General features: G+C 36.6%; 1 protein-coding gene and 1 long non-coding RNA gene across 2 annotated transcripts; one reads left to right on the forward strand and one right to left on the reverse strand.

Annotated features, from left to right (window-relative positions):
- The first annotated feature begins 7,260 nt into the window (after positions 1-7,260).
- Positions 7,261-87,083, forward strand: LOC149933400 (uncharacterized). The gene is made up of 4 exons (XM_090155565.1): positions 7,261-7,612; positions 73,986-74,354; positions 82,973-83,356; positions 85,116-87,083. The coding sequence occupies exons 1-4, from the start codon at positions 7,552-7,554 to the stop codon at positions 85,298-85,300; spliced, it is 999 nt and encodes a 332-aa protein (XP_090011691.1). The 5' UTR covers positions 7,261-7,551; the 3' UTR covers positions 85,301-87,083.
- Positions 87,084-99,108: 12,025 nt separating this feature from the next.
- Positions 99,109-99,551, reverse strand: LOC149933401 (uncharacterized). The gene is made up of 3 exons (XR_016472808.1): positions 99,472-99,551; positions 99,303-99,412; positions 99,109-99,236 (listed from the first exon to the last, which is right to left on the reverse strand). It is a non-coding gene; the product is annotated as an uncharacterized LOC149933401 (long non-coding RNA).
- Between the last annotated feature and the right edge of the window lie 44,628 nt (positions 99,552-144,179).

Raw genomic sequence — 144,179 nt, forward strand, 5'->3', positions numbered from 1 at the left:
TTGGTTAGTTTTTATATCTTTAATTTTATTTTTCAGAACAATTTCTCTTTGTCTAGCTTCTTCTAACTTTAATTTAGATGGCCTTAAAGCCAAGTATTTAACAAATTTTGTAACCAAGTAGATGGAGCTTTAAACAATTTTTCTGTCATGTAGTCAAGGAAATGTTCAAATATACGTGTATTTGGTCATTTTGATGGTCAAATAGCCCAGTATGGAACTGCGAGATGATAGTCAGACATTGAGACGCGGGTGGCGCCCGTGCCCCAGCGTCCGCGCCCTCGCCCTGATGGTGCCCCGAGCCTCCGTCGACGTCTGAAATGTGAAATGGGGCACCGACGGGGCTAGCGCGGACGCTGGGGCACGGGCGCCACCCGCGTCTCAATGTCTGACTATCATCTCGCAGTTCCATACTGGGCTATTTGACCATCAAAATGACCAAATACACGTATATTTGAACATTTCCTTGACTACATGACAGAAAAATTGTTTAAAGCTCCATCTACTTGGTTACAAAATTTGTTAAATACTTGGCTTTAAGGCCATCTAAATTAAAGTTAGAAGAAGCTAGACAAAGAGAAATTGTTCTGAAAAATAAAATTAAAGATATAAAAACTAACCAATAGTATTTCGAATACCAAATAATTCGACGTATTTGTTTTTGAAATAACTAAATAGTTTGCATATTTGTCAAAAAAAAACTAAAAAAGTAATTGAAATTACTATTAATTTTACTTGCAATAGTAAAATACTAAACCAAATGTATAATTTATATTTTATTTTATTTAATAAATTTAAACTATAATACTAAACTTTTTCAAAAAAAACTTTTACAAACAAAATTTAAAATACACATTTTTAAAATTTAACTACACCAGCTCCAAGTCAGCTAGCGACTTTTTTTTTAAGTAACTACTAACTACAATTAAAATCAAAGGATCTGCTATATTTTTCATGCTTTGAAAACAATTCATTAAAATCTCGAGTTTTTAAATATATGTAAAACACGAAGGAGCAGATCTTTTATCACAAATTTTCATAAATTATATTTAATTTAGTTTATAATAATATAGGGAACTCAAAAATTAAAAAACGAAAAATCAAAAAAATTACTTACTTCAACCTTTCTCCCAGTTATTAGTTTCGTTTTAAACTTGGTTTACGTTTTAGTTTTACTTTGCTATTCTAGAAAATTCCAAAATTCCTTTAGAGTTTATCAGTAAAACCACTTACTTTAAGTATTTTTTTTAATTAGTTCGGTCTAATAGTAGATTACGCACCTATAATCCATGATGTTTTCATTTAAATTCAAATTATAACGAATTGAAAGTTTGAAGAAAATATTAATTTAGTTTGTAAATGAAATCCTTTTATAGTACTCTGAAGGGCTCTTAATACGTTTTGAACTTCCAAAATAAATTAATGTACTAAGTTACGTTTAAAAGAACCTTTTGTAACAATTCCAATATATATGTATATATATAAAAAACCGTGATAAATAGTAAAACCCACTTATTTTTCAATAAATACATTTCAGATACACAAATTAATTAAATAAAAGTATTTAAATAAGAATTGCTTCACTAAATTATGCATTTGTACTTTAAATAATACCTGATTTTGAAATTATATTAGAATAATTATATTGTTAAACTTCTTTCATTTTTAAAAATGTAGTAGAAAATGAAAGATATTTTCATTAAAACATTTCTTAATTTCTTTATTACCTAAAAATATTTACAATATTTACAAATTTTTATATTGTTTAACTTCTTTCATTTTTAAAAATGTAATTGCTTGACTTAAATAAAGCGTGAAAATTATTAGTTTCAAATGATATTTACAAATCTTATCAACTCTAAAGTCTGTTTGTTTTATTTAAAAAATAGGCTTGTTCACTTTCGATTATTTAAACATTTAACAATTTTTATTTAACTATTGGTTATTTAAATAAATACCACTTTTATTCAAATAAATGCTTGGTTGGGTAAAAAACACAATTAAATAAGTTAAAATGATATTCTTTTTACCAACGTTTTTTAAATTGTAGTAATTACTACCTATATTTGCATTTCAGAAATCTATTTTAACATATTGAACGCCAAGAAAAGAGGCTTTTGTAGTATTTACTACCTATATTTGCATTTCAGAAATCTATTTTAACATATTGAACGCCAAGAAAAGAGGCTTTTGTAGTATTTACTACCTATATTTACATATTGGAATGTAATTTAACGTATTGAAGGTAGAGTATAGAGATTTTGCAGTATTTACTACCTACATTTGCATTTCAGAAATCTATTTTAACATATTGAACGCCAAGAAAAGAGGCTTTTGTAGTATTTTCCTCCTATATTTACATATTGGAATGTAATTTAACGTATTGAAGGTAAAGTATAGAGATTTTGTAGTATTTTACTACCTATATTGGCATTTCGGAAGTATATTTTAACGTGTTGAATGTAGAGTATAGAGAGTGTTGTAGTATTTTTCTTCCTACGTGACTACACCGGAAACGTCTCTGTGTTATTCGCTTTAGTAATCAAGCCGACTCTGAACATATGTTTTACTCTTTATTCTACGAGGTTTAAACATACACCATTTCAGTACATTCTTAACTTATTCCATACGCTATTTAAAACACATGCGATAAAGATAACGAGGAAACAAGTTAACTCTGAACATATATGTTATGCTCTATACGTGAAGGATGTTGTAAGCTTAAATTCATAATGGTTAATGTGTAGTATTTTTCTTCCTTTTTACATTTTATAGTATTTCTTTATCTATATTTGTGTATCGGAAATGTATTTTAACGTATCGAACGTAGAGTAAATTTTTTTTTATATTTTCTTTATATATTTGCGTATCAGAGTTGTGTGTTGTCGTATTAAAAGAAGAAAAAGGAACTTTTCATAGTGTTATTCTACCTATTTACATATCGGAAATGTATTTATATTTTACCGTATTTAAAATATAGGTAATTGTTTTTATTGGCTTGACTTAAATAAAGCGTGAAAGTTATTAGTTTCAAAATGATATTTACAAATCTTATCCACACAAATTTAATTTAATTTTAATTTTAGTGTTTTATAGTATCTTTCTGACTATATTTGTGTATAAGAATTATATTTTACCGTATTTAAATAGTAATAAAAGCGAATTGAAAGTTTGAAGAAAATATGAATTAAGTTCGTAAATAAAATCCTTTTATAGTACTTTGAAGGACTCTTAATACGTTTTCAACTTGAATAAAATTAAAAACAATAATCTAAGATACCATTTAAAGTTAAATTCCTTTAGAGTTTATCAGTAAAACCACTTTAAGTATTTTTTCAATCCTTATACCTATATTTACATATTGGAATTGTTACAAAAGGTTCTTTTAAACGTAACTTAGTACACTAATTAAGTATTTTTAATTTACCGTAATTAAAATATAGGTAAGTGGTTTTTATCTTATTTTATACCTACGGAAGCGATAAATAAATTAAAGCAATAAATTTTTGGAGTTTGGAGATGGGTGGGAAAAAAAAAATAAGGCTCTTCGTTTTTCCAACTGCTTTTCTGATGTACCCAAAAATGGACCAAAATAGAAAAAAAGTACCCTTAAAACGACCAAAGTCACCATTTTCGGCCCTATGTATCCCATTTCGGACCAAAAGTACCCCAAACTGGACCTATTAGCTTTATTGTAATGTTAAACTCCCATAGAGATTCCCCTAAAAGAAAAAAACTTGCGGTCCAATTTTGGGTACATGAATTATTTCGGAGAGGGAATCCATGTTTTAAATTCAAATTAACCGCGCGCCCGGGCAATCGGCGCCTCCCAGGTAATCCACACCTCCCAGGTAATCCACGCACGCGCGCGCTATCTTCCTGCCTAGGTTATCAAGTATCATACAACTTACATAATTTCTACTTATTTCGTACGATAAAACGCGATCGAGATATTCGTTTTAAGAAATACTCGTGAGATTGGTTCAAGTGTCAAGCATACTACAATGATATTAAAATGAAGTTTAAAAATATTTCCATTCTACTTTAACAACGAATATTCCATGACGTCAAAACACTTCAATTCAAATTAACCGCGTCCCCCGGGGTAATCTGCGCACGCGTCGCCTAGGTTATCAATTTTTACATCATTTCAACTTATTCCGTACGATAAAACTTGATAAGATATACGTTCAAGTATCTTTCGAGATAAGCGTAGATAAATGAACAAGTTGGCCTGGACACAATATGTTGATATACGGGAAAACAAATCGTCGCGAGAAATACCCTAAATACATTGACTTTTCGATGATTTTACCCCCATTTCATCCCTTAAATCCCGGATTTCGATCCCGAACCCAAACCCGAACCCGGGATCGATGCCACACCCTCACTTTCCTTCTACTTATATAAATATGTTTGTGTAAATATAACGTACTTAAAAAGGTAAAATATGAGAAAATAAATGATTAGAAAAACCGAGAAACGTTTAATAACAACGAATAAAGCAATTTTGTATTACACTGTCTCTTAAAATAATCAATATTAATAATAATTATAATTTAAAAATTTGTTAATTTTGATCTATTATTTTCCAAATTTGGAAAATAATTTAAAAAAAAAGCAATTTATCTATATAAATAAATTTCCATCAATTCCTATCAATTTTGATCGTTTTGGATCGAAACTATTGATTTTGATAATTTTTACAGTGTTATTAACATTTTGAAATTTTGAAAAAAAAAAATATTTCAAACAATTTTGAGATAGTTGGTCGAATTTAGTTTATTTTTATATAATTTTGACAAAACTTTAAAATTGGGCTAATTTAAATCTATTATTTTCCAATTTTGGTCAATTCGATCAAATTGACCAAAATAAATACTTTGTTTTTAAAAAAATCGCAATTTATCGATACATTAATCCAATTTTACACAACTTATAAATTTCCATCAGTTCCTATGAATTTTGATCGAAACTACTGTTTTTGATCAATATTTTTTTTCAATTTTGAAAAAAAATTATTTTTATCAATTTTGAAATATTTTTTTCAATGTTTGTATTTTTTTACTTTTTTCTCACATTTTTTCCAATTTTAGCCATATCGGTTCATTTTCACCCATTTGGTTCAAATTGATCAAAATGTGATCAATTTTAATTTTTTTCGTCAATTTTTTTAATTTTTTTATGATTTTGGTATTTTAAATTTTTTTAAATTTTTTAAAATTTTTCACAGGGGGGACCCCTGGAATCGGTCAAAATCCCATGTTATTTTCAATGGGAAAATTTCCATTTTATGTTGTCAAAAACATTTTTCGTTGCCATGGCAAAACCGTTGCCCTTTGAATAAAATCCCTTTAGGATTTTTCAAGTTACATGAAGGTCTATCAATCCCCCGAGTTTGAACAAAATCGGTGTGTCTCCTTGTTAGTTGAATAAGTAACATAATATCATGCTATTTGTTTTAGTCGGTTTCGCCAATGACCATTTAAATCATTACTTAGCTAAGGACTGAGAGCCTACCGCGCTGTTACTATAGTCTTTTGAAATCGTGGCCGACAGTCAATTTGAAGGATCGGCCAAGGCTTATTGAAAGCTGAAACGCTTTCAATAGTAAAAATAACTTATACTTTGGCAAAACAATGAAAAATTGAATCAGAACATAAAATTTAGTAATATTAATAATAATAATAATAATAATAATAATAATTAATATTGAAGTTACTTTCGAGAAACGTTTCGGAAACTTCCAATTACTCAATCACAAACTGTCACTAACCGAAAACATTCAGTGTTATACTTACGTCTATTATGTCACTTAAGTTAATTTCAAATTAAAATTAACCACTCTTTTTAAAAACAAAAGGGGCAGATCACTTTGTTACAGGGTGTCCTAATAATCATGATTAATAATGTAATCATGATTAATTTTTCATCTTTGTACAGCCAAAGCTACAGATTTAATTTTAATCTAATCTAATCATGATTTAATCATACGAGGGTATCCTAATAATCATTTGAGTGAGCTGCCCGCCGCATTTTACCCAAGTATTATCACTGTAAGAATGTCCAGGCTTGAAATTTCGATTTTCGTAGTGTGGGTAACAAGCGAATTAGCCAATTTTGGCTTAGTGTTGACCTTTGAAGTAGGTCAATGAAGAAATTCCGGGGATGACCTTCGCTGACCGTCTTTGTCTCTAGTGTTATTGATTTTTGTCGGGGGGGGGGGGGCGAGGGCGGGTCAGTGACTCTTTGAACTACGAGGACATATAATATATATTTTTATAGTCACATCTACAAGCCACTCCTAACGGGACAAATTTCAAATTGTATAAATATTTACAGCGTAGCCCCCATTTCACTCGGCACGCGGAAAGGACGCTACAAATGAACCACTTCCGGTTTTCTTTGGAACCGGAAACTCGAGAATTTAGTGTATATGCCTTTCGGATTGAGCGAGAACTCGATATATATTGACTCTTTTATACAAGTTGGTCTTGATCTCTCAGTACTTGTACCGACTCTGCTAGGACTAAGAGATAAAGACCAACGATTTTAGGAGGTCCTTGAGGGAGATAGAGGAGAGGAAAAGCGGTTGACCAGGAAAGAGAGGCGAGCAACCCAATTTTCACGAAATTTTGAGCTCCTAAATAAATCAATATTGAGAAGGTAACTTCAGCGCGATGCCGTTAATCCTTTTGATTTCCTACATTCGTATAAGCACGCTTCCCAGTAGAGAAAATAGCTAAAATTTATTGAAACTCGGAGTTTTCTTTCCCATTTCCTTTACCGAGAGAGAATGCATTTGGTTTTTTACTTGCCATCAGCGCAGGCGGGTGGGCAGGCAGGCAAGCCAGCCAGCCAGGGGAGAGAGGGGGATCGACGGGAAGATTGCGAGAAGAGAGAAAGGAGAGAGAGGTAAGCTTTTTCCTCTCACAACATAGATCTCTCGACGAAAGGCTGGAAGGGGGCGACAACCGGGACATGCGCGCCGCGGTTTTCCTCTCAGTGTCACTCTCTCCGGCAGCGCCCTCTGGCGGCGCTCTCTGGCGGCGGGCGGACCAAACGGACACGGGCAGAAATCCCCCTCGTAACGTAGCTTGCCAATAAGGCAGTTAGTGTTGGAGATCATAGCGGCAAAGACCTTCTCCCAGCAGGATTCGCGATCGGAACTTGTTACGAGAGAAATCCTGAAAAACGAAAAACGGAGAGAGAGACCAATCTCATCCTAGAGCGTTTCTTTTAGCCTCAGCGACGCTCAATTTTCCCACCATCTGTTCCCGTACTCCGCAGAGGTTCGCGTTCGGGGGTGATGTTTTCCACCTTTCAAATTCGGGATTTTAGTTGCTAAAAACGTACAGCGCGCGTCCATTCAGTCACTCGGTGGCGCTCGTCCAGCAAAGACACTCGCCTTTATATCTCTTTACCTTTCGCGCCATTTGGTCAGTCGCGGCGCCCAGGTAAGGACGGAATTCATCGAGTGAAGGGACGCGCGCAACGCACCTAGTTGACGGAACTTCTCGACACTATTTGCCAGAGTATAATGCTTGGAAATTGATGTCAATCAGACAGGAGCTGGTTTTTGGTTTGCTCTGCTTAACTATCTACTGTTTATCAGGTAAGAGCTTTTCCATACACTCCTAAGTCGCCCGTATTCTAAAAAGACCGGGAAATAAATTATATTCGGAAAGAAATACTTGTATTTTTAGCTTATTTATTGTAATTAGAGTTTAGTTTATTCTACGATACAATCTGGAGGTGTGGAAACAAAACGAAATATTTTAGAGATGCAAATCTAGAAATAAAAGGTTTATTTACGATTGTCAAAAGCTTGTTACAGAATTATGTTCTGTAAAGAAAGGTGTATTCGGGATATTTTGCTGAAATATCACACTGTTTAGATAAATCTAGCGTGTCAGCACAAAAAAAGAAAGTAATAGTTAATGAAAACCTTATTTTATTAATTTAAACTACTGGATTTTCATTTGAGGCGAGGGGTAAGACAGTCTCAGATAATCTGTACACCGAGTTCGTGCATTTAGCACTGTTAAATGTACATATTTTCAAGAGTTCGCGAGTTCCATTTAGCACTGTCAAAGGTACACCGAGTTCGCAGAGTGTCTTACCCTTCGATTTGAGGTTACTGGAGGGTTTCTTAGATGGGTTTGGTTACGATCTTATATGTGAGTTTTTAGTTTGGGTTTTAGATGGAATATTATAGATCAGTTACCACTCAATAAAAATAATTATTGGTAAGAACATTGCAAAACATTTATTTTATGGATTTTAACTACCGAATTTTGAGTAATTTTTCTCCAGTAGAATTTCTAGATTATTTTTTGTTAAAGTCTTCTATTTGAGTTTTAGTGGGGTTTTTTTAGCTAAGATTTTACTAGTCAGTTAATTGTTTCCGTCAATAAAAATAATTATTTATTTTTTAGTTTTAAATTTAATATATGACGTTAAAATTATGTATTTCACGTAACCATTACAGTTCACTTGGTATTTTAAATCTTTATTTTTTATTTGAAAATTTGATAATAGTCTTTGAAAATTAGCTACCTGTATATATCGTCCTTGATAAATGCAAAATACGAAATAACAAAGTGCATCTGCCATTTGTATCCGGACTCTCACGTAACAATTATAGTTCACTTTTGTATGTTAAATATTTTATTTTGTAAATTTAGTAGTTCTCTTTGTAAATTAGCTAGTAAGAACAAAGTGCATCTGCTATTGTATTATCGGCGACGCGCTTGTTTTTAAGTACAAGACGAAACTGCAACGAAAATAAAAAAACTCTTAAATATAAAAAAGTGACAGTGACGGTTTAAAAAATAACGTTTTTCGTATAAGGGGCCCGTTGAAGGCCTATTTCCGAATTCTCTTCCCCTGATGAACCCTTCGACCGGAATATAGTTTAGAACGCGCAAAATGGTCTGGTCATCGACGGGGGCAGGGAAATATAGGATCAAACACTCGGAAAAACTTCCGCTGATGGATGGGAGCACATTACCATAAATTTCTAAAAACCGAACTGCTAAAGTTGCTTAAGAAAAATCTTCATATTTATGTGTTCGACACTTTAATGATCTACAAAAAACTCGACTTTTTTTAGCTAGCATAAAACCCATCTCCTCTTTGGAATTTGGTAAGGTACATTATAAAATAGACCTGTCGTAGGTAGAACCTTATCGTCCGCCGCTGGCTGACCGTCGAGAAAGCATTAATCAGTGTAGTTCATATTAGGCCACTTTTAAAGTGGGCGTGGCTTACAACGTGGGCGGAAACGAAGGGCCGAGGCTTACGGACGACGTGCACTCTCTGTACTGCAGGGATACACGAAATCATCTTTCAATTTGGCCACGCCAGCGCGTACACCACAGGGTCATCAAGGGGAGCGCGTAGACATTGATCAAATGAACCATTCGAAAGGGGTCACGACCTCGAGACCAAAATAACGAATCTCTTTTAAAGAACCAATGTCCACCTTCGCCTTTATATATAATTGGAACCAAGGACGTATTTTGGTAACTTAGAACGCGTGGAGTCGACCCGTTAACTGAAGCGAGAAAGTACTTATTTGGGTAATTTATCTTTTTTCTTGACACGATAATTAACAATTTTCAAAACTATTTTGAGATTTATACTCAATTAAATTTTGAATTCCAACTCTAATTGAAATTGTACGAGCTATATTTTGAGCTAAATTGAATTCTTCTAAATATACACGCTTTTTCTCGAAAGATAAAAAGGTTCGAATGGAGGATACTAGATGGCGCTATATGGGAAAATCACGAGTTTTACTGTGAGAGAGGAATAAAGGTTTGGAGATCATGGCAACGAGTCTTGGAAGTACACTCGTAGGTCTTCAGTAACCTAAAAAAGTTCTTGAGGGAACCCAACGTTTATACACTTAACACTGAGGGTACTCGGGAAATCCCTTTTTGATAGATAATAGTAGAATATCAAATATCTTTTGGAGTTTCGGGTATCCACTCCCAGGAGGGGCCCCAGTCGATGGCCGCCATTTAATGGTTCAATCAACCGACGAGCTGATGTCAAATTAGGAAATTGAATACCTGCTATTAGAGAGACACGCGTAAAAGAAACAAACCTAATAAAGGCGGTTTTGTCGGTAGTAACAAACAGAAATATCTTTTTAAGATTATGGTTTATTTATTGAGTTTTAAAATTTGGGTTGACATTGAATAATAATTATTTTACGAACTATACGTTTAATTATTTGATATTAAATTAACTATTTGGTATTAGGGAAGTTAACTACCTCAGATTTCTCTCCTAAAGATGTTCGACCAAATTATTGAAATATTCGATTTGGTGTTTGATACGTTAACTACCTCATGTTTCTTTCTTAAAAATATTCGACAAAATTATTGAAATATTCCATTTGGTATTTGGTATGCGTAGTGAAAATATCGAATATTCGACTCGAGCACCCAAAAATTGATACTTTTCAACGTATTTCGGTAAAATTAAAAATGACTAAAATATAATTCTTTAGCCGATATAATTATACTTGTACTAAGATTTAGAAAACGAATTATCCACATTAACTTAGCATTAGTCCTATACTCATTTACAACCTTGTAAAAAGTTAAATTCTTGTACAATTTAGGCCAAGATATTTAATTAAGGAATTGACGAATTTAATTAAATTTTCTGTTCACCACGTCTATAGCTACTCGTGTTTTCTCAAGTCCGGATATAATGCTATTTCTTTTTATTATCTTTATACAAATTATTTAACTATATTAATTATAATTTATCATTTTTTAAGATGACAACTAAATATGCATCGTTAAATAGCTTCAGCTTTTGTAATGCCTCTGTAAAATCTTCGCCATAAAGCCAACCCTAGAAATGACCCAATTTTGTTTCAAACTAATAGGTCCATTAAAAATGAAGAAACTAAAAAAAACCAGCCGTTTGGATGATGTACGTGGATTCTTAAGAAACGAATCACGTGCGTGCATTACCAAAAATACGAAACACATTTGTTTTTCTTTCAACGCTAAGATGAAAATCTATTCCGATACTCGATGTACCAGAGTTTTGCAATATTAAAAATGTTTGCCAAATATAAAAAAAATTCCCGTAAAAAAATAAGAATCGATTCGGGGTGACCCCTGGAGGACCGACGCTTCTCTTCGAAATCGAGTCCGTAGCGCCGACGCCTGTCCGTTATGCCATTGTTATTCCCTTACAATCGAAGTTATGACCTAAGCAAAATCTCCGAATAACCACCGAAATTACATCCAGAGAAATCTCCGCGTCAGGGATCTCTTTCTCGGAGGCTGGCGCATTTCGTATGTATCAGGCAAAGGACGAAAACCAATAAGAAAAAGCGGGGTACCTCGGCGCGAACACATCGACCTGGTCGGCCGCCTTTCTGGGTTTCCGCAGACACATTACGCCAGATGAGCGGAGATAATATTTTGATTTATTTTCCAATTGTTACGCGGGAATGTGGGCTGGCGGAAAAAATTCCGGATTGAAGTCATAAGCGAAAACCTGGCACAGCAATCATAGCGAGGATAAGCGACGCAAAATCCCCGCAAATATCGGTTACGATATTAAAGGTGTGTTTCCATTGCTGCCACGTTTATCCCGACGAAATTTAGTTTTGCGGAGGAACGGAATGCGACCAATTTAGTTTATTTTTTCTACTCTTACTTTAAAAGGGAAACTTACATTGCAAGTAGCACGTTTTATGTAATAATAATAATAATAATAATAATAATCAGCTACGGTTATACCGAAGTTTCTATTTACACTCAAATAGATACACAAATATACCGCGTAAAATGACAGTAAGTCTATAATCTTCTTTAGTGTTTAAAATTGTATTGACAATTTAAAAGTTAATTAGTTATAACGTTCTTAAATGGAATATAACCTCAGGTATTTGGTGTGGAATACCAACGTTTGCGGCTCCGGCCGCTCTGGCCTTTGGCTTTAGAAATGTTAGGCGCCACTGTACAGGGAAATTTGAAAAATTTAAGAGGTCTTCCCTTAAGATTGCTTTGCAGGTTATATTCCGTTTAATGAGACCCTCTTGCGCAATAGAAGATCAAAACTTTATATCTTTTTAACTAATCAACCACAAATTAGCAAATTTATAGTAAACACTAGATCTATACGTGGCAATTTAGTTGAAAAATATTGAAACAAAAACATTCTACTTGAACTAGAAAGTCTATTTTATAATACTATTTACTATTATAGTAAAACGTATTTAGTCTAGCTTTCAGACCCGCTATCATAAAAGCTAAGCTAAAAAGAAATTCGCCATTTTCCCAATTGTATAGCGCCATCTAGTATCGTAGGAACCTTTTCTTTTATGTTTCGTATTAGTTACTGAAAATACTAGCAGATTCGAATAGCTCTAAAAATTGGTTTATTAGTAGATTTGTACGATCTTGGTCTATGATTTAACCTTTACACACAAAAGATATATTTACAGATCAATATATAGTGGTTAGATTAATTGCGGTGTTTTTAGTTAATTAGTTTATGATATGTTACGGGGCAAAACTAAGTTGGTTTGAATCCCGATTAGGGAGCTATAACTAAATAATTATTGAATTTTTAAATTGTTAAAACTATTTCAAGCGTAAAAATTAGTTTGGCGAACAAAAAAAATAAAAATAAAAACGTTATTAGAAATGGAAATAAGAATATCTAAAAGCTCACGTAGATTCACCGTCAGGATATACACTAATGTAATAGCAAAAGTCTATAGTACATAATCGTTACATAAGTATAACACTATATTTCGCATTAAAGATTTTTACTGGGCGGGTTTCATCCCGTAGTAAGTTTCTTACGTCCGCTAGGTGGCGATCTTTGATGACGTGCCTATATGAATAGAAACCAGTAAAATATTTCCAATGAGGCATACTTAAAAAAATAATTTTATACTTATGGTTGTAGTCGACGTACTTCCATATTTTATTTTGTGTAGGAAAATAAACTGTACTAGTCGCTTGTAAGTGAAACGGAGAATGGACCTTTTCAGGTTATACGGAGCCACGTACCGGCCAACGCGAGAAGCTCATAAATTCTGGATTTCCGTCTGCTTAGAAGACGAAAATCCATAAGTTTTTTATGATCTCGCTACATAGCTCTATATAAAATTAAAAAGCTTATTATTAGAAGATAATGAAAATAACTTTTGTAGCCTCATTCAAGAAATACACTAAAACGGACATATTTTTAATATATGTTAAACAAAATAGGCATTGGAAATAGAAAAAATTGTCTCACGACTAAAATTTGCGAAAATTTTCAAATTCGTCACCAAAATAGCGCCTCCGCGGTTCGAAGCGAAAGTTCAATTTTTTTTCGTTGGCGTCTCAGCGACCATAACATTTCAGCCAATCATAATAGCCGCTTCGTTGCAGAAATAGCTTTTCTAAATCTGGTATTTTTCTTCTCAATCCTATTTCTTACTAGATTTAATAATACATCGTATTGTTCTGGACGCATTCGAAAGAACCTACAAAGGAAATAAAATTTTAATTTCTTAATCTGTCAAACATTGTTTATTTCAAATTACTCACTTCAAACAACTTTCACGGCCACAATTCCTCATTTCTTGAATCAGGTTATTGAAATAGCCCTGTTCGTGTCTTTTTAGAAACATATCTCTAATCTAAAAACGTCTTTGATTTTTGGAGAAAAATTTATGAAATATTGTATAAACCAATAAGTCTTATAAGATATTAAGTAAAATTTAACTTATTTTATTGAAATTCTCAACACTACTCTCCATTTGGTTCAGTTTGAAGCGATATTAGACTTAGCGTTTTTAAATATTCGCGCCAAATGAAAACCTACCCCCTAGAGCTCTGCGTAACAGCTAAATTTATTAATATTTTGTTTAACTGTTTATTTATGGATATTATCCATGGATAAACGATTTAACATGCAAAAAATAATTTATATTTTCGGATAATTGTAGGTTATGGATAAAAATAAAATAAGTGGTTAATTTTTATTCAAACGCCGAGCTCTACTACCCCCTAACGATTAAAAAAATAGCGCTTTTTTTCGCTACGCGAAAATTTAATTCGTTGAAATATTTCGTGAAGTGGGAACTAGGCTTAAGAAAAGAAATTGAATTTCGCCAAGTATGGCGGAAAATATTTTTCGCAAAACGATTTTGCGATATTTGAGCGTTTTTCGCTCAATGGAAACTCGGTTTAACGGCGGGAAAAATATAATAGAGAACGGAATATATAGAAAAGAATCAGTATTTTCGGCTTACATCGGAAGCTAAATTATCATTACGACGGTATAATTCGAAAATCAAATCGTTTGAGGGAGATATTGTTATTTGAAGTCTACGGAATTGGCAATATCTATCATTACACGAAATGAAAATGGCAAACAATAAAGAGTAAACATGGTCGTGCCCCATTTCCACAAATTGGAATGAAAGGAAATCTCGGCTATAGATACGCTTTAAGCGGATTTATCTGGGATATTATTACTCGAAGACTATCTGACACAGGCAAGGATCCATTATCGATCTCGTTGTACTAAAGATCTAATGGCAAGATACGATTTTACGCGGGTCTAATGTCAACAATGGGAAATAAAAAAGGTTTTTCTATTGGCTGAACATCGAACATCGGCTGATTTAATTTATACGCCAGAAAAGCTAAATTACCTTCATTTCCAAAACTACACGCTGATATAAGTTCGACCGAAAACGTCTAAAAATATATACAGGGTGTTCAAAAGGTTAAGCAAAAATTTTAAGGAGCTGTAGTGGGTGTGTTGAGAAGTATGCCTGTTTTTTCCCCATTTTCCTACGCTGAGTTAAAAGAGTGCCAGAGAGCTTCAAAGTGTGACCTACTAGCCGCTGGAAGTAGGCTGCAACAAGCGCAAAACCAAGCAACTTTAAATACTGTTTAAGTTTACTTTTTTACGCTGGTTACCTCGATTTGTCTACAAAGTCCTTTTTAACCTATCACACGAGCCCAAACCTTAATGTTCGCATTTCCTTGCTGCTTGGTTTTCCAGCGGCTAGTAGGCCGCACTTTGAAGCTATCTGGCACTCTTTTAACTCATAGTAGGAAAATTGGAAAAAAAACAGGCATACTTCTCAACTCACCCCTACAACTCCTTCAAATTTAGCATAACCGTTTGAAACACCCTGTAGAATAAGAAAATTTCAATATCTATTTACAAATTTTGCCATTGATCTGAGATTACATCACCTTCGATTGTTTCACTATTTTAGTAACATTTAGTTCGTGGTCTTGGTTGTGGCGCGGGTTTGGTAAACTACAAAAGTAAATAAAGTTCAATATCAGTATACTTTGAAAATATTAATAAATATTTTTTATTAGTTGCAAAGTCGCACAGCATAGTGAACAATCTGCAAAAAATGTTCTGAAATTAAAAATAAAAAAGATGAAATTTAAAAAGTTATATCGGAGTGATTTGTCTCGGCTTAAGATAGAGAAGTTAGTTTTGGGCAATTTCATTTCGCATCTGCCTAAGTGCTATTACACTAATAGGCTTAGAAGCGACGTTCCATTCTGTACAATAATATATACTTATTTATTCCTTTGAGATGTTGAAGGGATCACTACGGCACGCCAAAAATTCGGTAACACGAGTACCGACTCACACAGGATAGGATTTCCGCCATTTTTGAAAATGGCCGCTTTTTTTTTTAAAAAAGCCCGTAATTCTAGAGCTACCTAGAGTTGAAAGTCGGAAAAGTTTCCGGAAAATTACCAAGATAAGCCTTATATTGTTATACTTCGCTTAATTTTCGCCTCATAAACCTCTAGAATGGTCAAGAATAAAAACCGTTAAAAAATAATTTAGATTGAAATATTTAATTTTTCCGATTTGCAGAAAATTTTACGCAATTCGGATTTCTGGAAAATTTCCGGAGATTTTCCCGCATTTATTTATTTTGTAAAATTAACAACTCTAGCGTAACCGAATTTAACAAATGATATGTAGTTCTAGTTATTGTACGTGTCAACGGTGTCATACCAATCATGAGTGATGGCTAAATTAAATTAATACGAACAATGTTAGATATTAGTCTTTTTCCTGCCGATTAGTTTACAATTAAAGCATTTAAATTAGTTAAATTTAAAATGTTCTTTACAAAAGCTACAAAGTTGATCATAAGTTCGTGTAATAGGTTCTTAAAATCGAATGAGTACGTAAAACAATTGATTTACCAAGTCTTAAAACTATCGTTCTCAGATCGGACGCAATAAGTTCGCCGTACTAAGGCTGGTTTTCATTAGGACAAAAACGCCACGACGGTGAACGTCGACGCAAAAATCTTCCGTTAGGCCTAATGCAATATTTTGCGTCGACTCTCACCATTGTGGCGTTTTTGACATAGTGAAAACGAGCCTTAAGTTCCGTCGAACAGCGTAAAATAATTCCATATAGTGTTATTGATTCCTGTTTACACGGTAGTCAGCAGTGTATTTTTCTTTACGAACCTTGGGTAGTCAGACATTATCTACGGAGTAGCCTATCAGCAGTGGCGTAACTAAAAATATTGGGCTGCAATGGTGGACGGCTTAGCTTGCGGGACCCTATAACTTATTATTTCTGCAAACATTGTTCACTCAATCCCAAAGCCGACTGTACATTAAAATTTGAAAACGCTCTTGCTGACATTCTGCTGCAACGTTTAACCGCTATATTATATCAGTTAGTAGTTTATATCGCTAATCATCCTTTTGATGACTGAAATATGACGCTAAACTGCAAGCTGTACCACATTTTCTAAAGTAAAATTGATGTCTGGAGGGTCGGATTACAATAAATGTATATTGAATTAGATATTTCTAACTGCATATAAATATATAGGGCGTAATCTCTTCCTGCTAGGCGTGGATGCAGACCGAAATTCTAAATAAGAAAATGTGATACAGCTTGAAGAAAACGTCAATATTTTTCAAAAAGGGTCGCATCCCACGAAAGGCTCTTAGAAGATCCATAACAATTACGACGACTTAATCTTCTTTACAAGATTAATAATAACATACCACCATTGGCCTAAGTCACCTATCGACACTTAATGCAGGTGGCCAAGTTACAATGCGTAGGTGGGTGGGGGTAAGCCCTTCAAGGCATGCGAGAAAACCACTTCCTATACACTCCGAGGGGACATACAAAGAAATCCAGCACGCTTTTCAAGAAATCCAACAAGAAACCCAATTCCAGCCTGGGTTTCTTCAAAATCAGGAATTTTTTTTAAATCTTGAAATCCGGTAAGAAATCCAGAAATCCGACGTGAAATCTTGAAATCCGGAATGAAGTCCATAAATCCGACGTGAAATCTCGAAATCCGGAAAGAAGTCCATAAATCCGACGTGAAATCTCGAAATCCGGAATGAAGTCCATAAATCCGACGTGAAATCTCGAAATCCGGAATGAAGTCCATAAATCCGACGTAAAATCTCGAAATCCGGAATGAAGTCCATAAATCCGACGTGAAATCTCGAAATCCGGAAAGAAGTCCATAAATCCGACGTGAAATCTCGAAATCCGGAATGAAGTCCATAAATCCGACGTGAAATCTCGAAATCCGGAATGAAGTCCATAAATCCGACGTGAAATCTCGAAATCCGGCAAGAAGTCCATAAATCCGACGTGAAATCTCGAAATCCAGCCGGAAATCCAGAAATCCGACGAGAAATCGAAAAATTGCAAAATCGTGAAATCCTACGAGAAATCCCGAAATCCGACGAGAAATCGAAAAATTGCAAAATCGTGAAATCCTACGAGAAATCCCGAATTCCGACGTGAAATCTTGAAATTCAGCGAGAAATCACAAAATCCCGAGATCCGGCGAGAAAACGAGAAATCCCGAAATCCCAGATAACAGATAAGGAATCCGAAATCCAACAAGAAATCTTGAAATCCAGCGTGAAATCTCTGATTTAAAAATCCCGTACACATTTTTGGTGAATGTCCGACCCCTCTTTACATTACCGCTAATCTTCGGCAGTGTATATTGGAAGGGAAAAACGAAGAACTCGGGGAAAATGCTTAGTGTTCGTACGGGGTCAAAATAAAGTCGGGGTCGGGGTCGGGGTCGGGGTGGGTCTAACCCCGCGAAAAACAAGTCGGGGTCGGGGATGGAAAATTCTTTGTATTTATTAAGAATAGCAAAATTATCAAAATACCCCCATTTTACTGGTTAAGATTAGATAGTGTATCTTGTGTAAGCCAGCCTCTGAGCCTAGGGACTATTAGTAATCGTCTTAGTCGATAGCTACGCCGCAAAATTTTCGTTTTGAAAACGAAAACATTGGAGAGAGTTGGCCTTTTTCGATCTATCGAAATCTGGCAGCCTTGCCTGCCTTCCGGCCTGTATCTCCATACCGAAAATGGTCGACGATTACGCCGCCGAAAATATTTTACTAAACTGATCGGCGGCGTTTTTGACCGTTATTTTGAATTATCGACTAGGACTATAGTAAAAATAGATAAGATAGGTAGATTTTAAAATAGAGGTCTATAGCTTAGGCATTGTAATTGTTTAAATAAGTTGTTTTATATTTACACAAGTTATTTACAAACGTTGTAACTCCACACTCCTTAGCTGAGACTGAGAGAGTTCGAAACAACGTCAATTATGAAACTAAAACTTATAATCAAGCGTCAAGCGAGAGCTACGTCAGCGGCATAGCCGAAGGTCATTCGGATCATTCTATTGTCGCCCACGAAAAAAGGGGAGAGAAGGAACCTATCTATTTTATATTTTTAGGATTTTAGCGGGGTGCGTACGCGTCGGCGCGAAAATTTAAAATTACACTACGAAAACATAACCCCGAAAAATGGAAAACCCCGACTTGATTTGCGACAGTCGGGGTCGGGGTCGGGGTCGGGGACAAAAGTCGGGGATCCCCGACTTTCGGGGTCGGGGTCGGGGTCCCCGTACGAACACTAAAAATGCTCAATCAACAAGTCAGGAAGCAACTTAGGCTAAAATGCTAACCACTTCGGCACCATACTTACGAAAACCCTAATCCTTAAAGAATAACCAAAATGGCACTCCAATCCTTACAGAGTTGTAATTGAAGTTATATAACGCTCAACAATATTTCAATCCTATCCTCGTTAGATAACTAACGAGAAAAGGTAATGGCGTGTCCTGTCTTGTCCGCGGAGACAGTGCACGCGCCATACCGTGTTTTTCATAAAACGATTTGGAACGATGTTTTTGTTTACACGACGAGAAACTTCCTTATGTACATATTAAAGAACGCTAATGTTACTCCAAATAACGGGATCTTATTGATTACCGATACCGTAATGAGAAATTGGACAGACTTAAAAAAAAATCACCTCACTTGGAAGGGGGGGTTGGTTTGACAACAATTTTAATGACTCAAGCTATTTTGTTCCGAGTTGGATTTTTGCAGAGAGCGACCCTCCTCTTCAGCAACAAAGAAAAACCTTTTACCCAATAGCGAAAGTCCCGCTCATTACGGCCTCAGAATATTCAATACCGAACGAGAGTGGGTGATTACCCTTTCGTCCAGGATGCCCCCCCCCCCCACGCCTTTTAACGGGGAGGGAGGGGGGCCGTAGTTACTCGACCAATGGCCTTAAAAATTGCCCTCCGGCTGGAAGTGGGAAACGACTCAACTAAGCCGCGGTCTACATCATACCCGCGCCCAATTTTGGCTGACAATGCGAAAAAAAGGGGAAATTCTGAATAAAGTAGAAAAACTTCGGAAATTTTACCTTGATGCTTTATACGACCAATATTAGACTTTGACGATCGACGCTACTATCGGTTTTAAGCCTTTCGGTATCGTTGGAGGAGGTTCACTCGCGGAGGTTTCTTGAAATCTCACTAACGTCGTTTTTTTCATTTTGTTTACAACGAGAATTAGGGATGGCAGCGCTATCTTAAATGTTCGCGGTTGAAAATTAAAATTTTAAAGTAATTAAAATTGATGAATTTATGGGTAAAATTGACACAGTACGCGTTTCTGTAAGAAGTGCAACCCCACTGGACGTACAACCGCTTGGTCTAGGGTTTGTCTTTATACTGCCAAAGCTGAGAGTTCTGGCAAAACAGTCAAAGATGATTTTATATTTAATAATGGAAAGCCAAAAGTGACATAATTACCAAAAGTGTGTCAATCGGACCTATTTCTGAATGAATGTTACGAGCGAAATACAAGTTGGGAGGGGAGAAGGGGAAGTATGCCTTGTGGAGGGAAGGAATTTAAAACCAACAAATAACGCCTCGTAGTGAGGAACGGAGGAACTAAGTAGCACGGGTCAAAGTTAGTGTATTTTTCTGATTTTTCGTCGTTCTGCGGAGATGCTATCGCCATCTACCTACTACATAATACCATAGACTAAAAAAAGATCCAGAAAGGCGACAATAAAAAGTGGTCGATCTCGAGTCGAGCATTCATTAAACCTTTAGCATACGAAAGTACAGGGATTGTCACACTTTTGGTAATTACGTCACTTTTGGGAAAGCCCGGATTTGCAATCGTAAAAGTAGGCTTTGTCCCTAACAACCTTTCCCATTACTTCAGAGAATTCTATCGTTGTTTTGAGCCAACGATGCTGGGGAAGGTAGGGTTGACTCATCCTCGATCGCGTCGTCCACCTTCGGAATTCTCCGAAAGTTGGACTGTGTAGAGGAACGTTCGGAATGAAATTGGACATTATTAGCCGCAGGGGCGTAGGAACCGGGAGGGGCAGGGGGGGAAATGCCCCTCCCTAGAATATTGTTGGGAGGGGCAACTTATGTTATTGCCCCCTCCAATCTTTGGTCAGCTGAAATCTTCAAAAGACTCAAATTATCATTTTAAAAGCATATAAAGCTTATAGAACCTCAACTGTGTTTAAATTTCAGTCTTTTCCCGCCAATTTACATAGAAGTAAACAGTACACATGCATTCGGAGAAGCTACACTAAAAATTAAAAACCATTCTCCAGACCCCTTTTCGTTTATCTTTGCCCCCTCCAACTTCTAGAACGTTCCTACGCCCCTGATTAGCCGACAGTCTAAACACCGACGGTCCCCAACACCGACAGAAATTTAAGCCGAGAATACTGTTGGCGACATATTGCCACGAAGACAAAACATTAAGAACAACAGCGCTATCTCTAAAGCAGGAACAATTGTATTTATCAAACAGTAAACAAACACAAGCGACATTACCCCAAAATAAAAAAGAAGTGACAATAACTTTCGATTAAATTTTAATGTCACTAAAAACAACAAAATTAGCAGAAACGCCCCGCTATTCTATTAGGACCATGCCTTGTAAACTTTGGTAAATATATTTACTAGCTGGGGTAGCCGGTATTTCCCGGTAAATTATGCCTATTTGTATAACTAAGGAAAAGTGCCAGTAGCGTAACTATGACACATGCGAAATTAAAATAGAACGCTGTAATAACTGTCCCCACGCATGGCACCATACCCAATATAACCAACTGGTTAATGACAATTATACGTTGACTACATAACAATTTGCCTTTTATTATACGGCATAGTGTCTATAGAAGAAGGCTTTTAAAACATATTTTTTGGGTCTTGGGCAGCGCGCGCTTTTACGTTGTTTTTCTGTCTCACCGACTTCTCACCAGGTGTCGTGGCGGACGCACGCTTTTCGATTTCCCGGAATTTCTTTATTTTATTAAAAATTAACCACTCAATATTTTTTGATGCGGTTTTCGCCATAAATTTTAGTTTTTAATGGGCTATAGGGTGTTGGTGTCTAAGGCTCTAGCCGACACCATATCGTGTGACTCTCAAAAACAAAAACAAAATGGGCTATAGGGCTATCTAACTGGTTAAAGTTTGACCGTTCCCCTTTAAGCTTTTTTCGTGTGTATGCCTAAATAACTAAGAAACTCAGTCTTTTGGCTAAGGTCGAAGTGTAGTATTTAGCTGGGGTACCCGGTATTTCCCGGGGAAATATGCCAATTTTTACACCTAATTATTAAATCAATTCAATTAATTAGAGTTGTTTTGCTGACCGTAACCGTCGAACACCACAGAGGCAGATACGATAACTCTAGTGTTAAGGCAATGTCACCCGACATACCGTCATCGCTTAAGGGAGAAGGTATTCGCCACCCTGAAAAATAATTCAATCCGACCTTCTCGAGCAAGCCATTAGATTCCCTAGAGCCAACTCTGGCTAACGGGGGGAATTTAGGACAGGTTGGACAAGCGCCCCTGTTACTGATGGCGTGGTGAGTTTAGCAGCCACGGGAGTGCCGGCTTCTTCTAGCACGGTAACGCTGGGGGCATTGGGTGCTATGGGATTAGGCCTAGCTGCTCTGGGTCCTTATTGGCATTATGGGACTCAGAGGCAGTCTGGTAATTGGTCGAGCGCGGCAGTCACCCCTCAACCAATGCAGCAAACTTTTCAGCAGAATCCCGTAGAAAGTTCTAGGCTGATTTGGCAGTATTTGGTTTGTTATGGTTGTCGGAACCCCGAACATATCAAACGCCAATGTCCCGAGCAGGGAAACGGGCGAGTGAGCCCTTCCAATTAAATAGATGTACATCTGTGAAACGGAGTGAGCCTCGGCAAAATTCTGACGTTTGGAAAGCCGGTAACGAGGGAAGAATTCCTAAAACTCAGAATTGCACTCCCTTGGTCAATCGGTGCGCTGACGGAACTTTTGGCGGGACAAATTCCCCATTGTTACGGTTTCAAGATTTCTTGTATTTCAAGGTCTGACCCCCCTGTTATCTTGGGTAGAGATTTAATTGGGGTGGATCTGAGAATGAGCGAGGGAGGGTGTTCAATCGGCCCCCTACCGCAGCACGTCGTCCCCTTCGATTCCGAAGAGGATAAATTATTGTCAGGTAGACAATGAGAGTCCCGGCGCCGTGGAAACCCCCGCAGCGTTGGTGACGTTGGATGGGGAGAGGAAACTTTTCTTAAAAACCATCTTGGATTTCCGAGAAGTGTTTACGAAATAGCCCGGTGAAACTTCTATCATTGAACACGCAATAGAAACTGGCTATTCCAAGCCAATTTTCATTCATGGTCCCCTCATCCCGCTAGCAAGAGAAAGCGAGATGAGATTGACAAGGCGTTTGATGAGTTGTTGAAATTTGATTTGATAGAACCCAGTGTCTCACCTTGGGCTGCGCCTATTGTACTAGCGAGCAAGCTGGATGGTAACAAACGGCTTTGCATTAGTGTTAAGGGTATAAAGGGGTAACTGAGTCTGACTGTTACCCCATGGCTTCGATCCCAAATATTTTGGCGTATCTGGGTAAGTATTTTACCACGTTTGACCTTTCAAACGGCTTTTATCAAGTGTGACAGACTGAAGACCGCCTTCGTCTGTCATCGGGGCCTTTTGGAATGAAAAACGCACCAAGAACGTTCATGCGTCAGGTGGATACCGTTTTTTCTCCTTACAAATAGAAATTGGGATTTCACGACGATTTCGTTGTGTATTCCGAATCGTTTGAGGATTATTTGATTCACATTCGAAAGGTTCTAGAGCGAATAGCGGAAGCGGGATTAACATTTAACCCGGACAAGGTGCAACTCGGCGCTGACGAGGTGTTGCTTCTGAGCTATAAGGTTGGACCGGGGTACTGCAAGCCAAATACGGATAAATTTGGGTATATAGGGGAATAGATGTTTCCATAAAATAAAACAATAAATAAATAAAAGTAAAAAATGTTTTACTCCGCGTCACGTGCTTAAGCTTTGTAGTACTTTATTGGCACGCGCGTTTCGCACGTGGACTTGAAATTCTAAAACCTTTAACGACTCCAGGGCGTGCTCTCTATCTTCAATAGCTATAGCTAGTGGCGTAGAAAAAAACATTTACACGTGACCTCCCCTATTTTATAGAACACCTATTCCCCCAGCCCAAGAATGTAACGGAGTTGCAGCGATTCCTCGGAATGATCGGGTATTATCGGCAGTTCATCCCGAATATGGCGGGAACTGCCAGGGCGTTGTATAAGTTGCTGAAAAACGAAGCAAAATGGCATTGGGAGGATACCCATACCAATGCTATGCGGGAACTAAGAAGACAGGTTAAAAACACGGCGGAGTTGGCGCTCCCGGATTTAAATGGGAATTTTATCTTAAAATGCGATGCGAGTTTAAAGGGCTTAGGCGCTGCGTTAGAGAAGAAAGGCGAGAAGGGGATGTCCCCTATAGCCTTTGTAAGCCGGGGACTCGATGGTACTGATACTTTAAGGAGTCGGTGGGTACATTTGCCCGTTGGGCCTTGGAGCTACAGCCGTATAATTTCGAAGTGCGATACCACCCCGAAAAATTTAACATTGTAGCGGATGCTTTATCCAGGGCCCCTCTCGATTCAGCGATAAGCGGTGGTGACGTTGGTGGTTTTAAAGGAAAACTCTGGGTCTGCCTTTGACCTGAAAGCCATCATAAGTTCGCAAGTTACTGACCTAGCGTTAGTGAGGATTTTCGCTGAGATAGAGCGGGTTAGAAGCTCCGTAAGTCCGAATACGGCGTTGGAAGATCCCGATCTCGCCGGTTGAGGAATGTAGCAACTGCTCCCTCCGGAAGTGGTGCAGGCCGAAAACAGTCTGGTCGGAAACGGCAGGTGCAGATGGCCCAAGGACGTCTGGGCCAAACCACCCCAGTAACGAAAGCAGGAAGTGGGAAGACGGCCCAGGGCTCACATCGCTAAGTGAGCTTCCGGAATAAGAGACAAACCGCCCACCCCGCGGCATCGTCACCATCAGCCTGTGGTCAGCCTGAGGCACCGATGAGACGAGGCATACGCCATATCAACGGGTGTCCCGTTCAGTCACTACTTGGGTGGCACAAACCAGTTTCGGCGTACCATTGTAGTTCAGCTTCTCCAGGTGGCCCAAGTAGCAGGTACTTGGGGTAGTAGGACGCCCCACTCCCCGTGTCTTCCAGGGGTGTACCGTGGGGACAGTTGTTCCGAGGGAGTCTTCCCTATGATGCGAGAGGTTTCCGATTCCAACTCCGTCGCTTCCGGTCGCTGAGCTTGGCGACCCCCAGGAGTTTCAAGATCTGTTGTCTGTTATTCGGGGATAACGACGTCTCTCCCCTCGATAGTGGCGACGAGCACTTTCTCAACACTTTGGGCCGCCTTGACCTCGCACCCGACGCTAATTTTTGGGTGGTGTGTAAAGCCTGCATTTCCATTCGCCAATGCAGGCTTTGTCCCTAACAGCCTTTCCCTTTACTTCAGACAGTTCTCTCGTTGTTTTGGGCCAACGTTGCTGGGGAAGTAATAATAATAATAATAATAATAATAATAATAATAATAATAATAATAATAATAATAATAATAATAATAATAATAATAATAATAATAATAATAATAATAATAATAATAATAATAATAATATTAATAATAATAATGATCAGCTAGGCTATTACCCATGGTAGCACCTAAGGCCTAAGTCATCAAGCGACTCATCCTCGCTCGCGTCGTCCACCTTCGGAATTCACCGAAAGTGGCGACCTCTGACCCACAGGGTTAAGAGTAGAGTAAAGTCACCGCTGACGGTTACTATTGCACCACCGTGAGTCCGCAAAGATCTCTTGGCGGGGTTTCTTCTCCAGACAATTAGGTTGGAGACCGGTAGCGTCATCCGAGGGGCCCACTATAAAAGGGGTGTCGGTTCACTGAACGCTATAAATTTTAGCGGGTCGAATCTTTTCTATTAAAGTCATGCCTTGTAAACTTTTTATTTTACAGAAATTATCTCGTACATGGTTTAAAAATTAGCCGACAATTTGCAGGCTTCGCAATATTAAATAGAGGATGCCTTATATGGATGTACTTAAGCCCTATTCATACCAGCCAATGTTTTAACATTACAAGCTGAGTTTTTCCAACGGTGGAGATTGAGCTTTTTAGCCAGATAGTTTTGCTATTGGCCTATTCGTCCAAATCCCATTCGATCGAATATTTCTGGAAACAATTTCAAAACATAGCCCAATGACGGATTCGGTTCGAGTAATCAATATTGATGAATCAGTCTGTCTATAAGTGTTTTATTATGTTCCACGAGTGCGTCAGTTAGTCTAAATATTTACCGATAACTGTGAGAAGTGAAGTAGAATTGACTTTATATCTAAAATGATAAGCTTCTCAAAAGTAATGAATGGGCGCCTGCCTGAGGCCTTGCCACGTCTTCTTGCTCTTTGTTGTCGAGACAATGAGCACGTCTTAGACCTAATGATTTAGTTCTAAGTTCACCAACCATGTGTAGTCCTCGTGGAAATGACTTTCAGAAAGAAGGCAGTTACTTGAAACGTATAATTATAAACGAATCACAAATTACTTTTATGATCAACACCATTTGCTATCACAATTTCACTTCCTAATTTAATTTAATTACCAATTAATGTTAATAGTGGTCCATTAAAATGCCAAATTACGCAAAACATAATTATAAACTTACGACAAATTACTTTTTATAAGCAATGCCAATTGTTATCACAATTTAATTTCCTAGTTTAATTTAATTACAAATTAATGGTAATGGTGGTCCATTAAAATTCCCAATTACGCGAAACAAAATGATAAACTTATGGTAGAAATAAGCAAATTTAATCGACCAAACGTGTCTCACACTTTGCTCGTTGATAATGGTGCCGTAAAAAAGTGAGCGAAAGCTTGAAAATCCCCCGTAAGAAGCTGCTACAACGAGCTGCATCGGCATTGATTTTTGGGATAACGCAATTTTACAAGCTTATGTAAAGTATGGCTGTCGCGTATAGGGGCTTAATTTATTCAATCGGGCCCTGAGGTACGGCTTCCTTCGGCCGCGCGAAATTGATGGATTCCACTACTTGACAGTTTGACTTTGAAACCTGCCCGCTTCGCTCTAACTAGCTTCGGTTCGGATGGATGCTTAGAAAAGAACTTAAACGTCGTAGCACGTCGTTTCTGATCGTGCCTGTTTAATACTGCATTCGGATTTCTCGCATAGTTTCAATATAAAGACACGTAACGCCAGATGAATGTAATATAGAGTACAGAGATAATTATCCACTTACCTATTCTTCTTATGATATTTACTAAATCGCTTTAAACATGGGTATTCTTCTGTTTTTTTTTCATTCACTTTGGAAGAATCAATAATGCAGGAGTAGTTTTTTTTTTTTGAGATACACACACATCGGTGTCGACCCGAGGCCTTAGACACCAGCACACACACAATAACTGATTAATCAGGGCGAGATATGTGTAACGGCCACGCCAACGGGGGGATACGTGGGGACACCCTTGGCGGAAGTATTCCGACCACCCGTTAGGGGATTGGTGGTCGTCCTCACACGGCCATCCACAAACTCTGCCTCCCGGACGCCTGGGATTACAGGAGTGAGCCACTACTCCCGGCATTCGAATAATTTTTATCCATGAATATAATAAGCTCGGCGATATTTAAATAATATTTATTTAAATAACCGATAGTTGAATAAAAATTGTAAAATGTTTAAATAATTGAAAGTGAAAAAGCCTATTATTTAAATAAAACAAACAATTATTTAAATAAATGCCACTTTTATTCAAATAAATTCTTGCTTGCGTAAAAAACATAATTAAATAAGTTAAAATTATATTCTTTTTACCAACGTTTTTTAAATCAATCGGAAAATTTGTGGATAATGAATAAACAATTCCGAGTACTATGCAGGAGGAAATGACTGTCCAAAACTAAAACATCGGGAAAAATATCGATTATTAGTAAATATCAGTGTAAAATAAACAGTGCAATTTCACAAATTACTGTCTCATACAGCGGCGTATCCACGATTTTATTTCGGGTGGTTTAAACTGTACACCCCCCTTTTTAGAATTTAGACCCACAAGTCACTTACGTTTTGCACCCCTTTCTTGAGACTTAAATCAATATACGTTTATAGTAACTACCCTCGATTCATTTCTGAGGGTTTCAAACAACAATACCCCCCTTGTCCCATTTTTTAGAATTTCAAATATAATTTTAATAATCAGCTAAGCACCATCTTAAGCCCAAGTCACCTAGCTGCGAAGCGAGAATGCTAACCACTCCACCATCCCACTTCGGTGTATGTTTCGGGTTCACTGAAAACTACTTCCGTATTGTACACGATTCAATTAAACGACCTAGATGGCTACTTTACTTCTGATAAGACGTTTTCATTTCGCTATGAAACATTCAAACTTGGTATATTCCGTATAGGCCTAACATGCAATTATAAATTTATAGGTTTTAGTCGGCCTTTAGGGATTAAATATTAAAGTTTTAACAGCGTCGAATCCAGGCGCGGAGAAAGAGAAAGAATTAGAGGAATTCGCAGCGAAACGAAAATTTTAATTAATGCGAGAGCGACTCGTAATAAAAGAGACTAACATTTTGTTGTTGCCCGAATAACACGGAACTTCTGAAACAATGAAATTCTGGAATAACGCTACGCAACGAATTGTCTAGACTAGAGAAATTAATTATCGTGATTGGATAGAGAAAATGGAAATTGGGGGTCCGCCGTGAGTACCCATTCCTTTTTCTCGCTCGTTGCGGTCCAATTAAAAATTGCCAATTAGATATACAGTTATAAGTTTTATCGTATTGACACGAAGCAACCCAAAATTGGGTCTCAACTCAAACATACTGACGTAATTAGCTAAACCCTAAATAACGTAATAACATAAGTGTATAATATATCTCAGACTTGAGAAGTAAAACTACTGACTTCCTATTACATCGGAAAAATTCGTTTTGGAGGGAAACTCACAGCCTAGGTCCTTGGAAGGTACTTGATACAATATAATTATCAGGAGAAGTCTTATAAACTTCTGATAATATGTATTAGCGGTTACTATGAATCTATTTAACCCACGAATACTCAACCGTATCATTAGGGGCGGAGCCTGTTTTCGCGCCACACGAGTTATTTACTTTTTTAAACTAATAAGAATGAATTCTGAAATGATGTAATTTTAGTTTACGAGAGCAGAATAGCCAAGAAATGATTTCTCATGAACGGTTATCTTGTTTAAAAATAAGGTTTAAAGTTATAAATATTTTTAGAATAACAATTCAAAATTCTGGAATGTAAACTTTTGTACGCGATTCTATCGAGTGCCTGTGGGGTTTTTAACAATTTAAACACACAAACTATCTCTGAAAAGCTAAGCCTCGGTGAAACTTTGGGAGAAAACCTGAGTTCATGTTTTCCATATGATTATAATAATAAATGATCTGTTATAATTTTATTATAATAATAACAATTCTAATTTAATAGTTGTTTAAAGCATGACTGATACTTCATGGTATTTTTGATTTTATTAAAAACAGTTAAAATTTTACATGTTTCCGAAGCTTTCGGGCTCGAGACCCCTCGTCAAGCGGTATTTTGAAAACTGAATAATTTTACAGATTGAATTATAAATTGTGGAATTTTCGATACAGAGATTAACATTTCTCATACAATAAGTTTTTTTTTATGATTTAATTTTTAGGTCTCCCCAATTTTTAATACAAATTTTACCCTTGTCTAAATTTAATTCTCCCATATTTTTAATTGCTACTGCCTCTTTAAAATCTCTTTGGGGAGACCTAAAAATTAAATCATAAAAAAACTTATTGTATGAGAAATGTTAATCTCTGTTTCGAAAATTCCACAATTTATAATTCAATCTGTAAAATTATTCAGTTTTCAAAATACCGCTTGACGAGGGGTCTCGAGCCCGAAAGCTTCGGAAACATGTAAAATTTTAACTGTTTTTAATAAAATCAAAAATACCATGAAGTATCAGTCATGCTTTAAACAACTATTAAATTAATATTTTAAACCATGGTAAATAAAATATTTAACTTATACGATAATAACAATTCTAATCTATATCTGAATCTATTTAATTACATTTTAGGAACTAACGCTACGACTGCTTATAATATAAATAACAGCTGAGTTCAACTTAGTCCACGTCACTATAAATTGGTTCTGCCCCAAGCGTCGCCGGAGTTGACCTAGGGCATTTCAGTTGAATATTCATTTGTTAAATAGATTACTTATGATTAAAAACTAAATTAATTCCGGCCATACTTATTTCATTACGTTACTTATGGTTAAACGCGTACAGTATAAAGTTGAGAGTCGTTTATAGAGTTATGCAATGCCAAAATGGGTTTCGGTATTAAGAAATTCAGGCGTTCCATCTTGGCGAAACGACCGCGAAATAATGAGACCGTAAAATTGCCATTTCATTTCATGAGATCAGTTTTAGTGAAATTAAACGTTTCGGAGAAATATGCCGCAATTCGTCTAGTCATAACCGCCTCTTCGCCCGAACAAACCTTTATACGAACGGTTCATTCCTGGAAACGAAATTTCTGGTGAAACTTTATGGAGTTAAACATAAAAATATATTAGAAAAGAGGTTACGCTAGATTAAACGAGTAATATATTATCACTAACAAGGAGAGTACCCGATGTGTTTATTGCCGATTATGTTCAAAGTCGGGCGTAATGTAAACCTATATGAGATATGTAATTCCCCAAAAGGAGACGTTGCACTACCAAATCGATTTGCCATGGCAACCGAAAATGTTTTTGACCACTTAAAACAAAAAAATCTCCATTTAAAAAAGCATGGGGATGTTTTTTTTCTACGAAAATTTTTAAAAAATGTGAAAATCACGAAATGGGTAATTTCGAGTAATTTGGACCATATTTAGGTAAATTTCATCAAGTTTGGGTAAATTGGAACATTTTTGGGTAAAATAAGGAAAAAAAATTATTTTTGTTTTAAGTGGTCAAAAACATTTTTGGTTGCTATGGCAAAACGAATGGGTAGTGTAACATCTCATTTTGGGAAATTTCATATCTTATCTCTACATTACGCCCGACTTTGAACAAAATGGACAATAAACACCTCGGGTACTCTCCTTGTAAGTTTCATGATAAGCCTTTTTGGCTATATACAAAGAATGATAATGACTATGTCGAGATGATTTTGAACGTTGCCCCCAATCCCCCTAAATCAAAATCAAATAAACTCGGCACATCATTGGTTACCTAAAATTGACGTCATCCGTGGCGATTGACGTTTTTCCTTCAGTCTCTACGTAAAAGTTTTCGCGACTCTAGCACGCGCTACTAGACTCGTAAAAGTTACAACAAAAATTTCAGAAACCGCGGTTGAACTTACGTGCAGCGCCAAAAGAATGAAGTGGCAAAAATTTGAGAAAGGGCGGCGTGTAAGGCATTTTAAAAACACGATAAACTACAATCTACGAATATAACTCGGTTAAAAAGCCAAGGAGAATGTCGTAGCAGACGACAGTTCCGACTGAAAAACGATAAATCCGGGGAAAATAATATTTCGTTCACGAGATGGCGCCGCAGGTAGGTTTTGAGATTCTCGAGTCGGGGGGGATAAAACACGAAATTTGTTTGCTAATAATAAATAAAATACTGGAAATATTAACGTGAAATTTTTTGTATAACCATTTTCGGACGTCCTCTATCCATTTAAATGGTTTTTAACCTATTTTAGGGTGGTCACAATTCCCCTTTAACAGTTAAAATCAGTCGCCAAATAGCGGTGGCATTCAGTAGCTACGTATAGCGAGCGATCTATCCAAAAGGCGCAATTTAGAGGCACACATATCGTCTAGCCCGGGGCGAAAAGTTAATTCTGTGTCGGTTCCTTTAATACCGCGCATCCGCCTCCGCGGTTTATACACTGTTTTCGACGCGCCAGCTTATAGTCGCGCGACTCTATATTGTCGAAATCGATTGGAGTTGTTGGCCGCGATAGACGAAGCTATACAAACACGAGGATGACCTACAGAGATTTCCCTTTTCCTTTTCAGCCATTGTACGAGACAAATTGAAAGAAAGCTAACGCTGGGACTTCTCCGAGCGCGTTCGCGCAGCGACGAAAAGATTGCCTGGCTTAAAAAGCTTTTCTTCGGTCTGGCTGACGACGAAAACGAATGTGTCCTTTATTTCGCGATAGTAGAACGAAATAGGCCAAATACAACGATTTTTGGTAGTCGTAGAAAGTATATATATATATAAAGGACTTGGAAAAAATGGTCTTACAAGGCTATAGCCTTAGCGGGTCTCCATCCTAGCGGAATTAATTCTTAGAATTGGATTTGAGGAAGGAGCATGCGGCTTCGGAGCTCGCCAACGGCACCTGCAAACACCGGCTGAAAAGAGGCAGCCTACCCGTCCCTTCCATTTCGATCGAACCGAAGGTACACACGAAAAATAGCTCGCTATAAGTTTTCCTGGAAAAAAAATTGATGGGTCTAGCTATCTAGCGTCGACTGGATGATGATAAAAAAAATCTGAAGAGGGCAAACAAGATACTGCTTGCCTCGCAAAATTGATCGCAGTGCCGCTCACACCCACCCTCTCAGCCACCATCAAAAAGCTCGCCATATTAATAAATTAAAGATCGGCCCATCCTTGCCTACCCAAATGTAGTCCGAGTCTTTACGGAATAAAGTTTATAACGTCTTGGTGGTCGAAGTTCTAACCTTTCCCGTTTATAAGGCACCGCTTTGCTTAACTTTGCCGAATTCGAGCTTCAAACGGGAGAAGAATTCAAAATATTTTCGATACGGACCTTTTTCAATTTTAAGAATAGCGTTTGGTAATCGGAGCGTAAGCCATCATCGGCCGAATAAGCCATCAACTCTAAATGTATATAAACATACTTCTAAGCAGCCAACGAGCAAAATCTAAAAAGTTGGACTAGTTACTTCTCCTCCCGCCGTCCCCCCCCCCCCCCTATATTTCTCTCTATCTCGTATTGGGTTATTTTATCCTTCAATATTCGATAGGAAATACTAAGAACGTATTTAGGTTACCAAGAACGTACTAGTTGACTCGTTTGAGACTGAGAATCCCTACTCAAATTGAAAAACTAACTTGTTTTAAAATGTTTTTATTATTGAGTATTTTTTTTATTATGTTATTAAAAATTAAACTGTTAAATTAAGCTCAAATAATTTAAGTTTATCGTAATCGTACTTTCCCCGTAACTAATTATACGCGTTTTCTAGAAAAATAAGATAAAACTTTCTTATGACCTATACTAGATGGAGCTATATTATTGGTAAAATACGGGGTTTCAGTTTCAAAGAGGGTCTTACGGCGTAGACTCGTACTACCTCGTTAACCTAAATACGTTCTTGATCGAAGTTATAGCATTGAAAAGTCAGCGTTATAGATCGCGCGGTGGACTTATATAGCTAAACTAAGCGACAATTTATTACAGCGGTGGTGACACTCCACGCAGTCGTATATAAGTTTAGCCAAGACACAAATCGATTTTACCATTTATTAAATTTAGGGGTGATTTTATTTTCTTATTGTCACGCAAAAAGTCGAAATAAACTCCCCTCGGAACTGCATTATTTATTATCAGGGTATCACGTCTTTCTCTATTACGCCACGGATAGACTCGAAGTAAATTTATTCGATGACAACATTTAATACTTTACCTCTAGCTTGATCTCCGCCATTATACCCTCCTTAAAACGGAAACCCTTCACGTATAGCGCCATCTTATTCCGTTTTTCAGCTTTAATTTTTCGAGAAAATGTGTAACGAAAATCTAATTTCACTTCTAATAGACGAAACTATAAAGTCGATGGGGAATGAGAAATGGGACTCACGTGATTAATTGACGTCATTAACTCGATTGTTAGTGTTGTAAGTCGGAAAATTTTCCGGAAAATGACCGAAGCCTTTTTTAAGGAAAATAAAAAAAAAGTTTCATTCCATGATTAGTCTAATATATTGTTTCCAAATTTAAATAAATCTACATTTTCGCCTAATTTTTTCGAATCTGAAAGTAAAACTAAACCTGTTCACCAGTTTAAACTGATTAACAATGTAACACTATTAATGTTTTGTAGTAATGGACATTTTATATCGATAAAACGTTAAAAACATTAAAAACCCTTAAAAAGTTATTTATGATATTTATTTTTATTTTTCCGATTTCCGGAAAAGTTTCCGCAATTCGGAAAATTTTCCAGAAATTTTTTTCGCATTTTATATTTTCGGAAAATTAAAAACACTAGTTATTATGTCGGTTTTATCACGTGCACATATTTCTTTCTGGGAGCACGAGCGTCTTTACGAAGTAGAGCTATCTCACGTGGTTTTTCTTTTCCATTTCAACAGGTTGGGCAAGACCAAAAGAACTTTATAGTTTCGCCTATTTAGTTCGTGCTGAACAATTTGAGTGACGCGACATCTGCTATCAGAAATGATAAATGATTAGTATCATAAGTAACATAAAAATAATAAGTATGCCAATTAGGAAAAAATAATAATCAAATTGATTTTCAAAGTTATTGGGCAATCACGGTTTAGTTCTCAGCACAGAGCCCTCTAATGTCTAAATGTTCCCGAGGCGAAATACATTAGTACCAAGGACGATAAGGATAGTTCAACCTCTTGTAAAATCTTGCCATAGCAGACGAGCTTTTGTAATTGTATAACCACTATTTCTAGATTGGTTGCAAAAACGGTATTTAGCAGTTAACAGAATCCATAGAGGTTGTTAATGAATAGTTCAGCAATGAATCTAAGGATGGCGCCACGTTAGCGGCTGTCACGCGTTAGTAACTATAACAGGCTGAGAAGGGCTTATTGGTTCAGAGCACTCCGAGCGAAATATCATTATCAGGGTTATCCAACGCCGGTTAGATTACGGAAGCATTTGAATGGCGCCCATTATTCACACTGGCTTTTCCATACCTTCTTTGATCATTATTGCACAAGTACGCCATCTAGGTTATTTACATTTAATAAAGATATCCTTAATTTTAAAATAAATATTTATTTATTTATCAAAGTTAATAAATTCCCCATTAAATTATTTTCATACTTAATCGATCCCACCATTGTTTTATCGCGAGATTCTCTTTATCTACGATAGAGGGAGCTGTTAACAAATCTACATAAAATCCCCCTCCTTCATCCAAGCTGGGGGAAGAAATTCTGGTATAGCGTCGTAATCCAATCTCCTAAAATTGAATAACCCCGCTATTATCTGAGTTTGATTTTCTCAAATGTTTAATAATAACCTAATATCTTATCGAAATTTGACTTCGAATGTTGCTTAAAAAAAGCTTCCCTAAAGAAGGTCATCAAATTTATCATTTTGCAGCTGTACTTCATTTTTCAAACTAATAATAATCAAAATAATCAGCAAGGCACAACCATCAGGGTTGGCAAAAAACCGGCTTTTTTAAAATTGAAAAATCCAGTATGGCTGTAACCGGTGGTTTAAACCGGTTAAAACCATTAATAAAAAATGATCAAATTGCTTATATCAAGCCCTCATTGCTCAAATTTCCCGATTTAAAAATTACGTTTTTGCGCGTGACAGTACCTTTACATTGTGAGGTATAGCAGACTTATTTACCCGCTTTTATACCCTAACATGGCAGCGTATTTTCACGCGCAATATTAATTTTTAAGGACTTGAAAGAGACTTAATTGAGAGTTGCTTAGAGGTTAGAATATTAGCTTATAATAAGGGTTATTTAAGACTTCATTTTAGTCTCATATGGGGAGATTCATTTCTGGGGACTTGAAAGAGACCTAATTGAGAGTTGCTTAGAGGTTACAATTTGAAGTTAAAATAAAAGTAATCGTAAATTTCATGTTGAACTTTCGACTGGATATTCTTATCTAGCTATATTTGTATTGTTCTATAAAATGAGTTTCGCTCTCGTGTGTCGCAGTGAGGCGCCAATTATATAAATTTATGTAGTTGTGACCAAACGATACACCAAATGTTTCATATGTTCCACTGTACTATACTTCTGACCTATACTATTAGAATTATATTATAGTATATTCCAAGCAACTGAACTCATCTTCATGAGTTCTACTATAATGGTCACTTAAGTTTAATATTAAACAGGTTATTAAAAGCTTATTGTTCAACTGCCATGATGGATTGCAACTTGAATCTTGAAGCTTGGTTACAAAATGGTCATAAGAGATTGGCTGGCTAATTTTGGTTAAGTTCAACTCACTTGAAACCCTCTCATACTTAGAATTTAAATTTTTGTAATAAAATAACAGTTTAAAAATAGTAAATAATATAAATATACATAAATTTTTAAACTAGGATATTTCCTTTCAAGTAAAATTAATTCTAAGTATGAGTGTGTTAATAAACTGAGCTGAGTGAAAAGTAGCCTAGCATCTAGAGCCAGCCATGAAGTCTGGAGATTTTAAAACTTGCAATCCAGCATGGCAGCTGAGCATAGTAGTCATTTTTGATTCAGTGTTTAATAATTATCTTAACGTTGGATTTCAACGGACGCCCGACCGTGAAAGTGTTCTGCTGTATAGCGACCGCCATGCAATAATTGGTGAAGAATTTAACTGTAAATTGCAGTGGACTGCTCACATATAGGGCACCCTGGTTGTATATTAGTTTTACTCATATCGGCAGATTTACCAGTATATCCAGAGTTCCTACACAGTTCTGATGCACCTTAACAGGACGAGACCGGTCTACTGTAGGAATCTCTGGCAGGAATTATACTTCTATTATGTCTGACAAATTCCCAAAAACCGTATGTACCTGCTTCAAACCTCAAAAGCCTAAAAATCGCGGTAAATAAGTCTTAAGTAGAGTCTCCTACAAATAGTAAAATACAGGTCTTAATTGAGGCTCCTACAAATAAAAAATCATGGGCTTAAAAGGAATCTCCAACAAATCACAGAAAGCGAATTTTAATTCAGTGTATTTCAAATCGCAAAAATCAAGTCTAAATTGGGTCTCCTAAAAATACGGGTTTAAACTGATTCTCCTAGAAATCACGGAAATAGTGTTTCAATCAAGTCTCAAACAAATCGCAAAAAAAACAAGTTTAAATTAAGTCTCCTACAAACTAAATTGGGTCCGTACAAATAAGAAATATGGGTTTAAATCAAATCTCCCAGAAATCACGGAAAAATGGATTTAAATCAAGTCTCAAACAAATCGCAAAAAAAACAAATCTAAATAAGTTCTTATGAAAATACGTTGAAACGAGTCTCAAAGCGGAATCTTAAATAGAGCTATAAACGAGTCTTCTTTAAAGCTAGCTTAAAGAAACCTAAATAAAACTTGATTGTATCTACATTTAAGTATATTTTTAGTCGGAGTTTTGGACTGTGGTAGATTTATTATGGGCTTTGAATAAGTATTTTTTAAGGTTTTATTTTCGAAACATAATTTTGGTAAGGGATACTATTACAGTTAATATCAACAATGATAATTTAATTGTTTTATTACGCAACAATGAATACAATTAGAAGTTTCTTTTAAATCCAGGAATACTTCTGCCGATGGTAGTGGCATTGGGACGGTACCCCAAAGGTTGTAGGTTCATTTCCTGTCCGAGGTGTCGAGGTGATATGATTTTTCTCAGTCACTCTGGTATGGCACCACACGCAGAAGTATTCCTTGATTTAAAAGAAACTTCTAATAAAATCAACAAGGTTTTATGGACAGAGGAAACCGAAGAACTCGGGGAAAACCCCTTTAACCAGTGTATGGGGAGAGAACTTGCAAACTCAACGCGGGAGTTGTACCTATTTTTTACGCAGTGACATAATTTGAGGTCGAACTGCTTTTGCTAGGAGCTTAAAGTACTAACCATTTCGCCACCCCATTTAAATTAGACCTGGAATTTTTAAAGGAGTCACATTTACTTCAAATTTATACTAGTACTCGAAGAGTAATATTTAATACAAGAAGATAAACAAAATGATATAACACGGGTAACAGTGATTTCAAGTATAATCTACTCTAAACAATCCTATAATTCAGTATTTTTTTAGATGAAACTTAGCAGCATAAACATATGCAATTAGCACGATAAAATAAATAAAAAATATAAAATTTGAATTTGAATCTTGAATATTACCGGTCCACTAGTTTATTTTGCGTTTGACTCGTAAGGTCATCTGTTAACTAAAATAGGAATACGAAAATTTGTCATTTCTACGGTGGCTTCATGTCCCTTACAAAACAAAATTACAGAAACAACAATCCTTTAGGGAAGCTCCTCGTAAGGTAGCTGTTCAAACCTGAGGAAGTAATAGAGAGATTAAGACAGCGTCCGAAAACGTGTAGGAAGAACTTGTAGGAGGGTTACCTTTGTGCGTACAGCCTGTACCTCCTACAAGTTCCCCCTACTCGTTTTCAGGCGATTTCTTATCCTGTCTATAGTCTCTTTGATGTTACTTGTAATATATAAATAATAATTATTTTGCCACTACGGTGTTTTATGGTGAAACTCTGTTTTTCGAGATTTTTAACACATGCAAGCTTTTATAGTCCCGTCCCCCCAAGGGATATAATATAAACTTCAGCTAGAAGTATTAGAAGCGACATAATCAACATTTGCTTGCTCAAAAACGAAAAGATAAACACTAAATTAAGTCTATAGAACTATAGTCTGTTTAATTTTGAACAGACTATACATTGAACAAGCTCTGAACGACTTTTTTTAACAGTGTATATATACAAAAATCTCAGACGAACTACAGGAATCCGAACATCTAATGGGTTTACTTTTAAATCCCCAATGTTATGAACCCAGGAATTAAGGTACAACCTACGTGAATACGTCAAATTTTAATAGCCCAAAACTCCTTTCACAAGCAAAAGAAAAATGACGCAAAGTTGCGTTATAATTGATTTACAAACTTAAATTAATATAACCAAAACGTAAAGATAATTAAATCTTCAACGCGTTTCAGGGATTACCTCCGCAACAAAGAAGTAAGCTATGATAGCATAGCCTAGCCTAGCCTAGCATAGCCTAAACTTGCCGAAAATAACCTAACCTAACCTAACCTAATATATCCTAACGTAGCATAGCATAGCCTAACACTAGCCTAAAATAACCTATTCTAACCTAACCTAACCTAGCCAGGAATAACCTAGCCTAGCCTAGCCTAGCCTACCATAACCTAATATATCCTAACGTAGCATAGCATAGCCTAACCTAGCCTGGAATAACCTAACCTAGCCTAACCTACCTTAAACCTAAGGTTAGCTAGATTTTTAGCCTAACCTTAATACAACGTAACTTTCCATAAACCTTACCTAAACTAAACTTTACCAAAATTTACTAAAGCACTGCTATAGCAATCAATTTATAGACCCCGCGGAAAAGAAACCAGATGATAAATTCGTCAAATCCTAGATGTTTTCAGACTTTCACCCGTCAAAAAGCTTATATTTCTAACCACTTTTAGTTAGTGAATCCCGTTCTCATCCAATCTTTGGGTTTGTGAGCCAAAGGTCACACGGGTCCGTGGGTTCCATACGGAAATGGCCAAGATAAAGATTCCAAGTTAGAGGTACGGATTGCAATTGGGGTTTTAAAAACGATAAACCAGAGCTTCTGCCCATTGAAAATTTCCAACCGCGGGTGCAGGCCTTTGGGAATACTATCTTCGTAGGTAGCGAACCGAAAAGCAACCTTTCGAAGTCGCCAACTTGACCTCGAGACCTTAATTCCTCAGGGACAAAGTCGACTCTCCGTTAAAGGTTTACGTAGCAAAATGATCCAGAACTGGGCACGTGATGGCGACCCCTTAATGATCCCGAGCTCTATTTGGACGTTCTATTAGTCCTAATAACGAATGTCGCCATAAACGAGGGCGTCTCGCGGCAGCGGTAAAATCGGGGACGCGAAATTGGGGATGATGTTTCACGAGCTTGTCAGGCGCTCGCGTTAATTTCTTTTTGATCAGGCGGATTAGCCGCGCCGTCCGGCAACGAGTCGGTGCGCCGAAGAGACTGTCCACGCGGTTGTATCGTTGCGCGCGCCAGCCGGTATATCACTAATGACGACAGGGACGCCAAATGAAAGCCGAGAAGAAGAAAGAAAAAAAACGCGTTATGAGCAAATATCGCGCTCGTCTCGGGGCCAGCGACGCCGGGGCTAAGAACAAAGGCAATTTCGCGGGCTGAGCCGCGCGCTCACTCTCGCCGGAAGAGAGCGGAAAGAATGGGAAGGGAGATAAATGGAGCAATAATACGCTCCCTTAGTGATGTCTAAATCACAGTTCCTCCGGGGCTTAATCAACAGATTCAACACGCGACCTCGAGCCGAAATGCGATAGATTATTTCCAAGTCCGCGCTGCTGTTGACGTCCTCAGCACGGTCCGCCTCCGCCGCCTGCGCCTGACAACGTTTCTCGTTTCAAACGAAAATCCATTTGGACTCTTACTTGGCGCGTTATTACGGGGACTCTAGGCCGGCGATGCTTATTATTAGGTCCACGGTCGACACCGGATTTCGAAAGACCAACGGAGCTCCTCCCTCCACTCACACTTTCGCTCCGAGTGCTAATAGAAATTAAGTAATTAGCCAGAACGAAAATGAGTCGTTGTAGCGCGGCTTTCGGCGTGTTCGTTTTAAACTAATCCATAAAGTCTCGGCGACGTTATGGGACGCGATAACATCCGGGCCGGAACACGCGATTCGTTTCGTTTCCTTTTTAAAGGTTTGATACTTTCGGGGGACTTTAGATTCTTCCTTAAGGGCGATGACACGGAGTTGTTGATTTCATTTAAAAATCCTCTTTTATAGAAAATCTTCCGACGAATTTTTAAAACGTGGAAACAAATTAAGCCCAGTTCAAGAAACGAAAATCCATTTTAACTTTTTAATAATTAATATTTTTTTAGTCGAGCAAGCGCTACTTTTAGAATTAAAATTTAAACGCGAGAAACACGCGGATATTTATAAAAGTATGTTTATTTAAAATACAGAAAACCATTTTTGTTTCTGCAATTTAAATTTAATTGAACATTTCCCCATGGATCTACCAAAGAATTTTAAAGTTTACTAATTTTAGCAATACATCAGTAAATACACCTCTCTTTGTTGTATAGTATTTAATGATTAAATGTAAATAAAATAATTATGTAATCTTGAATTTTAAAATTTTTTTGAATCATGGCTTTATAATATTTTAAAAGTTTTTCTTTAGATGAAAGTGACAAGATACTTCATAACTAAAAGTTGTTTATTTATTAAAATTTAATTAAAATTTAACTCCAGCGATTATAATAGACAAGCTTGAAAAGGGACCACGGTCCGAAAGCTCGCTGGAGTTAAATTTTAATTAAATTTTAATAAATAAACTACTTTTAGTCATGAAGTATCTTGTCACTTTCATCTAAATAAAAACTTTTAAAATAATTATATGTTGGTAAGCACTCTTTCCGCGTTGAGTTTGCAAGTTCTCTCATCACTGGTTAAAGGGGTTTTCTCCCGAGTTCTTCGGTTTACTCTTTCCATAAAAAAACTTGTTGAGGTTAGCGGTGATGGTAAGGGCTGGACATAAGGATATTTTTTTAAAATAAAATGGGATTGATGAATGATGAATTGATGATACGCCATATTCGCCATTATTTATGAATATTTAGGTAAATTTTTCACTAGTCAAATTGACTAGTGAGCCTTCTGATTTCGATTTATTTTAGTATTTATTATTATTATTATTATTATTATCTTAGCCAAATGACAAAGAAGCTTATATACAACAAAGTTGTAGATATTTCTTTTAGATTATAGTTTAACTATTATCGACAGATTTTCGAGGAAAGACAGAGTTCCTTTACAAAACGGATGAACCCAAAAAGGATGAAACCGGTCTAATGCTGGGATGTCTGATCGAAATATGAACTTTGCTAATGAAGTTTATTGTTAAATTTCAAAAATTAAAAAGTATTTTTACGAAGTCATTTATTTTGTTGATGCGACAAGATGCTAAATGTTGATTTTAGACTAACGATGAAGAAATTTAATAGACAGGTGAAGCCATCGCTAAAAAACGTGTAGGGGAAACTTGTAGAATTGTACAATCTACACACCTACAAGTTCTCTCTACACGTTTTTGAGGGGTTGCTTAACCTGTCTATTAAATTTCTTCGTCGTTTGGCTAAATTCAACGTGTAGTATCTTTTCGCATCAACAAAATAAATGACTTCGTGATAAAATTTATAAAATGATATAAACTGCATTAGCAAATTACAAGTAACTTACGGCACTTGTACATAAAACAATGCAGATTAAAAATTGCAAAAACCACTTCTTGTACAATAAAAAGTTTATTTATATCTTTAAAATTTTTTAAATCTTTAAAATTCGGATGACTAGTTTCGCCACCATTCGGGGGCTTCGTCAGGTCAGACGCCGTTGCTCGCGATACAGAGCTTTATATAGCCCTCACACAGCTTCATTTTTTATAACAATTATTTTTTATTTATATAACTAGATTAAGTAAGCGCCCAGGGCAATTATATAAACCAAACTTGGAGTAAGGGACACGAAATTAACTTCAAAAAATAAATATGGTATATAAAACCGACCATTATTTAAAACTAAACATTAGAGAATCTCTTGAAATTCGAAAAATACGTAGAGACGGCAACACACTCAATCGCGATGATGGTCCAGGTAATTTCATTGCCCAAAACTGGCTCAATATTATTCCCTAACTCCAAGTTTGGTTTATATAATTGCCCTGGGCGCTTACTTAATCTAGTTATATAAATAAAAAATAATTGTTATAAAAAATGTAGCTGTGTGAGGGCTATATAAAGCTCTGTATCGCGAGCAACGGCGTCTGACCTGACGAAGCCCCCGAATGGTGGCGAAACTAGTCGTCCGAATTTTAAAGATTTAAAAAATTTTAAAGATTTAAATAAACTTTTTATTGTACAAGAAGTGGTTTTTGCAATTTTGAATCTTCATTGCATTAGCAAAGTCCAAATTTGCAGGGCTTGCCACCACCCTCCTACGCATTGTAACCCGGCCACCTGAATTAAAGGCTTCAAAAGTCGCTTGATGACTTAGGCCTAAGGTGGTGCCTTGGGTATTAGCCTAGCTCATTATTATTATTATTATTATTATTATTATCAGAGATTCCGGCATTAGACCGGTTTCATCCTTTTGGGGTTCATCAGTAAACTATAAGGAACTCTTGCCCGGAGTAGTGGCTCACTCCTGTAATCCCAGGCGTCCGGGAGGCAGAGTTTGTGGATGGCCGTGTGAGGACGACCACCAATCCCCCGACGGGTGGTCGGAATACTTCCGCCACTGGTGTCCCCACCCCTGTCCCCACGTATCCCCCCGTTGGCGTGGCCGTTACACATATCTCGCCCTGATTAATCAGATATTGTGTGCTGGTGTCTAAGGCCTTGGGTCGACACCGATGTGTGGATGTCAAAAAAAAAAATAATAAGGAACTCTTGAATTTCCTCGAAAATTTGTCGATATCAGTAAAACTAATATAAAATTAATACACCGCAACTTTGTATATAAGCTTCTTTGTCGTTTGGCTAAGATATGAAAGTGTAGGTACTTCATCAACTGCGAAACATCTCAGCACATGCACCTTTAAAACTCGATCGATCAATGGGATAAGAACTGGCTCCACCCAATAGCGGTGTCCTAGATACTACTTAATCCTTGTTAAATCTTTAAAGGATTTAAAAGTAACGAGCAACGACATTCTTCAAATGAATAGAAAATCAGATGCTACATTTCAAGACGAGCTTTTAAACGACTAAACACTAGGTTTATTTACGTAGAATTTAAAACGATTTCTAATTTAAAACGGCGATAAAAAAGCGATAAATTTCTTGGAATAAGTGTCGCGCAAAAGTCGAGAACAAATGTCCTCCGAACTTATCTCGCAGATAAATCATGGCTGAAATTTCTCCGTTCTGTTTTAAATAAGAATTCTTTGCCGGGAATAAATAAAGGGGTTTTGAACGCCCAATACGTCTAGATTTGACTCTCGAGGCTTCGAAAAAGGACTCGTAACTTTAAATCTTGACGTAAGTCGCGCGATCTTAACCTCTTTTAACGGTACGCTCGCGCTCGGAAGAGTGACGGTACTAATAAATAATTCAGCGCCATCTCAAGTGCATTAATCAAAAATGCATATAAATACGATTCGCGTTAAAAGTCAAATGGCCAGCTCCGTCTGGTGGACTTTAAAAGGCGCTGATCTATTTGGGCGGAGTTGGCACGCGAGCCCGTCACTCGCCCTTCCCGGATTGACATGTCAATACGATGAACGCCGCTTTCCGTTATTACAGTTTGGGCCAATCATACCAGCGGCTTAAGTAACGTTACTAATGGGGGCTCGGAAAGTCATCATTGAAGTGAGCCGCGTGCCTTTCAACTTTCAATTAATAGTATTTAAGTAAAATAATTAGTAAGCAGGGAATTAATTTCAAGAGTTTACAGCAGGGGGCAGAACAAAGAGTAAACCACTCACATAGAGTGGAAGGCTATCAGCGAAACTTGTGAACAATTTTTATACGCAACGTCTTGTTTCCGAGGCGTGAAATAAACAAGTTGGCCTAAAGGTCATGTACAATATCTGGATAAAAAAGTAAGTTTATAATCTAAACAAGTCGGCCAAGGCCGTAATCATAGAGTAAACCACTCACATAGAGTGGAAGGCTATCAGCGAAACTTGTTAACACTTTTCGTACGTAACGTCTTGTTTTCGAGGCGTGAAATAAACAAGTTGGCCTAAAGGTCATATACAATATCTGGATAAAAAAGTAAGTTTATAATCTAAAAAATGTAAAAACAACACCATCGCTCTTCGGACTATATTGATTCACGCCTCGAAAACAAGTTGGCCCGTTAGGATAAAGGTTTCATGCGCTTCCATAGAGCCTTCCACTCTATGCGAGTGGGTTACTCTATGGCCGTAATATTAATTCCACATGGATGAATTAATTAATTATTCTCTAAGCCTTGGCGCGTGTCAAAAGGTTAAGCATTACGTCAAACGTAAGCTTCTTTATCTGTATTGTAAGTGTGAGCTCCGTATCTCAAATCCACTAGGAACTACGAAGAAAATTCGCATACGCTCACTAACCCTTGGCGCGGGTTAAAAGAGTTAAACATAGGTCAGACTTCAGCTTCTTAAATGTATAAAAAGTTTGAGCCCCGTATCTCAAATCCAGTCAAGACTGCGTAAAAATGCTAAGCCTTCGTTAATTTAAAATTAAGTCTGGTAAAATATCTGCAATACCTATCCTAATACCTACATCAAGTTTCAAATCGCACGCGAATAGCGTTAAAATTAGGCCAAAACAAGCTAAGCCTTGGTTAAATTAAAATTAAGTCTGGTAAAATATCAGCAATGACCATCCTAATAACTAAATCAAGTTTCAAAGATATTCCTCAAAACGCACGCGAATAGCGATAAAATTAAGCCAAAGTATGATAAACCTTGGTTAAATTAAAATTAATTCTGGTAAAATATCCAGAATACCAACCCTGATAACTATATCAAGTTTCAAAGTTTTACCTCAAACCGCACGTGAATAGCGTTAAAATTAGGCCAAAGCATTCTAAGCCTTGGTTAAATTAAAATTAATTCTGGTAAAATATCCGCAATACCCATCCTAATAACTTCATCAAGTTTCAAATTTATACCTAAAATCGAACGCGAATAGCGTTGGCAATACACGGCTTCGATAAGTGAGTGTCACACTTATTTGTTACTTCTGGTCATACACGGCTTCGATAAGTAGTGTCACACTTATTTGTTACTTCTGGCCATCCACGGCTAGGATAAGCAAGTTTTCACTTATATGTTACTTCTGGCCATACGCGGCTTCGATACGAAAATTACGCACTCTAAGTGTCACACTTATTTATTTCTTCTGGCCATACGCGGCTTCGATAAGTAAATCACGCACTCTGCGTAAGCCAAAAACGAACGTCAGCGGGAATATGGTTTATGCGGCGCCCAAGGGCCCCTAATTTTCCTAGGGCACCGAAACCTGGCAAACCGTTAGAGCTAAAGTAAATACGTAATTTAAAAAATAAATTAAATTTTTAAGTCACTCAGTTGGGTAATAATCAGCGTGCGTAAATCAACGCTCACAATCGGAAAAGGGGGGCTTTTGCGCCCCCTGTTTCCACGACAGAGCTGAAACGTGCGCACATTGTAGAGGTATAGCGGTTATATAGTTTAAAACTTAAACGAAATTTAAAAGTCAATCGTAACCAAAATTGCAAGACTGCGTATTTTTTTTAAAAGTGTCTAAGGGGGGGGGGGTCGGATAGAAGAGGCTGGCAAATCGCCGCTAACTAAATTTAACCCGTGAAACTTGGTTGTGCAGATAGAGGCAACCATATTAAGTATTCTTAGAAAAAACGGCGGGGTTATGTCACCCCGTTCAAAAGATATGGAAGGTGTTTAAAAGGTGGACGACGACGACGACGACGACGACTACACTTCACAACATTCTAACGAAAACAATAGTCCCACTCTATATATACATATAGATGTGGAACTAAAAATGTAACAAGATGTCACGGACATTTGAGTACACACAATGCCACTGATGTATTAACTTAATAAACCCAAGAGGAATGTTATCGGAAAAGAATTATTCGAGTTACCTGGTTTTGGAAATAAGGTGGCGAAACGCGAACACGTTCATTTAAATTTATTTTTATAAAAACCAAGTTTTTCGAGTTACCTGGTTTTGGAAATAAGGTGGCGAAACGCGAACACGTTCATTTAAATTAATTTTTATAAAAACCAAGTTTTTCGAGTTACCTGGTTTTGGAAATAAGGTAGCGAAACGCGAACGAGTTAGATGGCACCTGTATCAATTGGCACGAAATTCAAATATGACAATCGACCAAAAACACTAAAGGGGGCAAATGCCCCACTTCTCGGGCTCCGACCCCAAAAATTACGAAAATCCCGTCGAGGCTATAATAGTGCCTACCGATTGAGATATCAATCGCCTTTGTACCACTAACGTACCGCGAGCAATCGTGTGTACGGCAGCTGGTCAAAAAAATATTTAGTGGCACACTTATGCTTAACTTCTGGGCATAACAAATATTTAGGGTCACACTTATTTTTTACGCGCCTGTTCATACGTTATTGTTATTGCAGGCAGGCTTTCAATGGAATGCGAATATAGCTTCAGCGCGTAAAGAATTCAGGTATGACGCGAAATGGCTAATTAACTCACTTAAAATTAACTTTTTCCAACGCGGCTGCAACCTAAGCTGGAATAGGCCTAGAAGTAACAAAACTGGTGATTTTTTATCAAATCTTACTTACCTACTTCCTGTCGTACGACGTGCGTAAAAAGGGCGTTAAACGTGCGTAAAACGTTGGGGGTCACACTTATTGTTACTTCTAGGAACACGTTGAAAGCTCGGCGCGAACGGCCTTGAAAAATGCGAGAGGGAAACTGGCGTTTAGAACTCTATAGACACGCGGATTTAAGATGTCGGAAGTTGCGTGGGTCCGCATACGCTGTCCAAAAAACCTCACTTAGAATTAAAATTAAGCAACGTAATTGCAAATCTAGGTTTAAGGAAAACCACAGCTATCGTACTTAAATTAAAGAACGTTATGTAGACTTTTAGGCGAAAATATAAAACCACGAAAATTGGGGTCCCGTAAATTAACCAGGAAACTATACTTAAATTTAATATTTACTGATATAACTGAAGTTGTATATCCGCTGAATCCTAACCTTACCAAAAATATTTTTTTAACGTTATCGGACTTAATTTTAAATAAAATATCAACCACACAAAGCGAAACCACAAAAAATAGTAAATTGGGCATTTGCCCAACTTCTCGGGCTCCGATCCCAAAATTACGAAAATCCCGTCGAGGCTATAATAGTGCCTATCGATTGAGATATCAATCGCCTTTGTACCACTAACGTACCGCGAGCAAACGTGTGTACGGCAGCGGCGGCGGCGGCGGCGGCGGCGGCTACACAGTAGGTGATCGTAATACACACAAATCCCTAAGGATTGTGTGTAAAAACCACACCATCGCTCTTCGGACTATATTGATTCACGCCTCGAAAACAAGTTGGCCCGTTAGGATAAATGTTTCATGAGCTTCCATAGAGCCTTCCACTCTATGTGAGTGGGTTACTCTATGTCCGGGGGTCTGGGAAAACAGGTTTTTTTAAAGGGCAAAAACGCGTCAAATTTAATATTTTTTGGATTTTAAAACCAAATAGTTAATACATAATTCAGGGTAATAGACAGAATAAAACATTTTTCCAAGATATTATATCTTGGGAAAAGGTTATGTTCTGTCTATTTGTGAACTTTCTTAACTCATAAAAATTCAAGAAGGGGGTCTGGCATGCCCAAACCTTGCCCCACTCCAATGACGTCCCTGCTAGTAAGTGTAGCTAATATTTATTAAGTCTAATGTACTGAGACAGGTCTACCAAATACCCAATCGGTAACGTTGTTTTTAAAATAAACAGATTTTTAGAAATTATAATATACTTATGTCATAAGTAAATAAATACCTAGCACTGGTAGTTTATATCAGACTGCCTTTAACCCTCACAAGGGACGAGCTCCAGGGGTGGGACATTCAGAAAAACAAAACACAAAACAAATAAATAATCCATAAAACAATTAACTGGAATTCTTTGTTTTTTAAAAATCCAGGATTTTTTAACAAATTTACAAAAACCCTGAAAAACTTTATAAAACTACAAATGAAAAGCCAAAATCCATAATGCATAGAAATATCCTAAATCCACGAAAAAAGCTACGCAATGATTTTGTATTTTTCTAAAAATCTGATATTTGGAACTAATCCAATAAAAAATGACAGAGAAAAATCTACACACCCACCAAATTCTTCAAGTCGAGGAGAAAATCCAAACAATCCACTGGATTGGCAAATCAGTTACACAGGGTGTTTCAAAAGGTTATGCAAAAATTTGAAGGAGTTGTAGGGGGTGAGTTGAGAAGTATGCCTATTTTTCTTTTGTCATTTTCCAACGATGTGTTAAAAGAGCGCCAGAGAGCTTCAAAAGTGAGGCCCTGGAAGTAGGCTGCAACAAGAGCAAAACCAAGCAGCAGGGAAACGCGAACATTAAGGTTTGGGTTCGTGTGATAGGTAAAAAAGGACTTTGTAAGCACATCGAGGTAACCAGCGTAAAAAAGTAAACTTGGTTTAGCGCTTGTTGCAGCCTACTCCCAGGGGCTAGTAGGCCACACTTTGAAGCTCTCTGGCGCTCTTTTAACTCATCGTAGGAAGCACATCGAGGTAACCAGCGTAAAAAAGTAAACTTAAACAGTATTTAAAGTCCCTGCAGCTTGGTTTAGCGCTTGTTGCAGCCTACTCCCAGGGGCTAGTAGGCCACACTTTGAAGCTCTCTGGCGCTCTTTTAACTCATCGTAGGAAAATGGGGGAAAAGCAGGAATACTGCTCAACTCACCCCCTACAACTCCTTGAGACTTTTGCATACTCTTTTGAAACACCCTGTATATCTTTTTCCTGAATGTCCTACTCTTCGGATCTCACAGTCTACCATAATCTTAAAATGCAGGGTTAAGTAAAAGCTGGTTCTTACTAGTGGCAAAACGCCATGACGATGAACCAAACAGTGATTTCTTAGCGTCGGCTCTCACCGTCGTGCCGTGTTTGCTCTACTGAAAACCAGCATTTTCTTAACACGAAGTCGACGGTAGGCAGTAAGATCTATGTCATTTTTGACATAAGTAAAAGAGTAACCCAACTTATGACACGTTTTATTCTTACAAGCTTAAGGAGAAGAGGAGGGTTAGAGCCGTACAATTGCCTCCACGGTAGAGCGTAGTCTCATTTCTCGGTCTTCAATATTAAATACGACCCGGGTTACTGCCAAAATTAGCGATTTAAGACATAATTTTATTTCGTTCTGGCGTTTAAATATTCAAAGCACTGCCTTCAAAGACCGCGCGAATGAAGTAATGGAATATATATAAATTAAAGCACTATACAGACCCGTCATATGAACATTTCAACTTAATGGTCACATTTTTGTTTCGGGAAAAGCGGTGGTTAGGTCGGAGGGCAAGTCTCGGGTAAGGAGGCTACTACGGAAGAGTGCTTTGCAAAGTTTCTACTGTTTAATACAGGCGGACAATCGTATAAACGTCGCCACGGATGTAAATTTCATTTACTAGGAAAAACGTAAAAGTAAACTTCGCTTCGAATTCGGTTAATTGAGATACGAAAGGACTCGGGGAGTGCTTAATTGGTCGCGTGTCATTTAACAATATAGAGCTGGCCGGAATAAGACGAAAAGAAAAGTACGAGTCGAGTCGAGGGGGGTGAAATAGAGGGATCTGTCATTTTAGTGCCTCTCCGTGTTTAAACAAAACTGTCCGAAATAGGCCCAGCGGCGGCGGCGGCGGCGAACTCACGTGATTGTTGGCCATTACCAAGATTGTCGTTTCCTTTTCGAAGCAGGCTCGTAAGAACGATAGCACTCCGAAACTACGAGACTTAAAAGGTTTTATTCCTTTAATAATTGGACCCAAGAAATTTCCGCGCAAAAATCGAAAGATTAAGGGGATATTTTTTCTAAACCTTCCGTTTTCTTTACTCTTCTATTTCTTACGACGTGTACTCGCATTTTCAAAGATAATTAAAGCACTTTTTCTTACCGGAATGTCCAAGATTGGACCTACAACGTAACGGCATCCCGCGAAATAAACGAAACTATAACAAGGATTTACCGCGCGACTATTGCCTATAATGTATCAAATAGATCGATCCCACTTTTAATGGTTGACGTGGAGAGATATATCTCAAAAGCAGAATCGAAAAAATACTATACTTTGATCTTTTAACAAATTACGAAGATAATTAATACATTTTAAAAATATTATTTAACGGAAACTTCTTCATTTTAGAAGCCTAAATATTTCATTCTTGTTTTTCTACAGAATTGTAAAAAATATACAACAAAACTAGGTATTTAATTGATGTATAGATTAATTTGATCCTTGTTCGAGAAATGTTGCGTTAGTCAGGACCAAATACACAAAACAAATCAGTAATAAAAGACACTTAAGTTTCCATAGCTCAAAAACAGTGATTGAAAAGTACGTCTTTTTATAAACACTTACAAAGATCTTCTACAGATTTTCTATAACATTTTAGAGCAGTCTTTAGAAAATCTTAGTTTTTCTATACCCTTGTGTGCTCTATACATATTTTAATAGAAAATACAAAATTTTAATACAGAAAAGTTTGTTTTTATCAAAAGATACTAACGGAACCAGTGTTAAAATAGGGGCTTTGGCTAGGGACAAAATATATTATATTTAAGAGATAAATGAAAGTTTTATATGGAAAATATTATTATACGTGATAAAAGTGTTTTTATCCCAACATACTAAAGAACCGGGGTAAAAATAGGGAAAACCTAAATTATATTTAAGAGATAAATGAGCGATTTTTTAGGGGGAAAACATTATTTTACGCGATAAAAGTTTTTTTGTTTTTTTTTGAGAAATTGAGATTTGATGAGTTTATTGGGATTCATTAGGAGCCATTGAGATATGCTGAGGTTAGGTGAGATTTTAGGTTTTATTTTTAGAAATTGAGATTTTAGGGATAAATTTGGGTTTTTTTGAGAATAAATTAGGTTTGTTACTTTCCACCGCGTACAACGTTCTCCCCGTACTGAACATTTCTGAGTCAAAATTATTTTGTGGAAATGAAAAATTCTAATGTTATGTTCCGTTTGTGGAAATCGTGGTACAGTACGATACACGACATTTAAACTAGTACCACTTCAGTAGGTAAGATTTCACGGCATCGTCAGAGGGCAATTTATCGTGGTTATTTTAATATCAAACGGGTTTCGCTATTAAAATTATTTAATAATAATAAAGGAACATTTGAAGCATATATAAATTGTTTTGGGTGAAATGGGATTTGGATAAATGGCAATTGAGAAAACAATTTTGGGTCAAATAGGGGTAATCCTTAAAAACGACCATAATAATTCGATGAAACAAAGCGTTAAAATTTAATCAGAAACCAATACCAATTTTACGTGTTTGCTTATAACATGAAGGAATAGTAAGGAGGGGGAATTATTGGTCTGAATTGGCTAGGCAGTGAAATTCTTCTTCCCGGTGGGGGCCGTTAAAATAAAGTCGGATCTCGTGGCAGACTTTTAACACGTGACACGGAAAACTGAACTACTCACGTCTGTGTAGCCATCTATCGGACGGTGTTTATTCTGATTCTGATTACAAGAAAAACGCGGGAGGAAATTATGACAAGGCTTATGTATAAATATTAAATACAAAGTTAACAAAGTATAAATAATTTATTTCTAGAAATATGTAAATTGTTTTAGCGCCTCAACAAGTGGTTTTTTAATAACAAAAATCTGAAATGAAATGGTACCTTTATCTTTCTTTTTCTGTTGGGCCTTAGTTATTTTCTTAACTTTTATTTTACAATAAGTGTGATCCATTACCATTAAAGATTCAAACTTACCACGTGATTTCCAACGGTTTAAATGTATATTCTTATTAATAGAGGACGCGATCTACCGATTGAGTGTCAAAAAGTCTACAACGACCATCCCCCTTTCCTTCAATGGCCCCCTCCCGGCAGCGGCGAGTCCATAGAGTAAACCACTCACATAGAGTGGAAGGCTATCAGCGAAACTTGTTAACACTTTTCGTACGTAACGTCTTGTTTTCGAGGCGTGAAATAAACAAGTTGGCCTAAAGGTCATATACAATATCTGGATAAAAAAGTAAGTTTATAATCTAAAAAATGTAAAAACAACACCATCGCTCTTCGGACTATATTGATTCACGCCTCGAAAACAAGTTGGCCCGTTAGGATAAAGGTTTCATGCGCTTCCATAGAGCCTTCCACTCTATGCGAGTGGGTTACTCTATGGGCGAGTCACTACTGTGTTGGACTTAACACCGCCTCGGAATTCCCCTCCCTACTATTCCTTCATGCTTATAAGCAGCTTTTCATATGTACTAACTAATATATGGAGCATATATGTTAGTATGTGAAGACGCAAAACCATTTTTTAAAGTGTGTTACGTTGTTATATCGAAGCCCCGCCCCATTTCAGGTTCCATCTTAATTTTAGGTCATGCGCTTCCATAGAGCCTTCCACTCTATGCGAGTGGGTTACTCTATGGGCGAGTCACTACTGTGTTGGACTTAACACCGCCTCGGAATTCCCCTCCCTACTATTCCTTCATGCTTATAAGCAGCTTTTCATATGTACTAACTAATATATGGAGCATATATGTTAGTATGTGAAGACGCAAAACCATTTTTTAAAGTGTGTTACGTTGTTATATCGAAGCCCCGCCCCATTTCAGGTTCCATCTTAATTTTAGGTCTAGAGCGCCATCTCTTGAATGGAATAAGAAACATTATTCATAAGAATTATTATATTAATTAATTATGATCAATATATTGTTTTTAAATACGTCATATTTCATAACATTAATATAGACCGTATTAATTAAATTTCACTCATTATTTTGTTGTTTGTAATTTTACTCACTAATAATTTATAATATGAAAGTAGTCGTTTAACATTCTCGTTACAGTATTTCCAAAAAGTATATAAGTTAGAAATTTATAATCCATAATTGACTTGGCCATAGATTAATCGATATAGGGTGCTTTCTTGGTGTAATTCGGACCCAATTATATTTTTGGAAATACAAATCAATGGAATGAAAACACTCACCCAGACGCCAGTCACGCGGCAATAGACAATTTCAATAATTTCGAAACGCTTTAGACGTGCGCCTAAACGTAGCAACGGTTCCTAATTTTCATTAAAAAAATGAATTTTGAATCGCTGGCCTGAATAACTCTAATCTACCCAAATGAGGAAAGTTTTTACGCTACGCAAGCCCAGTTGCACGTTGCAAATGACACGTGACACCGAGCGTGCGTCGCGTGCCGTTATAAAGATAAAAGTGAGAAGGCCAACCCTAATTTTGTGTGGCGCCATCTTCAGCATAGTCGGAGTACAAATGTTCCTTATTATTAATTAAATTATTTAAATTAATTTGGTACGTTCTTAATTTCGCCAGCAAGCTTGGAAAATGATGTCCATCTAACGAAAAAGGTTGGCGTAATAGGGCGTGCGCATGCGCGAAAAGCAAACCAAACCACGTTATTATAGCCACGTTCACACGTACCCTCGGAAACGTTTTGCCTCGTTTCGATCTCGCTGCGGTTCTTAGCGTTTGGAAATCATTTTGTTCACACGGTTGATTTCCAGTGAGTTTTGAAGAAAATTGGGCACGCGTACTATAGAAATATAATTAGAAGTTCGTCTGCTCACGCATTTGAGTGACGTTTCAAAACATTTTGATTAAAAATGAATGCACCCAGAAGAAATTTGTTGGATTTTTAAACAAATAGACAAAATGTTGCGAGACATTTTCTTCTAAAAAAGGCATAAATATTTTAATAGGCAAAAAAAATCACGATTGACGATTTTTGTAAAAAAACAAAAACAAAAACCGACTCGATGACGTCACGAATCACTGCCAAAATGGTCAACGAAGCGGTTCAGCCGAAGCAAACGGAAACGCTGGGGCGCCCAACGGTCACTGTTCACACGACGGGATACCAACGATGCGGGAGCACTTGAAACCATAGAGATATTTCAACGCGGATTTTTGAAACGTCACACTTGGTGGGGTGGTCAAAAATCTACGCTACTGCCAGCCTTCGAATTCCAGTTTATTTTTCTCAGTTGTTAGTTCGCCATTTTGTGAGGAATTTTTGTATCTTAGATCATAGGAAATGGGTAAAACTCATCGTCGTTGTTATGTGGCTAGTTGTCAAGGGGGAAAACAAATATCAGGAAAAGAAGAATATGTAGGGTTTTTTAAAATACCAGCCATTATAAAAAACCAGGGTGTACAAACGGAAGAATTGTCTGCTAATAGACAAAGCGTGTGGTTGAGAAAGCTAAGGCTTAACTCTTTTAAAGATTTGGACCAAGTGAAAATATGTTCAAGACATTTTTACTCAGGTATGTTAACTACTATATTCTTCAAAAATTATAATTTTTGATCCTAGAAATATATATATATATATATATATATATATATTGATTGTAGGTAAACCCTCAAAGCTATATGATAAAACCCATCCAGATTGGGTACCAAACTTGAATTTGGGTTATAAATTCAATCAATCATACAACGATGTTGCGGATAGGAATGCAAAACTTCAGAGGCATAATAGAAGAATTATTCGTTTTCAATGCGTAACACCAGTTTCTTCCAAACAAAAGCTACCATTATTTAATCCAAATGCCGTATCAACACCCTTAGCGCGTGTGCTTCAAATGGAGGACTCACTTAGTAAGGACGCCTTTGCTTATAAACTCCCTAGTCTCGTAGATTCAATTATTCGATTTTTCTTAGATCATAGCACCATTTCAAAATCTACATCTACATTCTCAGAAGAAGCTACAGATTTTCAAATTTCCCAAGAAGTTGGTATTTCTTGTATCTCTGATGAAGTTGGAGATTCGTTAATTTGGGAAGGTGCTACCTCTACACTTGACTCTGTGTTAATTTCCGATGAAGGCATAGGTTCATTAGACTCCCCAAAAAACTACAGCAGTTCAGTTCCCAAAGGTGAAAATTTGAAAATCTGCGTTGCCACGCAAACATTTTCTAGTTCTATAGATAAAAGCACCCAAATAGGCCCAAAATATGTGGAAATTAGTACACAAACTGAATTAGACCAAAAGGCTTTAACCGAAATTATTAATAAAATAAATAAAGAAATGATACACAGCTCTACTCAAGCGGGGCCATTATTAGCGGAAGGTTCTTCTCAGACTATAATCAGGGTTTGCGAAAGGTTTGAGCTAGAATGTGCAGAAATTAAAAATAGAGAATCTTCCGAAGAAGTTTCGAAACTTCTGGTCAAATTAGAAGAAGCCAATAGTTTGCTTTACTCTTGTAGTGGAAACATAAAGCAATTGGTATCCGAGCTTGGCACACTAGAAGACGAGTTAGGCCAACATAAATACACTGAATTTTATTTTAGAGGAGATAGAGGTAATTTAAAAGTAAAGTACTTCACTGGTCTTGAGACATTGGAAGTTTTACTGGTTTTAGTTAAAGAAGTTTCACCATACTTATTTCAAAATTCAAAGTTGACCAATTTTCAGCAAGTCATTTTAACGATCATGAAGCTAAGACTAGCTCTAACAAACAAAGATTTAGGTTTTCGTTTTTGGGTATCTGAAGCAACAGTTGGGAGATTTTTTTACAATTGTTTAAACGCTATGTACAACCGTCTTCAAAAATTTGTAAAATGGCCTGAAAGAGATGAATTATGCGCTACAATGCCCATGTGTTTTAGGGAAAAGTTTGGAAATGTGCTGTCATCATAGATTGTTTTGAGGTTTTTACCCATAAACCATCAAGCGTTAAATGTCGGGTGAAACTTACTCCAACTATAAAAGTTGTAACACCGTAAAATTACTCATTGGTGTAACTCCGCAAGGATCGATAAGCTTCATTTCTAAAGGATGGGGAGGAAGAGTTAGTGACAAGCACCTAACAGAAAATTCTGGGCTTTTAAATAAGTTGTTACCTGGGGACCTTGTTTTAGCTGATAGGGGATTTAACATTGATGATTCTGTAGGCTTCTATTATGCGACTATAAAATACCCAACCTTTACGAAAGGAAAGAGCCAGTTATCCCCGCAAGATGTCGAATCTACTAGAAAACTTGCCAACGTCAGAATTCATGTTGAGAGGGTAATAGGTCATCTCCGCCAGAAATACACAATATTGTTTACCAAACTTCCAATTGCTTTACTTCACGTAGCCCCAGAAGAAGAAATGGCTACTCTAGACAAAATTGCCGTAGTCTGTGCTGCCCTGACAAATCTTACCCCATCTGTTGTTCCTTTTGATTAGATTGTTTTATTCAATTTTTGTTACTTAAATAATATCAAATACCCCTAGCTGATAAATAATTTTTTTAGTACTAAATGTATAGAATAATTATGAGAGTCAATTACTATTCCAGAATTTTTTTTTTATGTCTCATGAGTTCTTAGTAATAAAAATTGTCATTAAAATCCAAGACGTTTATTTAAGTTTTTGGTGCAGTTTTTAGTTTTTTCTTTTTCACTTCTCTGTTAATTTTGGCACAGTCTGGGCAAAACCATCTCCCTTTTGGGATTCTTTTAATTTTCAAACACTCTGTGTGAAACCAATTAATTCTGCAATTTTCCCCTTCACAAAAAATCATTTCCCCATCTTCATCTCCTTCGCAGTAGCACCATTTCCGGTGATATAAATTGTCTGTATGGCAGACCTGTTTGACAGGCGATAAAATATATTGTAGTGACCTCTTTGAATTGCCCATTTTATTCGGTGATGAACAACTATTGGGTTGTTTACTTGGAGATAAAATGGCCATACTACTGTAAGTTGTTGGTTTCAATACCGTAGCCAAGGTTAATTGGGTTCTCGATACAGAAGCCACATGACGGTCAGGTTCTGATACGGTAGGTAAAGTTTGGATGGGTTTTGAAATGCTACCGGAAGGTGTACATTTTGAGATGAAAGTCTTGGTTAAGTTGAGTGCAGTTGTTGAAGTGGAAGTTGGTTTTGATTTTGTAGTTGTAGTTAACTTGGGTTTTGATTTGGCTGCCGTAGTTAGGATTGGTTTGGACATAGTAGGCTTTGTTAAATTGGGTTTTGATATGGTAGCTTTAGTCAGGCTTGATTTTATGGTAGCGTTATTTAACTTCGGTGTTGATATATTCGCAGTAGTAGGGTTTTGTTTAGATATATTTGTGGTAGCAGGGTTTGGTTTTGATATATTTATGGTAGTAGGGTTTTGTTTAGATATATTTGTGGTATTAGGGTTTGATTTTGATATATTTATGGTAGTAGGGTTTTGTTTAGATATATTTGCGGTAGCAGGGTTTGGTTTTGATATATTTATGGTAGTAGGGTTTTGTTTTGATAAATTTGCGGTATTAGGGTTTGGTTTAGATATATTTATGGTAGTAGGGTTTTGTTTTGATATATTTGCGGTAGTAGGGTCAAAATTCACTGCATCGTTGGAACCGTGGTTAATTGGAGGTGCATTTGAGGTTCTTGTATAAAATTTGGCCAAAAGCTCAGGCAAAATTGCTAACTTAAAGAAAGCTTCAGCTTTTGGTGCCATGGTATTCCAAAACTGTTCATCTCGATAAATGCGTTGAATATGAAAATCCACATTTGTCCATACACAAAAATCAGCGTAGAAACGTCCCGTTATAAACAACTGCGCTTGAATTTGGTAAAAATACTCATGATTGTTTTTTAACTGTATTTTATTAGAATCTGTATTTTCTAAGCAATGTTTAGAATCGAAAGTCTTACATGACCTATTTCTCATTGTATAAGGGCACTTTATTTCGACGACTCCTTTGCCACAACAATCACACTGTACTAATGCATCAGGGGATGCCCCAAGGTGAGGGTATGCCACATTTAAGCAGAGGCCCGCAAGCTCTACCTTGAAGTTTTGATGATCGGCTTCCATTTCCGTTTTGTAAATTCTTCGCATGGTTTCTTCATGCACTTTTCCCCATTTTGTAGCCTCAGTTTCAAATGTTTTCGTGTTTGGGTAGCAAATTAAAGCTATCAAAGAAGCTGACGGCATAGCCGGATCACTGTGGCATGATTTCCTAAAGTTGGATGCAGTTATGCGACCTGCCCGAAAGCGATGCCATGACTTGCTTGCTGCCTGCATCTTTGTTTCCCTCTCCACCCGCTCTACTTGATCTTCGGTGAATTGAAATTTTAGTTTTTCACATTCATTAAGTAGTTGATTAAATTTTAACCCACACTTAGTTTGATCATAAAGTTCAGTTAGAGCAACTGGGAATCCAACGCTAACACACTTTGGAATGTAGCTTTTTTGGTACTTTCGGTGAATGCTAAAATAAGAGCAATTAAGCCCTACCTTAAACAGTTCATCTTCTAATTTCGAGTGCTCTTCTTTGGTTATTAAAGGAACAGAGTTTTGCTTTAACACGCATGACTTTTTAGGAACAATAATGGCATCTTCTAATATGCCATCTAGTTGGTTTTTTTTACGGACGCAGCACTGAGGTTCATTTTGGAAATTTCAGAATATGAAGCTTGTTTTGTCACAGGCACAGACCAGTATGCTGCAATACCAGTGACAGTTTTTACTTCTCTAAAGCGAACAGCATACTCAATGTAAAAAAGTAACATGTGAGCATGACTCCGCAAGGCCAGCCATGCATGTGCAATGCGCAGAAACAATTGAGCCATCATCATTTGCAATAATCCATGGTTTAAGGGGGGTTTCCCTTAGTCTCTGCGAATGCATTACCTATGAGAATTTGAATATTAGACTATTTAACCAAATTTAATTATTGTAAATTCCTTAGTACTTACAGTGGCTAAAACGAGAATTTTAAGTCCAATTGTTTTCACTAACACGTCTCTAACAAAGCCGCACACAAATATGTTATATGAGTACATGCTCTTGTAGTTTTTGAAGTTTTCTTTTGTAAAAGGTGAAATACCCTCGACAAGGTACATATATATATATCTGGGAAAGACGTTGGTGGTAGTACTTCAAACGTTTTCAATTCTGTTGGATCCACTTTTTGGAAGTCATTTGATTTTAAAAGGTACGGATTAACGTTATTAATTGCCCCAATCTTTTCTTTATACCGCTCTTTAACATTTTTTTCCGTTAAATTTTCAAAATAATTTAAGGACTTAGCCATGATGTTTAAAGAGTATGCTAACGAATAGCCTAGGCTAAATAAAACCCTCACAAAATGGCGACCGAGAAAGAGTATTTTTTTAACAAGAAGGATGAATACCAAAGACTATACTATCTATTATGTTATTCTCCTTGGTTTCAATAAGCAGTCGACAAAAGTTCCGTCCCCTTTCCCCCACTGAAATATCTCTATAGAGTAACCCACTCGCATAGAGTGGAAGGCCCTATGGAAGCGCGTGAAACATTAATCCTAACTGGTCAATTTGTTTTCGAGGCGTGAATAAATATATTCCGAAGAGCGATGGTGTTGTTTTTACATTTTTAGAGTAATAACTTACATTTTTATGCAGATATTGTACATTACATTTAAACCAACTTGTTTATTTCCCGCCTCGGAAAAAAGTGTTCACAAGTTTCGCTGATAGCCTTCCACTATGTGAGTGGGTTTAGTCTATGCATGAATCTTTATTTAATTATACGCAAATTATCCAAAGCTCGTCGTGTCAGATACCAAGTAAAATAACCCAGGTTACACGATATACGTTTGATCCTATTAGGTTTGACCCTAATGACCTTAAAGACAAAAATAAATTACCAACCTATTTTTGATATAAGAAGGTTTTCACGGGGGACCTTAAAAGAGAAAGTGAGGGAATCCAAAAAGTCACTTTAGGAAATCTCGCGGGGTCAAATTGCGACCTGTTTTCGAACGGGTCAATGGATGTAGCGCGAACATACGGTTTTTGGGGTCGAAATTAAATTCGGGTTTTCTTCCAGCACCCACCCCACCTCCCAAATCCCCCATCCCCCCTAAAAGCTACGAAACAGACAGAACGCCACCAAATGAAACAATCGAATCGGATCTCGAGATGCTTTTTCTTTCCTTTCTTTCGAAACGAATCGCGAACCAATCAAGCGAACCAAATTTGATAGGACGTTTCGACCGACAAAGCGACGCCGAAGGAAGAGAGTTTGAATTTGACCGAATTTCATCAACCGAAACTCTTAACTTTTAACTGTGGCATTTTTAAAGTACCTTTCCCAAATCGGTAGTTCGAAAGTGATCCTTGCTAAAAAAGAACAACACAATTTTACAATTGGGGCGCCACTTTTGGCAAATGAACGTCGAGTACTTCAAAGTTCGTATTCATAAACTCCAGATAAACTGTATAAATTAGACGAGCACTCCTGAAGGGGCGATTTGGAGGGTCGTACATTGTCTCAAGTACCACCACTTTATGCCAGCCATTCTAATTATCAATTCCTGCAACTACACCGCTCGGGCCCTTCGCCATTATGCCCCGACTTCAAATGCTACGACGAAGTATTTAGATTAAATGCCTTCAAGGTTATATTCCTATATACACCAACACAACACAAGTAGATAAATAAATATGAATATTTAAATACGTAAATATAAATAATTTTATGTATATTATATATATTAAATACATATATTATACTCAGTTGTAAGTTAAGAAAGGCAAAATATCTAGTACATTTGGTGGGAAAATACTATAGTGAGTTGCAGGCTAAGAAAGACAAAATATATAGTACAATCGGCGCAAGGATGCCTCAGATCGTTTCCGGTCATTCCACCGCGCGAAATTTGAATTTTGGCCATTTTACGGTCAAATTCGAATTTTGCTCTTTTTATCGTCTTTTAGCGCCATCTAGAGACCGAAATTGGAATCTTTTTTTTTTAATTTCATAATTGTGGTGGCGAGCAAATTTAAAAGATAAGGCATTCCTATCATTCTTAAATATAAAATAGTATGTATAATTATTTATTTTTGTAAATTTACCAGTTAAATTGGCAGTTTCTTTTAAAATAGTTACCACGCTTTCTTGGGGGTAACGTTGTCTTAATGAGCTATAGACGTTTAAAATTATATTTTTCTCTTTACTTGTTAACAATAAACCTTTATCATGCTTTTTATAGTAACCTCTTGGGCTATTTAAAATATTTGGAGCTTCAATTATCGAACCTTATTTAGCTGCATTCAGTAATTAAACTCATGACAACATGAAATTAAAAAATAGATTCCAATTTCGGTTCCTAGATGGCGCGAAAAACCGATGAAACTCACGAAATTTGAAATTAACTGTAAAGTGGTCAAATTTAAATTACGCGCGGTCGACTGGCCGGAAATGGTCTGAGGTATCCTTGCGCCGATTGTACTATATATTTTGTCTTTCTTAGCCTGCAACTCACTATAGCACGAATTTCCGGTAAATCATAGGCGTTAATTTCGAATTTCGCCTGTTTACGGTTGAATTTCTAAGTATACCTGCGCGCGTTATATAATTTTGGAGAAAAAAACGTCTATTGCGTTATATTTCAAAGTGATAATTAATTGATTATCATAGATAAGATTTAAAAACAGTTTTAGTATTTTATTTTAAGTACTACAAGTGGGCATACCTAAAAAAATTCCGTTTGGTGATTCCAGGGTAAATATAGACTGGGTAATGCCGAGACTACCAAGTTTCCAAAAATACTCTATTAGGCAAAATTTGTAATTCCCGCCGCTGATTTATCGGAAATTAATGAGCACTAGTATCTTTCCGCCAAATGTACTAGATATTTTGCCTTTCTTAACCTGCAACTGAGTATACAGTATCTTATATTGTATTATCTTATATCAAGAATGTATTTATTTAAACTTAGAGATAATCTCTATGTTGAGACCATGTTTAGCTTGCCTCGCGTTCCACTCCTTAGACCCGAAATCGACTCCTCCCTTATTTGGGCAGTCAAATCAGCCCATTATCTGATTGGTTCTCTAAAATTACGCTGTCTCTGACGCGATTGACGTGAGTAAGTACACCCGAGTGCCGTGAAATATTAGGACCCCCTCGCGAAGGTGAAAATTTGGAGCTATGGTGTCCCCGGACAAAACGAACTTAGAGATTATCTCTAAGTTTAAATAAATACATTCTTGCTTATATATTACATCAGGTTACATTAAGTTCTATTTTATTCCATTATATTACATAAACAGTATATTTGTATTCTTGATGAGCACATTAACCATGTCATGTCATTTCATTTCATTAGTTACATTGCATTACATTACATTAAATTTGATTTTATTACATTAGATTACGTAAACAGTATGTTTGTATTGTTGATGTACACATTAAATATGTCATGTCATTTTATTTCATTTCATTGATTACAATCCATTACATTACATTACGTTACATTACATTTTATTTTATTACATTATAATACATAAATAGTATGTGCACATTAAACATGTTATGTCATTTCATTTCATTTCATTATTTACGTTACGTTAAATTACGTTATATTTCGTTACATTACATTATATTTTATTTTCTTAAATTACATTACATTACATTACACTTTATTTTCTTACATTACATTATATTTTCTTACATTACATTATATTTTCTTACATTACATTACATTACATTACATTACATTTTATTTTCTTACATTACCTTACATTTCATTTTCTTACATTACATTACATTTTATTTTCTTGCATTACATTACATAACATTTTATTTTCTTACATTACATTACATTTTATTTTGTTACATTATATTAAATAAACAGTATGTTTGTATTGTTGATGTGCACAATAAACATGTCATTTCATTACATTACGTTACGTTACATTACATTACATGACGTTACATTAAATTGCATTGCATTACATTACATTTCATTTCATAACATTATATGATATTATATTATTATATATAAACAAGAAACAGAACTAGAGAAGATAAAAGCAGAACAAAAGTATTTTAAAATGCAACGACACAACGGTACATAAATACATAAATAAGAAAAGACTGCTTACTCCATTCAAAGAGATCCACAAAAAAGTTTTCTAAGTCGAAATATTTCGTATATAGAGCCGAAAATATTCTCCAGCTTGATAATAGGCCGCGAAAGCGAGATTCTTTGCCCGACTGCGTCCATAGAAATGCACGTCAGTATTCCTGTTTTTGTTGCCCTTAATTCGCCAGTTTCAATAACATTACCGCCATCTATCGGTTTAAAAAATTTAGCACTGAATCAGGCCTCACGTTCTTAAAATACTATCGCGCAAAAGTAGCATTTTGGCTAATTGCGATAAAATAAAAGCACTTTGCCAAAATTATTGAAGTTGACTGTATTTGTGGTATTTGAAAATACCTTTACATTATTGAAATTAGTGAATTTCATATCCTATTATACAAAAATAATGAAACCCGGAAATACCTACGCAATTGGATCTAATTTATCACTAAGCCAAAAGACCACTTAAAATATTTTCTTTTATCACCCTCGACGAGAAGCTCCAGCAAATACTCGAAACTCTGGAAAAAATGCTTAATATACGACAATGTCCGTTGATAAACACCAAAGTAGGTGTGTACATTTTCATATTTGAACCAATTTTTACTCAATCGAAAAGACGTTTATTATAATTCAGGATTAAAGTCTTAAAAGTGACGTCGAATGCCCCTTAGCAAATATGTCACCATTAAATTAGTTCCCGCGCGTAAGCTTTGGAAATCTCAACCAATAACACCCAATTAACCGAAAACGAAACCTATCGTACCAATCGGGTACTACACTAGAGCCGCCACTTGCTTTTAAGTGATCTTCTATATAACCAAGAATGTATTTATTTATACTCCGGGAGAATGAATATGTCGAGATTATTTTTAGCGTTTCTCCAATTCCACCCGTTGGGGCCCCCGGTATGCTCCTCCGCTTTAATAAAATCTAATCATACTGCAATATCATTCGTTCTTAAAAATTACCGCCTCCTTTTTTCCACCCCTCCCCCCCCCCCTTAGCGTGACGGCGTTAGGGCCTCTACGTGTGCATCGATAGTCTCGACATATTCATTCTCCCTGAGTATAAATAAATACATTATTGATATAACTATAAGACTTAAAGTTTGTCCTTTTATTTATTTATTTATTTGTATATCATGTTCCTAAAAACTCGAGAACGGTTAGCTCTAGAGCTTTGAAATTTTAACTCAATGTTCAGGGCCTGATTTTCCACTAATACTTGACATGGTTATTAATCTAATTCAATTTTATTTTGCGCCCGTCCCGACCATAGATAAAATAACTTCGTATATAGATAGGAAACTTCATGTTGTAGAAGTGACGCCAGAATTTTGGCCGACATCTGGTGGCGGCACCCTAATAATTTTATTTGCTGAAGTTCGCACTACTCGAAGTCCGTACTAGAACCTTGGTGTAACGCCATCCCAATTGCAAAGGCTTAAGCGAGCTATATGTATTAAAAGTACTTTTTCTTGAACTGAGAGCAAATTTAAAAAATAGCACTAAAGAAATAGCATTCAGTAAAGATTTCAAGTTTGTATTAAGCGCTATTTCTGGTATATTTGAAGACATTTACCTTGCAAAATGCGTTTATTCCCAAAACTCCGACCTCAAATTTCTCAATACGTTCTACGCTCTTGAGAACACAGCCAACTGGCGCAGTCACTAGATGTCAGGGCAATCTCGTGAGAGTCAGTTTGTCCCATTGAAGTTTCCTATCTATAAACGAAGTTATTTTATCTATGGTCCCGACCTTTATACTTTTTTAACGGGTTAGCGTGAAATTCGTAGAAGGGGAGTTAGTGTGAAAGGGACTTTGTAGAAGGGGAGGTTTAGTTGGGATTTTTAAGTAGTTCAGGACTTTTTGCTACACGTGTTACGTGTGTTACGTTTTTGCTACAGCGTTTACCTTTCTTACGTACAAATCAGATCTAATTCATTAAAACTAAGAGCCCGGGCGAAGCCGGGTATTAAAGCTAGTATATTATATGCTTCTGTATATCAGTTTTCTGGACCCTAGGCAAAATTATCTAAATGGACCTCAATTTAGCATTTTATTTTTCCCTAAAATAACCGTAAGAAACCTACTAGTAGTATGCGGGCCCTTCGAAAAGGCGGGCCCTATAGGCAATTGCCAATATGACCGGGTCAGAAACGCTGTAAAGCTCCGTATTTCCCTTACAAAATATTAAATTTTGATGACTTTTATTTATTAATGTTAAAACGCGATAGTCATATTACGTTTCGCGTCGATAAAGCGCGTTAAAACTCGCAAAATATATCCTTTCTTAGCGCGCTTGATAAGACATTGTTCGATCCATTTTGCTGATGGATTACTTAAGTTTTAAAATGATTTGTGGAAAGCGCGAACCGCGAGGGGATTTCTAACACCTCTCTAACTTAATAATTAACTTTCGATTTATGGCTACTATTGCAAAGTGTAGGAGCGAGTAAGAGCCATTAAGGAAAATACGGCCGAGTGTCGACCAATGGCCGTCGTTGTCCGCAGTCATTATTGGACTCATTATTATACGTAATGGAAACATATTTGTCCTCACTACCGAAGCCGGCCCCGAGAAAAACAAACTTTTTGGGAAGATTAACAAACGACTTCTCCGCGTTGGCGTCGTCGGCCCGCGAAAGAGAAACGTCTAATGCGGGCCACGGACGAACGGGCCAAATGACGCGCTACCTTTGATTTACCCCTGTTTGGTATTCATATTTATTCATCGCCTCGCGTTAAGGCGGCCTAGAAGGTGGGAGGGTTTGGGTGAAATCTTTTACGGCCAGTGTGGTAAGCGCTTCTGGTAATAGGTACACACTCGGCTTGCGCCCCTAGCGAGAAAGGCCAACGCGTCGTCAACAACGCGCTTCTAACGTCGGCGCTCGAAAAATAGCAGCGCCAGAGAAACCTGCCCTGTTTGTCGAAGGAATTATTCATAATCTACGTTACATATATCTAAGTTCGCGCGCCAAAGATGCGCTAACAGCGAAAGCGCTAATAATTTATCAGTCGGTCTAGCGGGCTGGCCACCTGGAACGCAAACATTGACGGACTATAATTCCAGAGTCAGAAATATCCTTATTTTCCGTAAGTGCCTAAATAATGGTTCTGCCTGTATACTCTGGCGACTGAGTTCCCCTTCCTATCTCTTTAAATAGTAAATAGGTAGCCACCGAACGCCTATATTTTTAATCAGGTGTCCGTGGAGTTCAAAGTTTTTCTTCTGGTTCCGAATCCCGGAGAAACTCGAATGGGGTTGTGATTTCTGTTTTATTAAACAGGTTATTCGATAAAAAACAACTCATTATTTATTTTAATGGTAATGCTGTATTTTTACGAATGAGGACCGTATTTCAGGTCTTTAAATTTTTCTGATCCGATAACTTAGCCTATAGATTTATCCAAATGGTTAAATTTTTAGCTATACATCTAGTGGTGTACCTTTTTTTGCAGGGTTGTTCAAAATGCATATTTAAAATGCAAAATGCAAAATACCATTTTGCATTTTGAGTTAGAAAAAGTATTTTGCATTTTGAGTTAGAAAAAGTATTTTGCATTTTGAGTTAGAAAAAGTATTTTGCATTTTACATTTTTCAATTTGAGTTTCTAGGAAACTATTTTGCATTTAACATTTTGCATTTTGAGTTTCTAGAAAACTATTTTGCATTTTTCAATTTTCAATTTGAGTTTCTAGGAAACTATTTTGCATTTTACAATTTGCATTTTAAGCTTTTTTTTTATTCAAGGAAGAAAGGGCTGATTGAGTCTGAGAAGACCGCGAGCCCGGCGAAACACCATCTGATTAATCAGGGTTAGATATGTGTAACGGCCACGCCAACGGGGGGATACGTGGGGACAGGGGTGGGGACACCCGTGGCGGAAGTATTCCGACCACCCGTTGGGGAACTGGTAGTCGTCCTCACACGACCATCCACAAACTTTGCCTCCCGGACGCCTGGGATTATAGGAGTGAGCCACTACTCCCGGCTGCATTTTAAGCTTCTAGGAAACTATTTTGCATCTTCAAAAGATTTTTACTCTAGTACCATCATCGCGGCTCTTGTAGAGAAAGTTCGTCTGCTATTTACTTCCAAGTAATCATAGATGGCGATACTTGTCAGTTGCTCACTTACTCAGAAGCAGACGAACATTCGTACAATGCCACCGCTTTATTTCCCAGGCTGGCTGCGAGTTTGGTTTTGAAATCTCTACGTAATTATTATTCAGGACTAATTATTAATTAATAATAATAGCTAATTAGTCATTAATTATTAATAATTAAATTTAAATAATGAAAAGTGAACAGAGTGCATTTGTAAAAACATTTAGGATTTTGAAAATGGTTTTTCAAAATGCATTTTGTATTTTCCTTTTGACCAGCAAAAACCATTTTACATTTTGCATTTAGAAAAACCAATTTTCCAAATGAATTTTGTATTTTGCATTTTGAGTTATTAGGAAAGTATTTTGCATTTAAAACAACCCTGCTTTTTTGAAATTATGTCAAATACTTTTCGAAAAACTTTAATAAAACCTTTAAATGTTTTTAGTCACTAGAACATATTTTGTAAAAAGTAGACGACTTCGTATAAAATAATATTTTTTGAATTTTATAATAAGATTCTCTTTCTTCGGCTATGATCAAAGTGTATTTACTTTCCACATCAGCTGTTAAAGATATTTCACCAAGTCCACCATTAAAATTGGATCGATTGAACTACACATACTTGCTCGGCCCTATACTTGTATTGTCGATTTAACCAAATCCTACTCATACATACTTAACGAATTATTCTGAAAATTATTCGACTTTCATTTGAGAGAAAAACAATTCAGTTCTGATAGTGGAAAGTGGAAACTGGAATATTTTAAGCGATAATAAAATCGAAGATTATCCTCGAAATTCACTGGGTTCAGCATTTTTGTGGCTTTAAATTTCCCCTTTAAAATACTCTCTGGGATTTTCTGCTATACTCAATTGCAACCTTCGATAGGGGAAATATTTTACTAAAATTTTGGAAAGGGTAGTAGTAAAATTTGGGAAAAGGTTTTAGTTTAAATTTATCGATAGGCTTACAGTAAATTTTGGGAAAATATTTTAGTAAATTTTTTTGAAATATTATAGTAAATTTTTTTTTAATATTTTAGTAACATTTATCGATTTATTTTAGTAACACTTATGGAAATAATTTTGTAAAATGCTTGGAAATAATTTAGTAAATGTTTTGGAAATAATTTAGTAAATGTTTTGGAAATAATTTAGTAAATGTTTTGGAAATAATTTAGTAAATGTTTTGGAAATAATTTAGTAAATTTTTTGGTAATAATTTAGTAAATTTTTTGTTAATAATTTAGTAAATTTTTTGGAAATAATTTAGTAAATTTTTTGGAAATAATTTATAAATTTTTTGGAAATAATTTAGTAAATTTTTTGGAAATAATTTAGTAAATTTTTTGGAAATAATTTAGTAAAATTTTTTGAAATAATTTAGTAAAATGTATGGAAATAATTTTGTGAAATTTGGTAAAATGTATGGAAATAATTTTGTAAAATTTGATAAAATAAAATATTTTAGTAAAATAGGGCAACTTACGTATTGCCCCTTACAACGTTTTAGTGGGGTTTAAAATTTAAAAGTTCGAAATTATCAAAGCCTGAGTAAACCAAGAAAAGTGGTCGATACTACGTCTTTTGTTTTGAATTTTAAATTGATTTTATATCAAATTATACTTGAAAGTTACTTAACTTTACCCTGTTTCATTTTAATCATCACCTTAAATCCATCTAAAATATTCAATCTTAAGCGTTTTTGGATTGCAAAAAAATCTGGAGCGCTGGAGTTCTCCGTTTTTACGCCCCTTTATTGACGAAACTTGCTAAGGGGCTGGAAAGCTACTCTTTATATGGTTCGTGTAAAAGGGAAAAAGTCCGCAATGTTGAGCGTCGACGGGAAAAACTCGTGTTAAGCTTAACGTATAATTTTTGCGTCGAGAATAAAAAATTGGCTTTAACCTAAACGAGATTTTTTTGCTTGAACTCGCCAGTTTTGCAATTTTGAAAAATTAAAATTGAGGAAAAGTTGCATATACGAACCTAGTTGACGGGGTTTGACTTGAGTATGGATTGTAGTTCGCTTCTTTGGCTATCCAGGTGAATGTCGTAACTGACCAACCGGAAATATTAAACTCAGCGTCATTTAAGAGAGGGTATGTTATTATACCGTTTATATTGGTAGATAAATAAAACACTTTTAAAAAATATAATTTTATTTAATACACCGATTCACAAACTTTTTTACAGGGAAACCAACATTTATAGGTTTACATAAATAAATATTACTACTCATGTCTTAGGAAATAAATTCTTTAACTATTTTAAATGACGTTTTAATATAAAAATAAAAACCACTCGTAAAATCATTCGATAAAAACATTTCCATTTTTAATCGTGTTTTGATAAATTAAAAATTCAACGTTTCTGGTTGGTTAAAATTCACCTATTTAAAAATTTAACCTTTAATGGCGTTACCCCTGTGAAAGGCTCTTATCATCTGTGTATCGATCTATTGACAACGGCGCTGATTAAGAAACACTTGCGCAACTTGTTTTTATGTAGCTCCTTCGTCACAAAATTCGTAGAAGTTCAGTTCAGTTTATAATTAAAAACCGGGTGCCTTGTGGAATTTACCGTTATGTCCAAGGATTTTCGTAGTAAAATGTCAGCATCAACATCAAAACAAGAAGGCCATTGTTACTTTACAGAAAGGCCTATTAGGTCATTACGGCCGTGAACCTTATTTTTTTAATTTCGGAATTCTATCTTTAGTACCTTTCTCGTGATGGTAATTGGTCCCCGCCAAATCTCGATAACGTTTGACTCCGTGAGGCAACTGATAAAGTACGAGTGGATCCGTTTGCAACAAGATGTATTAACTATATTTTACCGAAAATGAATTTTTCTAGTTACCTGGTTTTGGAAATAAGGTCGCGAAACGTGAACGCGTTAATTTGAATTAATTTTCACTCAAAATTGAATATTTTTATTTGGAGCTAGATGGCGCGTGTATCAATTGGCACGAAATTCAAATATCACAATAGTGCGTACGCGGGCTATGAGGTCCCACGAATTGGCTGTAACTTAAAATTAAAATTAAATATTCTTAACGCAACCGAGAGCGTAGTTCAGAAATGACCAACACTAACTAAAAATATAGTTTTCAACCAAGTCGGGCTTAATTTAGAAAATTATGTAGATTTAAAGTTGAATATCTCCATATTGCACTAAAATAGACAAATGACCAATTTGTGGGTCCCCGATCTCCAAAATTCCTAACGGGCTACCGAGGGTATGATATTTCCTTTCGATTGAGATCACCCTGGCCCTCGTAAGCCTAATTCTTGGAGAGTTACTTATGTGGAATACGGCGGCATCGGCTACACTGTGCGTGGGCCCAGAACACACAAATCCCTGACGGATTGTGTTTAAAAAGCGCCACCTATACCAATTTGAAACTCATTTTAATCTGAGAGAGAAACGTTAGTAAGAAATATGCTAAGGTTTTCAAGGTAGACGTTCTCAGTTACCTAAATGCGATCCTGTTGACTGATATACATTATACTAGCGTGTAGTTTAATAGCTCCTACGTTTAATTAAATCAACCGTTCATTTACCCCTAAGGTCGGATAAAATGGACGATGAAGTTCTCAACATCGTTTGATCCGCGATAGATAGATATGGAATAGTACGTCCTACGAGTATTTATAGGACCACTTCAAAGCTACCGAAACCGATTCATCCTTCACGATGGCCTTTTAAGCGTCACTATGGTTTTTCCGTCGATAAACCCAAATCAGCGTATTTCGATTTCGTGACTAGAAAAAGCTTTTACAGTCGAGAATTCGGGGTCGATCTTTCAACGGGCAATTTATAGCCTAATGCGATCACGAAGTTTACACGCGTCAAGAGGTATACTCTCGTCACGTGCCATTTTCGCGGGATCTAATCGCCAGCATTCGACGATGAGATTCCCATCCGCTAATGGTTATCCAGAACGACAGCCTAAAATTCATTAGAGTACTTAATAGCGAATAGATTCTGTCCAACTAGATATAGGGCGTTTAACTTCAAACGCGAAGCGCGAACAGCCCCAAACTTCCCCTCTTGAGATTTCGCCGGTAGCGGCGTTGATTAATATCCACGATGCGTAAATTCCTCCGAGCGGGAGTTCACATCTGACGATTGCGATACGTTTGAACCGAGTTCTAAAATCCTATTAACAACTAAGGATAAAGAATTCAGATGTGTAAGAGATTTTGAACCTCACATTTAACGATTTCTATAAATTTTTACCTGACATTTAGCGAGTTCTAAAAAATTTAACCTGACATTTAACGAGTTCTATAAATTTTGATCCTGATATTTACCGAGTTCTAAATAAGTTTGAAATTGACATTTATCCAGTTCTAAAAACATTTTCCTGACATTAAACGAGTTCTATAAATTTTTAACCTGTCATTTATCCAGTTCTATAAATTTTAAACTTGACATTTAACGAGTTCTATAAAATTTGAACCTAAAATTTACTGAGTTCTGTAAAATTTGAACCTAAAATTTACTGAGTTCTGTAAAATTTGAACCTAAAATTTACTGAGTTCTCTAAATCCTAATAAAATCTAAGGATAAAGTTTTCTGATGTGTAAGAAATTTTCTCAATGTAAATCCAATGGCTGCTATAGTCATGATCCCAATAGACCTGACCGGGATTTTAGGCTATAGTTTAAATATTGAATACCCGTTTTGACCCACTATGTAGACATAAATTAGCCGCAACAACTGTTGGTGTGACTGTGACTTGATCTACGTAGATCAAAAATGTACCTCAGCTGTGTGGCCAAGCCGAAAAATACCTTACAGGAGTTAAATCCGCATACCTCTAGTCTACAACCGATTATCGGTGAAGGTTCTCATGGAAAACTTTACAACTAAATATTTATTGACTTTCAAACTGTCATGTGTAATAAGTACATATTTTGCACCCAGTTACAATCAGAAAAGTACAAATTAATTTAGTAGTTTCTAAATGTAAGTTGAGATATAGTTACGTTCAAAATTTCATTAAAATCAGTTAACTTTTGAATCGGTGATAAGGAAACTTGACTTCAATCAATAAATCAGCAATAGGTGTTTCTATAAAATACTAGAGATCACGTGACAATGTTTTGTCTACGTCAATTCTCTGTAGCTCTTGAAGGTAGAGAGCACGCGCTGAAGTCGCGAGACCTTTCGGAATTTGAAACGCACTTAAAGCACTTAAATAACTTGAGCTCGTGACGCAGATAAAAAAAAATTGTACTTTTATTTTTTATTGTTTAATTTTATAGAAACCCCTATTAATCTAGTTACAATGAAGGGAGGGGGGGGGAGAATCGGTTTACGGAAGATAACGTTAATTCGTCTCTTCCGAACGTTGAGAACAAATATCTACCGTTTAATATACAGGGCGTTTCAAAAGGTTATGAAAAAAATGTTAAGGAGTTGTAATGGTGAGTTGAGAAGTATGCCTGTTTTTTCCCATTTTCCTACGATGAGTTAAAAGAGCTTCAAAATGTGGCCTACTAGATCCTGGAAGTAGGCTGCAACAAGCGCAAAACCAAGCAGCAGGGACTTAAAATACTGTGTAAGTTTACTTTTTTACGCTGGTTACCTCGATTTGTTTACAAAGTCCTTTTTTACCAACATGAACCTAAACCTTATTGTTCGCGTTTTCATGCTGCTTGGTCTGGCGCTTGTTGCAGCCTACTTCCAGGGGCTAGTAGGCCACACTTTGAATCTCTCTTGCGCTCTTTTAACTCAGCGGTTCCCAATTTTGTTTTGCTATAGAACCCTAAATTATCCACCTAATTTTGGCGGAACCCCAACTATTTTTTTTTACTTATCTTATGTGAACCTTCGGAACCCCTGTGACCCTTGAACGGAGCCCCAGGGTTCCGCGGAGCACCTTTTGGGAACCGCTGTTTTAACTCATCGTAGGAAAATGAGGAAAAAATACTTCTCAACTCACCCCCTGCAACTCCTTAAATTTTTTGCATAACCTTTTGAAACACCCTGTAAAAATTCGAATGGGAATTCGATCTCGATAGAGTCGATACCCTATACCATGTCGAGATCGACTTCGACAATTTGCATTGATTTATGCTTATTCGAAATCTTTACCGAATACCATTCCTCTGGATCTCGAAGTTCGAAATGTAGTTTTCGATCGAAAATTGGATTTCGAATATTTACAGAATAGGCCCCCTGTATACGTTTCCAATAATTTCCAAATATTGCGGACTGTTTTTATTTATGTAAGTTGATTGTCTCGGAGAGTGGCATCAATGAGGTCTATGTCGGGACATCTTATTCGCGAACGAGATTCGGCACTTTAGGTCCTTTCTTCGCATACGTGCCTTAATCCTCGTCTCTGTCTTCGCAGGTAGTATATGCGCCGATATCAAGAAACTTTCGATCCCACGTTGGATTCGTAATGGAACGGGGAAAGGAGTGGTCTTAGACTGCGAGTACACGTACAACGAAAACGATTTGAGGCTGGTCGTCAAGTGGTTCTTCAATGACGACCTAGAGCCGATTTACCAGTGGATTCCCGAGCTGAAGATTCGTCACGTCGCCGGCCAGCTCTACGGGCGGCTGGACATGGACTTCTCCATAAATCCCTTGGATCCCTATTCTCAGTACAGAGCCCTCAGAATTAACTCAGTCACGCCCGACCTCAGCGGAAAATATACTTGTCTCGTCACTTCACTCGCCGGACAGGACCTCAAGTTCCAAGAAATGAAAGTCTTCGGTACGTATATAATCTTAATCATCCTCTCTTCCTTTCTTAATAAACGGACGCGTCTATCAAGACGTCTTTTAACAAGTTTCCAACAGACAGATCCCCCCTCCCGCGTTACTTCCTTTAACAAGGGCGCGTCGACAATTCTTATCAGATTTGAAAATGGATGGCCCAGAATTTAGAGTCAGGGATATTATTTCTTAAACCCTTTCTAACTCTAAAGACTCTTTTACAGCGAGAAGATTGTAGGTCAAATTAATTGGACCATGCTGTATATATTCAAAGGTGAAGATCATTAACCTTTGGGCGTACCCATAATTATTGATAAATTATTAAAATTTAATCAATTTAATCGGGATTAAATATTTTCATCGGTATTAAATATTTTCATCGGTATTAAATATTTTAATCGGGATTAAATAGTTTAATCGGGATTAAATATTTTAATCGGGATTAAATTTTTTAATCGGGATTAAATATTTCAATCGGGACTCAAATCTTTTATCAATATTTAATCATTTCAATCAGGATTTTATCGTTTCAATCACTATTTAAATGTTTCAATCACTATTTATCCATTCCAATCACTATTTAACCATTCCAATCACTATTTAACCATTTCAATCACTATTTAACCATTCCAATCACTATTTAACCATTTCAATCACTATTTAACCATTCCAATCACTATTTAACCATTTCAATCACTATTTAACCATTTCAATCACTATTTAACCATTTCAATCACTATTTAACCATTTCAATCACTATTTAACCATTTCAATCACTATTTAACCATTTCAATCACTATTTAATCATTTCAATTACGATTTTATCATTTAAATCATTAATTAACCGTTTCAATTACAATTTCATCATTTTGATCACGATTTCATCATTTCGATCACGATTTCATCATTTAAATAACTATTTAACCGTTTCAATTACAATTTCATTATTTCGATCACAATTTCATCATTTAAATAACTATTTAACCGTTTCAATTACAATTTCATCATTTTGATCACGATTTCATAATTTCGATCACGATTTCATAATTTCGATCACGATTTCATAATTTTGATCACGATTTCATCATTTCGATCACGATTTCATCATTTAAACCACTATTTAACCGTTTCAATTACAATTTTATCATTTCGATCACGATTTCATCATTTAAATCACAATTTAACCGTTTAAATCACGATTTAATCAAATTTAACAAAACATTAAACCCTATTTAGTTTTAATCCTTCGCGGTTTCCCAAATTATCTACCTCTGGGTTAAATTTACAAATGTAATTACGCTTTATTTGAAAAAGATAGACATCGATGCAACGTTCTCCTTTTTGGCGAGTGGGAAAAAATATCAGTCATCAATTAAGCTTTTTCCTTTTCTGGGAAAAGCCATCGATCTCTCGCCAACAAGTGATAAGAGATCATTTTTCAAATCCTGTCATCAAACGCAGTCATTTTCCAATTATCTTTTCTTTCGGCCATTGTTGCTATACGTATAGGCGCGTTTCCAAGTCGCATTTATTATTATTTAATTACAGCGGTCGGTCTTCATTTCTCCAGCCAGCTTCGCGCGGCATCATTCAGCGGCGGAACACGCGCGAGATTAATATCCCTTCGGTTGATTCGAAAGAATACTTTATCTTTTTGGGACGTTGCTTCTACATGATCCATTTTCCAAGGCTTCAATTTGAAATCTAATGAAACTACAACAGTTGTAACGAGACGGTAATTGTACTCGAACCTGCAGATCCGATTATGGGATTTCGTCTCGTAATGAGGTTTCTTGTTTTATCGCCTAAGCCAAAGAAGATGCAATAAGGCCTAAGCTCAGACCAACCACTCCAGCAGGGACTCGTTACCGGGTTATTTTTTTATATGGCGGATGATGAAGTTTTACCATCGCCATCTGGCGCCACGCAACAAATTTAAAAAGGGGGTGTAAAAGGACCTCCCTAAAACTGTGCCAAAATTGGTGTTAGTTTTAGCATGAGTAAATTAATAACAATAAGTATGACCCTATTATCATATTTTCCTTAATGATCGTCTGTTCCGACAATGGCTATAGAAATCATTCCTTAGCTAAAAACTTTAATTATTTATCACCATCACATTAACCTGGAATTAATTTGCCCACCGAAGACCGTAGGGTGTGATGAGTTTCCTCTTCCGGAACTTCCGATTACGCAATCACTCCGCCACAGACTATCATTAACCCATTTATTTCTTATCACTTGATCTCTTATAGTACTTTTTTTATTAATATTTTATTGGCGAAGCCTTAGGATTCTGGAAATGGCTAAGGTACAATTGCTCGCTCCATCACACAGCCCTATACAGGGTGTTTCAACTGGTTATGCAAACATTTGAAGGAGTTGTAGGGCTTGAGTTGAGAAGTATGCCTGTTTTTTTCATTTTCCTACGATGAGTTAAAAGAGCGCCAGAGAGCTTCAAAGTGTGGCCTAGTAGCCCCTGGAAGTAGGCTGCAACAAGCGCAAAATCAAGCATCAGGGACTTTAAATACTGTTTAAGTTTACTTTTTTACGCTTGTTACCTCGATTTGTTCTTTTTTACCTATCACACGAACCCAAACCTTAATGTTCGCTTTTCCCTGTTGCTTGGTTTGGCACTTGTTGCAGCCTACTTCCAGGGGGTAGTAGGCCACACTTTGAAGCTCTCTGGTGCTCTTTTAATTCATCGTAGGAAAATGGAAAAAAACAGGCACACTTCTCAACTCAACCCCTACAACTCCTTCAAATGTTTGCATAACCTGTTGAAACACCCTGTATTATTTTGTACTTACTGCTAAGTGTAAGCGAAGAAACGCTATAATAAAAAGGACTTTTTGAATTAGTTGGTCTATGATCTAAGACGAATGACGAAATCTTTCGTCAAGTTAGTTTTAAAAGTCCTCATATCTCCGAAGATTTTGCTGGAAATAAAAAAGCATAAAAGCATAAGCAAGAACTATTTTCGGAATGGAGCTTAAAGGAATGAGACCACGCGAAAGCCTTTAAATGTTGGAATCGCACTTTACACCGAGTGCACTTAAAGTTTCTTAGATCCTACCCACATTCCTCTCTCTATAAGGTAGATATAAAAAAGTTACATTAAAGCTCTGCTCCATTTGAAGAATGTTTTTCGTGGCGTCTAAGTTTTTATATTTATTTTTCGTCCTTTTGAAATCCCAGAGAGGAACTGCTTGTGCTTTCAACGCGTCAACTTTCGAACCAAATCCATCCTTTTGCAATGAAGCTTATAGACACGCAGCTTTACTTCGAGGATTTCGGTTAACTTTCCAAAAAAAATTAATCTTTAAACAAGCTTAGACAATTTTTAAATAAATTTTAATTGACGGCATTTTTCCGGAACAGCAACAAAATTCCTTCAATAATTTTCAGAAAGAGCGATATTTCATGTTTCAAAATTTTTCAAAACGAAGTGAGTATTTAGACAACTGATAAAAAACATAAAATTGCTTAATATACAAACTATTACTCAGACCCCGCCTACTTTAAATTTTAAGGCGTCCTCTGCTAACTAAAAAGAGAACCATATATTGTATGTTTTTACCATTTAAAATACTAAATTTAAAAATAATTTATAATGTCAATTATATTATATAAAATCGCAATAATAGTAAACATAATTGTAAAAATATTAAACTTTAATAAAATCTTAATAGTATTAAATATAATTGTAGAAATATTAAATATAATTATAGAATTATTAAATAAAATCAAAATAATATGAAATATAATTGTAGAAACATTAAATATAATTATAGAAATGTTAAATATAATTATAGAAATATTAAAAATAATTATAGAAATATTATATATAATTATAGAAATATTAAATATAATCTTAATAATATTAACTTTAATTTTAATAATATTAACCATAATCTTTTTAATTTTAACCATAATCTTAATAATATTAACCATAATCGGAATAATATTATCTTTAATCTTAAAAATATTAACCATAATCCGAATAATATTAACCTTTAATAACATTAACCTTTTAATAACATTAAATTAAATTTAATTTTAATAACATTATATTAAATTTAATTTTAATAACATTATATTAAATTTAATTTTAATAACATTATATTAAATTTAATTTTAATAACATTATATTAAATTTAATTTTAATAACATTATATTAAATTTAATTTTAATAACGTTATATTAAATTTAATTTTAATAACATTATATTAAATTTAATTTTAATAACATTATATTAAATTTAATTTTAATAACATTATATTAAATTTAATTTTAATAACATTATATTAAATTTATTTCTAATAAACTGATATTAAATTTAATTTTAATAATATTATGTTGAATAAAATTGGAACGCCACAAGGGAAGTTAATTCACCGTTGATTAATATGGCTTTTTGTGTGACACTTTCCCCAAAGACTTTCCCACCAAACGTAACTAAACTTTTCTACGTATAGACTTAGCCGAATTCCGATTTTAAAGTCTAAGGAAATGCACGTCCTCGCTGGAGACGAAAGGTTGCTCTTTGTTTACCTTCTCAAAGATAATTATCCCTTGGAAGCTACAGCTCCCCCTGCGGAATCAATGGCAAATATGAGCCATGTTGACCTTACGCCAAACCATTCAAATAAAACCAAATGCTCAATGAATTGATGTTTTGGGAGATATTTTTTACACCGGGGCCTACAGAATGGGATCCAACTCTATGCAATATTTAAAAAAAATTAATAGATTGCTAAAACATATTTTATAAACGGAAGTTCGTTGTACCAACTGATTATCAAATTTCATTAAATGTAACGCTTGAATTAAAAATATTGGCAAGTACAAAGAAAATAGCTAAATCCAACGTGTCACGGTCTTAAAAATAAATCGTTTTAATTAATTTTGTATTTTCGATTCACGAAGAACCTGGATATAAATGAAAACAAAGCATAAATTCAAAGGAGCTCAGGCTGGGACATTCAAATAGTAGGCGTATTTTGCAAATTGAGTAAACAATCATGCAAAGTTTGGTAAAGGGTGTGCACGCCTATAGCGAGACAGATGGACTGACGGACAGACAGACAGACGGACAGACATACAGACAGACAGACATACAGACATACAGACGGACAGCAAGATAGAAAGGGAAATATTTAGTAGATAGTAGACACCAGTAATAATGTGCCAGAGATGGCGGTTACTACATTTATACTCCCGAAAGAAGCTAATCCGACAATACCTATGGAAACTCTAGGATACCCGACAGGGGCGTAGGAACGTTCTAGAAGTTGGAGGGGGCAAAGATAAACGAAAAGGGGTCTGGAGAATGGTTTTTAATTTTTAGTGTAGCTTCTCCGAATGCATGTGTACTGTTTACTTCTATGTAAATTGGCGGGAAAAGACTGAAATTTAAACACAGTTGAGTCTTTTGAAGATTTCAGCTGACCAAAGGTTGGAGGGGGAAATAACATAAGTTGCCCCTCCCAGCAATATTCTAGGGAGGGGCATTGCCCCCCCCTGCCCCTCCCGGTTCCTACGCCCCTGGTACCAGAGTTTGTTAGTGGTCTCGATTCGTTCTTGGCATAACGAATTTGCCCCCAAAACTGGCCCAAACTTTTGCTTAAAGAACGAGGGTTAAAGAAGCCCAGTGTAAAGGTGAATAACCCGCAGGAATCGAACTCGTCATAACCTTTATCAATGTGCCGGGAACGGGAATGTTGATTCGGAATACATTTTCCCGGAATTGTCCGAGGATATTTATAGATTTTCCGTCCACGGAATTCCCGATTTCTTTATCGGGGGCGACGGTAAACGCGAAGGCTCTGGGGAACGACCAGCGCTAGTCAATACCGCGTAAGGAAGCCAAAGACTTTTCCCATCGAGGAACTTCCTATATTTTTGTCTTTAGTTTACGAAGAATGGAGTTCTAAAGCCGGCTCTGGGCGGACGACAGTTATCAACTTAAAGTCTACCTTCTCCGCCACCCGCGCGCGCGCTTTAAAGCTGTCTGCTCGGTAGCCCCCACGCGACACCCCGGGGATTGTGACGTGGCTAAAAGAGTGTCGTTCTTGTTATCGAAGTTCGATAAATCTTTTCCTAACTCGAAGACCCGAGCGCGACATACTGTAAAATGTCGTCTTGATTTTGGGGACGCGCCAGCCACCGCTTCCTATCGATTCGATAGATTATCCATTATTACCGTGTCAAATATGATATCCGAGCTTGCGTAACTTAATTCAAATCGGAAGGCCCATTTTCATGCACCTTCGTAAACGACTAGTAGCGCAATTTACACGTAGTTATAGTGGGCAACCGTTTGACGAAAAGACCGAATTCTAAGACGATACCCTGGTAGTAGGCCAACCGCTAAACATGTTGGCCTAATTTAAAGGGGGACAGGCAGAAGAAAACCTAGGCCTTTAACGCTCAGGATTTTATTTCAGGGGGGGGTTTGAGCCCCCAAACCCCCCCCCCCCCCCTTAAATACGCCCTTGGCCGTTTTACCCTTTCCGTAGGCCTTAGGCAAAAATCTCTCATTTACCGACTTTTCGGACCTTCGTAGGCCCTATTATATGGAATCGTAGGCCCTAGGCACTTTGCCCAGTCTGCCTGATGGATAAGGCGGCCCTGGAAAGCGCGACGCGGTAGAAGCGAATTGAGACCATTTTATAGCGATTGACGCGCCGTCACGAACTGACTTGAAACACAAATCGCGTTTTAATGACACCGAACTGATCTAAAGCGGAAGTGGACTCAGTGGGGCGATACTACCAGAGATTGATTTAAAATCCCTAATAGTTAGACCACAAAATATCTCGTAGAATATATCTGCATTTCATATAATCAAACTATTAACATTTCAATTTTCAGATTAATTAATGAAGATTTTGAAAAATCTTTTGAAGTATCGGCTTTATCGGTATTTTAAATCATTGTGTGTAGCATCGTTTTATAGCTAACTTGAACCCGACTTGGAGATATTTTTAAATGTTTTAATCATTGAATAGCTCTTTCTATAAAATAATATATACGCATACATGTATAAAAAGTGTTAATTTTTGAGGCCAGTGCTTCCTAATATTTACGTGTAGAGGGTCTTGTGCGTTTTCGCGCGAGCTCAACAAAAACAGAAATATGCGCGCGCTCTCTAACTTTAACTGCACGATAAATCTAACGTAATCACGTGACCTCACGTATTTTATATAAAGAGCTATTGGAAATAGTACCGCTAAAATGACATAGACGCGTTCGGGATTCGTGGTTTCGCGAAACAAATTCTAAAATTTCGAGTTAGCGCATTCAGCTGTCAACTCTATCATTATACGGGTAGCGCCATCTATCACTTTCCAAGTACATTAGTACTATTATTTCAATTGTATAGTATATAGTTCTCGCCGCTAACAGCGGATGGTGCCACCGACAAACGATAGTGTTCTCAATTTTGAAAAAGGCAGATTGAAATTGTCATTCTAGCGGCTCTATTCCCAATTCAATGGTTTTAATATCGTAAAACATTTTCCAAAATCCCAAAATACTTAAAATGGTAGTAAAGCGATACCAAAAATTATTTTTCAAAATCCTCAAAAGGCTGTTTCGAGATCAGGAATAGTGTTAGCAGAAATTCCTTTTTTTGTTATGAAACACATTTTCGTTTAGAATTCGCTGAACGACTTGTAAAAATATATTGGATAGATCGTGTTTTCCCTCCGTCCAAACTAAGCTGCAATCAGATTGAGTGCGTAAATATTTATAAGAAAAGGTTGCCAAAAGGCAAAACATAGTCCGGCGCTTAAAATTGGGCTTACGTTAATAAGTAAGTACCTCGACCATAACCAAAATGAATATTTGAAAAAAAAAAAGTATATTCCATTACAAGATATTTGTTGGTTGAGATTGCCGAGAAAAATTCGAGAAAAAAGACGGCTTCATTGGATCCCTACAGACCCATACCGAAGATACGTTTGAGGAGAAAGAAATATTTTCCAAATTATAGCGATTATGCGATGCTTGTTCCATTTTTATCTCCTCTATTTATAAGTCACCGCACTTACAAAAACAATAAGTACTACGTAGGCTAGACTGGTAATAGAAGTTCAAACAGTAACGCCATCTGCCGGGGACTTCAAATATTTTTACTGACACAATAACTGAAAATCTACTTTTATTATAATTACATAAACTAATTAAATCGTGAAATTCAGCTTATATTAAAGATGCATTAAAGTAAGAGTTAAATCCAACACGTTTTACGAGAGATAATAGAAAGATGATACAAGATGGCGCTGTAAAATTAGGAAAATGGATGGTTTTTCTATAAAAGAAGGTATTAAGTAGTAGATAACTCTAAGTAGTTCGGTACGTAACAGATGCTAGCAGTTTCGTGTAAGCGTCGAATCTCGGTTTATTAGTCCTTCGCTACTCCCAGATGGCGTTAAACGCCGAACTAAAAAGCATTATTAGATAATACCGGCATTCCTTCGCATCGTTACGCCGTAAAGTTGGATCACGATCGAATTATATACCATTGTTTGGGTTTGCCCTTTGCGGAAAATATAATAAATAAAACATAAAACGTGTTATTTTCTCTGTTTCTCTTTTTGCGCGTGGCAGTTCCAGCGACGAGATTTCAATTCACGTTCTCCATGAGCTCGACTGGAAAAGTCAGCAAAATTACGTTTAGTTGTTTCGCGGAAGGCGTCTACCCCAAACCGACGATGAAGCTCAACGTGTTAAATCGCAAAAAATACAAAAAAATGCAAAAAATGAACGGCGTCGGCGCTGTCGTGAATCCCAATTTGTCCGTCATCACGGCTGGGGCCGTCGCGGATATCAACAAACGTGCCAACTCGAGCGTCTACGATGGAGCGCTCGTAAAGACTATCAACGAAGATCAAATGGAAGCCGGATCTCTCGGCAGCGTCACGCTCGTCGAGTGCATTCTCGAAATTCCTGGCTCACCGTACAAAAGAAGGCGAAGAATCACCTACTTTCCAGGTATATTCCGGAAATTAATGTTCTCTATAGCCGCGTTCACACTAGACACTTTGGAAACGTTTTAAAACGGTTTCGACAGATAAAATTTTAAATTTTCGGTGTCAACTGTATGAATAGGCATACGACAAATATATTTGACGGCAAAATTTTACAATTTGACCTTTCGAAACCGTTTTAAAACGTTTCCAAAGTGTCTAGTGTGAACGCGGCTTATACTACACCCGAGAGCGAAAGTCAGGCAAGTCGGGTTACGCCACTTTTGGAATAAATAAATTAGGCTAATAGAAAGATTCGCGAATTACGTATGTGGAAACAAACATCTAATGTACAGAGCTAGAAAAACAAATTACACTTCCAAAAAGCCTATAAATGCTAGGTTAGAAATAAAACTTAATAGACCGATTCGCGAATTGCTTACGGGAAAACAAACCTTAGGGGTTCGATTTCAATGTTTTCATTTATAGAAAATTGCGCCAATTTTATCCTTTTTTTCGGACGTACTTGTAACTCTATTTAAAGCGATATTTTATTTAACTACTATAAACAAAAGATCAGTTTCGGAAATATTAAGCATAGGAAGAAAGACGAATAGATAACTGTTTTCACGTTGCTTGACTTTCGCTCTGAAGCTTTAAGCTTAGGTATTATTTGAACGCATCCTTTTATAATTAAATATGCGTCATTTGCTTGGGTGAAATATTTAGTCCCAAGCAAACCTCGGAAATTAGGTTTCGGTTTAATTGTAGATCGCGATGTCATCAGAATTAGTACAATGAAACGCAAAAGGCTCTGTTTAGATTAGAATCAAGGTACATAGTGGTATTAACCAGGCGGTTCACTTTGTGGTAAGTAATATTAAATAACATTAATATCATTAACTTTTTTCAAAATGAAATTTCATATTGTTTTCGTAATGTAGTGTTCTCAATCTTCAAATTAAACGTTTTTGGTATTTCAAACTGCTTTGTTTGATTAACAAAATAGTACTCAAATTAAAAATATTTACCGTTATTAATCATTTGTTACCATTATTTACCGTTATATATCATTTGTTACCATTATTTACCACAATATTAAATTTATTTTAAAAAATATTGAAAGATATTTATTTTACAGTAATTTTTCCGAATTGCGAAAAATGTCCCGCAAGTCGGAAAAATAAAAAAAATTAAATATTACTTTATAAGGGTTTTTATTCTAAACTAGTTTAGAGGTTTACTTTTACTTTTGAAATAAAAATAAGGTGAAAATGTTGCAATATTTAAATTTGTGAACAATACTAGACTTATCATGGAATGACAACCATTTTTTACTTTTTTTTTTCGGAAAATACGGAATATTTTCCAGAAAATTGGGATCGGTAATTTTCCTGAAATTATTTTAATATTTTCCGACTTACAACTCTATAGCTTTATGACAATAGATCGAGGAAACTGAGCATTGAATCTTATGATCTATTTCAAGTTACAATTTCGCGGCTAAAAAAGAAATTAGATATATTTTTATCTGTATTTTAAAATAACAGGTTAAATATCATTTATTTCATAAATTTAAATATAAATAACAATTTTAATTAATATACATAAATTATTTAAGTTTATATACTTAACAACTATATTAAATGGTTAAATAATAAATAATGAAAATAACAATCCGTTCTCGAGTGGGTTATAAAACTACAAATAATCCCCGGGATTTAAATAAATAATCTTGTTTGAAAAATTATAAACTAAAACCAAATCCAATTTTTCTATTACAGGTAGTAGAAAATCAGCAATGATAAACTCAGCTTCGACGCTAGGAAAAAGATGGTCGAAGGAAGTGAAATTATTAAATTTAATATTTGGGATAAATTATTTTATTTCCAATTTTATAAATTTTAAAACTATATTATTAGTCGTAATTTTCGTTTCGAAAAAACTGTTGCTGAACGTTTTCTCGTAGCAAGGTTTTCATTTAATTCCCAAACGGAACCGCGAAAATTTCGGAATCAACATATCATCAGAAAAACCGTTTATCCTGTTTCCAATTTCAAAATTAATATTACATAAAAGTTTAATACTCGTTCGTACGCGCGATATAAAATACTATTTATGTTTCTTTGTTTGGAAAATTTTAAACCAAAAATATCACGCATATCCCCCAAATAATAAAAGGTGATATTTTAAACCTTATGTTTCGAATATTAAAAATAATGAACATACTTTATGTACGGCTGGCGTATTCATAAAATGCGAGACTGGGTCCACTTATAAATGGTACGATCACAAAGCGACTTTGGAAACCCGTGGCCTAATTTGGTCTACTGACCCCTGTAGAAGTGTTGTGCACGCGCTACACCGGTGTTCATGAAAAAGTTAATTTACCGGGTTTTATCCTACTAACGCCATCTATACGCGAAACGGACTTTTTTGTGGATATTTTGTTTTTGTTATTATTGAAATTAATTTAACAAAAATTAATACGCAATAAAACTAACGAAGGAAAAGAGTGGCTCTAGTTAAGTCTGTGCACTAAATCACTTTGATGCAATGAGAGTTATATATGTATGTAAATAAGGGTAATATTCCCGTGATTTCAACGTTGAGACTCGCGCTTAGGATATAATTTGTGGTATTTTTAAATAATTCGGAGACAATTAATCGATAATGGGCCTTTCTATAAATTCATCCGTGAGTTATTTCCCCGTTCTGAGTATGAAGGGACGAAGGTTGGTTTTTATTCAAACGCTCAAATAGAGAGGTAACAATTTTTGGAAAACCCTCAAAACTGGTTTGGTGGGTTAAATATATGCGAAACCTTTCTTGTTTATCTATTACATTTTGAAACAAACCATTGTATACAGTTAATTTACGATATCTCATTGATAGTGAAGATATTCCTTTTAAAATGTTGTTATATTTTCAAAAATACTTTCGTCAGGAAGGTCACCTTAGCTATACACCAAAAATTCAAAGGAAATGAATACAAGCCATTTTGTTAAAGCTAAAAATTACAACAATTCTAGAAAAGATTGAAGTGGCGCTGTATAATGGTTGGGTATGGTGTGGCCCAAAGACTATATATACGCTTCGCTTACTAGACAGGCGTGTCCTACGTCTCAACTTGCATACCGATTGTGACTCCATCTCGACGCTGGTCAAAATTTTCCCCTAGCTTGAGCTGTGTTACTAGTGGCGCCTCTAGCTGCGGGGCCAAATATTAAACCAGCTTTTACAGTGCTACAGAGGTGTTAACAGGATTTTCCTAGGAACACGCCAGTCTAGAAAGCGAAGCGTATATATAGTTTTTGGTGTGGCCGGTCAGCTTGTAATTTATAGAATGGTCTATTGGCGAGAGGTATTTATAGTATTTTTCAATTTTTTACACACTTCAAAATATAATGATTTCGTAGACGAAAGAGTTGAAGTTAGGGTTTCTTCAACTCGATGATATCCACATGACATATCCTTCGTACCATACACGGCACATTTACTCGAACCACCTCTTGAACCTCCCTGATCAGCGATTAACACGAATTGTACATTTAATTGCGTTAATTTTAAATAAAAAAATCTTAATCTTAATTCTTTTAATTAAAATTTATCCCTCCCGATAAATAAATGTTAATTAAAATTAAACGCAAATAAGAAGGATGTGGGTTGTTCTTAATTACTTTATACACATTGTTAAATTGAATTAGCGATGAAGAAATTGCCGTGAATTTTTGATTAAATAAATTTCGATGTTTATTGTAAAAAATAAAACTAAGTGTAAAATTATTTGCATTTTGTATAAGACTGATATCGAAAATTTTGGCGACATAAATCACGTGTTATAAATTATAATTATGTTATTAAAAGCAGCCATTTTTACACCTTGAATAATTGTAAGAGAACACAAAACCTCGGTAACGTATAAATACTATAAAAGAAAGTGCTTGTGCCAATTCAAAACCTTTTTCCTTTTAACCAAAAACGTAGCCTGATAAGTGTAAATAAAAATTGATACTGTATAGAAAAACAACAATAATAAATTTGTTTTCATGGAATACAATCGCATTATTACCCAATAGTAACAAAAGTGCATTAAATCCTTCATTTAGCTAGTACTTAATAAACGGAGTAAAACCTCAGATTATTTAGGAATCTATTTAAAATAAACCTTTGTTTGATTTAGAGAACAAGGGACATTTACAAGCGGGTATATTTTTTGGGACAAATAAATAATAAACATTCCTAGAGAAACTTTTTAACACGGAAGCCAGTGGCGTAAATAGGGCCCCTGTAGACCCAGCAATACGGGGCCCTCGGATTCGGGGGCCCCTTAATTCCTATCGATCTATGGAAAGGGGCCCAGAGATCCTATAGTTACGGCAGTAATGGAAGCTGCATTCCGTCGTTGATCGTGTTTCGCTGGATTAGGTATTCCACGCAACGCGTCGCACCGGAAGCATTCCGTAATTACCGATCTATGGAATGGATTTAGAATCAACTCGTCACGACCGAAGGAGTTTCGAGGGCCACGGCCTCAAACAAATACCGATTCTCCAGACCAGAGTATTTGGCTTTCTTAATCAACTCAGCATGGGTAGCGACTAGTGACTCGCTGTCGGACCATGGAACCAAAGACAATCCATTCCGCCGTTTACTACTGTCCCGCGATAGTCCGGGGCACTTAAGAATGGATGGTACATTGGCGGACACACAAAAGACGACCCGAGCGTCTTAGCGAAGGTCGATTGCAATTCAATAGGGGTCGTCGTTTAAAAAAAAGGTCCCCAAAACGATGGAAAAGTGGGTTTAATCTCGATCACTACACACGGATTTAGATTAAAAAAAGGTTAATTTATCGGCAATAGGACCTTCCCATACGCGTTTATATTAATTTTAATGATCGGGTCTTATATAGTCAGGTAGGTGGTGTTGTACTAGTTCAGCTACGCTTGCTCGTACCCTAGATTCGAAATCACTCCCTCACGCGTAGCTTCTACCCACTTCCTGCCGGAGCTCCCAAAAAAATTGCTCCATAGTTACCATGGTAACCAACTATAGATAGCTTTATACAGTGACCGATGGCAGCTGAGTTTTCTGAGGTAAGTGGGTAATCGCTTCGTTACAAAACTGTTAATCGGAAAGCTCTATGAATTCGAAGACAAAAAGACTAGTAGGGCGAGTTTAGAAGCGTGTTGGATTCCGAGACACCTTTGGCAACGGGAAGTGACGACTACAGCCAAAGGTTTTCATCCATTAATGTATTGGTCACGGCTTGAAGCGCTGATCGGAGGTTAATTATAATCGAAAACGTATAGACGATCATAGCGTGTGTATGGCCAAGGTGTTTTTGAATATATATTTTGATATATTTTGACGTTTCTAAGCCAATTTATTTAGTGCCATAAAATTTAAGTTGCTACACAAGAGGAAATATAAATTTATCAAAGAGGGGCGCACCCAGAAGGACGGAATCGGAACGCGCGACAATTTTAATATCGTTAATAAATTTAACGCGATACTCGTCATATGAACGAGGAGCTCGTATTTCGTCGGAATCAACTGCAGCCCAAGTGACGGAATAAAGTTTTGACTAAGGACTAAATCAGGAAAGTTGCCCAAAAGACGAGTGGTTGAGGTAAATAATATTTAGCTCCAAAATCATACGGTAAGGCTTATTTTACACGAGAAAGTGCAAGAGTGCTTTGCCAAACGGGTCACTTTTCTGAAGAAATGAGAAATTACCCGAAAGTAAGCTGAGTCTGGACCTTATAGCATTGCCGCAGGAAGCAATATAATTAGTGGAGCTCCTTGTAGACACATTCTAGCAGGCGACCGCGACGAATCATGTTAAATTTATTGAGGAAAACAATTTTGAGGAGTATCGTGGGAGCTAGATGGAGGTGGTTGACAAAGAGTTAGCTCCACCAGTAGTACCAAACCCCAATTGTGTTAGATGAGGAATTGTACCAAGAGTCGCCGCTGCGAATGGTATGGTCCACATCTATTGAGCGAATGCCACCATCCTTCATCTTGAGGGCGCGTAAGGATGAGCCATAGAGCAGCGGTTCTCAAAAGGTGTTCCCCTGAACCATAGGGTTCCGTGGAAGGGTCACAGGGGTTCCGAGAATCCACAGCGCGGCCATCTTTGTTTGTGTCCAGAGTCTTTTAAGATAAGTTAAACAATGAGTTGGGGTTCCACCAGAATTAGGTGGATAATTTAGGGTTCCATAGCAAAACAAAATTGGGAACCACTGCCATAGAGAACGGGGCAAGTTTAGACCCGCGAGCGTAAGGTTTCGTAGGTTGGTAAGAGTTTTAAGTAAGTATTCACTGGCCACACCCGCACCAGATCCGATCAAGTGCTTCAACTGTCACGGCCTCAAACAATCAAGCCCACCCGCCTAACCGGACGAGAAGAACAAAACAACGGCACGGACCCTGGAATCTGCCAGGGTAAGTAGGGGGAAAGAAGACCCGTCAGCGGCTTTGGTGGTCTCTTCAAGATTCCGTACGTAGAGGAGACGTTGGGCGCTAAAGCATCGATCTTCCTAGCAACGCTTCCGAAACAAGTATTTTTTATCCAAAAATTTTAAGGGCTCTTACGTCTCTGAAATAAATATTACAGTAAAGGTTTTTTCTTAAAACAGTTTGAAATTGCCTGGAACCAGAAGCCTATAATAAAAGAAGCCTCTAACTCGCCCAAAATCGTGAAACGTCTCGTTTTCGAACTAGAGGTATTCGGAGGGATACAGATTTGTTAAGGCGATATGTGGCCAGATAATATAGTCCTCTCGATATATTCATACCGAGGGGCTTCTGGTGTACAAATCAGCAGTGAAATTTATTGAAATCACGTAAATTTAGTAGCTTTAATAACTTTAATCAATTAAATATTGAAATCACTTGAAATCTGAAATCAGATGTACAAAATTTCTAACATTGGAATGATTGGATAGCCCCTCGATTCATACGCGAGCAGTAGCGAAGAAAATATTTGAAAAATGCGGACGATTCTTTACATTTTAGTTCGTAGAATTCCCATAGGATTTTGCTGGGGATTTTAAATTTTGAGAGACTCACCTCGTTTTGATTGAACTTGGTAATTTCTACATTATAAAGGGAATAAATGTTAAAACTATTAGAGAGTTTTGCATCTCTATAAGCGCAGCGACTCCCAGGATCTCTGAGTTTATCTTCGACGATCTTAGCGTTACTATTTGGACGTTTCCGGGTTAAAGCGTTTGACGATCGCAATTACGAAGAGATGGCGAACCCGAGAAAATGACTGTTTTTGACAGAAGTGGCGAAATATTAGATAACCAGGTAACTTGAAAGCAAATTAAAGCCTTCGAAGACTCCAACGAGCTATGACGAACGAGACTGTTAATAACATCAGACAAAGGCCATGCAACCATGTTCCGTTTACCCTTTGGCAAGTAAACTGACGAGGTCGCAAAACCCGTCACCAACAGAAGACGACGAGAAACGGCCATAAATCCTAAATTTTAGCGAGCTCTTCAAGGGCTAAAACTAATTAGAAATATTTAAATTCAATGCTTAATTCGTTATAACGGGAAAATCTCATAAGATCGACTGTTGATGTTCATAAGATCAACTGCTCACAAGGTCGACTTTTTGAAGTCAAATCAATGTCATAGAAAATAGAAGGGCTTATTAGCCTTTGACAACTGTACTAGGTAAGGCTTATATTTAATATAGTCGATCTTATGAACATGCCATAAGATTGACTGTCGATCTAATAAACCACCATGTTGTTCATAAGATCGACTGAACTTGCTCATAAGGTCGACTGTCGACCTTATGGACACTATCATGGGCAGTCCATAAGGTCAAATCTCCTACCCTAACCATAAGATCGACTTTCATAAGATCGACTGCTGATGTTCATAAGATCGACTTTTTGAAGTCAAATTAATGTCACCTGATAGTTAAGCCATAGAAAATAGAAGGGCTTATTAGCCTTTGACAACTGTACTAGGTAAGGCTTATATTTAATATAGTCGATCTTATGAACATGCCATTTGGTTCATAAGATCGACTGAAGTATAGTAGCACTTTGATAGTAAGATTTCTTCTATAGTATTAGGAAATCAACCTATTCTCTATAGCAACGAAAATTTTATATAGAATTTAAAAAAAAAATATTATTGAAACACGTTAATTTCTGATAAAATTTTAATCGAAATATGTGTGTGCTTTTTTAAATTGGTAATTAACTTTTTATTTAAACCAAAAGAGTGTGATTACCAAAATTTTTAAACTTGAGTTAAATTATTCGGAAAGCATCCTGTCGTGAACAGCGAAATAAAAGACGCGAACTTTTCCGACATAAAAACCGGTAAACCTTTTTCCTCTTATTTCAAAACAGAACTGGCCGTTAATTTATTTTTACACGCGCAAAATAACACCTTTTTTAACAGCAACCAAAAACTCACTTTCACGCGCGCGTGCGCTATATAAACATTTGAAAACGAATATAGGTACATGTACTATACAAAATTACGATGTGTACAACCGAACATTCCGCCCGCCTTGAAATAACGAATTTCAAATGAGATAGTAAAAGTCCGAAAAGTTACATTTGCATACATAAATAACCCTTAGTAAACAGTTTGAATACAATTAAAATCAGTCTAGTGGTAACTGGCATAATTTAACTACGGGTCTTTTCAGTGATTTGTCAGAGGTTCTGACAGTTACGACGCGAACTTGATTGTCTTGTCCTGGATGAAGTTCAGTGATTCTTGCCATTCTCCACTTGGTTGAAGGTAAATCTTCATCTTTGAGCAAGACCAAGTCGCCGACTCGTAGATTCGGTTTTGGTGTAGTCCACTTTGGACGTTGTAGAAGGCGAGAGAGGAATTCATTTCGCCAACGGTTCCAAAAGTGCTGCAGTACTTGTTGGCCCAATTGCCAACGTGACAGGCGGTTGACGTTTTCAGAAGTGAGATCGGGTTCGGGTATTGCGGTGAGTGCATCTCCGATTAGGAAATGTCCAGGTGTCAACGCATTGAAGTCGTTTGGATCCGAGCTTAACGCCGTTAAAGGACGTGAATTTAAGCAAGCTTCGATTTGGCAAAGAAGCGTTTGCATTTCTTCAAAGTTTAGAACCATGGTGCCAAGAACTCGTTTCAGATGATACTTGACGGACTTCACCCCGGCTTCCCAGAGGCCTCCAAAATGTGGCGCTGCAGGCGGGTTGAAGTGCCAATTAATTCCTTCGTCTGCGAGCCATCGTGATACTTGATCGTTGTTGTTTGTAGAGACTATGACTTTGATGAATGTTTTCATCTCTCGATCGGCTCCTGTAAAGTTGGTTCCACAGTCGCTGTAAATGTCGGCGCATTTTCCTCGTCGAGCAACAAAGCGTTTCAATGCTGCCAGAAATGCTTCGGTGGTCATGTCACTGACAAGTTCAAGATGAATTGATCTTGTGGTAAAGCAAGCGAAGACGGCAATGTATCCCTTAAACCTGAAGTGACTTCGTCCCTTCATTAGTTTAAGGGTAAATGGTCCTGCGTAGTCGACTCCACACTTCAAAAATGGCCGAGCAGGATTTACTCTCGCTGGTGGTAAATCGCCCATAAGTTGCTTTACAGTGACTGCCTGCTGTCGTACACATGAAACACATCTTCTGATATGGAAACGTATGGCATCACGAAGACCGACGATCCAATAACGTTTCTGTAAGACAGAAGTTAGTAGTTGAGCACCTCCGTGAAAATGTTTCTCGTGCTCGTGTTGTATTAGAAGTTCTGTTAATTTGCTCTGTCTCGGTAACAATGCCGGATGCCTTTGTTCGTATGGTAAGTTGGAGTGGCAAAGTCTGCCACCAACTCTAAGAATCCCATCTTGATCGATGTACGGACGCATCGAAAGGATTTTACTTTTCCGTGGTAATTCCTTGTTTTGTTTAAGGCAAGCTATCTCTTCGTTAAAACTGTTGCTTTGGACGACCCGAATCCAATGGGATAGCGCCTGTTCGTTCTCTTCCTTCGATAAAGGTCCAGTAATCCTCAATTCTGTCGCATTTCGCGAATTGAAGACAAAACGTAGAATGTAGGCGGTGATATGAATGAGTTTTTTAAGCGCTGAAAATTTGGAAAGGAGCGTGAAATCCATTTGATGATGTGTTACTAAAGAAATAATTCGTCTTTCCTCGGATAAACATTCATTTGGCTCTGAGAGTTCATGTAGTTCTTGCGTTGTTGCGGCGAAAATAAGGCACTGCGGTCCATGCCACCAGAGACCATGATTTCCCAGTTCGCTAGCGGATATTCCTCGAGAAGCGCAATCTGCAGGGTTGCTGTCTCCTGAAATGTGATGCCATTGCGATCTCGGTAGTTTCTCGTGGATTTCTGACACTCGATTGGCTACGAACGTTTTCCAACGTTGCGGTGGAGCTTTCAACCAAGCTAGGACGATTGTTGAGTCCGACCAGCAATGAACATCAGCTATATCCAATCTCAATGACTCCCTGATCAGTTGAATCAGAGAAGCCAAAAGTAATGCACCAGATAATTCCAGTCTCGGAAGTGTGATTTGTTTGAGCGGAGCGACTCTTGTTTTCGCAGCGATCAGTTGTATTTTGATTTGTGCGTTGTTATTCACCGTCTTCAGGTATACGGCAGCTGCGTACGCTTTCTCCGATGCGTCACAAAATCCATGCAGGCTAATGTCTGTAGCATTAGCTTGCGAAATGTGCCGTTGAACCGTAATGTTTTCAATTTCTGGTAAATCGGTTCGAAACGACCTCCATTTAGCTTCAAGTGGTTGGGGAAGTTGCTCATCCCAATTCAATTTTAGCTGCCACATTTCCTGTAACATCAGTTTCGCTCGAACGGTTACTGGTGCCAACAGTCCCAGAGGATCGAATATCCTTGCTGTATCCGAAAGAATCGTACGTTTAGTGATTGAACTTCTTGACGCTGGAGAAGTAACCATAAACGAGAAATTATCAGCCGAAGGAGTCCAATATAGGCCGAGAGTCTTGACTGATTCGTCGTTCTCGATGTATAGTGGCTTTTGTAAATCCTTCATGTTGGCTGGTAGTGTATCCAATAATGCAGCTTCATTCGACGCCCATTTCCTTATTTCAAATCCTGCTTGAGATGTAGCTTGAATGATTTCTGACTGAAGTCTTAAAACGTTCTCAATCGATTCGTCTCCTGTCATTAGATCGTCCATGTAGAAGTCATTTTGTAAAGCCGAAGATGCCAACGGAAGTGTCTCTTTCACGTCATGGCCGAGTTGCTTCAAGACTTTAGTTGCTAGGTATGGCGCTGATGCGGTTCCATATGTAACCGTTAGCAAACGGTATTCGAGCAAGGGTTCGTGTGAGTTGTTTCGCCAAACAATTCTTTGAAGATCGGAGTCGTCTGGATGTACTCTAATTTGACGAAACATTTTGGCAAGGTCTGCTTTCATTACAATGCGATGTTGACGAAAGCGAATAAGGAGGTTGACCAAATCATCTTGAAGTTTTGGCCCCACTAGCAGATGATCGTTTAGGGAAACTCCAGTTGTAGATTTGGCAGAGGCGTCGAACACCACACGAACTCTCGTGGTGGTACTGTCTTCTTTGAATACCGCATGATGAGGCACGTAGTAAGATGGATTGGTTTCGATTTTTATTTCATTCGAGGGAATGAGTTCCATATGTCCAAGGGCAATGTATTCCCCCATGAACTTGCGGTACTCCTCATAGAGATTCGGGTTAACACGTAGACGTCGTTCTAAGTGAGAGAATCGACGGATTGCCATTTGTTTAGAATCTCCAAGTTTTGGTGCATCGTTTATCTTTGGTAATCGTACAGTGAATCTTCCTGTAGAGTCACGTGTATGTGATTCTTCAAAGTTCTTTTCACATTGAATTTCTGTTGGAGATAGTATTCTTCGAGGCTGGATGTCTTCTAGCTCCCAAAGATGTTTCAAATCTGCTTCCAATGTACAATGGTGGACCTTTATTTTCGAACTTCTTCCGGACATCAGCAATGGACCGGAAACTGCCCATCCGAAAAGAGTATTAAAGGCACCTGGAAGACCTTCTTTCCCCTTGCAAATGCCATCTTGTAAGAGCTCTAGATACACGTCAGCACCTAGTAAAATATCCACTTGTCCAGGGCTATGAAAAGTTGGATCAGCAAGTGTTAAGCCTTTCAAGTGTAGACAATTTCCAGGATCGAACGGACTGTTAGGTAAATAATCCGTGACCTTTTTCAGGACGATTGCCTCGACGATGACCTCCGACGTGTTAATGATATTTGACTGAATATTCACCATGACATTGCCTTGAGAGGTGTTCATTCCGGTTGCTCCAATTCCGTCAACTGAGACGTTGAAACGTGTTTGCTTCAATCTTAGTTTCCTCGTGAATTGTTCCGTGATGAAACTGGCTTGAGAACCCGAGTCCAGAAGCGCTCGGGCTGGATAAAGTTGCTCGTCAAGTCCCTTGACTTGGACCATTGCGGTTGCCAAGATAACTTGGGTTGATCCAATTATTTCACGAGATGGGCATGAAACTACACCGGAGGTTGCCTTCGTCTTCGTTAATTCCTTCTCTTGATGTAGAAGTGTGTTATGTCGTGCGTTGCATTTCCTACAATGACCAGATTTGCAGTCATTGCTTTGATGACCGGTTCGTAAGCAATTGAAACACATGGCACTCCTCTTGACCATGTTCCAACGCTCGTCCGAAGATGCATTCAGAAAATTGGTACATTTGTATACAGAGTGTGTTTCGTTGCAAAAGTGACACGTCTCGCTCAGAGCACCATGATGAGCCTTTGTACTCGGTCTCTGATGTAATGGAGGCTTCGACTTGATTGCAGTAGTTGTAGGCGGAGCTGCTGCTAAGGCTCTGGCCCGTTGTTCAAGAAATGTAACGAGATCCTCGAAAGTTGGTCTTTCGGTCCCCCTCAGGGAAAGTTCCCATTGTCGGCGAGATTCTGAATCCAGTTTTTCCTTTACAAGATGAAGTAGTATGGAGTCCCAATGTTGTACTGGTTCTTTGAGAACCTTGAGCGCCCTTATGCATTCGGCGGTGGTATCGATGAGCGTTCGTAAAGCGGATGAAGATTCTTGGATGACGTTAGTTTGACTGAAGAGACGTTTTACGTGTGCATCGATGATTTCCCGGGTATTGTTGAACCGATTGTTTAAGATATCCCAAGCTTCCAGATAATTAGCGTCAGTTACCGGAATAGATTGAACTAGGAGCGCTGCTTCGTTTCGTAACGATGACTTCAAATACTGAAACTTCTGAGCTCCGGTGAGCGATTCGTTGTTGTGTACGGTGGCCGTGAAGAGATCATGAAATGGAAGCCAATCGACGTAACCACCGCTGAATGATGGAAGTTCCAGCTTAGGTAAACGTACATCACTAGCTGGTCTGACTTGTCTCACTGGAATGTTTGCTGCTCTTTCATTTGATTCAGTGACGAGTAGGATTGTCAGATCTTCGAGTCGAGCGACTAGAGGGTTGTATTCATCTTCGTGATCCGCGAAGTCGTCGTCGTCGGGATCGATATTTGCAACTACGGCATCGTGAACCTCATCCAAGTCTTTCGATAGTTTTTCCACCTTGTCTACATACAGCTTCAAGCCAACGTCAGATAGATTCGTTGCTGTTTGACCCACCGCATTTTCAATCCTGGTGATCTGTCCCTTGATAGCTGCTCTTCTTCTCACCAGAACATCCATGATGACTTATGTTGATTCGTTTACGATCGGGATATGATCGATGGTTTAAACGGTTTCCAACGGAGAATCCACGCTAATTTTCACTGTCTCTCACGGAAAGATAGCCGATTCGATGATTAGTTGAGGAACATAATCAAGTTGACGAATGTATCCGGCTCGACGGACCAAAAAATGTCGTGAACAGCGAAATAAAAGACGCGAACTTTTCCGACATAAAAACCGGTAAACCTTTTTCCTCTTATTTCAAAACAGAACTGGCCGTTAATTTATTTTTACACGCGCAAAATAACACCTTTTTTAACAGCAACCAAAAACTCACTTTCACGCGCGCGTGCGCTATATAAACATTTGAAAACGAATATAGGTACATGTACTATACAAAATTACGATGTGTACAACCGAACACATCCTAATTATATATTTGCTTTCAACCAGACGGCGACACGGCATAGGTTTCGTTTGCAATAAACAGTATATGTTTTTTTAACTAGTTTTAGTTAGATTCATTATTATTTAAAATTATTTATGTTAAACCACTATTAATAATGCCGGTTTAAATGCTTTTATTTAAATAGTTTGAGACTTAATTTAATTAGAAAAGTTCAAGATTAAGACTTGGATTAAACTTTCAACTTGATTAATGATTATTAAGAAAGACTCATTGAGTACTTGACTTATTTTTCATATATAAATGAAATGGAGGTTAAGTTATTTTACTAATTGAAACTTAAACTTGTTGTAGACCTCAGACATTGTCCCAGTGACCAAAACCTATTGACATTGAACATTTAAACAATGACTGATGACCGTAATGAGATGCATTTTTAGAATAGTCAGGACCGCGACGGAATACCAAGGGCTTCCAATTTTGAAGAAGTCTCTACCTCTTCAAATATCTATATAAAAATAAATTGTCCCTTAATTTTTTGGCTTAATTTCAATAATTAAATAATATGCATATTTGGTTTGAAAATTATTAGACACTTTGAGAACCAAATAAACAAATTATTTGATATAGTATTAAATATTTGGATACCATACAGTATTTGATCAATTATTTTAAACCAAATACTATTTGACCAAATTATTTGACTTTTCAAATATTAGATATGGTCCCTATAAAAAAAGGTATTTGCACATCCCTCTTTAAAGGAAATTTGTTTATACCGATAACAGAAAATCAAAAGATTGAGTAAAATGCAAAAGATAATTTATTACATACAAGCCAAATTTAGATATAAATTAAAAAATATTAAATATGAAGTCTATATATTTACATTGACTAGTTAGGAAAACAATTTTTAAAAAGGTTTTTGGAATGAACATAATATTGAAAACGTTATAATAGCGCGAGATTTTTTAAAAACAATATTTAAAAAAAAAACAATTATCCATATTTAAAAATTATTTGTCTATAAAAATCTTAAAAGAAAAGCTCTTTTCATAATACTAGAACATGAATTGGTTGAGGCGGATTCATCTGAAACATTTGACATTAATTACCGAAAATTTCCGATATGCAAGAAAAATGCGTTAAATTCGATAACCAACCTTAGGTAAAAAGAATTTGAAATTCTTCCATGATTTGACCGCAGACTGGACAACGAAGAGATAGAGGGTCTTCTCGTCGCGCAACTTGATCCGCAAGTTCCTCGGCGCATTCTTGACAACAGCAGAAATGACGGCATGGCATGGCCATGCGACTTCGTGGGACGGCCCAACAAACGATGCGGGTCAAAACTTGAAGATTGGCAGCGGCTTCTACTTGAACTTCTTGAACGGGAGCATAATTCAAAGGAGGGAGGATCGGTGCCGGAAAATACTGTCCATAATCGTCTGCGGGAATTTGAAAATCTTCTTCGTCGTCGTCGTCCTGGATGTTTGCGGCTTGGGCGTCTGTGGCGAGAGCTGGTCCAGCTAGAATCTGAGCGGGAACAGGAACCGGAACCTGCGCTGGAAGAGCGAAGAAAATATTTGGTGCTGCGTCATCTAGAAATAATTCAAACAGTATTTATTATCGGCCAAATACATCTAAGTATATCTGCGTACCATTTTCTTGAGGTACGTCTGGGTCAGGAATCACAAAATGTTGCCCAGGCTCTATCCTGTGTTTGACTCCATCCATAAAATCTCCGATAGTTAAATTTCCATTACCATAACGTTAAGATAATCTCATAATTGCTCTAAAAAAATAACAATTGAATTAGTGAGAAATAAATTACTTAAAAATATAGATGAAAGCAACTAACTTGTTGTTATGGAGATATTTTTTTGTTATGCCCACAACGAATGACTTCGTCCTGTTCTAGCCCCAAAGGATAGTCCCTTTGTTCCCTATCTTCTACCATTCTCAGTTTGTCTAAAAAGAACTTTAATAATTATAAAAAAAAAAGGGTAAAAAATCGCTTCTCTACCTACCAAGGTACAGGTAAATATTTGGATGTTTGGTTGGCAGACTTCGATTAACTGAGAGTTAAACTACTCTATGTCGTTGTTCGTTCTTTTGGTGTGACCGTAGACAGAGACTCTCTCGGCACCAACTACGTCCAACCAATATTGCTGAATATAATCAGCTAAAGCGTTCAAACTTCCAGTTTCGACGTTTGAATACTGCGATAAATAAAAACTTTGTCGTCAGCTTTAAGAAGTGGCAATATCATCATGAGTTTCATGATACCGCGAGCATCTTGACGATCCTGATCTCTTTCTTCATACATTGCCAAGAGTGCTGGTCTCTTCTGCATTTTGCGGTAAATTGCCTATTTGTACCAAAACTGAAATTATCAGACGACGATTTAATTTATAACTAAAATCATGAATTTATTTAAATTCATTCTAAAATAAACACTGCAACGCGCCCGGAAAGCTTTGTGAATTCTAAAGGTTGGCGGTGATCAAAGATCGTTACTTATTAGCGAAAAATTTAAATATATAATCTTTATCTTCGGCGGTATGGCGAATAAGAACGTAAATTCAGAATATTTTACAATCATCTTCAACAATTATATCGTCATAAGTTATAGCTAGAAATAAATTATTCAAATATCTGCGCAAAATGGAACCAGCATCCAGATATACGAGCTTTGTGGGAAATTATTGGACAAGCTCTCTTGTAGTCCCATCTCGAAATCCGTCATAGCTTCCTCCGGCTGCAGTTGTGGAAATTCCAGTTAAATCCAGTTGAACAGTTCATCATAGGCAAAGACAAGTGGGAACGCATATTCGCCGGCTTGAAAGTGAACGGTAACCAGTTGCTTGAAAAGAGCTGGCACAGAAAACGTTCCGTCAACGAAAATGGACTTCATGGCGTTCACCTTCGTAGTCATGAAGTGCGAAACGAAGACGAGACTGTTAGAACCTAGAAGAAAAGCTCTGAAAAAAGGATTATTTCTTGTGTCCACGCTGAAACGAAAGCCAGGTTCGATAGCCAGAGCGTCGGCGAGCTCGCGGACTGTGCCTGGAAATGGAGGAAAACTCTGGCTCTAGACATTGTGGATCTCACGCTGTAGAAAGCCGTATCCCGGACATCGAAACGCAGACGGGCTTCGTCAAAAAGCTCCCTGAGCCCTCGGTTGTTGTTGGCGGCCGCATCTTTTCTGCATCGTTCTCTGAACTCAATATCCCTGATAGCCTTGACTGGAGGTGCATGTTTGTGGTCTGCGTTTTTTCCTCCTCCAGCGACCAGTACGTCGCTACCGCTTCGCAAAACTTTCCTGCAAGTGCAAGGACACTTACTCTTTCTATAATCATAGCACTTCAAAAACGTATTACCTTTACTCTCCCTCTCTTTTACATAAAGAAATTCATCTTGCAAATAAACTACGGTATTTGATCTTAAACCAGGCAAGATTCTCATGGTGGAAGTATCTAAAATAAATTTACTACGAAATATAAGTTAGTTTACTTTTATTTACCAATGAAGTTCGGAAAACCAATTGAATTCCAACTAATTAATCTGAAAAGGGAATTTGTAATTGGTAACGTTTTTGTCAAATATATTTTAACGATTCCCTTTTCAGCTTAATTAGTTGGAATTCAATTGGTTTTCCGAACTTCATTGGTAAATAAAAGTAAACTAACTTATATTATAAGCAGACAAGCAGTCGATCTTATGAACGTCAAAGGTCGACCAAGTCGATCTTATGGTTAGGGTGGAGAGTCGACCTCGTATGAGCTGAAATAGTCGGCCGTACTCGATTCGCAGGGCCGTCAAGGACATTCGAAAGAATGTAAACCCCCATTTCAAACGGAACGTTTTGTCGACCACGTGACGAATTATATGGCCTTGACAGCCCGAAACTTTCAAAATTCTTGAACCTCCCCCCCTTTACAGAGAGACGGTGGCGGCGGTAGGTGATTTTGTATGGTGGAAGCTACAGCTTTTCCCGTCCGGTTAGAGATGCAGTGTCCATGATTAAATCGAACACCCGGAAATTATATCTCAATAACTAGTCAAATAAAAATAAATCAATAGGCGCTTAAATAAATCATCCTCCCAGTAAATCGCTAAGAAGTAATATTTCCGAGAGCCAGGACCTGCAAGTCACTGTTAAACAGCAGTGCTTGTTAAAATAATGGAAATGTTTCACCTTTACGGCAGCAACAAGCGTTCCCCATGGCGTTCCCTTTTAACCCGGTAGCTTTTTTGACATATTAAGGCTTGGCAAAAAGGCGACGTTCTGTTTACAGGTGAAAAGTTTCCATTATTTCCACTAGCACTATATAAACAATACCTTGCGGGTCCTGGCTCTCGTAAATATTACTTCTTGGCAATTTCCTGGGAGGATGATTTATTTAAGCGCCTATTATATTAAGCGCTAGAGGAATATTTCATCCATGCATAAGAAAATTATTTTTTATGCTGAAATGTTTAAATAAAATCGTTTGATTCGAACTTATCTAAATATTTCCTTTAAAACTATCTATTGAAAAGGTTACTTTATTCAAAGTAGTTCAAACGAGCCTTAGAAAACAGCTAGTATTATTCAAGATGATCTTTGATTATTTGTGCTAAAGAAGGATGGGATTTTTACCATTGCTGTAGTTTCGTCCAATTACCTTTTTGATATTCGTGTGTCCGGGTTCACAACAAAAGCAAGTAAGCGAAAGCTTTATCCGACATCGGAAACATCTTCGCGAATCAGCGAACGAATCGGTTTGGAACTTGTAAGTTGTAACCATATAGAGCACGCCGCCGCCGAAAATTTTAATTTTCGGCGTTTTTTGGCGTACCACCGCCGAAATATGTATTTTGCGCCGCCGCCGACTTTTTCTCGGCGCGCCGCTATCATTTTTTTATCTAAGTTGGCCAACGACCAAGTAGTATTCTTTCTAACGAGCCAAAGAATATAAAGCCTTTATATTCTTTGAACGAGCTGTTCCGTTTTCACGATGAGTTCATTGTTTAAAAGAATTTAAGTCTCAAACTTTATTTGTAAGGTATAGAAACAGAAGCACTGGTAACTTCTTTTAGAATAAAGAATGCACACGTTAATTACTAATCTATTTGTTAATTTTTTTATATTCTTAAACTCATTTTTAATGCTTACCAATTTGGGTGTTTTCCCCGGGCACCAAATATGCTCGCTACGCCACTGGTTGACTTAGGCCTGTGTGGTTCCTTGGGTATTAGCTTAGCTGATTATTATTATTTACTATTAAATAGGTTTATAACTAGTTAATATAATTAGTTTTGACTATGACAGTGGTAATTTATCTTTTAAAAAAATGAGATCAATAATGAAGTTTATAGCATGCTGAAATTGGGAATATGGACCTATTGTGTTTTATGTGAAATATAAATACACTTTAGTATTAACTTATGTAAAATATCTTCCTTAGAACCTACTTTGGAACTCCAAGAAAAACTCTTTTAAAAGTTTTTTTTTATAACAACAATACACCCTTAGGGCATACAAATAAGCAAAAAAAACGTTATTCGTAGGAGCAGTTTCCTTAATAAGATCCTTGTATGTATATATTTGTTATTACAAATTCGGTATTTTCTGGTGCGCGGTATTTCCCCCGTTTGAGCTTTGGTTTCGGGCTCATATTCGTTCGAAAAAGGGCATTTCCTCCCCTTTTCCTGCCCCCTCTTCTCTTTATTATTAAAATGAGCTTCTTAATAATTCAAAAGTGAACTGTTTTCAAACAAGCCGAATAAAGAAAAACCGAATTTTCGCAATGACTAAGGACTAAGGACTAGTGTGCATATTCTATAAGCGCCCCTAAAAAATACCCTTCTTTGTTTTAGCTAAGGAAAAATCTTTCAATCGATAACAAGAAGGGGGGGGGGGGCGCTTTTTAAAGATCGACGCGGTGAAAGGCAGGACCTTTTCCAATTATCTTTAATGAAAAACAAAAAAAAATGTATAAAGGGCCTTCCCATTTTAAATAAATAAATTGAACTAATGATGACGAATACAAAATTGGATTTCCCTGCCAAATTAAGGTTTTATTTCTGAAATAATGTGCCGGGAACCCCACGCCCAAAAACCAGCTAATGCTACAAACGTTGATAGATCAAAATTCGCGTACTCGGTTTTACTCAATTAAATCCATTAGGCAGATTAGCTTTTTTCTTGACGTCCTCTCTTTTTCAAATGCATAATTTATACGTTCAACTTATGGGTAATTCGCTAACTCTCCAACGCTCTAACGTATTTGAAAAATTAATGAGACGCATTTTTAAAGTCGGAACATTATATCTCTTTTTTGCGGTTTTGTTCGTTTTTGCCGTTAAAGTTTATACCGCCTGCGGAATATTTGTGGAACACCGACAAGGAAAGCTAAACTTTTTGATATTGCGGTATACCCGACGAGACAGAACTACGTGTAGCTTTAGACGCGACTAAGCGATTAATTTTAAACTGGCTTTAGAGCGTGATCATCTAGCGAGTTTATTTTTAAAACGACTAAACGCTTTACCAAAATCGAAATGTAATCGCTTAATTTAATTATTACTTAATTAACTTAGTTAATAATTAACTTTCTTATTTTTATTAAAATAATTTCTTTGAAAAACTAAAAAAAACTGGTTTTTTAGTTTTGATATTGCGGGATACCCGACGAGACAGAACTACGTGTAGCTTTAGACGCGACTAAGCGATTAATTTTAAACTGGCTTTAGAGCGTGATCATCTAGCGAGTTTATTTTTTAAAACGACTAAACGCTTTACCAAAATCGAAATGTAATCGCTTAATTTAATTATTACTTAATTAACTTAGTTAATAATTAACTTTCTTATTTTTATTAAAATAATTTCTTTGAAAAACTAAAAAAAACTGGTTTTTTAGTTCTTTTATAGTAAATTCCAACTAGAATCTGTAGTAGTTACAACCAGGAAACTATTCTCGACCGAAATGGGTCAAGGTGGCGCAGAGGTAGTAGCCATAGGTGGTTTCTTTTCGCCTGTTCTCGGACTAAAAGTGTACTCTTTTTACCCTAAAACGTTTTATTCGCCTGTTCCGGGGATGAGAATTACACCGACCCATAAACGATTCGTTTGTTCTGGAGTATTAGAGCTACTCTATTTACTCCTTCGCAAAAGGAGGTGAAAGGGAATTAATCGGATTTTGTCGTCTGCTAGCCATAATTTATCTGCTAAAAAGGCCACAGGCAGCCATTTTGGATAGTGTTCGTACGGGGTCAAAATATAGTCGGGGCCGGGGTCGGGGTCGGTTTGGGTCTAACCCCGCGAAAAACAAGTCGGGGTCGGGGATGGAAAATTCTCTGTTTTTATTATGAATAGAAAAATTATAAAAATACCCCAATTTTACTGAGCCTAGAGACTATTAGTAATAGTAACAATAGATAAGATAGGTAGATATTAAAATAGACGTCTATAGCTTAGGCAATTGTTTAAGTAAGTTGTTTCATAAATTCACAAGTTATTTACAAACGTTGTAACTCCGCACTCCTTAGCTGAGACTAAGAGAGCCCAAAACAACGGCAATTATGAAACTAAAACTTAAAAAAGTGACTCAAGCGTCAAGCGAGAACTATGTCAGCGGCATCAGTCGAAGGTCATTCGGATCATTCTATTGTCGCCCACGAAAAAAGGGAGAGAAGGAACCTATCTATTTTATATTTTTTAGGATTTTATCGGGGTGCGTACGCGTCGGCGCGAAAATTTAAAATTACACTACGAAAACATAACCCCGAAAAATGGAAAACCCCGACTTTGTTTGCGACAGTCGGGGTCGGGGTCGAGGTCCCCGTACGATCACAAATTTTGGAATAACGTTTTACAACGACTCGAACTATTCGCCATTACAGAATCGGAATAAAATGACGTCATAGCGTTACTCTTCTTACCTTACTCCGGAATCCCAGAACAAGCGAAAAGAAACCACCTATAGTGTATTTTAATAGCTACCTATCTTCGTCCATCAACAATTAATAGAGGGCGTAGCGATAGTTTTTGGAAGAATATAGTTGTCGGGATGATTCTCATAGAAATGGGCGTGGCTTACAACGGAGATTTTCTCTGCCGACGTGCTAAGCTACACTCGACACCTGGTCGACATTTAGCCTTGTCTCGAATAGAACTTCACTCGCGTTTAGTGCTCTTTTTTAACTGGTTTCTAAATACGTGATTTTACGCGGAATTAGATCAGCTTCGTGAAGAACATGACCAATTCTACGTGATCTTCAGTCCATTGTGACCCATACCTAAAAACTTCGATTTTCTACAAATCCGTACATTTTGTATAATTCCTTTAATGGTCTCTTTTATTTTCTCGCTTCATTTGAAGCGCAGCTGTTGTCCTTAGATCTGGTTACAACGTATGTAGCAAAAACGTTTTTTTATACATGCCATCATATGTAACATAATTACTCATAAGTATGCCTCTGTATAATGTTTCCATTGAAAAAAATTCAATGAGACCTTGTTTCACGCGGAACATACATTGAGCGGACCCAAAAATGCAAAAATGCTTATAGTCCTTGCGCTATTGAAAAGGTTACCATGGAAATGTAATCATGTGATCGCGAGGCACGAGCTAAACTTGACATGGCCAAAGCCAGAAACGCGCGAGGAATTCCCACTAACTTCCTTTTCCCAACATTAAAGTTGATGACGCGTATTTCGTCACGGAGTTGTAAGTGACGTAATTTACGTCATATCCCGTGAACAAGGTTTCATTAACGAAAATGCTTTTATGGCATACTTATGAGTGATTATGTTACATATGATGTAATCAATAAAGGCATTGGTCTTCTTAAGTTCTAGTTCAAGTATTAAGGGGTTTTCCCTCGAGTTCTTCGGTTTCCCCTTCCATAAAAACTTGTTGAGGTTAACGGTAATAGTTAGTGTAGGGAGCTGTTGGCTCGCGTGGCATGCAGGGCTTGCCACCACCCTCCTACGCATTGTAACCCGGCCACCTGAATTAAAGGCTTCAAAAGTCGCTTGACGACTTAGGCCTAAGGTGGTGCCTTGGGTATTAGCCTAGCTGATTATTATTATTACTATTAACACTCAAAAAACTAAATTTCGTGTATAGATAACACTTTCCTCTAGCGATTAATTTTTTTAACAATTTTAAATTCAATAGTTAAAAGGAACATAACCTCCAACGCGTTCTTTATGGAAGACCCAACAATTTTATGAACTTTCGTTACAAGCAGAGCCGAAAATGTCAAAAGCCATTGGAGGGATCGAACAATATTGGAACCATTCTGGGGCTACAGAAAGCAAATTGCAGCTTCATTGAGTAAGTAATTGTCTTAAGCTAATGTAATTCTATATTTTCGTATATACCTACTACCAGAAGTATATAATACACCTCATAAGAGAAGTATCTTCGTAGGATATACGCAGATTTCAATGGGCGTTAATTTCCCAACCATCCTCGAATGACTTTTTGTGTACTTCACTCCGCTACTAAAAATTTGTCGCGTGTATTACTGAGCCTGCCAATGTAAAACTACACGGCCTAGGTTATATTTACTTATCTAAAAAGTAGAAAGTAACTCTAACAAAGGATTTTGTATTGAATTATTGTTTCTTCTACACCAGCTTTTAAAAATCTACTGGAACACGCGAAAATACACGTTTAAAAGCTAATCATAATAACTGTACTACAGACTCATCCGCACTCAACGAGGTCATGTTCCAAGTTGGAGATGAAAAGCGTGGAAGTTTGCACATTTCAACAGACCGAAAAACAACCAAAAAAAAATGGTTTATTTTCCGTTTTTTCATCAGAGCATAGTTATCAAATAGTTATTATACAAAAACAATTAAAAATGTTTGTAATTTCTCGACATCATATCACAACTTAGAAATGATAACTTACGCATTAATATTATAGATCCACAAAATTATTAATTTTTATTTCCGGAATATAATCATCGTGATTTAACAAAAATATAGTTTAGCTTCACACTTTTAATAAAGTGCATTTATACCTAACACGAGTCCCGCAAATGCTAAAAAAATTTAAAATTAATATTGAAATATATTAAGTCTTGATATTTGAATATCGAAATTAATGGCCTATTGCCAATATTTGGCTATAATTCGAAATAGAGTTTGTTCTTAGGGACCTAAATTAGTTCTCGATTAAACAAATACCGAAAAACAGTTTCCGTAAAACCATATTTGTAAGAAATTAGGTTTATTTCTCTAGAATCAATCTTAAATATTTATATTTTTTAAACAGCGCTCAAAAATTGGATTTCTCTTAATTCTGATTTCCATATAATCCTTTATTAACAAGTTAATATTATATTAATTAGTGCCAAAAAGATTCCGCAATGTACTCACGCATCTCATGACTACTAATCAACTTCGTTTACTTTACCTAGGAACATATTAATGTCTCTAAGAACTTAGAATGGTAATATTGGCCCCTGTGACCGTTGTTGTCATACTTTTTAGAATGGCTATACCCCAAAATTAACACGTAGCGCCATCTGGATGTTGTATAATTACGATATCTTTATTATGGAATAACCTTGGTTGAAATGCAGAAATGATTTTTACTTTTATTAAACTAATTGTATTTACTAAATTATTTTTTAAAAGTTTTGAACGTAAGATTGAAGTAATTGAAACCAAATTATGAAAATTCTTAAAAAATTTAAACTTTAGATTAACGCTTTTAAACAAAACGTTTTAGGTAGATAAATGTTGCTGTACACATTTTTCAGTAAAAATCATACATTTTAAAAATATTCTATAAATCTTTACCCGGGAGATCAGGGATTCAACAACAAAAGTATGCAAGTTTTGTAACCTCCAGATGGAGCTACATAAGGATATGAGGGCGTTGCCATTCGGTCTTGGTTTAGAGTACTCACGGACCTTAATACGTTCTTGCCTATACAAATTTATTAATTAAAATTGCTTTATTTCGATCTACTTGGAATTCTGTCAAGCTAAAGTAAAGTTCTCCGATAATTTGAGGAACAACGATATGGCAGCGTACAGTATTGTACAAACTAGTGTTGTAAATCGGAAAATTTTCCGCGGAAAATTACCCAGGCGATTTTTCCGGAAAATTTTCCGTATTTTTCCGAAAAATATTAAAAACCTTTTCATTCCATGATTTGTCTAATATATTGTTTGCAAATTTAAATAAAGCGGTATTTTCACCTCATTTTTTCTAATCTAAAAGTAAAACTAAACCTATAGACTAGTTTAAACTGATTGAAATGTAACACTATTAATGTTTTGTAGTATGTTTACTGATATTAGTCATTTTAAATCGATAAAAAGTTTAAAACATTAAAAACCCTTGAAAAGTAATTTATGTTTAAATTTTTTATTTTTTCGATTTGCGGAAAATTTTCCGCATTTTATTTTTCCGGAAAATTAACAACCCTAGTACAAACTCAACAGCTTGTTTATTTTTGTCTAAATTTTAAAGCTATTAGATTAGTAATATCATAAGTAACAGAATAATTAATCCACAGTCTTTGCTGTTGTGCCAAAATCAAATTCAATCAAACCGATAATACTCGGAAAATGTGGGTTGATGTTGGTAAAGCCCTTGCTAACTAGATTTTGATCTAAAATTCGAAATACAAATTCCTAGACGAAACTTATTAAATAATTCATCATTATTTTCAAATAAACGTGCAGTGAAAGTGGTACTATTATAAGTTAATTATGGTTATACAACTATTGATATACTTCGAACGCGCGTACCGCGCTTTAGCGGTCCTGTTAATCGCCTGAATTTAACGAGTATACTCTAAAAAATGTAAAAATAACACCATCGCTCTTCGGACTATATTGATTCACGCCTCGAAAATAAGTTGACCAGTTACGATTAATGTTTCATGCGCTTCTATAGGGCCTTCCACTTTATGTGAGTGGTTTACTCTATGAACTTCCTCTAGATGCTGCCAGTAACATAGTATTATTGCGTAATACTTGAAACACATGTAAATAAATAAATCAAAAAGTGAAAAGAAGATTCACTGTAACTTCAGGGTAAATATATTATTTTAACAATTTAAATGAAATAATATTAAGTTAAAATATATTATAAGCGCAATAAATTCTAATTTTAGGTTTAAACAAGTAGGATGAACATTTCACTTAAATTTGTATACCTTCCTAGATATAGGCTTGTATACACCTTCATATTTTGCAGAAATAGCACGGCTTATGTTGACAATAAGGGGATTAATTAATTTGGAACATACTATTTTGGCGACCAGTCTAGCATGGTTTGGGCATTCAAGTACAGGGCGCAATTCAAATTTCGGTAAAACATGTAGAGTATATGGTTTTGGAATCACAATTGTACGGGAAAGAGCTTGTTTATCAAATCTAGGAAACGAGATTTTTGACATGGCTGAGAAAAATTCTCAATGCAGAAACTGCAAAAATTATCCTTCTCTAAGGGAGCTTAGGTTGCATATAGCTAGGATATTCAGGGAATATACTAGGTACCGTGCTTGTTTTAAGCTTTCGTCTTTTTCAACCTAGAATAAAATTGTCTATTTAGTAAGGGTTTGTAATTTTATCTGACTGAAAATGTTTTCCATAATAAAGGTACAAACCTAAACAGAAATCATCCTTCCTGAAATACCGGCTGCAGACCTTCTTTTGGTACAAAATCATCTCGAATAATGTTTTTTAACCATAAACTTCTAAGGCTTTCTTCGCTAGAAAACTCGTGAAAAGATAGGTCTTTCCTATTTACAGGGTTTGATGTACAATATGGTACGCAACATTGTGATGAATATTTCTACGACACAACGAGCAATGAAATATTCTAAAAACTATCTTAAAACAGTCCACATCACCCGTCGTGTTTTGAAAAACTCTATATCAAATTATAGCCCCAATCTCAACCTTTTCGAAGAAATCTGGCTTAAGTTATCGCGTCAGAACCAAACAGGCAAAACAACGATTTCCAAATGTACGCTATATGGTACCATAATATTGGTCGTAGCGCCGGTGTAGTCATACCAAAGTATTTTCTATTCGCGAAATTCGTGTCCCTTTCATTTGAAAATTCTGAACCTTTTCTTTTCTTCGATAGATTGAGGGATGAAAATCGATAGAGGTTCATGCTCAAATTCTTGTTTTATTCCCGAAATTCTCTCTCCTCTTCCTTATCCCGCGGCCGTCGTTGCCAAAAGTGGGTCAGTGGAAAGAGAGAGACGCCAAGTGGACCCCGCACTTGAGCTAGCTTTCTATTATTTTCGGCCTAAAACATAAAGAAGCCACCAGCAGAACCGATTTCGCCGATAGATAACGCGATATATAGATAACATATCCTACATGTATATATTCTTCAGATCGTTTTTTCCGTCTGCTTATAGTCTGCAGTAGCTACCGCCAAAACCGAAGAAAACATCACCACTCGAGTGAAAAGAATGCCTCAATTGAACCGATTTTCAGAGCCAGCGAGGGTTTTCCTTATAGCAATAAAAATCTCCAGATTCGAAAACCTATTTACCTTAATTCTTTCCACTGCTTGAAACCACAGAAACGCGTTTTAAGATGATTCGAAACTTTCAATATAAATGCGTCAAAATTAAACTGTACTTGGCCCGAAGTTAATAGTGAAAGCTCCTAGTCCCGTCATGTTAAAAATCGAGAAGATAATTGTTTTTCCGTACACTAAAAAATTAGGGCTCTGAAGATAAGATTAGCAACAAATACGTTTATTCGTTGAATATAAGCAGTGCCTTCCTTTCGCCGCGGTGGGGACATCTTCCGTTGATCATTTTATTGTGTTGCGTAACCGAACATTTTTTTTGTGGAGAGAGAAAAATTGTCCCTAGAGAAAACTGAAAGTTAAGACTTTAAAACTCGTTGTAATATATCAATGCGCGCGCCAGTGGCTTAGCTAAGACACCCTAGGCCCCCCGCGAAACTCTTTTTTGGGGTTTTAGTAGGTATCTAGCATATTATTTGATAGGAATTTAGGGGCCCCCTGAAGCCCTGTCGCCCTCCTGCATTGCGGGGGCCTTATTTACGCCACTGGCACGCGCGCGAAGCACCACGAAGAGGGTTCGACGACTGAAGCGGTAACTATCTAGTTGTTTTGATAAAAGAGAACACACGAAAGAGAAAAATGGTTTTAAAAAATATAACTTCAGTCCATCGTTACAATTTCGTCGTCGTGTACTCTGCTGTAGCAACGAAAAATAATAGAAGACCACCGTGAAGATTAATAACTGTTTTACTAGGCTCGTGTGAACTATGGATGAACCAGCGATAAAGGAGTTTTCAATAGATAGTTTTAAACGCAAAATTGAACTGATTTAGAAAGAAGGGTGACAGTTTAAAAGAGTTAAGAGATAAAATGTTTTCGAGAACGTTTGTAGAAAGTCTGTTTATTATATGGCACTCTAGTAAGTCAAAACTGGGGAGTATTGCTAACAAATAATAAGCCAGCAGGAAGGCTTGTTTTTTATGGTATCTTATACCAAAAAAAAAAACCATAATAAACATAAGTATGGCACAGAATAAATGCGGTTAATGATGGTCTGTCGTGGAGTGATTGCGAAATAGGCAGTTTCCGAACAGGTAACTTGTCCCTTCCTAATCTTTCCGTTGGCAAAATAGTTGCTTAGTTTGATGGCGAGAAATACTTCTGAAATGGAGCCAGTGTTTAGGATAGTAATTTTTATCTTCCGATTCAATAATTCAATATTATTTTCAAAAAGTGAGCGTTATTTACACTTTTGAAAGCATTTCAATTTTCAATAGGCTTTGGCTGGTCCGTCGAAAAGGCTGCCGGGCATCCTCCAAATACTAGGAGCAGTTCACGGAGTGTTGTCAGTCCGTCGGTACGTAATGCTTTACGTTGTCATTGGCGAATGGCGAAACAGATTATCATTAAAAAATTTGCATTTGGTGAATAGGAAGTGTCATTCTTATGTATATTATGTTACTTATGCTTATACGCATTCCTATATCTAATTTATATTACTCGTGCACTTCAAATTGCAAGATCGAAACGTTATCTCAAGAAATAAATGAATGTTTTTAACGAAACCAAGCTTCCATGTGTACAGCCGTTCAAATATAACAATATTCCAAACGTTACTTTTAGAAACAAAACCTAAAATATTAAATATTGTACTTATCATTTGTATTCGTATCATTTGGTAAAGTAGGGTACACGACGAGGAATAGTAAGAGACGCAAGCTTTGGTCACACGAACGGCTAAATCTTTTCAAACACGATATGTAAAACGATTTCAATGCTAGTTTATTCACACGCCCCCTAAAAAACAACTAATATTCTTCAGATTGTAATGCCACGTTTTTGGTTAAAGTAGGGTGCACGACGACGAAGTAAGCGTGGACTACGATTATTCGGGGTTTTTAGTATTATGTATCGTCAAATAACCTTTTACTTTTCGGTCGGTAATGTGTTATCACAAAAGCTACCAAGCCAGTACCTTTATCGCCTTAAAAGCCCACTGAACCGTCGACGCGAATTGAAACTTGTAACTCGGCCACCAGTTTCGATTCCACAATTACAGAAATCCGGTTGAGTTTCACCTGTCGCGTGACCGTACCTGTAAGCTATTCAGCTTATCTGATTTACTATTCACAACAATGATTTTGTCGTCGTGTTTACTCAAATAAATATGAGTCTAAAATTGTGCTCTATTCGCTTCAACCGATTGAGGGATTCGCAAGGAGGAATTAATTATTCAGGGCCTGGAAAATAAGGAAAACCCTTTGAACAGTGAATGCTGAAGCTACTTCAATTAGTTTCTGATCTTCCGCCTTTGGTGTGCAAATTATAAATATCCCTGATACTTAAATAATTCTGTAAATAATGTCAAATATCTGTAGATACCAAATCATAATCGCGGTTTGTATGAATGGAATCCGCCATTTTCCAAGATGGCGGTGGTAGCCCAGACGGAATTTCACCGGGACAACTCGCAATAAAAACTTTACGTATTGGTTTTTTGTGATGCCCATTTTTCTACGAGTACGGAAATCTCGAACTGCGTTGGTGTGATATAAGTCGCAAGATGTCGAATTGGTGTTCCCACCTTATTTCTCGCCGCGTTTTGACGAAACCACGCGAACATCCTCCTCTACCGCTCTCTCTCGGTAGCTTGTGACGTCAAGAGCACTTTTAATCCCGTCCCAAATGTTTTCCCCCAAAAACCAAAGCCGATCGCGTTCTCGTACGCATTTTTTACAAACCTCTCATTTGACTAAGATTTCGTTAATTCCCCTTCCTAAAAAGTGGTAAGTAATTAATTAATTTTTATCACAAAGAAAATATTCCGTAGTAAGTAGCGGAACCCCGTCGAAGTTCTTTCTTTAGCGAGGGAAATTGCGTTTGTAGAAGAACAATGAAAAGTAACTTTCCTACTCCCATTTCCGCCTTCGCGTAAAAAGCGAGAGGGTCCCATCGCCATACGTCGAAAAGATACTGAATTACTAAAAGAGCAGAGCTCTGGAACCCGAATTAGCAACAAGCCGGCGATCGTCGTTACAGGAATACGGCACGGAGAAGAGTCTTTCCCTCTCCGCTGAAATTCTCAATACACAATGGGCAGCGAATACGCCTGGATGAGCGCGGATGGATATTCCTTGGCGCGAATTATGTACAACAAGGTATATTTTTAAATTGTTTCGTTGAATGGAATCTTTGTCATCGTCTAATTGAAATACCTGAAAAGGGGGGGGGGAGAAGTGTACGTATCCTATATATTAAAAGGGTCCGCCGGAGTTGTCTTCTGGCGAGTGCGCGCTTTTGTCCCCGAAGAAGGAGTGACGCGGGAGGAGGCAGCCAAGAGGAGGACCCTTAACCTTTCATTCATTCTTTTCTTTGTTCTTCCTTATTTCTAGTTCTGTTGAAACCCGTTTGAAAGGGCTCGCGGAGATAATAGGATTCGCGAGCATAATGCTTCACTCTTCAATCGATACGGCGGGGGTGGTTCCCGTTTGGGCCATAGTCCCGGCGCCACCCGCCCCGAGAGCCGCCATGAGAGAGAGACGAAAGAATGATAAGTGAGAGTGTACACGGTTTAGAAGGCTCCCTGCCATTGTAATACAAAGACGGAGCCTTGGGGAATCAAACGTGACAAACCAAACAGGAAGTAAAATAATTAATTTACTTAGCGCCCCTGCTAACTCTCGTTACTCGGCCACCTCTCCCGCGGTAATGGCTCGTACGCCAGGAAACCCAATCGTTCAAATTGCCGAACATTAATAACCAAATACAATTAACTAAATATACCACGGATATATTGACATTTTCAATGTGTTTAGAGAAAGGAACGTGTTTAGATTTATTATTTGCCCGGAATTATATTTTATTTAAGCCATCCATTTTTAGTTCGGCACTCGATGCCCTCTAGGCGTGATGCGGACTTATAATGGGAGGTCAAAGGGCGATTTCGATAGTAACCTAAAACCGATTGGCCGTACTGATTCGTTGAGGAGCCGTAACAATATGAACAGACTGCGTAAAATTTGAGATGGGGAAATCCTACACCGCAGTTGTTTTCTCTGTAGACTGCCTAGTGAGAAATTGATAAATAAATTTTTTGTATTTTGAAATGTGGTCGAAACTTTTCACAAAATTGTTTTAGTAGTATAATAGTTCTTTTTATAAAGTAACGTGGCCTTCTTGTTTAAATGTTGCTCTTACGTCACAGTCTCTTACTTTAACAAGTCTACGAGCGCGCGCTACAATCGCGAAAGGAATATAGCTTTTTCTAGCGCGCCTGCGAATCACTCTTGCGAAGAATATACTAATAAAGCTGGGTCTTGTGACGTAAGAGAAACATTTTAACAAGTTGGGTAAGACCACTTTTTATTTTATAAAACAACTATCCGGGAGGTCAAGTGTAAATGTCTTTCCTGCGTCACTAGCTATAGTTATCGAAAATAGAGAACACGTGCCCGAGTCGATTTAGATTTTGTAATTTGAAGTCGACGTGCGAAACGCGCGTGCCAATAAAGTACTAAAATGCTTAAGCTCGTGATGCGGAGAAAAACATTTTATACTTTTAGTTTTTTATTGTTTTATGTAAATAATGATCAGCTAGGCTAATATCCAAGGCACCACCTTAGTCTCAAGACAACGATTGACTGGCCATTAATTTTAGTGGCAGAGTTTCAATGCGTAGGAGGGAGGCGGCAAGCCATTGATTCCACGTGAGCCAACAGCCCTCTACACTTACTATTACCGTTAACCTCAACAAGTTTTGGTGGAAAAGGGGAAACAGAAGAACTTGGGGAACACCCCTTTAACCAGTATGCAGAGAAACAAGCCTACTCCACGCGTAAGGAGTTGTTCCGAGTGGCACCCCGCTCCCCTTGTTGCTAGACGAAAAAGCTTACCACTCCGCCACCCCACTTTTTGCACACAATAATAATCATAAAACTATACCCATACGTTTGGAGGAGAGCAGAAGCTACGTAGCAATAAAAACGGATACGTATTATGATAAGTATTTACATTTGTATACAACCAGGAAGACAATGGGGGCCCTGATGTTTCTCATAGGAAAGGGCATGGTTTACAACGGAGATTTATGCTCACGACTTGTTAAGCCAGACTCGGAGGTTAGTCGACATTAAGCCTTGTCTCGTATAGAAATTAATTAAGGTTCTTTTCTCTTTTTAAACCATCTAAATACACGACGAATTAAAAAAGATATTCATTATAAGAACTAATCGGGGTTTCTTAAATTAATTTCCTGGTAAATCTATTTCATTTCCGCGGGGCTTCTTAGGGACGACAGCCAACCAGTTAATTTGAAAATACCCGCCCAGACTGTCGAAATTAAGCCTTGTCTCGAATAGAAATTCACTTAGCTTGCGTAACCACTTAGCCACTCAATTTCAAGCGCCGAACTATATTTTGGCCATTGACAGCTTGTTCGGTATATTTCGGGGCCAACCGCTAGTGGCGTTCACGCCAATCCTTTATTTTGAACTTCCGCCGGCGCTTCGGGTCCCCCATTATGAAAAATACTCTCTCTTCAGTAGGATAAATATCCTTCGGGGTTTTCCAACATATTCATTTTACTTACGCTAGCAATCCATACCACTCTTATATTGAAAATATTTTTCATTTCGTAATAATGTTAGTTTGATTTTGGCCTATTTTCCTTTGCGAGACATATTTGAATACAATCCTAAAATTCTCCCGGAAGCTGATTAAAATTAGCTTTCACTTTCCGCGTATGTCCGCTTTGTTAGCGTAGGCTTTCTAACCCCATTTTGATTTATGTTTTGTATATGAACTACGCGTTAACTTAATAAAACTAAAGCGCAACTACAATAAATATACCTAAAGTCTGGTTCATACTGGCAAAACTTTACTGATTTTCCGGTTTCTATAGTTTGACAAATAAAACCGTTTGCCCTATAAGACACTTTCATCAAGTGAAAATATCGAACCGTGCAGGATATCAACTTGGGATTTTGGGGTCGAATTCTTTCATTATATTTCTGGATTTTCCTATATTTCTCGAGATTTACTTAGATTCCTCAATATATCCTAATATTTCTGACATTTCCTATATATATCGAAAATTTCCTATATCCCAATAAATTTGGTATTTCCTATATTTATCGAATATTTCCTATATTTATCGAATATTTCCTATATTCCTCGAATATTTCCTATATTTATCGAATATTTCCTATATTTATCGAATATTTCCTATATTATACGAATATTCCCTATATATCTCGAGATTTGCTGAGATTCATCAATATTTCCAATAGTTTCCAATATTTCTAAAATCTTTTTCCGATTATTTCTGACATTTCTAAAAATATCTTTCCCAAAATTTCTGACATTTCTTAAAATGTGTTACCCAATATTTCTGACATTTCTAAAAATACGTTTCCCAATATTTCTAACATTTCTAAAAATGTGTTTCCCAATATTTCTGACATTTCAAAAATTTTATATTTCTCAAATATTTCTCAAATATTTCCAATATTTCTAAAATATTTCCAATATTTCTAAAATATTTCCAATATTTCTAAAATGTTTCCAATATTTCTAAAATGTTTCCAATATTTCTCAAATATTTCCAATATTTCTCAAATATTTCCTATATTTCTAAAATATTTACTATATTTCTAAAATATTTCCTATACTTCTAAAATATTTCCTATATTTCTAAAATATTTCCTATATTTATAAAATATTTCCTATATTTCTAAAATATTTCTTATATTTCTAAAATATTTCCTATATTTCTAAAATATTTCCTATCTTTCTAAAATAAATCCAATATTTCCTATATTTCTAAAATAAATCCAATATTTCCTATATTTCTAAAATATTTCCTATATATCTCAAATATTTCCTATATATCTCAAATATTTATTATATTTCTCAAATATTTATTATATTTCTCAAATATTTATTATATTTCTCAAATATTTATTATATTTCTCAAATATTTATTATATTTCTCAAATATTTATTATATTTCTCAAATATTTATTATATTTCTCAAATATTTATTATATTTCTCAAATATTTATTATATTTCTCAAATATTTATTATATTTCTCAAATATTTATTATATTTCTCAAATATTTATTATATTTCTCAAATATTTATTATATTTCTCAAATATTTATTATATTTCTCAAATATTTCCTATATTTCTCAAATATTTCCCATAATTCAAAAATATTTCTTATAATTCAAAAATATTTCTTATAATTCAAAAATATTTCCTATAATTCAAAAATATTTTTTATAGGTTAAGTGAAATTTTTAATGCTTAGCCAGATTTTTCCCGCACGGTACTGATGAGTTCCAAATAGAACGAAACCGGTCTACCGTTGGAATTTCTGGCTATTTTATTTAGTTTTTATGTAGTTTATTACTCGAAGATCTATTTGATCCGAGATTCGCGTTTAGGGTTAGCTTTATTATCCCTTTTAATCATATTTCTTATAGAGTGTCAGCAGCTTGAAACCCTGCGACGTCACCAATGTTAAACGTCTATTGAGAAAAAACGAGAGTTTTCATGACAACCATTACGGAAGCTACGGCTGTGACGTCACTAACTTTTAAAAACGCATCAACTACTAGCACTCTATAGGCCTAATTCAAAAGTATTTCGTATAATTCCAAAATATTTCCTATAATTCAAAAATATTTCTTATAATTCAAAAATATTTCTTATAATTCCAAAATATTTATTATAACTCTGCAGATTTCTAATATTTATAAGGATTTCCATAGATTTTTAATATTTATGAGGATTTCCCTAAATTTCTAATATTTCTTAAATTATTCCGTTTTCTCAATTGTACACCTCGGGTTGGTTTTGAGCTGGCTCTCGGAGAGTTGGAGTAATAAGCGAAAATAACACATCAAACGATAAGAAATATGAAAAAAATTATAATATACTCTGAATTTACAAAGCGTTATTCTTCCGTTTTATGAATAATAATAATTATAATTTTTTTAACTTTTCTGTCTTGTGAAATTAAAACCACGTAAAGGTAAATTTAGAAAGCGTCTTTTATCGCTAAAATCTTTTATTTACAAAAGGAAGCTCTTATCGATCTCCGAAGTTTAAATTATACGCCTTTCCCGGCTGTTTTTGTTTCATCGGTTCCCGCCAACTGCTGATTCGAATATGCGTAAGAAACGCTCTTAATTCCAGAATTTTAACGCGAATTTATAAATATATTTTTACGAGCTCTAGTTTTCTCTTAAATTATTCACAGACGTCGGAGCTCAATCAAGTTTGAAAATTTTTGAACAGGTATAAAAATTTCTTTGTCGCTACTGTTCAAAGTCTAAAGTTAAAAGACCACCCCAAGCAATTTCTATATGATTATCATGTAAGATTTCAGTAAACGATAGATACTTCTTTGCCTTACAATACTTTTATTTCAAATAGGAAGATTGAACCGTAGTCCTTCTTCAACGCAGACCAGGGTTATCTAAATTAACCCGAAATTATACTAAAATCTTATAATAGAAAATAGACGAGCTAAGTCACCTCTTGAAAACGCGTAGAGAGAAAATGTAGGATTGTAGTTTGTACTCCTCCTTTTATAGCAGAGCTTCCTGATTTCCAATTTAAAAGATCTCCAATTTCAGAGTCACAAAAAAAACACCTTTTCAATTAACACTAGACTCTTTAAATTTTCAATTAAACCATTGTGTGAAGTGACTTTAGAGAAAAATGATTTTAGAAATTTAGAAATCAAATTGAAAATCCCGAAATCTGACCAAAAATTAATTCAAAATCTTCAAATCTTCCTAAAAACCCAAAAATCACGTGAAAATTAAATTAAAAAAAAAGAAGAAAATTTGGTTCTTGTGAACGGTGTCTGGATTTAGACTTATTTAAGACAAAAAAGGTTGTAAAACTATACTTGGAATTTCGCATTAAAATTCTGGAATTGAGAGGGTTCCTTTGTTATTGTAAGACCATATACGAATCAGCAGTTGGTGTAAAACGGATGAAACAAAAACAGCTGTGAAAGGCGTATAATTTAAACTTCGAGGATCGATAAAAGCTCGAGAATGGGCTAAGACGGTTTTAATTCGAAATTTTCCAATTAATATGAAATTTTGATTTTGGAAAATGTAAGAAACTTTATCTTTTGTTCCTACAGCCCTTTTACCTTTTTTGAGTATAAAGTGGTCAATCTTTAAACAAATCATTGTTTATATCGAAATAACCATATTTCATTGTTAAATAAAATGACGCGTTATTATCTTGAACATATTTGACGTTAGGAATAAAGAAAAATTCTTTTTTTAAACAATAATTTTCTTTTTAATTTGTCCACTCTACATGTTTTGACGTGCGTCCCAAGTCGTTTTCAAGTGTTTGACTGATTTTCCCCACTTCGTGATAATTTTTACATTTTCGAGGTTAATGATACTAATGATAACAATGATAATTATGATAATTATGACAATTATGATAATTCTGATAACAATGATAATAATGATAACAATTATAATTATGATAATAATGATTGGGACGAAACCGAAACTCAATTTTTGTTACGGTAATTCTACCCATGGTTTTTCATTTAAGTCAAAATTTAGTTTAGTGTCATTTGAGTGTTCGTTTTCGGTTTTTAAGCCTGTCAATAAGTGGCGGGGCTTGGGTCGAAGGTACGACTGAAAAGTGACGACACCTCCTAATAATGATGAAATGAAATGAAATGGTTTATTTAACGTGCATAACAACAGTACAAATAGTACCAACATGGTTATACACTGGAAAAGGGATAGTTACAAATTAATATGGCTATGCCAATGGCATTGTGAAGAAGTTATACAATTTTTAAAATAGATGAATATTTACAAGAGAATATATCAATTTCAGTACTATACATGTTACAAGTATTTTGCATACGTGCTAGAGACGTGAAGGTAAATTTATTACAAAATGTTATTCTGAGTCGAGTGGCGTGGGTTGGGACATGGAAATTTAAGGAAGACAGTAGTGTCGGGAAGCTAGAGTATTTCAGTAGGCGCCAAATAAATATAATTTCTCGTTTTTTTGCATAACTCCGTATAGTTTCCATATTCAGGTAGCGTAGCAAATGGTCGTGATCGTAAGGGTGCTTGGGGAGAAAGTATGTATATGGACTAGTTCAAGGAATTTTCTTTTAACTCCTTCAATAGCTGTGAGCAGGTATTCCGCACAGCCTCCCCAGGATAACATGTCATATGTTAACTTTGATCGCGCAAGGCTGTAATATAAGGTTTTAAAGCAAAATAAGGACTTCAACTCTTTAGCGAGCTTCAGTACACCAAAGAGAGTGCGGCGCGTTCGACCGACGATGTTCCAAACTTGTTCACGGAAATACAGGCCACTGTCGAAAATGATTCCCAGGTCTTTTAGGGTCGTGGTACGTGGTATACTGCTGCCCGCGACCGTATAGTGACTCATAAGAGGTGTTACTTTGCGTGTAAGCGAGATGGTAATGCTTTTTGATCCGTTGATTAGTAGATTATTTTTACCACACCAATCGGCGACGCGGTTTATATCCTCTTGCAGGGCCAGACTATCCTCGGTGCAGCTAACGTTACGGTAGATTATGTTATCGTCGGCGAACTGCTTTATATTAGAGTGGTGCACCACCTCGGCGAGGTCATTAGCATATATATTATATAGTAGGGGGCCTAGGGAGCTGCCCTGAGGGACCCCGCATGACGTTCGGTAAGAGACGTCAGTGACGCAACCGTTACATTTAATGATATTTTCTCTGCCACGCTTGAACCACTCATATATTTTTTATAAATATAATAATAATAATAATAATAGTAAAAATAATGTAAAGAAATTAAAGATAATAATCATCGTAATGATAATAATCATCGTAATGGTAATAATCATCATAATTATAATAATCATCGTAATGGTAATAATCATCGTAATGTTAATAATCATCGTAATGGTAATAATCATCGTAATGGTAATAATCATCATAATTATAATAATCATCGTAATGGTAATAATCATCGTAATGGTAATAATCATCGTAATTATAATAATCATCGTAATGGTAATAATCATCATAATTATAATAATCATCGTAATGGTAATAATCATCGTAATGGTAATAATCATCATAATTATAATAATCATCGTAATGGTAATAATCATCGTAATGGTAATAATCATCGTAATTATAATAATCATCGTAATGGTAATAATCATCGTAATGTTAATAATCATCGTAATGGTAATAATCATCGTAATGTTAATAATCATCGTAATGGTAATAATCATCGTAATGGTAATAATCATCGTAATGGTAATAATCATCGTAATGGTAATAGTCATCGTAATGGTAATAATCATCGTAATGGTAATAGTCATCGTAATGGTAATAATAATCGTAATGGTAATTATCATCGTAATGGTAATTATCATCGTAATTATAATAATCATCATAATCATTATCATCATCATCAGCTAGGCTAATACCCTAGGCACCACCCACGGCCAAGTCATCTAGCGACTTTTAATGCCTTTAAATCAGGTGGCCGGTTACAATGAGTTGGAGGGTTGTGGCAAGCTAATAGCTCCCGACACTCACAATTAATTTTCTTTATAGCAAGATTATGTTTTTGCGTTTTTCGATTTCCAGCGACTCACGTAAATCTAATTCCGTTGGGAAAGTAATTTCCGTTATACGTTTTACGTGGCCAAAATTTAATTCCGCCGCACATTTTTGCATGGTGGTAGGATGTAATTTCTTTTAAGGCGGATATCTGCTCTGATTCGTTTACCCTGAACTTTAAGCTTCTTTTTGTTTGTCCGACGTAAGACAGGAATTACATTTTATTTCATAGATGGCGCTTTTTTTGATACGGTTTTAATTTATTTTTACGGGAGGATAAACAATATATAATTATTTAGACGGGCTTAAAAATCGGGATGAAACTGAAACTCGAAAAAGTTTAAGTTTTTTTGAGTACGGTAATTCTACCCATGGTTTTTCTTTTAAGTCAAAAATTAATATAGGGTGTTAGGGTGATTTGAGCGTCCGTTTTCGGTTTTTAAGTCTGCCAATAGGTTGCGTGGCCACAACTACTATTTTTACCTCTCCGAGGGGACAAAGTCCCCTAGGAGGGGTTATACAACGACCGTGTCTGTCTGTGGGTCTGTGGGTGGGTCTGTGGGTGTGTCTGTCTGTCAGGACTGCGAACGCGTTCGAATTTTCGGTGCAAAGTGTAATCACTGCGTACGCAGTTTCTCAAAGGGTTGGCAAAACCACCGTGTGACGGTGAGCGTTAACGGATGCATTTGCGGTTTGGTTTGGATGGTGTTTTTTCGCTCACCGTCGTGACGGTTTGGTGTATTACGTTTTTGTAATGTTTATGCGTAGGTTGTGAGTGTTGAATTTGTTGTGTTTGTGTTCTGATGGATGTGCATGTTGAGTCTGTTGTGTTTATATGGGCGTTTTCTCTCCAACTTCTTCTTAATGACTTTGGGACGGACCGAGTGCTGAGTGTAATGCTACCTCTCAACGTTCAATGGCAGGGTTTCCACCAGTTGTACACGGTATTCGTCTTAGTATCAATTTGCGATCGCATCGGGCGGGATTTGAACCCGAGACCTCCTGATTGACAGGCGGACGTTCTACCACAGAACCACCGACACTTGTTACGCCTTATTGAAAATTAGACCTTCAGCTTTATCGGAAGCGTATTTAATAGAGTACGAAATTTTGGTTTAATTGAAATAGAATTGAAATTGAAATTATTGCATCGAAGAAATTCTAATTTAGCGTTTTTCTATTGATTAAAAACAAATGCGCCACCCAGGTTTCGAACCCAGACCATTCGGCTTGGCAGTCGAGCGCTCTACCACAGAACCACCGATAGCTGCTTAGATTCACTGAAATTAAGACAGGCATCGTAAGCATAATAGGTAATAAAGTCTTTTTTTATTAATGAATTTATGAAGGCCTAATCTGGTATTTTTTAAAGGTTAAATCTTGTTTTAGCGCAGTCAGCCGAGATTAGAGGGTTAAAGGGTAGACCCTGTGGGTAGTCCACTTTCTTAACGACCTATATATAGTTCTGTTAATTCAAAGGAGATAATTTAACGTTAATTGCTTTAAAAGCTGGCGGTTAGTCAAGTGGCTCTCTGTGCTTTGTTGATGGTAAGGTTTTTGCTTCTTGTAAATACATTTGGTGTGGATATTTGGATATCTACGATTTCTTGGGTGTGCGAGTCATTATATGATATTGGAAATTGGACGGCATTGGTCTTTTTCATGTGGTATGCGTCACAACGTCAACAGGAAGTGAACGAGTCGTCCACTACCAGATATCTACGGTATCTTCATCAAGGGCGAGTGTTGAAATAAAATGAGCGTTAAAGATGCGGCAAGTATTTCGTAAGCGAGTAATTCCAAAAAGCATCTGTAGATATTTCATTAAAATTTGCTTCGTATTATATTTAACTGATAAACTTGTTCTGTAAAAGGGTTTAATTCAATTGTGCATTGTTATAGTACGTCTAACTTACTGTTGTAACTACTTAACTTATGATATTCTGAATAAATTAAAATTGGTCGTTTCGTCTCAATTATTTTAATTATAATTAAAATTTTATACCGGGCGGGATAGAAATGGGTTAATATTTTTAACAAATAACTCTAAATTGCGGAGATATATCTTTAAGGGTTATCTCGAGAAATTAATACCACTAGGGACAATTCTTCCGAGGAGAGGTATATTTTGGCTTGCCAACTTGTTTATCATTGTTTTCTATAATTACACTCTTTCCTATATTTTCTTCCTATAATTACATACTTTTCCTATATTTCCTTCCTATAATTACACTCTTTCCTATATTTTCTTCCTATAAAAATATATTAGCCGACTCACCGAGGCTTAAAAAACTATGTCATATTTTCCCCCTTTTTTACTTAGAAAATAAAGTTCCAGTGTATCTCAAAATGCTAATAGATAATGTTTCGAGCCTTTCTGAAGCCATTTCGCTAATATTTATCATTTTTTACTATATTTAATTAGGTTAAGAACCATTTGAAGACGCCTCGAAAATCGCGTAATGCTATGGGAAAAGATTTTTTTTACCACGACTGTACCTCTCACTCGGTGATTCCAGAGAGTGTAGAGATTAATTCCGCCACTGGAGGTCTCTATCCCATGCAATAGCATCAATTAATGGAAGGCCCTCCAATAACGCCACGGGTCTAACAAAACCTAATTCTTCGTTCAGTGAAAGTTCGTGACTACAAAAGAATATCTGTTCTGTTCGATTTCGACAGTAAACTAAATTTTGTGATGCAAACTATTGAGATAGTTTAAAAATTGATTTAAATTATTTACACCGTCGGTACATTTTGAAAGTACGTCATCGACATAACGTTTCCTGAAAGATTTTTTTATCGAAATATCTGAATTAAAGGCAATAAAAGTAGCTAGATGACTAGGGCATAGCCTAGCGTGGTGGCTTGAGTATTAGCCTAGCTGATTATTTATTATTATTTATTATTATTTAAGTTCGCGAAGGAAATAGTGGATGAGATCGATCCCATATTTAAGCCTTTATTTTGTACATAGAATTTGTTATTACATTTAAAACAAAATTCACACATAAATTAGTTAGTATTAGGGTCTTAGCTATTTTAATTTTAATTTTAATCGAGTCTCGAATATATCTCATTGATTTTGTATTCTATTTATAAAATTATTCAATTTTGAAAAATCGTCATTCTGGGATAAATTCTGTTATAAGGCGCGGATGCGGAACATTTCTTGTTTTGGTATGTTTTTATTGCGAGGATTGGCAATCGAGTAAGATATCTGAATTGCCTTAATGCCAATTCGCCAATGAACAATTTAATAATCTTTTTCATACCTTTTATTTAACAAATGATAATTATTGTATTTTGATATTTATTTATAAGTTAAAAAATGAAATGGAATAAAAATAATAGTAAAGAAAAACTGTGCAGCGTGAAAAAATACTTTTCTTAACCCGTTTGTTTAATTTTTGTCTTGATTACTTGCTAGTTTAATATTTTTATTTGAGTTTACTCGCGTGATAATTTGGTGTGTATCTTTAGTATCAGTCTTTATAAAAAATAAAAAAAAACCCTAAAAAATCAAGAATGTATTGCAATTCTAATAAAACTCTTCTAGTTTGGTCTAAAATCTAAATATAAATTACTTAAAAAAGGAAAAAATAATCCATTGGTATTAAACTTTTATGGCGTGTTCCCTTGTTTTGGGTTTCCCTGTGTAATTACCTCTCCGAGGGGACTTTGTACCCTAGGAGGGGTTATACAACCACCGTGTCTGTCTGTGGGTCTGTCTGTCAGGCCTGCGAACGCGTTCGCATTTTCGGGGCAAAGGGTAATCACTGCGTACCCAGTTTCTTAGAATCGGGGAAAAGGTTTTTCCAAAAGCGCCCTCTTTTTGTCATTGGGTGTAGTATAATTTCTTACTCGGCCAGGATTCGAACCCGAGCCCTCTTGCAAGACAGGTGAGCGTTCTACCGCAGAACCACGGATACAGTTACGCTTCACTGAAAATTAAAAACTCTTCCGAGGAGAGGTATATTTCGGCTTGCCAACTTGTTTTTAATTTCCCTTCATCCAAATTAAATTAAAGCCTTTTTACGCTACTGATTTTACAGTACAGAAGTATATAAATCTTTAGCAAATGGAACTTGATGCGAAGAAAATATACTGCTTACTGACAAACAAAGTGATAGCAGTGTCGCCGGTCATGGCTTTTATTCAAAATGCACACGAACAGGTAAAACCCAATAAGTAATTATTTAGTTGCATTTTTCAGTTGTAGTGTGGTCAAAACGACTTTCTAAGATACTTGGTGAAAACCCGGTCGTCTACACTGGTTTGGAAGCAACGCGAAGAGGATTCGTTGGGTAGTTTTGATTGGTAAACCAGGGTACACGAAGAATAAATACGAGAATGGACGTTACCGCGAAAATGGGATAAAACTATAAGATTGAAGTTCATTCTTAACATTTCTTCGTCGTGTATCCCGCTTTATTTCAAATATACAAGAACTAATATCAGCCTTTCCATAAACTGCAACGTTGAACCTCTACTCTACGTGGTGGAAAAGAGTAACAGGTGGAGGGATAACCCTTCATGCTGGCCAACTACACTGAGAGAAAAAACCCTAGTTTTAACAGGATAATTTTACATGAACCGTCTGTATATCACTTGCACAGAATAATCCTGTGATATTTACTGTTATCCTTTAATTTAACAGAAGATATTTACATGAAACGTGTGTGTACAACTTGTACAGAGTAATCCTGTACAAATTACACGTATCCTTTATTTTATACAGGAACATAAGTACATAAATGGCCTGTATTCTATAAAAATGTGTTGGTCTTGTAAAATGTACAGAAGAACATTGTTAAAATGTTCAGGAATATTTGCAGCTGTATTTATTACACACATCGAGAGTGTAAAATTAACAGTTCATTATGTAAAATTTACTTGAATAACAGATATGTACATAAACAGCTAGCTTCAGTAAGATTGACATTGAAGTTCCTTAAAAACATTTAGCATATCTGACACTGTAGATATACTGGAATCCAATAATTTCAATTTACAAACTTCAAACGTATAATTCATCAGAGAGGCATTATTTTTGAAAAACTGGTTATTTCAGCACACAAATGTTTTAAACAGAACTTTGTATTTATTTGTTCATTGCTGTGGGGGCGCGCCCCGTACGATCACCCTTAATCTACTTAATTAATAGCATCTGAACCCCGTAAATTTAATTATGCATAATGCATGGTAATTTCTTTGATAATCCTTCACCCTGCAGACCAAGAAGTTATATGGAAATGTTTTCGATTCAGACATTGCCCAAAATTATATTTTTGGGTGCACTGCCCAAGGCGGAGATTGACTAAACTTTGACTTTCAATAGCTCTATTTTGAAATCTATTAATGACAGAGTGATGATATGTTTTGTGGTTATAGCGAGCGTTTAATATTTAGTCGTTTGTCGAATTGATTTACAGCAATAAACAATTCGGTAAAATACTACTGGATTTTCCAGATGGATGAAGAGTCTGTCGCAGCCTTAAAGGAGGCAAGATTTTACTTTAAAAGTCTTTAAAAATCCTAACACCCCAGCGCAGCCTGAAGGGATGGCAGAGGACTCTGCTACTGAAATGTAGGACTTCAATCTGGCCGGAGAACTGGGTGGCATCACCTTGAGCTCCATGTCGGATATTTCCGATATTACGGTGGTAGAAAATAAATCCACCGGTAAAGTATGGTCAGCCCAACCGACAGGGGCTTCAGGTAAATATCCAAGCGGTCTGGCAGGTAAGGGAGGTAGTTTAAATTCTGTACCCACCCTTTAAGCCGGCGAGTAACCCAGCACCAACACTGGCAACTGTCGCTGATTACAGATTAATCTGCATCAATGTAAGGCAGCTTCGGCAGTCATCTGTCGAAGGTTTGCTGTGGAGGGACTAGACATGGATCCATATTGAAAGAATCCTGGGTTTCACAAATGCAGGTACATTATACGACCTTGGATTAAAAACGTGTTACTGGATATTGCACTCAAAAGTCTGAGATACCGCTCGCGCCATCTATCGGATTTTCATGTTTTGATGATACAAACAAGACCTCGTTTTAGGTTTAAGGAATTACACAACTTGGATCAAAAACGTTATATCAGCCTTTCCTAACTTGCCTTAACCAATTGAACCATTTTTGGGAAGTTTCTGGTGTCCTTTTGGTTTGGGGAAAGCGAAAAAGGATACCCCTAACATATGTAGTTTCCTATCATACCGTGAGTCGCTATTACATTTCGGATAAGCACAGTGCTTAGTTCTTCCCATAATATTCAATTTCAATAGTATTTGCTTAATTAGAAGTTAGCGCAAATATGATAAATCTCTGGTTATTTCTATATTTACCACAAAATAATCATAACAACAAGGAAGAAGAAACAAGTAACTTTTTTAAATCATTGTACGTTACGCGCATGCGCCGAGATTTACTTGTATCACCGTTTCCATGACAACCCCACCCCGCCCCATTTTTTTTGGGCCATTCGATTCGTAAGGCGGCGAAGGTAGAGTGCAATATTCAGTAACACGATTTTAATCCAAGCTATGACTACAAGTCTGCTAAACCTAGGGCATGTATTTTGATACGAAGGGGTATTCACTCTCTTTCATTATACCAATCTAGGGACATTGCCACCATAAAAAATTTCTCCTCGTCAGCTGATGGAGAAGATGAATTAACGCTTCAGGTTATTTTCTTTATGGTGCCTTGTCTCCTCCATCACAGGAGGTTGCCAATCTGGTGAACCACTGTGAAAATCTGGGCAAGAAGCTTGTCATTGGATGTGATTCCACCCTGTTGCATGGGCCAGCAGTGGCTGCAACCAACGCGGTGATGACTTAATTAAATATTTGGTTAGTACTAAATTTCATATTCTTAATAAACACAATATACCAACGTTTGTTACAAGTAACAGGAGTGAGGTTATTGATTTAACTTTGTGCACGGAAAATGTTTTGCCCTCTGTGACACAATAGCAGATGTCTAATGAACCGTCACTCTGTTTTGGTCAAACCTGCTCATGTAATCCTAGATCAACTAATTCAACCTTGCTCTTCATTTACGAGGATGTTGATCTAAACTCTCCTCGGTGCTGGAGCTCGAAATGACTGTTGATCACATGCATCAGTCCATAATCGACTCCTACCACCATAAACTGCACGGCAAAATCTACTAGCCAGCCAAGATTAGTTCCTTGGTTGAAGAAGGAGTTTTGTATAGTCTTCGCAAAACTATTCGCAAGCTTTTTTGATAGAGCTAAGAGGTCGGGTGATTGGTCAGCCTATAAGCTGACCTTCACTACCTATAAGGCCATCCGCAAAGCCAAACAGAGAACCAAAATGGTGTGGAAAACCAGTTGTCACTCACTCCAAGCTTATGGAATTTAGACCAATCAGTCATTTCTACTAAAAATTCTGGAAAAATTAGTTGATAGACATATTAGAGAGGAGGTTCTAAATGTTACACCCCTCTCTGATGCTCAGTAGGCCTGTCAAAAGAGCAAATTTACTGAGACTACCCTTCATGGCATAACAAATTGCCTTGAGCGTACAATTGAGTTCAAAGAAATAGCATTAGCGGTTTTTCTGTGGCTTTTGATAAAGTCTCTAAGGCTGCTAAGCGTTTCGGTATAAATGGTACGTTGTGTCTATGGATCGATTCTATGTTGACTGATCGGGTCGCGACGGCCTCCTTGCTTGGCGAATCACTGAGGGTCATCCCCATCGGGGCTGCTTTCTATGGGGTGTTATGATGTTATCTCGCCTCTGCTTTGGTGCCTGGTTGTGGATGAACTCTTGGTGATGCTAAACAGTGATGGCTGTCGCAGCTTTGGTTACGCCGACGATGTCGCAATGATTATTACTGGGTAATTCCCCATAAACCTTTCGGCTATGATGAGAAAAATTCTCATTTCTGTGGAATGCTGGTGTAGGGAATTTGGCCTCACCGTCAATCCTATTAAGACAAGCCGGGTTCCCTTCACTCTTTCATTCTTTGGGACCATTTTGTTCAAGTCAACTGCGGTAAAATACCTCGGTGTCATTCTCGACAGTAAGCTAACATGGAAACCTCATCTTGATCTTAGTATCAGGAAGGCCTAAATGTTATTCTGGAGAGTAAGGGGTACCATAAGCAAGTCCTGGGGTGTTACCTCCAAGGTTGTTTATTGGATCTATACTATGAAAATCAGGTCCATGTTTGGTGGTCGAGGTTGGTACTTAAGTCAGCTCAGGGCGAATTACGCACTGTGTAAAAAATGACCTGTGTCAGCATTACAGAAACTATGAGAACAGCCCCAAGCGCTTCTCTGAAGGCGCTTCTGAATATTCTACCACTTCATCTTTATGTAGAGGAGGTTGCAATTATGGGTGCCTTTCGTTTACCACACAATGGTTAATGCGGGTCTGCTAATTAGGAATGTAGCCACACCAAATTGTATCGGCAACATTCTGGTCATTTACCGATCTTATTGATGGGTTCTGACAACATGGGGGCCAAGTTACACTTCGAAAAGCTGCTTAGTGTTGACCTTCAAAGTAGCTTAGACTGGGCTGGCAACATAGTTTTTGGAACTGTCAGACTAAGAAGTTGGCTTTTTTGAGAGCCTTGGTGTTTTTGCTACAGTTTTTCTGGCAGAGATTTCTGCCATTTGCTTCTGTGTAGACTTCTGTTTAAGAAGTAGTACTGGGGCAAGACTGTTGAGATTTTCTCGGACAGCCAGGCTGCCCTTAAGGCTCTTAATCAGTTTATTATTACTTCTAAGCTCGTTCTAAGCTGTTTGGATCTCCTTTCAGAACTGGGCACCCATAATTGGGTTCAACTCTATTGGGTGCCTGGTCATAGGAGGCATCATAGCAATGAAAGGGCCGACACTTTGGCCAAGGAGGGTGTGAAGGCTGAACCTGCTATTCCATTACCCAATGGCCTGCTTAGGTCACTGCCAGCTAAATAGACATCTGCATCTGATTGGCATCCGTGAGAGTCCTATGTGCAGGGCATGCCTTGCAGAGGAGAAAACTTCCTCTCATGTCCTTTGTGTCTGTGATTCTTGAGCATCTTGGTATGCACACGCTGCAATCGAGCGATCTTTCCAATATCTCAGCGAAGCAAATTTTGCCCTTCGTTTCGGAGACTGGGCTTTTCCATGTCTAAAAGGCTGGGACTGCATAATAGACCTCTGGTCCAAGTGCTGGGTTGGGCTTGACCCAACCACCCAACCCCTACTAATTATAATAACTAATATCAGTTGTTTTATAACCGGGTTGCCACAAAATTTTGAGATTCAAATTCCCTGACTATTCCCTGTTTTCCCTGGCCATTTTAAGAGATTTTACCTGACTTTTTAATTCCAACAATTTTTATATTTTACTTTTATCAGAAGTTAACAAAATTTAAATGAACTTATATTTCAGTATAAAGGTAATTGCAATGTTGAAACAATTAGCCAAACTTTCAAGGAAATAATTGATAATTATAGAATTTGTCATAGATCTAGAGTAAAATTACTTCAAAAAGTGGCAAGATAAAATTGAATTCCCTGAATTTTTATAAATTCTTAAAATTCCCTGACCTTTCCCTGACTTTTTAGACCCATTTATAAATTCCCTGTTTTCCCTGACGTGTGCCAACCCGGTTTACGGCTCGTGTGAAAAACTTTGAATGATCTAGCATCGAAAGCGTTTGCAATAGCTAGTTTTAAACACATTATCAAGTCGATTTAGTCGGTCGTGTGACCGTGGCTTAAATCTAACTTCACTTTTTAACAGTGGGTGGTGTAGTCATGTCCGCTGCATCTTGTTATCATATCCTGTTCTCCCTCCTCGGGTTCTGTCAAACCCCGGCCATACGTCAACTAAAACCCACTAATTAGCTAGTTTTAAATCTATTTCTATCATACGTCAACTAAAACCCACTAATTAGCTAGTTTTAAATCTATTTCTATCATACGTCAACTAAAACTCACTAATTAGCTAGTTTTATATCTATTTCTATCATACGTCAACTAAACCCCACTAATTAGCTAGTTTTAAATCTATTTCTATCATACGTCAATTAAAACCCACTAATTAGCTAGTTTTAAATCTATTTCTATCATACGTCAACTAAAACCCACTATTTAGCTAGTTTTAAATCTATTTCTATCATACGTCAATTAAAACCCACTAATTAGCTAGTTTTAAATCTATTTCTATCATACGTCAATTAAAACCCACTAATTAGCTAGTTTTATATCTATTTCTATCATACGTCAACTAAAACCCACTATTTAGCTAGTTTTAAACTTATTTCTATCATTGTGGAATCTATGCAGGTTAGCAAACCGATTCATGCCCGACTATCCGGGGGTTCGGGAAGAGGGTTCGACGAGTAGCTATGCCGGATAAAGCAATTCGATAGCTTGTGTGCTAAGCCAAGATACACGAAAATTAAAAAGTGATGGGACGACACTACAGCAAGGGTATAATGTCCTTAGGACCGCAGTCTACTCTTACTATTTTCTCGTCGTGTACTCTGTTGTATCATAAATAGTAGAATGCCATCTTGGAGATTACAAGTGGTTTTGTAAGGCTCGTGAGAAATACTTTGAATAAATATATTAACTAACGTCGAAATCTATAGCTAGTTTGAAATTTAAAATTGGAGAGGTTAAGCAGGCCTTTGAACGACCACGGCCCACTGCGCATGCGCTCGCGTTCTCTCGCCCCATAGCGGCCCGCTCAAAGAATTTCAAATCCATGTATTGGCGCGAAACTAAAGTTTAGCGATTAGTGTCATTGTCGTCCGCAGGGAGCGCTTCGTCCCAACCCTAAAACGCGTCTTTTTACAACCGATTTAACATCATACTTTATGGTGGGAAACTCAACAACTGATGAGCAGGTGCTTCTAAAAAGTACCTAAATATTCTAAAAGCGAATTGTTTTCAATTGTAATTGAAAATTTCGTTTCCATTTATAACTTAAAAATTAGGTTTCAATTCTGTTTTTTTTTTCAAATTGTTTAGCAAGAAAGTTAAACCTAGATAGTTTTATTTACAACTTTTACCTTGTCTTGTAGCCATTTATTTTTCCATACATATAACCAGAAATACATTAATTTCTGATATAACTATATAATTTTCATTATCTTCTAAAGAAAATAAAATGTTTATTTAGGTGGAATTTGTTAATTTTAATTATAAACATGTTCTAAGATTTACATTGTTTGAAACCCTTTTAATAATAAGTTCCAACATATATTTATATGATTTTGAATTTAATTTTTCAATAAGTCAATGGATTCACTAGATTATTCAAACTATTGAAGCGTAATAATACAGTTTACAGGTAATTAGAAATTAAATAATTTTTATTACACAATTTAGTTACCCTTACTTAACTAGATTAAAATGCTTTTGTGTTGCGTTCCTTATTGCAAATCTAAAAAATGATGAAACTCTGCGAGAAAGATGGCTGAAAATCATATCACATCACGTGATAATTACAAAATAAATGACATCAGCATCAAGTGTAGTATGCAGTTTACACTTTATTGACACAGATAAAGGTACAGAATTCATCTTTAAAAGACAATTGTGGGCTTGACATTTTCAAAGAACCTGTAAACAATTTGGTTATAAATGCACTGGTGTCTCTAGACCCTTGGATATACTGACCTGAAATTAAAAATTAGCCCACCCTAAAAATCTCATAGTAGCCCCTCAAAAATGTAAATAATGTTTAGTCATTTTCTTGCCTCTTAAAAATCAAGTAACCAAATTCCAACAATATTAGATTTATTGATTAAACGAATCAAATTTCAAAATGGGACTTCCTATTCTCCGCTCCTTGATTTAATTTAACTATCAGACAGAGGGGGTTTAAAATATCCAAAGCAGAAGTGTGTCATGATTATCTCAATTGTTTTGACCTTCATAGAGGGAGCGATTCCATATTTACGAGAAACTCCTGGAACTTGTAACAAAATTGAATATTACCTATTGCCGAAGCTTTCTAAATGTCCTCTTTTACAGTGTGATTTCAATGACACTCGTGCTTCCAACTTCTGCAAAATTTATCTGTGGCAAAATAATTCCACCTTTAGTCGATAATATAACACGGTTGAATTTCACCTTGTTACGAGAAACTTAAAGATCTTAGTTTTAAGCCTCAAACGAGAAAGTTTCCCAAAATGTGAAACGTCCAATACAACATTTGCGGCATTCTTTCCTCGAAAAAGATAAATAATAACTTTGTTTAAACTTCTCTATATTATGGATTGTAAATATTTAAATAATAACTTACTTTCCATTTCCCAGCTATTAAAATATTTGCTATTGGCTTAGCTACAAGCTGTAAATTGTGACTATCCAAGCAGTCCCTTTTCATCGACGTGTTGTCATTGAGTTGGGAATATTAATCTAGAGATCCAATCAAATCTGCTCCCCACGAAACAAGTTTTTGAAAAATACGAATGTGCCGTCTGCTCTAAAATGACGATCAAACGTTATCATATGACCCGTGGCGCCATCCATTATTTTGAAGAAAAAAAATCTTTTTTCTTGAAAACGCGTCTTATTTGAAGGAACCATTGAGAGATAGACGGCGCCACGGGTGGAACGATAACGTTTTCTCGTTATTTGGGCATGATTTGGGACGCCGATGGGAGCAGACGACAGTATTCTTATTTTTAAAAACTTGTTTCGCGAAATAGTGAAATCCGACGTTTTGATTGGACCTCTAGATTAATATTCCCAACTCAATGCGTGTTGTCAACTGTAACAGCTGACTCAGTAGCGAGAGCATCTGACATCTTGGATTTTTAAATATTATTTTCGGCGGGAAAAACCAAAGTAAAAATTTTGAAAAAGTAATTAAAACGTATAAAAAGAGTTGATTTACCTTTCATTTCCTTGAAAATTCCGATTAATTCTCAATCTTTTTCATAATGAATCAAAAACCAACATATCTCCGTAGGATTCAATGTTAAAGAGGGGTCAGATTATAGCGCTACAGCCTACGTAGCGGTCACAAATGGCATTCACTATTTTGGGCTGATTGAGCGGGCCGCTATGGGGCGAGAGAACGCGAGCGCATGCGCAGTGGGCCGTGGAACGACAAAAGTCGAGAGTCACGTAATCATTAACCACGGTTTTCTTTCCGCGTTTATAGTTGGGAGTCGGAACCTTTTATAATTTGAAGACGACGCTATATGTGACACGTGGTATATAATATATATAGAATTTAAATAAAAACACACCATATTATAATTTTCCTGCACAACAATACGATAAATAATTATGGTAGGTGGTTCGTTTTCTAACAACGAGCGTTTTAACAAATACTGCTCCTATGCCTTGTATTTTTTAAACGAAATCAGAGACACATTTAAAGTAGGGTACACGAAAACAAATGTTTATGTTTAGACAATGCTCACAGCCAAACATAAGTCGCGTTTTAGTATTGGCTGAACACGTTTTTATTTTCGTCATGTACCCGGGTTTAGCAGTTATTTTTATAAAGTGTTAAAATTATATTGTAACTGTACATGTTTTCTTTAGCCTAACTGATAGCAGCACGCTTAACTGATTTTAAAGAATTTAACTTCAAGAACGTCTAGATACTCGTGATTTTAGAGAAGACCAACATTTTCGCCTATAATAATAATAATAATAATCAGCTAGGCTAATACCCAAGGCACCACCCTAGGGCCAAGTCATCTAGCGACTTTCGGTCTCAATTGAAATGTGACGCGCGCGAATAATCTTAAGAGAAAACTAAAGCTTATAAAAATATATTTGGAAATTCGCGTTAAAATTTCTAATTGAAGAGGTTTTCTTTGTTATTGTAAGACCATATAGGAATCAGCAGTTGGTGGAAACGGATGAAACAAAAACAGGCGGGAAAGGCGGATAATTTAAACTTCCGAGATCGATAAAAGCGCGAGAAAGACAAACAAGGGAATGTGGGTCTCTATGGCTCTCGAGGACGGAGAACGCTAAATGCTAATTAGATTCTCCACAGTTCCTAATGTTAGCGATCAACAGAAAACTGGCGCGGTTTAAATCGTTGGAAAGTTTGGAACACGTAAAGTACCTGGAACTATCCCTTTAAGCGGAGGGGCTGATCGAACCGAACCGAACGGAGTGGAGCCAAATACCTGTATAATCGCCGAAACTAATTAGACACTCCAATCCCCCTTCCGACGTCTGTCCATGTTGGATAATCTGCGAAAACATCTAAATCGGAGGCGAAAATTCTTACGAAAACAAAAATGCTTAATTTTAAAACGTTCGTTCGCGCCATTAGTAGGTACGAGATAAGTATTTACCTCCTACCTCTGCTAATGTTATTCGTAATTATTTGTTTACCCACGATAGTTACGCGGCTCTCACCACTGCGGGTCTCCAACACGGTTAACTGTATTGGAGAAATGACCATAATATAATTTTCATGTTCTATCAATGAGTACGAATGTGAAAACTTTTATTTATAAAGCCGGGTTTTCATGGACGCTTTTAGCTTGAAAAAGTTTGGCTTGAGCAAGAAATAGTTTAAAGTTCGCGCTCACGCTGCAATCGCTTCTGTTTTCAAGAACGCTTGTGTTTTGCACTTGGGGCGTGCGCGTGTGAAAATAGATTGGAACACGCTTCTAGCGCCGATCAAAACCAACTAGATATTTTTACGCCCAAGCGAAAATTTCGCGCGTGACGTCGGTCCATGTGACTTTAGCCAGCCAATGGTTATGTAGTATGTGCTAGTGTTGGTACCGAGGCTTATCACACTATTGTACGCTGTTCGAAACAAATAACAATGAGTTCAACCACAACCAAATTAACCAAAAAGCAACAAAAATAAATAGAAAAACAAGAGAAAACAACAAAGGGAAATAGAAGTGAAGAACAATTTTATAAGCCATGTAAAGGATAACCCAATAATTTGGAACCGAAAATTAAAAGAACACCGAGACAGAGATGCAGTGAATGTTGCATTTATAGAGTTGAGCAAAATTATGTAAATAGGGTGCACCTACCATCGTTTTGTTTTACACCTTCTTTTATTGTTTTTGGCCTTAATAATTACTAAAAGTTTAAGTAATAACATTTTTTTCTTAATCAAAAGACGTCAGCGATTCGGAGCCGCCATATTTATTTAACGCGGCAGCCGCCAGCTCAAACGGCACGCTAGAAATATCTTGCATCGTGAAAACGCGAAGCGCTTTCGTTGCAGCTTGAGCGCGAAATATAAAATAAAGTATACGCTTCCCACAAAATGGAAAAATCTCAATCTTTCCTTTTTCAAGCTACAAGCGTCCATGAAAACCCGGCTTTAGATATGTTGCTGTTTTTGGTACAAACCTTATTCTATTTGAATCGTATATCGCACACGCGCTGAGATCAGAAGTATATAACATGTCCTTACTAGAAAAGTATTCGTATCTTTTTACCGTTAATGTTATTTGCTTGAAACATGAACCTGCGCAGGCTCTCGCTGACTTTTTAAAAGCTTTTTGGATGAAGAAATATCGTGCCGGGTGATATACATTATATAGCAAGTTTCTAAAACTATTACGTCGAGAAAAAATGATTGTTTAATATTTAACGGTCTTTACGCAATGTAACTTTTCCATTTTACGATTATGCGAAGTACTAAAAGCGGGAGATTTTGTTATCATAAAGTAGGCAATGTTTGTCATCTGAAAGCAAAATCCACGTAACCATAAAATCAAGATATTAATGTATAAATGTATACAAACGTCAAACCTGTACGTGGTCCCATAAACGACTTTCAACAACCGCACCACCATCTATCGGCTTTAAAAATAACTATTAGGATGGGATTTGTCACATATCTAGTTTATCACGACTAGTTACGCGTTATAGATATAAAAAGATATTACAAAGGTTTTATAATATTAAAAAAAAATTATCAGACACCTGTGTATGAATAATAACTAAGATAGAAATATATGGAGACAACTTTAGTTACATAGTAAAAATTTATTTTTTTTTTTTTTTCCGAACATAAGGCGAAACTAGTCGTGATGTACTAGAATTAATACTTTTAGTTTTTATTTAACGATAAAAACAAAATAAAAATAATTTTTACCGGCTAACTAAAGTAGTCTCCATATTTTTATCTTAGTTATTATTCATACACAGGTGTCTGGTGATTTTTATTTATTATTATAGAATCTTTCTAATATCTATTTAGGATGTGGAATGGAATTTGTCAAACCAATTCTTCTAAGAATGCCTTCAAAACTGTAAAATATTATTTGTAGTGGCAATTTTCTTTGGGATTCTTAACTGGTCCCAGAGTGCTTCGACTTTAGAGAAAAAAAGCCTGCAGGAGTGGCGATCAGGGGGAGTGGGGATTTTGTTCCATCAGCGGTTGAAGGGCCACTGAATGCCCGCTCTCGGGATTGGGGATCTTTTCGCTTTGCGCCATCTATACGCGCCTTAGGCCACTAAATTATTACTTTGTCTTATTCGCCTCCATCGCGTACAGATGGCGCGAAGCAAAACTAATCCCGACACAGAGGGAGGGTAGAAACTCAGTCGTTTGCTACTCCTGAAGGATTTAGTACTCCAAACTTCAACGGATGATTGTGGGAGAAACGGGAGAGAATCGCGTTGTACAATGGAACGTTGCTCCGTCAGAGAGCAGCTAATTTCTTGCTCTCTGTTGCTCCGAGGTCAGTGGCGGTTCATAGATTTACAAATGAAGTAGATATATCTTGTTCAATCGCCAGGCAAAGACCTATCTATGACTAAAGCCGGGTTTCCACGAACGCTTGTAGCTTGGGAAATTCGGCTTGAGCGTGAAATATTTTAAAATACACGCTCCCGCTAGGCCGCTACAATCATTTCAGTTTCCATTATTGGCTTGAGCTTTAGCTTGTAGCTTGTGTTTGCGAAACTGGATTGGTACAAGTTTCTAGCGCCGATCAAATCCCAGTAGATATTTCCACGCGCAAGCCAAAATTTGACGCGTTGGGCCTACCCACCTGACGGCAGTCAGCCAATGGCGAACTAGTTGGAATTCGTAGTGCAATACCTGAATCCCAGATGTCGTAGAAGATTTAATTAGACGCAATGATTATTAAAAATTTAAACAACAATATATTCTTAAAATCTCGAGACACGCTTAAATCATTCCGTGTGGTAACACAAAGCTATTGACAAGTAGCGCTTAGCGGATAATTCTTACATAAAATAATTTCACGCAAATATAAATATTTCAAGCTATTCATTTTCAAGCTACAAGCGTCAGTCGAAATGGGCCTTTAAAGGCCCTATAAACAAGGACTAAAAAGACGAAATACTATATTTCAGCTACTGAAGACCAGCTACTAGTTTCAGGGTTGTTCAAATTGCATTTGGAGTAAGAAAAAGTATTTTACATTTTGCATTTTGAGTTTCTAGGAAACTATTTTGAATTTTACATTTTGCATTTTGTGGGTTTGATATGTGGAAAAACATTTTCAAAATGTTTGTACTCTGGTACCATCATCGCAGCTCTTGTAGATAAAGTTCGTCTGCTATTTACTCCCAAGTAATCATAGATGGCGATACTTGTCAGTTGCGCACTTACTCAGAAGCAGACGAACATTGGTACAATGCCACCGCTTTATTTTCCACGCTGACTGCGAGGATGGTTATGAAATCTCTACGTAATTAATATTAATTACTAATTAATTAGTAATTAATCAATGTTATCCGCGTGTAAAATAAATTGATTGTAAATGTATGCGACTAATAAAAAGTAAACAGAGTGCATTTGTTTAAACATTTTGCATTTTGAAAAACCATTTTCCAAATGCATTTTGTACGTTCATTTTGAGCTGTAAGAACCATTTTATATTTTACATTTTGCATTTAGAAAAATCAATTTTCAAAATACGTTTTGTATTTTGCATTTTGAGTTATGGATAAAGTATATTTTGCATTTTGAAAAAAATCCACCCTGGAAGAATGATTACAGGTTATATATATATATATACAGCACCATTGCAGACGCGTTTTCGATCTCAAGTTTTAATATAAGTGCATTCTACTACCGTACAACGCAGCCAGTTTTCGTAATAGCCAATTTTCCGTTCCGATTCAACAATTCAATAAGCCTTGGCCTCGTGCTAAAACGATATCGTATAGATTTTTCTCCGTAGTTAGCTGAAAGTTACTAACAGCGCCAAGTTCATTAATGGCGTATACTGGTCCTCTCGGCTGCTCTCTATTGGTTAGATGATATCACGCGTAAAATTTAATTGATAGGAACGGAAGTTTAGTTGAGAGTACCTTCAGAGCAGCTCGAGTGGGTGGCGGAGTGGCTTGCACTTTCGCCTCGCGGCAAGAGGAGCCGAGGTTGATCCCGGCTTGTGGAACTGGGCGAAAACTTGCAACAACTCCTTCTGCGTTGAGTTTGAAAGCTCTCTCACCACTAGTAAGAGGGGTTTTCCCACAAGTCGTTCGGTTTCCCCTCTCCATAAAAACTTGTTGAGGTTATAGGTTAGTGTAAAAAGGTATTGGCTCACGTGGCATGAGGATTTTCCACCACCCTCCTACGCAGTATAACCCAGCTACCTAAATTAAAGGCAGTAAAAGTCGCTAGCTGACTTGCGCCTAAAGCCCTGTTTTCATGGACGCTTGTAGCTTGAAAAAGAAAAGATTGAGATTTTTCCATTTTGTGGGAAGCGTATACTTTATTTTATATTTCGCGCTCAAGCTGCAAGGAAAGCGCTTCGCGTTTTCACGATGCAAGATATTTCTAGCGTGCCGTTTGAGCTGGCGGCTGCCGCGTTAAATAAATATGGCGGCTCCGAATCGCTGACGTCTTTTGATTAAGAAAAAAATGTTATTACTTAAACTTTTAGTAATTATTAAGGCCAAAAACAATAAAAGAAGGTGTAAAACAAAACGATGGTAGGTGCACCCTATTTACATAATTTTGCTCAACTCTATAAATGCAACATTCACTGCATCTCTGTCTCGGTGTTCGTTTAATTTTCGGTTCCAAATTATTGGGTTATCCTTTACATGGCTTATAAAATTGTTCTTCACTTCTATTTCCCTTTGTTGTTTTATCTTCTTTTTCTATTTATTTCTGTTGCTTTTTGGTTAATTTGGTTGTGGTTGAACTCATTGTTATTTGTTTCGAACAGCGTACAATAGTGTGATAAGCCTCGGTACCAACACTAGCACATACTACATAACCATTGGCTGGCTGAAGTCACATGGACCGACGTCACGCGCGAAATTTTCGCTTGGGCGTAAAAATATCTAGTTGGTTTTGATCGGCGCTAGAAGCGTGTTCCAATCTATTTTCACACGCGCACGCTCCAAGTGCAAAACACAAGCGTTCTTGAAAACAGAAGCGATTGCAGCGTGAGCGCGAACTTTAAACTATTTCTTGCTCAAGCCAAACTTTTTCAAGCTAAAAGCGTCCATGAAAACCCGGCTTAAGGTGGGGCCTTGGGTAGCTGATTATTATTGAACCACCATAACGTAGCATGTTGTTTATATTCATAGTTTCCCAATATCTATTATGCATTTACAGTGGCGTAACTAAGATCTCTAAATTAAACTGGTTTTGGGCACCCTCTTTCTTTTGGGTTCCCGCCCGCGCCGCAGGCCCTGCGAGTCCGTTATTTACGCCACTGTGTTGAACTTTCCTTTGCTTAAAACTTAACTGAAATCGTTCAAACCCCTATAACCTCGTTGACACCCTAAACAATTATCGACCTGATAATGAAGTTCAAACAGGCGCCACGAGGGAATTTGATACTTTGTTTAACTTTCAGGTAACTCTTCCGCCAGGTAATTTTTGCTCGAGGCGAGGTCTATAGAAAATTAAAAAGGTTTGGTAATGAAATCTATCGCTAACTTCGCAGATATAATGAACAATTATTGAATCGAAAAATCCAATATATTATTATATATTTATATATAATATATATATATTAATATATATTTTATTATATTCTGAAGGTGCTTATTTTGAAATTTGATTTCCCACCATCAAATAGTAATTATTCTATACTATTCGGGTCTTTCACAAGTGACGTTATGCAATATGCACTACGGTGGGGTGAGGGGTTAGTACGGGTGTGGGGATGAAATTGTTACATCGCATATCAGAAAATTCTATACCAAAACCTAAATTATCAATTATTTAAATTTAATATACGATAAGTTAAGTTAGAAGAAACCACCTATGGACTGTGAGAATTATGATAAAATACGCGAAAAAGTAGATAAGTCCATAATTAAAAGGGATAATATAGCTAAATCCTAAACAAATTTGAAGAAATTTAAAAACTTACTAATAACTCGTACCGATAGGTCTTCGAGCATAGTATATATAGAATAGTATATATACTATTCTCCACCACACTCCCCCCTTTTCCGCTTTCCGTTGCTATATACAACGCGTTTTGAAATTTTTAATGTTTAGGCTTAGTTTCTCTTTTCGATTTGATAGTCGCCAGCGTATTTTATCATCCTTTAAATTTAATACTTGGTATGATAGAATAGGGGTCTATGTGTATATCAATAAAAATATTATTTCTTTTAAATGTAATTTAATAATTTTAATGTAAAACCAAGAATGTATTTATTTATATTTAGGAAGAATAATTATGTTGCGACAATCGCCGGGCACGTTGAATGCCTTTTCCCCGTCTCGCGCGGGGGAAAGACAAAACGTCACCGGCGTTTGATTACCATCGCGTTAGGTGACGTAAATTTTAAGCAGCCAATGAAATACCGGGACCATTCATTTTATTTTAAGCGGAGGAGCGTACTGGGGGGACCAACGGGTGGATTGAGAGAAAGGCTAAAAACCGTCTCGACATAGACATTCTCCCTAGGTATAAATAAATACATTCTTGGTAAAACAATATAATAAAATAAAATATACTTAATTTTAAATGTAATTTAATAATTTGAAGGTAAAACAATATAATAAAATAAAATATACTTAATTTGAAATATAATTTAATAATTTTATGGTAAAACAATAAAATAAAATAAAATAGACTTAATTTTTAATGTAATTTAATAATTTTAAGTAAAGCAATATGATATACTTAATTCTAAACGTAATTAAAACAGAGAAAATGTACATAATTTTAACTGTAGTTTAATCATGTTAAGATATAACAATAAAAATAGATTTAATTTTTAATGTAGTTTAGTAATTTTAAGGATTATGGTGTTATTGTAATTGAGGAGGGTCAAAGTATTTGTTAGGTAATTTCGAGGTGGAGTCTTTCCAATTGTTACACATTATTTGCGTGACGTACTTGGTAAACGGACCCTTACAGTGTTTTTGTCAATATATTTGAAGTTTCAAGTGCCCCTTCAAACGTTGGTTTCCAAATTGAATATTTCCAACGTCATAGTTTATACTCGCTTCTTTAAATTTAGTAATATTTCGTGTTCTAAATTAAAATATTTATCTACAACTATATTCCAGGTATACGGATACTATCGCCCGCTAGCAGGAATTGCGTAAAATTAATTAATGAAATTAATACCAAAATTAAATCTTAAGTATACAAACTGGAGTTGGTCCACGTCAAATGGATTTTAGCCCTCGAGT

The sequence above is a fragment of the Leiobunum rupestre genome, chromosome 8 (assembly GCF_980474605.1).
Source record: "Leiobunum rupestre chromosome 8, qqLeiRupe1.1.hap1, whole genome shotgun sequence".
NCBI lineage: Eukaryota > Metazoa > Arthropoda > Arachnida > Opiliones > Sclerosomatidae > Leiobunum > Leiobunum rupestre.

Coding starts and splice junctions, on each gene's coding strand:
- LOC149933400 (XM_090155565.1), top strand. CDS start 7,552: ATGTCAATCAGACAGGAGCTGGTTTTTGGTTTGCTCTGCTTAACTATC. Junction 7,613..73,985: donor AACTATCTACTGTTTATCAG/GTAAGAGCTTTT, acceptor CTGTCTTCGCAG/GTAGTATATGCGCCGATATC. Junction 83,357..85,115: donor AAGAATCACCTACTTTCCAG/GTATATTCCGGA, acceptor TTTCTATTACAG/GTAGTAGAAAATCAGCAATG.